Source organism: Phoenix dactylifera, unplaced genomic scaffold, assembly GCF_009389715.1.
Source record: "Phoenix dactylifera cultivar Barhee BC4 unplaced genomic scaffold, palm_55x_up_171113_PBpolish2nd_filt_p 000346F, whole genome shotgun sequence".
Classification (NCBI taxonomy): domain Eukaryota; kingdom Viridiplantae; phylum Streptophyta; class Magnoliopsida; order Arecales; family Arecaceae; genus Phoenix; species Phoenix dactylifera.
The window spans coordinates 371,682-515,860 of record NW_024067805.1 but is presented as its reverse complement, the minus strand read 5'-3'; the positions used below and the strand labels follow the sequence as shown (position 1 = coordinate 515,860).

The 144,179-nt window shown below is 40.4% G+C and overlaps 5 protein-coding genes and 1 non-coding gene across 8 annotated transcripts; all 6 read right to left on the bottom strand.

The window, feature by feature from the left end:
- Nucleotides 1-5,456: 5,456 nt before the first annotated feature.
- On the bottom strand, nucleotides 5,457-6,504 carry LOC120105715 (kiwellin-1-like). Its single transcript, XM_039118433.1, has one exon. It carries the CDS (start codon nucleotides 6,225-6,227, stop codon nucleotides 5,658-5,660), a length of 570 nt encoding a protein of 189 aa, XP_038974361.1. The 5' UTR covers nucleotides 6,228-6,504; the 3' UTR covers nucleotides 5,457-5,657.
- Nucleotides 6,505-22,556: 16,052 nt separating this feature from the next.
- On the bottom strand, nucleotides 22,557-22,637 carry TRNAL-AAG. The gene has a single exon. It is a non-coding gene; the product is annotated as a tRNA-Leu (tRNA).
- A 10,830-nt stretch (nucleotides 22,638-33,467) lies between these two features.
- On the bottom strand, nucleotides 33,468-40,663 carry LOC120105712 (beta-glucuronosyltransferase GlcAT14A-like). The gene is made up of 4 exons (XM_039118430.1): nucleotides 40,065-40,663; nucleotides 38,850-38,925; nucleotides 38,625-38,740; nucleotides 33,468-34,165 (listed from the first exon to the last, which is right to left on the bottom strand). Exons 1-4 carry the CDS (start codon nucleotides 40,570-40,572, stop codon nucleotides 33,651-33,653), a joined length of 1,215 nt encoding a protein of 404 aa, XP_038974358.1. The 5' UTR covers nucleotides 40,573-40,663; the 3' UTR covers nucleotides 33,468-33,650.
- A 7,664-nt stretch (nucleotides 40,664-48,327) lies between these two features.
- Nucleotides 48,328-49,610, bottom strand: LOC120105713 (GATA transcription factor 1-like). The gene is made up of 2 exons (XM_039118431.1): nucleotides 49,220-49,610; nucleotides 48,328-49,137 (listed from the first exon to the last, which is right to left on the bottom strand). Exons 1-2 carry the CDS (start codon nucleotides 49,430-49,432, stop codon nucleotides 48,544-48,546), a joined length of 807 nt encoding a protein of 268 aa, XP_038974359.1. The 5' UTR covers nucleotides 49,433-49,610; the 3' UTR covers nucleotides 48,328-48,543.
- An 8,023-nt stretch (nucleotides 49,611-57,633) lies between these two features.
- LOC103723302 (sterol 3-beta-glucosyltransferase UGT80A2-like) lies at nucleotides 57,634-117,776 on the bottom strand. Of its 3 annotated transcripts, none has more exons than XM_039118429.1 (15): nucleotides 98,628-98,973; nucleotides 94,867-95,054; nucleotides 92,081-92,323; nucleotides 90,764-90,875; nucleotides 90,484-90,654; nucleotides 84,006-84,069; nucleotides 83,715-83,772; nucleotides 77,808-77,985; nucleotides 76,903-77,033; nucleotides 74,758-74,860; nucleotides 74,561-74,637; nucleotides 67,144-67,191; nucleotides 66,903-67,052; nucleotides 58,514-58,637; nucleotides 57,634-57,988 (listed from the first exon to the last, which is right to left on the bottom strand). In XM_039118429.1, the coding sequence occupies exons 1-15, from the start codon at nucleotides 98,689-98,691 to the stop codon at nucleotides 57,960-57,962; spliced, it is 1,740 nt and encodes a 579-aa protein (XP_038974357.1). In that variant the 5' UTR covers nucleotides 98,692-98,973; the 3' UTR covers nucleotides 57,634-57,959. The 3 variants fall into 3 exon arrangements, with proteins under 3 accessions (XP_038974357.1, XP_038974356.1, XP_038974355.1); XM_039118428.1 differs by lacking the exons at nucleotides 57,634-57,988; nucleotides 98,628-98,973 and adding exons at nucleotides 58,205-58,440; nucleotides 117,485-117,776; XM_039118427.1 differs by lacking the exon at nucleotides 57,634-57,988 and adding an exon at nucleotides 58,205-58,440.
- A 4,129-nt stretch (nucleotides 117,777-121,905) lies between these two features.
- LOC103723303 (probable pectate lyase 8) lies at nucleotides 121,906-127,625 on the bottom strand. The gene is made up of 7 exons (XM_008814183.4): nucleotides 127,388-127,625; nucleotides 127,064-127,138; nucleotides 126,309-126,374; nucleotides 123,011-123,653; nucleotides 122,809-122,912; nucleotides 122,585-122,723; nucleotides 121,906-122,452 (listed from the first exon to the last, which is right to left on the bottom strand). The coding sequence occupies exons 1-7, from the start codon at nucleotides 127,492-127,494 to the stop codon at nucleotides 122,231-122,233; spliced, it is 1,356 nt and encodes a 451-aa protein (XP_008812405.1). The 5' UTR covers nucleotides 127,495-127,625; the 3' UTR covers nucleotides 121,906-122,230.
- Nucleotides 127,626-144,179: the final 16,554 nt, after the last annotated feature.

The window sequence follows — 144,179 nt, the reverse complement described above, 5'->3', positions numbered from 1 at the left end:
ACTTAACTACCCATTTCCTTATTAAAGCTTAAAATTTTTACTCATGGTTAACCTATTGCTCTGATACCACAAGAATGTCACGCTCCGGACCCGGATCCGTGACACGGCCGTGCTATTGCCGACTACCGCCCACAATAGCACGCAGCCTCATACCTGGGTATCAGGGTAGTCAAACCAACCAAATCTTTTCATATGAAAGCATTCTTAATACAACATGCTGGTCAGTACCCAAATACAGAGCTTCTATGTAGTTTATGTACACAAAAGTATACTTGCTTTACCCCAAAAGAAAGAAGCCCTGATACCAAATTAACGTGTCTCTGGCAGCTATCAGTGATGAGGATCTGAAAGAAAAAGTAAATGAACGGATATGAGTTACACGGCTCAGTAAGTAATCATACATAATCTTACCGGATCGAACATAATGGTAACCATGTTTATGCAGGGTTTGAGAAGCTGACAAGCGTATTATCTCACAATTTATCATGGCAAAATATGTATGCTTGAAAAACAAAGCAGTATTTTCAGTCAAACAGAATTTTCATAAAACATAAGAATTCATGCGATTAGCATCATTTAAAGGAGATAGCGGTTATAGCAAAATACAACATTTCATAAGGATATATTCAAAAACCCGTTGTAAAACAATGTATGCTTTGGCCAGGCACGTTCATAAATGTCATGGCCCGCCTGCGCAGGGCACGTGACTATCGGGCCTACATGAGGGGGAAACACGGGGCTCCCCTGCCAGATGTTGGCCGGTTCCGGGGCTTCACGCAAGCGTCCTTCACCCCTCACCGATTTTGCTTCTCCCCAAAACGCATCTGCAGGATTTGGAAACACCCGCCTCATATACCCCGGCTCTGAAATGAGCCTCATGATCATGCTTCAAATATCATTTTCATAAAGTATGCATATGAAACCGTGCCCCCGGCATATGCCGTGGTCCATTCTCTCGGATGCTACTGCGAAGTCCATTCGGCCACTGGCGGGGCCAGCTAGTCATTCTCGGCCACTAGCAAGGCCAGCGAAGTTATTCTCGGCCACTAGCAAGGCCAGCTCAGTTGCATTCGATCAGTAGCATCTTTGAGCCCATTATAATAGTGCCTCTTGGCTAGATAGTATTTCATTATACCAACTTGCATGCATGATTAAAATATCAGCATAATCATGGTGCATACATGTCCATAGGTAATGAGATCATGCAAGTTACTTATCCATCATAACATATCATGCATGAATAACACTTTAAAAACTTAACAAACATAGTAACATGATCCACAATAAGATTAAAATAGATTACTTACTTTCTTCACAAATCATGTATACAATTCAAATTGTATGAAAAATACTGGTTCATCTTATAAAATGTAATACAAGATCTACGATAAGATTAAGACAGATTACTTACTTCAATTCGCTTTCCAAATTGCTCAAGTCCAGATGACAAATCCTTAATCACCTAAAACAACATAATAGGGATTACATTATTCCCCATTTATTTATTATAAAATTTCTTAGTTCATCATATTATGAACTTACTTGCTTGGATCCCATCCAAGGATTTAGCCCAAGTCCAATTTGAAGCCTTTGGGGTTCGATTTAAAACCAGATTGGGTCTGCTGGAACTAACTCAATTTAATTGGGTTCGGACCCAAATCAATTTGGGCTTAATTCGGTTCGGATTTGACCCAATTTGCAGTTTGGGCTCGTCCAGACTTAGCCCAATTTAATTAGGCTCGGGTTCAAGTTCAATTGGCTAAATCAATTTCTTATTATTGGGCTTAACGGGTTTCGGACCCGAACCCCGATCCGTCCCGTTAGGTCGGATCCGTTAAGGGTCTCTTTTCTTCTCCTTTTTTTTCTCTTCCTTTTCTTTTCCTTTTCTTTTCTTTTCTTCTCTTCTCCTTTTTTTTTTCTTCTCCTTCCCGAAGCTTCCTCTCCTCCCTTCTTCTTTCATCCCGATCTCCCCTTCCTCTTCTCCTCTACTCTCCGGTGAAGAGAGGACGACGGTCTCCTCCTCTCTTCTCCGACGAAGGGAGGACGGCGACTCGGCGAGTGGAAGGGGGGAGCGGCGAGCGGAAGGGGGCCGGGCCACGACCGGCGGTGTCCCCGGCCGAGCCTGCATCGCTCTCGGCCACGCCTGCGGCGACGGTGCTCGCGGCCGAAGCCGGTGGCCGCCGCACACAATGACGAGGATGAGTCCCCTCTTCCTCTCTTCTTTTTCTTCTTCAACCTTTTTTTTTCTTTCCTCCCGTTTTCTTTTCTTCTCTGTCTCCCCTCTCTTCTTTCGTGACCATAGAGGGAGGGCGAGCCCATGCCGGGGCTCGGGGCCGGATTGAGGCCGGCCGGTGGCTCCCGTGGCGCCTGCAGCGGCCGCGGCCCGTGGTCGCCGACCCTCTCTCCTTCCCGTGGAGAAGAGAGACCCGAGGGAGGAACAGCCCGCGGCGGTGACGCAACGGCGCCGACGACGCTCGCGGCCGCACACAGGTGAGTCCCCTCTTCCCTCTCTCCTTTTTCTTCTTTCTTTCTTTTTCTTTTCTTTCCTCCCTTCTTTTCTTCACCGAGACTCCCTATCCCACTGAAGAAGAAGAAGGGAATGGGGCTCCGGCCGACTGCAACCCCCCTCGGCCGAGAGCCGGCAGAAGCTGCAGTCGAGAACCGTGTACGGAGTCCCTCCTCTATTTTATTTTGGAAACAGGAGCTTACCATTTCCGGGGATGACCTGCGGTGCCTCCTCTCCAACACCTCTTTTGCTAGTTACCGTTGGGCAGTTCTTCCCCCTGGTAGTCCCTCCTTCCTCTTGGAGCTTCAGGGCTCCTTCGCCTTCGGCTCCAGGGCTTCGGCTCTCACCCTCGTTCAGTGTTCTTGGGGGTCTGTGACTTGGGGTTGCCGGCAGAGGCTTAATAATTGTTTAGAGGATGAGACCCCCCTCTGAGAGGTCCCATCCGCTCCATTCCTCCCCTCTCCGGGACTGGCCGCCGCCGCCCCCCTGTCTCCGGTGCGCCGGCATCGGCTGCCAGCAGGGGTGAGGGTCACCCTTCCCTGTCGGTCTTATCCCTTCGTTTTTTTTTTCCTGATAATTATTATAATTATACTGGCTACAGTGAAATTTGGGCCCAAACCCTTAACTGGGCCCATTTCTTATTGGGCCTAGTAGGTTGTGGGCCCGGACATTACAGGAACAACTGTTTTCAGCCAAGTTATCCTTAAACAAAGGGAGTTCAACCCTAGATTGATGGTTTGATGAAACTCTTTGTTCCGAATCAATGTACAGATGGATGGATATCGATTCGTTCTTTATAGGATGAAGTAATTGCAAACAAAAAAAAAAATACTCCAAAAGAGCACATTAATCATATGGGGAGCTCCTTGTACAAAAACCTACATAGGCATAGGGGTGCAAATGGGTCGGATCGGATCGGATCCTGGGTGACCCCGATCCGATCCGGTTTTTTGTTCGGATCTTAATTTTGGATCCAGATCCGACCCGGTTGAAGATCGGGTCGGATCGGGTCGGGTCCGAGTCGGGTCCGGGTCGGATCGAGTCGGGTCCGGGTCGGATTTGGGTCTAAATCGGATTCATTTTTTTATGCTTTTGGAAAAGAATTTGGGCAAATCTAATTTGGTCATATCATAATTATGAGGTGCTGGGTGACCCATGACTCGAAAGACTTGCAATTAACATCCAGTCAGAACGGATGACCCTTGACTTACTAACTAAGTCGGTCAACAAGCCAAATTTCATATCACACTATTTTTTGTCCATATGACTCATTGGACGGAACTTGGTGTCTCCCAGCTCCCCTCTCACGAGGACAAAAAAAATCCCAGACCTTCTTCCAAAATCCAATTCCATTGCAGAAAACTGGCACATGACCCATATTCAGTTCAGCGTTCCCTCACTTCCTCCCTGCAAAAGTTAAAAAAAACAGAAACCAAAAAACAGAAAGGAAAAAAAAAAAAAAAAAAGCCAGCTACCGAGACACCAGAGGTATCAACAGTGTAATAGATCGAGAGAGGATCCTGATGGACCAGTAGTGCCATGACCCACACAAAAAAAAGAAAAAAAAAAACTCTCTTATGCTTTTTCCCCCTCTATCTCTCTCTCTTCGGGTCCATTCGGGTCGGGTCGGGTCCGTTCGGTAAAATCCAGACCCGACCCAAAAAATGATTCGGATCCAATTTTAGAATTTGACCCGGACCCGCAGGTCCTAAAATTCGGATCGGGTCGGGTTTATGCGGGTCGGGTCTTGGGTCGATCCGACCCATTTCCAGCCTTACATAGGCAGAATCTCAGTTTGCTGTTATTCATGCATGTTGTTCAACCATCTCGCCTACTAAAATTCCACCTTCGCAGGAAATCCCATGATTTTATAATGCATGCTTACATGAGCAAAGTTGCTAGTTTAATTGGTAAAGGAATCATGTGAAGGCATTCAAGCTAGTTTTGAAGAAAAAATGGCTTAAATGGAATTTGAATTCATGACTAACCACCTTAACATCCAACATCTTGTTAGGCTCCATCCTTCCCTTCTGGTTTTGGAAAAAAAAAGGGAAAAATCCAACAACATCTCTGATGTCCAAACCATTTAAAACTTTATCCTAAAAGATTCCTTGTATCGAAATCTATTGTGCTGATGATATATAGTTATCAAATATTTTAGTCTAGGCGTGAATTCAGCTACATTGATATTTATAGAAAATTTGAAGTTTAATTGCTATCTGATACACTTAAATTTAAGTGCTTTGATTGGATTAAAAGCATCCTCGAACCCACCTAAGGAGACGGAAGAAAAAGCAAAAAATCTCCTCTTGAATAATTTGCACCTAGAACGGACAGGATGATGGAGGAACATCATCTTATCAAGATGGAATTATCCAAATCTCAAGCCGACACAAAGGAAGAAATGCCAATCCTTCACTGAATATCCAAATGCCATGCAAACATGTATAAGAGTCAGTTGATCAACCTACTTATAATTTAATTGGGAAAGTCTCTACAGTAAAAACCTCAGCTGGCAGGCTTTCGCCGACGCTTCTAAAGCGTCGGTAAGACAGGCTTTCGCGGACGCTTTAAAAGCGTCGGTAAGACAGGCTTTCGCCGATGTGTTTTTGCGTCGACAAAACGGACATACGCCGATACTTTGATAAGCGTCGGTAAATGCTTGGTTTTGCCGACGCTTTCTTTTAGCGTCTGCAAAAAGTTTTTCCACTCGCATACCGCCGACGCTTTTGCAACGCTTTCTCTAGCGTCGGCTGGAATTTTACCGACGCTAATAAGCGTCCGTAAAGGCTATAAAAAATGCTAGTAAAAGTTAATATTTCTGTAGTGATGGTCTAGGTGGACTAGAAGATACTGCAACATAAATTTGTAGAGGCTGACCATAGATAGATTGTCTTGCTTGTGATTAGATTTTAAATGAATTTTGGTTCTGGGTTGGTGTCTCCACTGGTTCGAGAAAAAACTAGAAGATAACATTAGTACATAACATGTAAGCAGAGAACTTGGAAGGCAAACTGGACTATAGGCAACTATAGTCCTTCGGTTGCATATTGATATGATTTATTTAACATAGGGCAAACAAAGCCAGATGGTGACTTTGGAATTTATTATAGTTGCATAACATAGGCTTCTAATTCGAGATCATCTCTCATCATGCATCGGACCAAGTAATCTGAGAGTCCCCAATCTTCGAATCAGGGATCCCGAGAGCCTTCCACACTGCCCTTGATGCATCCACTATATTGTTCGGACATGGCGGCTGGAAATCGTGCTGGGCGTCGCAACCTTTTACAGAATCACACTCATCAACAACTTTAGCCAGAACAGAGTTACCATTTGCGTTGATCCTGATGTTTTTGCCGCATCGGCTACCCTGATTGTACCATCCAGTTGAGAGGGCCACAACCCTCTCATTGTCGCTGTGAAAATGACCGTCGCACTCCGAAGGTCCACCACCGTCCCCACCTTTTTTGAAGCTGTTGATGGTCATCCTTGCACTGGTGGCTCCGGTCACCGGCGGCGAGCAAAGGTACTGATCGTACTTCTGTCCAGCCTTACAACACTCGGAGTCGTTCTCGGTGTTGCAGTGGCCAGCCTTGCCTACAAGTTGGCCACTGGGACTGCATGCTTCTGCAAGGGAGGTGAAGGGAAAGCAGCTGCCAAGACCAGAACTTGCTAGCAGCAGTGCTAGAAGAAAAGATGGTATATAGCTCATCACCATCTCTCAACTAAAACGCACAATGGTCTACTATGGTTCTCCCACAATGAGAGAAGTGGATGATGTCCTCAAGGATGTGTGGTGGTTGCTTATATAGATAAAATGCCAGAAGACTAGTGGAACAACTCGAGGCCTAGTAACTTCTCAGTTTGCAGGTACTTACCTGCGTGAAAGAAAGCTATACGAGTAGAAGTCATGACGCGTCCGTGGGGATGGGTTGGAAGATTGCTGTGGTAGGACCTGCGCACGCCAAAAACGACCAAACCCAGGTCACGGTGGCTAAAAGTAGGGCTGTTAACGAGCCGAGCCGAGCCCAAGCCTGGGAGAGCTCGGCTCGGCTTGTTTCACAGAAGCTCGGGCTCGGGCTCGGGCTCGAGCTCGGTAACGAGTTCTATATTGGGCTCGAGTTCGGGCTCGCTTGGCAAAGCAAAGGCTCAGGCTTGAGCTCGTAAAGCTCGTTTCAATTACAAGCTCCAGAACGAGCTCGAGGGCTCGAGCTCGGGCTCGGGCTTGATAACAGGCTATTTTTCTCTATGTGGTCAGATTTTTATGAATTATAGTGCTGAAATAAAATTTTTCAGTGGGAGACTAGAGCTCGTTTGGGCTCGTGAGCTGCTCGGGCTCGGGCTCGGGTGTAAACGAGCCTCATATTGGGCTCGGGCTCGGGCTCGTTTGACTAACGAGCCAAGCCCGAGCCGGGCTTTTACCGAGCCGAGCCCAAGCCGAGCCCGAGCAACTCGGCTCATTAACAGCCCTAGCTAAAAGGCAAGTCATCGCACCATTGACGTTGCCGTACGTTCTAATGCTTCTAGGAGCAAGTCTGAACCAAATTTTCTTCATCGTGATTCTCCTTCTCGCGTTCCCCATCGGTACCTTCATGCGTGATTTCCGCATCCCAGCCTAAACAGACTGGCGCTGACTTCAAAGACTTGCTAGTGGCGAGGGGGACTCGGATATTCACGCCACCAAGCTTGCATGGGCTAGACCTAGATACATACATAAGTGTGACATCAGTGTTGGACTAGTTAAAAAAATGTAAGTCGAAAAAAAAAATTTAAGAATAGTGCAGATTGAGATACCATGATTTTCAAGGACTTTCGCCACCATCATGCTGTTTGAAGGAGATGGAAATGGATAGAGGTGTAGTGTTGGGCTAGAATGGAAAAGTGAGGTATTGGACTACGGTAGATGTATAACATTGGGCTATGGTAAGGATGTAGCGCCAAACTACTATAAATAATCTTAGTTACGTCTATTCCTAGAATAAAAGATTTAAAATAAAGATAAAGATAAAGATAAAAGGTAGTTTGATTGGATTGATTGTCGAAGGATCTTAATACAAAATACTAATATTTATACTAGTATATAGTAACTGCCCTCAAACACAATAGTTCCACTCTGGCGATTGCTTTTTCCACTTCCAATCTCTACTCCTGATGGTTCTAATAACTGCTGTCAATCGACTTGCTACTATGTACATACACTAGCACAATCATTTTACAAATATCGTGATGCAGGTGCATGAACGTCAGACAACTTGCATGCCATTTTCAGAGTATTAAATGGCCGAATTTAGAAAAGTTATTAACATAAAAGTTTCAGATCTCTTTCTCTTCTTTCCAACAAGCCTAAAAAAAATAAAATTCGAGTTATGGTTGGAAAGTAATAGGTATTTCAAGAGGCAGGTGACTTTTGACCTTTTAAATTTTCTAAGAGAATTTAGTTGGCTTTGATGTCTTTTATTGTGTGAGTTACCCATATTAAGGTGACTTTTGACCTTTCATTTTTTTTTGTCTTTTCATGTTACCCATAACTTGCCTATAAATAGTCATGAATTGTAATGAGAAGGCATCCAAATTTTTGAATGAAAGTTATCTTCCTCCTTGCACAAGAAATTGTTCTTGTCTTTTCTCCCACTTCTATTGGATTGCAAATTGATCCAAGCGGTATCAAGTGGTATCAGAGTGAGGTTATCATCTCTTGACGTTTCCAGAGGAATCCTATCGCATTTCTCGTGGTGGTGTTAACGCAAGCTTCAACCAACCATGGCAAGCCGAGGCAACCAAAGTCGTTCTAGCGATGAAGAACCTTGTAGAGAGCGAGATCTTCGCGACATAGAGAATGATGAGTTGCGGCAGCAAGTCCAAAACCTTACCCAAAGGTTGGCTCGTTATGAGCAAAAATCGAGTGCAGAGGAGGGTGGCACCACTGAAGAAGATCGCAACATCTTCCGTGACCAAAGTTCACGTCGTGGTAGGAGGAGCAACTCTTCTTCATCTCACCAACATCGTCATCAATTTTGATTTCCAGACATCAGGGTAGACATTCCTGAGTTTGAAGGAAAAATGCAACCCGACATCTTTCTAGATTGGCTTAACACTGTTGAGCGGATCTTTGACTACAAAGAGGTCCCCGATGAGCTTAAAGTGAAGATTGTAGCCATCAAGCTTCGAAAGCATGCATCAATCTGGTGGGAGCGCCTCAAGTTGCAAAGAGCAAAGGAGGGCAAAACCAAGATTCGTACTTGAGAGAAAATGAAGAAAGAGCTTTGCAAAAAGTACCTTTCCGAAAATTACCTTCAAGATGCATTTCTCACTATGTATCAATTCACTCGAGGGATGCAAACCGTGGAGGAGTACACTGAAGAGTTCGATAATCTTATGGTTCGTTGTGGTGTAGCAGAGGCCGAAGAGCAAACAATAGCTCGTTACCTTAGCAGATTGAGGCGTGACATCCATGATATGGTACACCTCCATTCTTTTATTTCTCTTAATGATGTTATTAAACTTGCTACTAAGGTGAAACTCCAACTTCAACAACGGTGAGAAAAAGGTTTAACAAATGCTCCTGGAGGCCGAAATTTCAAGCATGAAGGCATTCCTAATCGGGGGAGTGCATCGCAATCTCATTCGTCTTCTACATCTAAGACAACCACGATGGTGAAAAAAGATGCTTCATCTTCTTCTCGGCCAACATCATCTCGATCTCAATGTTTCAAGTGATCTGGCTATGGGCATATTGCTTCTGAGTATCTAAATAGAAGAGTGGTTTCTCTTGTCGAAGAAGGTGATGGTGAAGAAAATGAGTCAGATTCTATATATGATGAAATTGAAGGAGACATCACATATAGTGATCATGGTGAAGCTCTTGTGGTCCGTCGAACCCTGAATTCAATACGAAGCGAAGATGATCACATGTGGCTCCAGCACAACATCTTTCATACTCAATGTACGGCTAATGGCAAAATTTGCAATGTTATTATCGATGGAGGAAGTTGCGAGAATTGTGTCACAATGGAGATGGTGGAAAAGTTGAAACTCAAAACAAAACCTCACCACCACCCATATTCTCTTTCTTGGCTCAAGAAAGGAAATGAGGTAAAAATTTTCCAACGTTGCCTTGTTCAATTTTCAATTGAAAAAAATTACCGTGATGAAATATGGTGTGACGTGGTTCCTATGGATGCTTGCCATTTACTTTTGGGGAGGCCATGGTTATTTGATAGAAGGGTTGTTCATGATGGATACAAAAATACTTATGCATTCTTGAAGGATGGTGTCAAAATAACCCTTGGGCCTTCAAAAATGGACAACACACCCAAACCCAGTAAAGGAGAGGAAAGTACCTTTTTGTCCATGGCAGAATTTGAAGTTGAAATTCGAGAAGCCACCCAAGCATATGCTCTTATAGTGGTGGAATCTAACCTGGAGGGCAATTTATTGTCACCCAAGATTACTTCTTTTTTGCAGGAATTCCGAGATGTAACTCTCGATGAAATTCCTTCCGATCTTCCACCAATGAGAGAAATTCAACATTGCATTGATCTTATGCCAGGTGCAACGTTACCAAATAAGGCGGCATATAGAATGAGTCCTAAGGAGCACGAAGAATTGCAAAGACAAGTGAACGAGTTGGTGGCCAAAGGTTTGGTACGTGAAAGCATGAGTCCATGTGCGGTTCCTGCCTTACTTGTCCCCAAAAAGGATGGAACATGGCGCATGTGTATTGATAGCCGAGCTGTTAACAAGATCACCATCAAATACCGTTTTCCTATCCCTCGGTTAGACGACATGTTAGATCAACTTGCCGGCGCTTGCATCTTCTCCAAACTTGATCTTCGAAGTGGCTATCATCAAATTTGCATGAGACCGGGTGACAAATGGAAGACGACATTCAAGACAAGAGATGGACTATATGAATGGCTTGTGATGCCATTCGGGCTCTCTAATGCACCAAGCAAATTCATGCGCCTCATGAATCAAATCTTCAAGCCTTATATAGGTAAATTTGTCGTTGTTTACTTTGACGACATTTTGGTCTATAGCAGGGATCAAGAGCAACACTTGGAGCATCTTAGATAAATTTTTATGATGTTGCGAAAGGAGAAGCTCTATGTCAACCTTTGCAAATGCGACTTCTTGACCGATAGCCTAATATTTTTGGGTTATATGGTCACCGCCAACGGCATCAAAGTTGATCCTAAAAAGATTGAAGCTATCTCTAGTTGGCCGGTACCTCGTACCATTCACGAGATCCGGAGCTTTCATGGGTTGGCCACATTTTATCGAAGATTTATACGACATTTTAGTTCTATTATGGCCCCCATCACAAATTGTTTGAAAGGTGGATCCTATCAATGGACTATGGAGGCTCAAGAAAGTTTTGAGAAGCTTAAGGTATTAATGACAACGGCCCCTATCCTTGCCTTGCCAGATTTTGAAAAAGTTTTCGAGGTGGATTGTGATGCCTCTAATGTGGGCATTGGCGCAGTGCTTAGTCAAGAAGGACGCCCTATTGCCTTCTTTAGTTCCAAACTTGGAGTTAGGCGAAAGAACTATTCAACATATGATAAAGAATTTTATGCTATTGTTGAGGCTCTTCGTCATTGGCGGCACTATCTTGTGACTAAGAAATTTGTTCTCTACTCCGATCATGAAGCCTTGCGATTCCTCAATACTCAACACAAGCTTAGTGCAAGGCATGCCAAGTGGATTGAATTTTTGCAATCTTTTACCTTTACCATCCGTCATAAAGCCGGAAGTCTCAATCAAGTTGCGGATGCTCTTAGTCGAAGACATGCTTTGTTGTCAACCTTGGAGATTAAGGTAATCGGTTTTGATTTCATCAAAGATCTCTATTCTAATTATGATTATTTTGGCGAGATTTGGGCTCGATGCAGTGATGCTCCTCATGAAGATTATTCAATTCAAGAAAGTTACTTATTTAAAGGTAACCAATTATGTATTCCTAATTGCTCTCTTCATCAAGCAATCATCAAAGAAGCCCATAATGAAGGACTTGGAGGTCACTTTGGCCGAGACAAGACTTTAATCCTTGTCGAAGATGAGAAAGGATGTAGAGAGACATGTCAACTTATGTCGAACATGCCATATTGCCAAAAGCCGAGCTCAAAACATCGGCCTTTATACTCCTCTTCCTATACCTCAAGCTCCATGGGAGGATGTAAGTATTGATTTCGTTCTTGGTCTTCCTCGCACTCAACGTGGAAAAGATTCAGTCATGGTGGTTGTTGATCGATTCTCTAAAATGGCACATTTTGTACCTTGCGAGAAGACCTATGATGCATCTAAAATTGCTGATCTTTATTTTCGAGAGATTGTCAAACTTCATGGCATTCCAAAGACTTTCACTTCGGACCGAGATCCAAATTTGTAGGACACTTTTGGCGGACTTTATGGGCGAAATTGGGCACCAAACTTCAGTTCTTCTCATCATCCACAAACCGATGGTCAAACGGAAGTGGTGAATCGAAGCCTTGGCAATCTTATTCGAAGTTATTTGGACAACAACAAGAAGCAATGGGACTTAATTCTTCCTCAAGCGGAGTTTGCATACAACCGCTCAAATAGTTCTACTATCGGTGCTAGTTCTTTTGAGATCGTCTATGGGTGCAATCCTAATGGCCCCCTTGATCTAGCTCCCCTTCCTCATGTTGTTCGATTTGGCGGTGATGCAGAAGCAAGGGCTAATGAAATCAAAAAGATGCATGAGCAAGTTCGATCCAAGATTGAGAAGAGCAATCAAAAGTTTAAGGAGAAAGCTGATAAGTATCGATGCTCGGCATCATTTAAAGAAGACGACCTTTATGGATTCATCTTCGTAAAGAACGATTCCCCCATGGAAGATACAGCAAATTACAAGATCGTGCCGATGGACCATTTCGAGTTCTTAAGCGTATCGGAGAAAATGCCTATCAAATTGAACTTTCTGGTGACTATGGAGTTTCTGTTACCTTCAATATTTCTGCTCTAATTCCATATCATGATAAAGAAGAGAATTTAGTTGGCTTTGATGTCTTTTATTGTGTGAGTTACCCACATTAAGGTGACTTTTGACCTTTCATTTTCTTTTGTCTTTTCATGTTACCCATAACTTGTCTATAAATAGTCATGAATTGTAATGAGAAGGCATCCAAATTTTTGAATGAAAGTTATCTTCCTCCTTGCACAAGAAATTGTTTTTGTCTTTTCTCCCACTTCCATTGGATTGCAAATTGATCAAAGCGGTATCATATCGAGTCGATAATTATGTCTTATCGGCTTTTAACTTATCCATAGGTTGTATTGGCTCTCTCTTCACTCATTCAGCCTCCAATATAATTCTCTATTCTTGGAAATTTAAGACTGGTGTGATTATGTCGGTTTTCTACCGGCCAACGGTAGACTCGATCTTTTGGCCAGCTTATTCACATCATAGCCAAATTCTATCTATTCGGTTTGGATTTGTCCTCAGCATGATTTCACAACAGAATTCTATTCAATCTTAACAAAAGTCATATGATTCTTACCTGCCTGAATTCTATCAAAACATAATCTACATGGTGCTTATTCATGGTCACCAGCTAGATTATTGAGATGAGATGTAAATATCCACCAAATTTGACCAAAGGAATATGGGTAATATAGCTTTAACAGAGGATGCAACACCCAAGAACATTATTTTGCACTGCAGAAAGTAATATATGGCCCTGGATTGTTGCCATGGTATCCGATCACCGAGATGGATGGATATCAAACAGAGTGCAGTATGCAGCACGCAAAATTCGCTGTATGGTACCCAACATTTGGTCTATTTGATAGCCGTCTGTCTCTGTGATTAGATAATATCACAGTTACTATGATCGCACCACTTTTTGTGGTGCAAATCATGCACCGTTGGAGCATCCGAACTCAATGGAGGTGGCCATTTTGGAAGTGGTAACAGTTACCACACAGTGTGATAAAGAGATGGCCGGTCGTCGGACTACTCTCAAGGATGGCAACGACAGTTCACATCCTACTAATATGGACAGGATCAAAAAAATCAGAAAGCAATCACGGCGAGTCCATACCTCTAGGATCGGTGCCGGTGGCATCACGGCAAGTCCATGCCACCGTCCTGGAAAAAGTTTTGTCCCGTTAATGTCAGCGACTTTGACTGGGACTCGCAAGCTCCTCTCCCGACGACGCCATGGTCGCCTTAATTTCCTGCCGTGTGGACGGCGTTGGGATCCCCAAAGTCAAGGATCGGTGACAATTGTAGTAGACTATGTTCTCAAAAATAAGAAAGAAGAAGATATTAGTCCATGTTAATTGGTGCTTAATTTGTGAGGAACACAGAATATGTGTCGAGCCACAAGTAGATTTATCACACCCTTTGGTAATTACCAAGAAGGTAGATCAATTTGTTATGGATGATGAGCATGCATGTGGCTTGATTTATCGTCGCTCTCATCATCATATGATTCTAGTATATATATATATATATTGTTGGAGTTTTAATTTTAAAAAAAATAATTTTTTTCTTATCTTCTAAATTTTAATTGGTTTAAATGCTTTAAAATATCTTCTTCTTTTTTTTTGTTGCATGTCTTTGTCAGAAAGGTTGCGGCTTTTTGGAAGAAAATGTTAGTTTTCGAAAAAATACGATGTTTTCAAAAAATAATGTATCTTCAGAAACTATCGCGTCTCCTTAGTTATCCGAACAGATCTTAGAAATGGGCTTTGAGTTCAGCATCTTGAAAAACTCAATCCACTCTCTACTCTCTTCTCTATTTCCCCTGCTTCCTAAGAGAGATTGAGATGGGGGATCATTCTCTTCTTCTTTTTCATTTTTTTCTTCTATTCTTTTTTTAGCATCTGAAGAAGTCAGTCGAGTCAAGCCTTCCCAGCGATCGTACTCATTAAGGAAAGATCGAGTTACGGCGAGTAATTGTATTTTGGGGACGAGATCACCACAGATTCGCACGTAGGAAAAAATCACGTTCTTCGGGCACAAGTTTTCTACTAATTAATTTTCAAAAATCTTGTAGACATAAAGTGTTATTTATATTTATTATTTTAGATCACAAATAGTAATTTTTAGATGCATTATTACTTTGATTACCAACGTACATGCCTTTGGGAAAGCTAAGATTATATTTTCTAAGAGGCGGGTCGAGAAGGTTGAGCATGACTAAGGCCCTGTTTGGGAGAGCTTTTGGAGGGCCAGAAAGCACTTTCTGACCCTCCAAAAGTACTTTTAGATGAAAAACTGTGTTTGGTAAATTTTTCAAAAAGCTGTTTCAGCTTTTGCGGGAAGCTGAAAACAGCTTTTGGAAGGAAGCTCCAATTTGGAGCTTTTGGGAGGAAGCTCTTTCAGCTTTTTCAGAAAGCTGTATTTTTGACAAGAATGCCCATATTAAAATATAATGATTACATAGCTTGTCCCTTTATAAACCTAAAAATCTGCTTGAGCCAAGAACCCTAGCCGTCAGACTCCCTTCCGTAAGAAAAGGTATTTACATTAATATTTTATACCTTTATTTTTGTATTATACTATAAATATAATATCATATTATATTATATCATAATACATTAATATGTTATGTTAAATAATTTAATATTATGTTATATTATGGAAAATTAATTTATACTAATAATTATAATATTTTATACCTTTATTTTTGTATTATACTATAAATATAATATCATATTATATTATATCATAATACATTAATATGTTATGTTAAATAATTTAATATTATGTTATACTATGAAAAATTAATTTATACTAATAATTATAATATTTTATACCTTTATTATTGTATTATACTATAAATATTATATTATATTACATTACATTATAATACATTAATATGCTATTTTAAATAATTTAATATTATGTTATATTATGGAAAATTAATTAGTCTAACTCTTCTGAGTAGTCAAACCTCCTTTTATACTAATAATTATAATATTTTATACCTTTATTATTGTATTATACTATAAATATTATATTATATTACATTACATTATAATACATTAATATGTTATTTTAAATAATTTAATATTATGTTATATTATGAGAAATTAATTTATACTAATAATTATAATATTTTATACTTTTATTATTGTATTATACTATAAATATAATATATATTATATTATATCATAATGTATTTGATGCAGGACGGAAGTACGGATTGAAATACAGAGAGAAAGAGGAGAGGAAGAGGGGAAGAAGAAGGGAAAGAGGAAAAGAGGAGGAGGAAGAAGAAGACCAATTTTCATTCATTAATTCATTAAAAACCTAAACATGAGGATGGACCCACATATATAGGGTCACAAAATAACAAATAACCCCTACAAATAAAATAATTCCAAAAAGCTCCTAAAATGACAATATGCAAATAAACCCAAATGACAATATGCAAATAAACCCAATCAACATAAAATAAATCAATCTAAAATAAAATCAGGCTGGCTGAATCGGCTGGAACCCGCTGAGCTGGCTGGATCCTGTGGCGACCGGCTGACCTGGCACTGGTGTCCGCACCAACTCTCCTCGAGTGGAAAGAAGTCGACCTCGACGAAAGCGGCTCGGTAAAGCCCCGGTAGTACTCCAACAAGTCCGGGTCAATCGGCGGTATCTCCTCGCGCTGGATCCAAGTGTAGCCGGACCTTGGTCGTCCTCGCCAACGAACCAGGAAATGTTGGATGCCTCCATCACTGGTAAAAACTATTTGCTCGGCTAAAATAGAATCAATATACTCTTTTTGTGCTCGATGGGGGGTAAAAGGAAACGAAGATGGCATGGAATCAATAATAGGATAAACATCAGGCGCAGGAGAGTGTGCAGCAAAAGAGTCATCAGGGATTGCAACCAAATCTTTAATATTAATAGTAAGGCTATGACCGAAATCAAATGGAAAGTCAATGGCATAGGCGTCAGTGCCATCCTTGTGCAACACCCTGAATGGTCCAATACTAAGAGACTGCAATTCCTTAAGATGGATCATTACGTAACCCCAAGTTTGAAATTCTTTAGCACGGAAATCAGCTTGCATCTTATACTGAGCAGTACATGCATGAATGCCCTTATGGATTTCCTGATACAACTTATGAATGTGTTGTGTAAATGCATATGCAGGCTCAGAAATCCTAATATCAATTTCGATGGGTTGTGCGAGGGCATATCCAACTACACTCATGGTAGACTGGTCAGACTCGTTATCTGACTGTGCAAGCGAGCTAGGTGGAGTGTGGGTGCATCCTAGGGTTTCAGGTTTGTCATCACACTCTTCCTCAATGTCCTGAATGTCATCGAGGTTTGGTTCATAGATTTGCTCCTCTAAGTCATCTATGTCACCTCCCTGCTCTTGCTGAGCAATAACGAAAAATTTGTTCGCACATTGGGAGGTAACGTGACCAAAACCTTGGCATTTGTAACACCGAATTTTGGAATGTGGTTTGGGAGGCTCACCAAGCATTCCCTTGCCATTAGTGTCTCGGCCTATGACATGGGCAATAGGAGGGGGCCTATGAGTAGTGGACCCTACAGAAGGTTTGGACCCTAAGGAATTAAGGCCGGTGGGAGCGCTCCGTGTGTCAGGGCGCCTTACAAATGTGGACTTAGTGTTCCATCGGTTTAGGAGATCGTCTTGGTAGTTAAGGGGCAGGTATTTTTCTTTAAGCCTCTCTTTCATCTCTACCCAATCAGTTATTTCATGTTGATGTCTCCTAGCTAATAGTTGTTCAGTGTTTTGCCAAAACAGCTTAGCTCGACCAAGGAGTTTCATTCTAGCGAATCGAACTTTTTTGTTCTCAGACAGATTGTACCACTCAAAGAAGTGGTCCATTTCGTGTAACCAATCGGAGAAGACTTTCGGGTCAAGACGACCGTCAAAAGTGGGGGCTTCCACCCTAATGCCTCTCATTACGTCTTCATCAGGGTCACGAAGAGCTCTGGGTTCTACGTTATGTCGGTAACCTCTATTCATATTAGGAAAGGGACCTGGTCCTCTAGGGCGAGGGTAGGCATAATGGTGACCTGGAACATGCCTATTATCAAAGTTGTTTGCTTGGACTTGGGCATTGGTATTTTGGACTTGAGCATTAGTTTTTTGGACTTGGGCATTAGTGTTTTGGACTTGAGCATTAGTGTCTTGGATAGCTTTTAATAAGGCTTCGATTTTGGAATCCATGCCTAATTGGGACTCAGGATGAGATGCGTCACGACCACTACGTAGATGCATAAAATGAATGTCAAAATGTATGATCCGACCAACTATAAATGTTCCTAAGTAGACCTAATGCATGAAATGAATTCAAAATTGCAAAGTAGATACTCAATATAATCGGAAGCTAACTCAAGCAATTGAAATTGGCTTTGAATTACGTAACAAATTCAGATAAGTAGTTGCAGTCAAATAGTACTAGTTTTCAGTGTGTTGCAGGATTGCACAGAGCCTCAAAGAACTTCCAAAGATTAGGTAGCCCTACAATTAATAACAAAGACAGGCCACTACTAGGGTTTTGGGGTTGTTTGGAGTGGATGTGTTGAATTTTAGGAAGCAATATCAATAGAGCACATAAGAGTTAATTAATTCTAAATTTAGACAAACAAATAAAATTTGCAGTAAGGAAGAAACCTGACCTGGGTTGGGGCGACGATCAGATGCAAATAGCGCAAATCGGGTCTGAGCACAGCAACTCGGTGGGTCTGATCTCTGCAACTTATGGGCCTGATCAATTCTGGTTGGTGGGCTTGCGCAAGAAAGGGCCTGTTGAAATTGGGCCCAAAAGGCCTGCGGGTTAGGGGCCCGCAGCAGAGAAAGCAGGGTGGGCGGGCCGGAGTGAGGGTGGGCTTTGAGAGGGGTGTGCGGGTGGTTTGGGCCCGATGAGGAAGGAGGGTGGTAGGGTGCGCGGAGTCGGCCCGTAAAGGAAGAGGAAGGGGGGGCGAAATGAGCCTGAGGTGGTGTGAAGAGGGTTTCAACATCCCATGATGAAATAAAAGAGGGAGGGAGTGGGGTGAGTGGGGGGAAGGCGGTGGAGTGGTGGTGGAGGCGGTGGTTTTGCGGCGTGCGATCAGAGGGGGGGCAGCGGTGAAGCAAGGAGGGGAAGGAGGCAGCGGTGGTGGCAATCGAGCGGTTGCGGGAGCGGCGGGGACGGCGACGGCAAGGCGGCGCGGCTCGGTGGGGAGGGAGAAGATGGGGCTCAGGCGATGGCGGATCTCGGCGGCGGCAGGAGGCGGCCCGGGCGGAGGCGGGGAAGGCGGAGCGGCACGGGCGGAGGCGGCGAAGGCGGAGCGGCACGGGCGGAGGAGCTCGGGTGGGATGCTCGGTGGCGGTGTTCGTCGGCGGGACGATGGCGGCCACGGATGAAGGTGAAGCGGTGCTGCGGGGAGACGAAGGGGGCACGGTGGAAGCGGCGATGGCGTAGCGACGCTGGAGGCACGGCGGACGCGGCGACGGATGAAGAAGATGACAGGTATTTTCCTTTTTTTTTTTCTCTCTCTTTTTTTTTATTTTTTTTCTTTTTTTTTCTTTTTTTTTTCTCAACAAGAACGTGCAGTCACGTGCGTTTTTTTTTTTTTTTTTTTTTTTAACCCGACCGAATTCGGATTAGCGGGCGCACCCACTTCGGTAACCCGCTAATGGCCCGGCTTCGTTGTGGAAGTTTGGGGCGAAGAGGAAGGGTGCAGGTGGTTACCGGGTTTTGTGGCAATGCGCCGCGTGGGACGCGGAGTCGTCCGGCGAGGTCCTGCGGCTGGCAAGTGGCGATGAGGGCGGACACCAGCGCTCGGCTTCTCTCCTCAGATCCGGACGACGGGGGACGGCAACGGGGCTTTTCCCTTCTTTTCCTCAGAAGGCTTGGGAGTTCGGCTTCGGAAGAAGAAACGGGAACGACAGCAGAGGAGAGGGAACAGGGAATCTTCAGAAAACGCCCAAAACATTTTTTTTTTTTTTTATTTCAATGCTGCTTCCCTGTGATGTCTGTTTCGCTCGGGACAGCCACTGAGGGAAACTTGGCCGCACGGCTTCAGAAGAAGGGAACGGGCTCTTTCTCGGCTGAGGAAGAAGTCTGAGCCCTCGCGTGAAACCAATGCTACAGTAGCCAGAAAATTTTGAAACGTGGCTATGATAAACTGGATCGAGGCCTTGACAGCAGGGGCAAAGCCGGCCTGCTCTGATACCAAAGCTGATGCAGGACGGAAGTACGGATTGAAATACAGAGAGAAAGAGGAGAGGAAGAGGGGAAGAAGAAGGGAAAGAGGAAAAGAGGAGGAGGAAGAAGAAGACCAATTTTCATTCATTAATTCATTAAAAACCTAAACATGAGGATGGACCCATATATATAGGGTCACAAAATAACAAATAACCCCTACAAATAAAATAATTCCAAAAAGCTCCTAAAATGACAATATGCAAATAAACCCAAATGACAATATGCAAATAAACCCAATCAACATAAAATAAATCAATCTAAAATAAAATCAGGCTGGCTGAATCGGCTGGAACCCGCTGAGCTGGCTGGATCCTGTGGCGACCGGCTGACCTGGCACTGGTGTCCGCACCAACTTCCAAAGCTGATGCAGGACGGAAGTACGGATTGAAATACAGAGAGAAAGAGGAGAGGAAGAGGGGAAGAAGAAGGGAAAGAGGAAAAGAGGAGGAGGAAGAAGAAGACCAATTTTCATTCATTAATTCATTAAAAACCTAAACATGAGGATGGACCCATATATATAGGGTCACAAAATAACAAATAACCCCTACAAATAAAATAATTCCAAAAAGCTCCTAAAATGACAATATGCAAATAAACCCAAATGACAATATGCAAATAAACCCAATCAACATAAAATAAATCAATCTAAAATAAAATCAGGCTGGCTGAATCGGCTGGAACCCGCTGAGCTGGCTGGATCCTGTGGCGACCGGCTGACCTGGCACTGGTGTCCGCACCAGTATTAATATGTTATGTTAAATAATTTAATATTATGTTATCTTACCAAATATTATTTTACTCTAATAATTATATTACTATTATGCTATATTAACATAATATTATTTTATATTACAATAATATTATACTATATCGTATATTTATGTATTATTTTATGTTATGTTTTATTATGTTCTGTTATATAATACTATGCAATGTCGTTTATGGTAATTTTGTCATACAAAAGTACTTTCTCAGTTTATTTACCAAACACAAAACAAAGTACCACAGCACTTTACGAATGTAGTTACCAAACAGCAAATAGCTTTTTATAACAGCTCTACTTCAGACAGCTCTACTTCCAACAGCTCTTCTGCCAACAGCTCTACTGCCAACAGCTCCCCCAAATAGGGTCTAAGAATGATGGAGGCACTTAATTCCGGTCAAAGTTGCCTATCCTAAAATAGTTGGTGATAATAATACCATTAAGATTACTTTGGAAAATCAGATTATAATAATATTCCAGAAATAAATAACATAAAATGAAGCTTCTTTTTGGTTGAGAGCGGTTATACCATACTTTATTGTCTGAGTACGAGATGAATTTTTTGTGGAAAAACGCAAATATTTTCATCGAAGTTCCTCCATAATTTTCAAATGAGGGGAGATTTCATTATTTGAATTAAATTGAATAAATAACATATGGATTCTAGGGATATGCAAAAAAAATAGGCCCGACCCAAATTGGTCTCTTCTGTCTGATTTAAATCATTTTTTTAATCTGGTTTGGCGTTAGTTTAAAAAAGGCTTGAGCTGAAAAATTCTATTTGGTTTCGATTTCAATTTTTAAAAAATCGATTCAAACCGTGCTAACCCAACTTGACTCCGTATATATTTTAATTTTTTAATTTTTTTATTTTGCTTACATATAAAATAAAATTTTTATATTTAGTTTTAGCCCAGTCTATTTAGCTCAGTTTATTGAATATTAATCCTATATAAAATTAAATTATTTATGTTTAATCTTAGCCCAACTCATTTAGCCTTAGTCCAGCATCAATACGATAAACCGAACCAAATTGAATTGAATTTCTTCGATTGGTTTCAAACAATTTTTATAGATTGTTGGTTCGACTTCCGTTTTGATTTTAGGAAATCAACTTTAGATGATTTGATTTTAGGTATATTTCCGAACTGACTTGACCCAACTCGTGCAATTCCATGGACACAGGATAGCAGCTGGTGGACAAGATCCTTATGCCAACAAAGATAGTGATAGACTCATAGGAAAATGGATCTTTGGCCTGGATAGAGCTTGTCTAATCCCTTATCCTTGGTTTATTCACAAACCTAATAGCATCAAGGTAAGCAAGAATAGATTTAAATCCAAGTCATGGTTGTCTGGAATTTTTTTTTTTTTTGAAAAAAAAGGGGCCAAATAGAATGGCAATTTGTCTCATGAACAACCGTGACAGATGGGGTTGACAGATGGTTGTCTGGATTCTTTTTTCTTGGTGCTGCATATTTAAGGCTTCTTGAATTATTCGGCCCCAGGATCTAAATACAACATGGATGACATACATAAATTTAAAATATCCAATACGCATTTACTATGCCTCCAATACATAAATTTTAAATAACTAGCATGTATTCATTTAAAATACATCATACTTACATATATAGGGTCGAAGTTGTCGAAGATCCTTAAAATGCCCAACGCTGTACCCAAAAAAAAACATAAATCAACTTTGTCCTACAAAATCAATAATTAGATAATTTTTTCTGCAAAATTCATGAATTTTGCAGCATGATTGATAATAGACTTTGTTTGACTATTGACTAAGTAATTTTTGAGTAATCTGCCACCATCATCCTATGGGATTCAAAGGATTATTTAACATTCTCATAGGGAAATATAATAAAACAATTAAATTTGAGCAACCAATGGTCTAAAGGGGTATTAAACCTCTCCATTAAGGAAAATAATTTAATAATTTTGAGTAATTTATTTTTTCCTGTCCAAGAGAAATAAAATAACTGTTTTTTAGCAACCTTTTCTATTACAAAATTAAACAATTTTGCGTAATTTTTACATAAAATGGATTAAATAAAAAATTATGATATCATTTGTTGAGAGTGGGATTTGAACCCACGCCCTTTCGGACCAGAACCTTAATCTGGCGCCTTAGACCAACTCGGCCATCTCAACATTTATAAATGGGATAGCTTTTGCGCCAATTATGTTATATCTTTAATTAGCTATTCCTTCCCAACTATAAAGTTTCCAGTTACAAGCTCTACCTAGATATGCTATAGGCCATTTATGTTAGGAAAATTATCCCAATCTTTGTTTGATTATATTGTTATTTTTATATATTGATGTGGTACAAGTGATGTAAGCATATAGTTTGGATCAAACTCAACTTGAACCCATCTTGCTCGAACTATTTATTGGGTAGGGTACGGCTGAAGTTTTACAAATTTAGGTTGGGCTTGGATCAAGAAAATTCTAAATCGATCTCAAATAAGGTTGGGCTTGGATCAAGATTGACTTTGAACTCGATCCTAACCCAACCCTTACCTAACTTGATCTAACCCAGTCTGATATATAGATAACTAAATAACTTATATAGATAAAATACTTATCTATCTTTAGTCTTATCACATCGTGTTAGTTTATCATCAAAATTAATACATGGTTGTGGCCTCGATCCACCAAAAATACTCCAAAATGCTCCAAATTTTTCTCTATCCTAAAAAATTTATTCTTTTTCTGAAGGAATCTTAAAAATTTTATTTAATCCAATATATTTTAATTAACATGGTACAACTTAATATGACCAACTCAACTTGACGTAACGTACCTAAGTTGGTACATCATCATCGAACTACAAATATTAATATAATTCGTTGATTCATAAAGATTACTAGATTCAATGTGGAACACTTTAGTTATTAAGGTAGAACTAGATAGATTGGGAGCAAGAACTACCACATCAAAAAGTCAAATCATATGTCAAACTTTTAGAGGCCATAATTTGATTATAGGATTTTCGATTGATATAATCTTTTTTTCAAATTAGATAACTTTTTGAGATCTACAACTTAACACACCATCCTAAAGAAGGCGGCACATCGAGTAATCATGACTAAATTTCATCATTTGGATTCTAAAATAAGATGGTCAAACCAATTTTTTTTCAAAAAAAAATTGATCGAGCATATATTCCGATCCAGAAAGAGTTAGGTGAAGCAATAGAAGACAAAGTTTCTCTAGAATTTTAGCTTTTTGATGTTTATTTTTATTAGTCATATCTATTTTAGAAAAATTAGTCATATTCAAAGTACAAGAGAAATCCAACCTGAATTATGCAAAGCCATGTGTCATTATTATAAATATAGGCTATGCGTCTTAGTTTATTAACCATTAATGAAAGAAAGAGAGATCTAAAATGTACTTTTGTTAATTTTTCTTTTTTTATTTTTTTTGTGATATTTGAGTTGAGCAGGTTGAGAAAATTCTTCCGATCATCTGCACACCTATGCCAACTGAACCCACAAACTTATGGGCCAAATATGGGTCCAACATAAACCTATGCAAGTTTTTGCATCCAAACTTTGGTTTACTAAAAGTTCATTTGACATGAACTCAACCAATTAATTGAGCATATGTCATTTTCGGATATGGATTTAATTTTTATGAACCCAATCCAACCTATTACAAGACCTAATTTGGAACTAATATTTTCACCTCCTATATAATGTTACTTTTATCTTTATATTTGTAATATTATTGTAAAAAAATAGTTATATTTTTAGGGCTATGTAATTAATTAATGGTTATACTAAAGAGATTGGGCTTTCCAAATAACGGTACCTTAATTAAATCTTAGAGTTCGTTATGATCTATCCAAACTATTTGGACCTAGATATTATCCTTACCTAGTCTAACCTAGAGACCACCCTTAGACCCTAACTCGATCCAATTCTTTCATAGGTAGGATTTAAGTTAATTGTATATTTGCACCCAACGATGGATCCAACTCTGGTTGAAATGTACTTGAATTCAAGAATCAATGTAAATCACTCGAAAATGATTTAAGTTTGGATACATTTGCTAAGTTTGGATCCTTTTGCGGTGCATGTTTTGTACCATAGATAATACATCCCTCAGTTGTCATCCCATTGCAGAGATGAATGGCTATCAAATATAGTGTGTCATGCAAAAGATTATAGGGGGCATTTGGTAACCACAACAGGATCACCACAGTGATCTAAGATCCCCGGTGATCCGAATGCTGGGATGATTTGATTTCCAGTGATCTAAGATCAACGTGTTTGGTAGGCCATGGTTCAGTGATTAAAAATCTCCGAATATCCATGAGTAACTTATTTAGTATGGTATGGGGATCCAAGATCACTGACCACATAATACCACAAATACCCTTGATATATCTTAGATGGATTTTTTTATATATTTTTAATTCTTATAAATTAAAAATGTAAGTCAATATACTAATTCCTATAATAACTCCATAATTTTGTCACATATTCTAGTTTTAGTAGCCCTTATCATATATTTATTAATCATATAAAATATATAATAATAAAATATTAATATATTTATCAATATATTAATTATTAATATATTTATCAATATATTAATTATTAATATATTTATCAATATATTAATTATTAATATATTCTATAAAAATATATTTATTACTCCTATAAATTATTAATCTTATAAAAATATGTTATTTTTCATTATAGAATTAATATTTTTATTTATACTTATAAAAGATTTTTTAATACTAATAATTATTTTGATTAGAAAAATCAGGTAAATAGAAGTAATATAGTAATATATTAAATATTTTCATTATATAAATATAAAAAATAATAATATATTTCTACTAGAATTTAAAATTATCCTTCAATAATAATGGGATAATAATATGATTAGTAATATACTATAATATAATATATATCATTAATATAATATATAATATCAAATATATATATATATTGACATAATATATTGATGGTATATTGATATATCAATTTTTCTGCTAACTTAAGGGGTATTTTTGTCTTCAACTTTCAACCAAGGATCACTGCCCTGGGGTGATCTTGGATTTCCGACCTCAAGAACGGGTATCCCATCACCGAGTTGGGGGATGATTTGAGGAGTGGAGGTGATTTAAGATCACCGCCACGTAGGATCACCGTGGTGGAACCAAACGCGATAATTTTATCACCTCCACCCACACATCCTTGATCCTAGGACGATCACCCCGTACCAAACGCCCCCATAGGGTTTTTGACAGACCACAGCCTTCACGATAGAATAATGTGGTGGCAATTAAGAGCTATACGGCCTTTTGTGGTGCAAAATTGCATTGCTAAGGAATCCTAACTTTATCTTTGCTAACTATTCCAGCTTAAAGGGAGATCCTCTATGGTGCATCTTTTTTTATCCACATATTTGGCATCCCGACTTGATGAAGCCAACTTCCAAAATGAGTGTGAGCCTTCTATTTCTAAGATGGATGACATGGCAATCCATGCATGCATAGCTCTCTGCAGTGTAAAAAATATACGGTAGTGGATCCAAACTCATGTTGGCTTTTATCTAGCGAACCGATATATGTTCTGTGAAGGAATTTTCTCTTAGAACCATCATTCTGAGCCGGTTGAATTGGCTCTGTTGCTGGAAATTAGACCCGGGGGCGGCCGCGAGCTGAGAGGGGAGGAGCTCCGCTGCTGGAACGGTGGGCGATGGCGCGTCAGCTGGTGGCATCCTCCTGGAGAGTCCTGCAAGAAGCCGGTGGCCGGAATCTCCCGCGCCGGCCCTCCGATGCTTAAGTCAGAGAGGGCTAGTATATGAGTTGGGTAAAAAAGGAGAATGTTTGTTCTTATATCTGTCCCCTTTCTCCCAGGTTCCCTTTTATAGAAGGATATTATATTACCTGGGAGGTGACAGGAAAAATTGTCTTCTTCGTGATAATTGGGCACGATCATGCTCATTAATGGCGTTGTGGAGAACGAGACCGGATCAGACCGGAGTCAGCGAATTGTCATGGTTGATCGGACCTGTTGGAGTGGTTCAACCGCCGGCCGTGGTGGGCTTGGGGTTCGTAGATAGCAAGTGCATTAATTGCTGAGTGAACCGGTGATCAGGGAGAGCCATACGCTTTGATGGTCCAGTGATCCGGAGATCATCTTGAGTCGTGTTCATTAATGGTTGAGTGTACTGGAGGCCCGCAGGGGTCACATACATTAATGATCGGGTGTGCCGGAGGCCTGCGGAGGTCACGTGCCTTAATGGCTTGACGACGGTAGCAGAATACGGTGGAGTTGGATATCTAGTTGTCAGACTTTCTCTAAGGGATTAGGCTGGGGTCGAATATTTAGACAAGGCATCTTTAGGGCTCGGCACCTGGCCGGGTGCCGAGCCGAGCCAGTTGCTCAGTGGGGTGCCTTTAACTCGAGCATCGCGAGGTCGGCGCGTTCTAGTCGGCGTCTCCTGGTCGGACGCTTTCTGGTCGGGCGCTACTTGGGTTTTCCCGTGTTGCGAGGTTGGGGCCCCCTGATCGGGCGCTTTCCGGGTCGGGCGCCTTTTGGTCGGCGCCCTCTGGTCGGCGCTCCCTAGGCGAGCGCCTCCGGGCTGGTGCGACTTGGGTTTTCCCCCAACAGGCTCAAAATATGATTTCTCTACCTTATGTCCTCTGCCTCTTCTTTGCCATTGTTTTCTTCTGCCCTTTCCTCTTCTTGCATGGAAGCGGAGAGTCATTCCGTTCTTGAATCTAATTGATGTCATACAGTACACTATCATCATGTGTCTCCTCCTCTATGCCCTGGCTCTAAAACTCATCCAAAAGACGACTTTGTTGTCATTGGCCTCAATGTACTTTGTGCGTTAATGGCCATGGTCAAATGGTGTCGTTGCCTCATCGCATACTTGACAATGGTGTTAGATCTGTAGGTCACAATAGATGTCTATCTTCTTGTTAGGGTTGTGTATGGAGAGGGCGAGTTCGAGAATCCTTTGAGAGGAGTGGTAGGGGGATAGAGAGGTTGAAAACAAAGGTGAGGTGGAGGAGATGACAAAGGCATAGGGAGGCCATGGCAGAGGTGATAAGTGTGGCAAAGGTGAGGAGGTGAAGCACCGTCTGATCTAGACTGGTTGGGTAGCAAGACTAGTTGCCAATCCACAGAACAGGGATGGATGGGGGAGAAACAAGCATGGAGAACAAGAGTTGGAGGAGCTGAAACTGTGTTCCGACCTAGTTCAACCATCGAGAGAGAAGAAATCATAGAGGATCAAACTCGAGGCACCCCTGCTATGTATCTTAAAGGGAAGGCAAGGAGAGAAAAGAAAAGCAATTTCTGATTGAAGGTGACGAGTCTATTTGTTTTTTTGCCAGAGTTGCAAACTTGCAAGCTTATTTACCTTCTCTCCCTTCTGAAAAAGAAGCAACATATTTGTTATTGCGTATTGGCTTTTCATTTTCATTCGCTTACAAAAAAATCATCTAGTTTTTTTAGAAAGAATGAAGATATATACTATTCAATCACAAGATTTAGTAAGGCCGAAATAACACAAGATACATGCCGCTCAGTCTCGCTGCTTCAACTGTGAAACAAATAGGATCCAAACTAACAGGGAGATGCAGAGCTGCAAGATTATAGACACGCTGATTATGAAGTTCGAAATTGCTACAATGCTTATTTATAAAATTTTTTATCGAAAATAGAGATTAATCCTGGCCATTGATTGTTAATGGGTATTGAGGGAAGTTTACTTCAATCGGTTTCCAACCGGTTACGATTTTAATCACCACTTCCTACTCCAGCGGCGTATACCCCGTCGTCCCCGCCCTCTGCGTGTCTGCGATGCATCCACCAGACCACCAGCCGTGCCACGCAAAATCTGCGATCCCTGCCCCGAAGTCGGCGTAGTGCAACCCCTTGCTCGATTGGATGTCCCGGTGGATGATCCGCGATTGACACTCCATGTGGAGGAAGGTGAGGCCGATGGCGACCTCGCGGACGATACGGACCCGGATCGGCCATGAGAGCAGGAAGGAGAACGAGTTGGCCAAGTTGGACTTGTAGAGCGAATGGTCGAGGGAGAGTGCTCATGGAACTCATAGATAAGGAGGTGGTCGATGCTGGAGATGTAGTATCCAAGGATGCGGGTGAGGTGGGTGCGGCCGAGGCGGCCGAGGGTCTCCTTCTCGGCAAGGAACATGCGGAAGCCATGGAAGGTCTTGCAGAGAAAAGCTGCCGTCGGGGATGATGCCGTCAGCAGCGAAGCCCTTCGTAGCAGCGGCGAGCTCTTTGAGGGAGATGCGGTCGAGGGAGGACTCGGAGGCATCCCCGTCGGTGATGGTGGTGAGCTCTTTGAGGGAGATGTGGTCGAGGGAGGGGTCGAAGTAGGTGCTCTCGTCGGCAGCGACGGAGGCAGACAGGGGACAGTGAAGGGAGAGGGACGGCGCACATGGAGCCAAGGATCGGAGGCGGGATTTGGGGGTGCAGGGGCAGAGGAGGAGGATGAGGGAGATGACGAAGAAGGCGGTTGATTGAGGGAGGGGTCGAAAGAGGTGCTCTCGTCGGCGGAGATGGAGTCGGACGGGACCTGGCGAGGAGGGAGGGGTGGCACAGGCGGAGCCAAGGATCGGAGGCTGGACTTGGGGGCACAGGGGGCAGAAGAGAAGGATGAAGGCCAAGAGGGAAACTTGGAAGGAGGTGGCCAATAATGACCCCTGAAAGCTACGTAAAGTGTATTTATATTCTATTAAACTATATTATTTATTTATAACTATAATAAATAAATAAAAAATTTATATTATAAAAAAAGAATATATATATATATATATATATATATATATATATATATATATATATATATATATATATATATATATATATATAAAGATATAAGATTATATAAACGAATATAAAATAAAGATATATAAAATATTATAATGTTTATTTATATAACATATATATATATATATATATTATGATATAACTTGTAAGTTATTTTATTATAAATTTATGAAGATATATAAAAAGAACAATATATAATATAAAATATAAAAATATATATAAGCATTTTTTAAAAAATGATCAAAAAATTAATTTAAATAATGATTCGAAATGGATATTCCAATAATAAAATACCCTACTTCTTTTATTTAGTAGGGAAGATTTATTCTCCCAAGCCGGGCCAGGCCGGTATTTATATAGATAAAAATTATCCATGCAATTCTTGGACATTAACTAGTAAATTTTGTCTGGTCTTACCATCTATACTTAGACTCGCAATTTGTTATAGTCGATTATCTTTAAAAAAATAATCAGATCGTTTGTAATCAATCAAATGATAAATAATATTTTTGAAAGTACCTTAGAAAATTTTGAGCAAGCTATCATGATAACTTTGTTCAAGTAAATAATTTTATAAAGTCTCGTGCCAGCTCAAGAATTAATCGGGTCTAAGGTCTAATTCTGATAAAGACTATAAATGAAGAAATTATATCTTACACCACATGTATCATACATCGGTACACCATATCAATCATATATGCTCGTCTATATAGGCTTCATCCATGAAGTATTCATCTTGGTAACTGCTATATAAAAATTAGCATATATGATTGGCATAGTGCACGACCACACAATGTAAATATAATTTTTCAGCAGCAGCCAGCTGAGCTCATTGCCTTCCGCGGTATTTAGTAAAAGCCATGGAGCAAATCATATGTTAGTACTCTGACAAACAGGGGGTTGCCCATTAAAATTAAACAGGAAAAAGAGCCACCTTAAACCTTCTCAACAGTATCAGACTTAGATTATATACCTTCTCTCCTAGTCGTGGGAGTCGACAGCGTAAACCACGGCAGTGGAAGGCCCGGCAGGGGCGACCTGAGAACACACGGGCACCGTCCGATTGCAGCAATCGAGGGACGAGATTGCGATGAAGGACCCGAGCTCATGTGGTCGCAGGTCGCTCCTGTTGGAACTTCCCCCCCATCTCCTTATCCTCCCTTGCCTTTCTTTCATTTCGCTTTGGATGAATTGGTGCATTACTTGCTTCTATTTATACACTCCAATTCCATTGGGTCCTTTGTACTTTCAGGTCTCCACTTGTACTGAAAGAAAACCGCTAAATAAGAGGGAGTACAGCTTATAGTACCGGTCATTGTTAGCCACTGTACTACTTCTACTACCACCTCTTTGCATGTCAAATAAGAAGGCTATTTTTATTTTGCCATTCACCTCCAGATTGAGAATTTGATGGTGCAGATTGGCTGTGAAAGCAATATCTTACTGGTCCAGATCTATCCACAAGATTCTGTGGCTGTGATTAAGATGCTAGGAGAGAACATGTAGTTGTAGGACTCCCGGTTGACTGTGTTTGATGTTCTCAAAATATAAACTAGCCGTAAATGGTACAACCTACTTTTAGGAATTAAAGAAAAAATACTTACTCTACGATTGGATTTCTTGCCAACTATGTTTCCGGAGCCCAATAAAAACAAGAAAAATGTTTCGTACCTTGCCTATTATAACTTATCTGATAAAATAAGAAAGTTTCAATAAATTTCGATGAGCTAAATATGATTAGAAAGAGGAGCAACATTTTGAGAGCCAAATTTTACCTTGGTCTGTTTTATGGTATATTTGATTGTGGAATAATTTTAGAAAGAGATAAATGGAATTTATTTACATATTGTTGAAGAGTTAGTACTTATTCCAGGAGATAGAAGGTTTTATTTGTTTGAGGAATGAGTGCATAGGATACCATTCTAAGGATCGTTTGTTTGGACGTAATCTAGCATGGAAAATGAGTTTTATATCAGATTATTATTTTTAGTATGGAAAAAAATGAAATAAATGATAGGTCTTAACATTTATTTTACTAAGAGAGAGAAAGTAAAATAAATATTATTAAAAAAGCAGTATTTTTTTTCTACGCTAAATTATGGAGTGAAGGTAGTCTGAATTTATTTGTTTGATTGAAATGCCCCCATTTTTTATTGAAACTCACAAATGCCCTTTTTTTTTAATTTAGCCAATCATACTAAGTTCCAACTCAACAAAAAACATAAGCTGAACATTTTAGATAAATCTCTTTTATTAGACAGACCAAGTACTCATATAAATATAGTTCAATATTTGAAATGACCCGACAACCTTCATTTAAGTGGGCCATAAATGCCTAATAAATGGGATGAACAAAAAAAATCATTACTTGAATTATTTATCCAAAAATATTATTGAAAATTATGTAGGATTACTTAGGAATCTTTTTCCGGTACCACTTTTTCAAATATTTTTTTCACCAACTAAATGTGTTTAAATTTTTTTTCTCTGCCATTATTTTTCTAGGTAAATAATTCTCAAGAATTGTCTGCTTATCCTATAATTTGACATACCCCTAGCCCAACCAAGTGAACTCAAATTCTTTATCATAAGGATAAAGCTATTCTTACAGTCCAATATACATTTACAGAAAAGATACGGGCACAAAAAGTAATTAGATATGATAATTTTTTCTTATCATGTGATATGAATATTTTTCGACCAACATAGTAATAAATTTATGACGTAGAATGCCCTCTTATCCCCTTAAAATAAGCCTATTCTTGGCGCCGATTTTTAATGTCTTGAAAGATATTCCTTTTTTTTTTTTTGCTAAAATTGAAAGATATTCCTTCAAGGATTTGTTTGGATATTACTGCAAGAATATGCCATGTTGACCTATCCAATTCCTAATTAAATGTCACCATGGGCTTGTTGGTCTACAAGAAGCAAAAAAATTCCATCTTTTGTTTCTTGCCACAAAATTTGAACTGGGAGCCCAATCCAATTCAATAGAAAATTCAGTCCGATCCCATTGCTCAAAATCCTTATAGAGGGGGACTTGTCCCCAACTCTTCATCATCTTCGAATTGAATAGCTGATAGCCTAACAGCGGCCACCCAATGATGGGCAGATGCTGGCTCAAGTTCTCAGGCACAGAGTTCTCCATGACTTTGTAAACCAACCAAAGGCTACCCACAGTTGTCAACCAAAAAAAAAAAAATGTGGCTTTCTTTTTTTCATTTTTTTGGTCAGGCATATAGGATGATTTCAATGATAGAATTTCCCAAAAAATTGATGAATATATTCAAGTTGACTTATCCATCCTCTTCAAAAACAACAAAATCATCAGATATCACCTATTTCTTTTCTCATGTAAATGATGATAATGCTAATGCAAATCAAATCCATGATCCTTCTAAAATGAGTTTTCATCATGTAGTTTGTGTGAATTCAAAATCAATGGAAGAATAAAGATGAGAGAGATTAAAAAAAGAAAACGGGGTCAAAAACCTGAAAATGTAGCTTTTGATGATCTAGACTTTTTGGGCGGCATTTCGCCTCCCTTACCATCAAAAAAGATGATCTAGAGCTGCCTTAAAGAAACCAAAAGCTATATGCAAAGTAGTTCCTGTAAGTTAGAAGTAGCTCCAAACCCTCCTACATCTAAACCTCAAGGGTCAGCTCCTTGATCTAATTTTCTGAAGCTTATTCCTTCTCAGGCCTCATTGGTTTTAAATAAGACCAATCAATACGAGAATTACTTGATTAAGACATCATAATAAAACTAAAAATGTGTCACCAAATAATATACTAACTGATCCTCTGATATAAACACACTGACCAATTGGAAGTCTAAACAAAAATCATCAATTTCAGTTGCTCATAGTTCATAAAGGAAGGTTACAATGCTGGTCACTCAATGCACCGTGAACAATTGAACATTATGATGTTTAGAAACCTTTGGTACAAGGATTTCCTGTTACCTTGCAAGACCCATTAAGAACTAATAACATCCAACCTCAAACAATTCTACGCTAAAGAATAAACTGATGCAAACATGAAAATTGGCTATGCATAACTCTTGTTCCTAATTTGATCTACTATTGGACTAACAAAATATGCCCACCACAGTCATCTTGGTTTACCGACAGGTTAAGCATGAAACAAAACAGAGGCAGTAGAGGGAAATATATTTGAATGATGGTTAAGAGTACCTAACAAGATACTAACGGAACATCATAAATCAACAGCACTATAAGAGCTAATAACAGTGCAATAAGACCTAAAAACAAGAATTAGTTAATAAAATTTTCTAGAAGCAGGTGTACCTTGAATTACATGGTTAGTCCCATACACATTGACGTGAATGGAAAGTCCCAGTCGAGAGCAGCTGTGTGATGAAGCGTGCAAGCCTCATGGCTCCAGGACCTGGGCTCAAAACATCTGCGCTACCCCAGATCATGCATGGGTCACCATGGCCTTTACCCAGACACCAGCCTCCTGGAACTATCTTGCCGGGATCACGATTCAAGACCTCCTGATCGATGTGGTTAAGAATATGATCATCTTTGGCGAACCTCCTACAAAAGGCTGCACCACTCTGAGTCATATTCTCCAAGTCATTCAGAGTCAGTGCACGGGGTTCCTCTTTTGGGGGCATGTCCCATTTTGCATAGCGTAGATTGTGGTTAACAATAGTCCTATTAAATTCAGGGGAGTTGCAGAGGACAGTCTGGAAGTAGTTTGTGTGCGATGAAGGCGTGTTTGCATAGTACATAAGAAGAGCACGTGGTAAATTCTCAGTACCCAAGATGCAGTACTCCACAAATTTCCGACTTAAGATTACAGAAGCAGAACCTGCACCAACAGTATGCTGCTTAGCATCTTAGCATCTCCGCTCCATCAGTTTGACAACTAATCAGTATATCTCATTCACCAACTTAACACCACCATCCCCCCGCCAACCCACTGGAAAGGAAAAGAATTATACAGTTGACACAAATGAAATGACATAATATTGTATAATACTCCCTTGTAATATAAAACCATAACCATAATCATTTATTCTTATTTTTACTATTTATTTGCCCACCATTGTTCGAAGGGCTAACTCTGGTGCTAGTATAAGTTTCTTTCAGATCATTTTATAACTCCCATCCGTGTTAGATTAGGCATGCGCAAGCCAGACTGTTATGTCCAGCTTCAAGAATTTATGTCAAATATGTTGCATCAGATACTTGACAAATACTTTAATGCTTTACAGATACTTGGTGCAGCTTTTAGGGAATGCTGGAAAGTTGACCTGCCCCATGATAATGACAGTAGAAGTAAATATTTGTCCTCTTTAAGAATCGGTTTATTATCATTTTTCGTGTATCATAATTAAGAAGTTTCATTGAGCAAATACAAATAATACATTCTAATGTTTTATTTCATATAATATGTTAGAAATAAATGTACAGTTAAAACTATTTTTCCCTTTGTGTCAACATACCTCTTTGTCTCATGTTGTCAAGAAAGATGCTTACATACATAGATACGTACATACATATAATTAATATATATATATATATATGTATGTATGTATGTATGTATGTATGCATATGAATATACGCATGTGTGTGTATGTATGTATTTATGTATATAATCTGAGCCTTTGTATCTTGCCAAAAAATTATCACAAATTCAAGCACCCCTTCTAATTAGGATCTTCTTAGATCTTCAACATATATGCCAATATGACCTTAATCAAGGTATAAAAAATCGATGTTTGTTTCAATTTCGGCTGGCTCCATGGCGTTTCAATGTCAGCAGTTTCAGAAGTTTCCCTCAAAGTTTTAGAGTTTTGGCCAAGAAAAGAAAATTCAAAAAATTAAAAGAATTGAAGAAAAATCAAAGAAACTAAGAAAAGTTATACACAATAATCTAGAGTATGTTATATAGATCTTTGTAGTTTTGACACTTTTAGGCTAACATTGATATTGCACATTGGTGAATATAGTCAATGTCAGGCATATCGGTATTTCATACTATGCATATTATATATATTATTTATTTCTTGAATGTTGTTATTTAAAAATTCATTGTATTTAGCAATTATGAAACTTTTTAATGCCCAGTGCATTCAAATATTTTTCCTTCATTTTCTAGTAGAAATCACAAACAAATTTAATTCTGGCATTTTTTTATCATTGTTTAGAACTAATTGGCTATGTAATCAAATACATGTAGTTATAGAATGTTAAATGTAGGTAATTATGTTAAGTTTATTATGTAATACAATTTGTGTATGCATGCCCGATAAAAATAGGGGAACTCTATTCCATTTCATCGTTCAAGAACAATTGAAAAAGAAAGTCAGACGAGTATGGTATCTATTAAAATACTGAATATAGTAATGCCACCGATTGTACCAACTTACATATGTCTCCCCTTATCAATCGGTATTAGTGAAAGAAATTTAAATTCCCGTACTTGTCTGATAATAAATGCGAAACGAAAAACAAAAGAAATAAGGATCCCCGCTGGGGATTAGATCTTGTTACCTGTCCCCCCTTTCACAGAAAGTTTTATATGAAAAAAGATATTATTCCAATAAAATGTCTCATAGTTGTTCAAGTAAGTCCTTATAAAGTGTAAGGCTCATTTTGCAGTTCTTGGCTCATTAAACATCATGTTTATAATCTACTCTTACTTCTACTCAAGAAAAAGAAATCAAATCCATCAAAAATTAATATTATATGCAAACAGATAAAAAAATAGGTCCAATATGATAGAAAATACTAAGAAACATAAAAGAGCATTTATGATTAGTTTCAGTCAGTTTGTCCAAAACCATTGAAACTGGACTAAAATCGAAATTTGCAGAAACCCAAAACTGGGATTCAATTTCGATTTGGTCTTGGCTGAAATCAATTAGTTATGGCTGAAACATATCGGCTTTCGCCGAAACTTAAAACCATGACCTTAACTAGCTCTCTATCGTTGTGTCCTCGACTATTGCAACCCCCACAACTCTTTTCATATATATGAAGACTTCACCTTTAAATCTATTTTCTCTCCAGCAATATGCTTACAAACCTTCTTGAAACCTAGGATATTCGAAGAGTAAACAAATCTTTTTCAAGCATATCTAACTCAAATCCATGATCAGAACCACTAGTTGCAACTCAGATTATCCTATCCAATCACCTTAATTTCCAAACTTCCTGGTTGATCCTAGTGTCAAATTTTTCCTATTTCCAGAAATGAATTATACAAGATTTTGAACTCCAAATACCACCTAACATTAAATGTTCCACTTTAGTAGTCAACATGGATACTGTAGAAATATCCAGGTGCACTGCCCACCTTGCACTCAGCCATTACTAGTGGTATATAACATTAAATGAAGTGTACTGGCACTTTTACTAAAGTGTAAACAACTGTCTTTTCTTTTACTTTGATATCAAGGGAGATGAAATATTTCCTTTCCAATCATAAGCAATGCTAAAGGTCAACTTAATCTAGAGACCAACATCCTAAAATACTAATATTCATTTATATATTTATAATTTTTTGGTGGTATAGGAAAGTCTTTGTTTTAGGTTCTTAAAAATGTCAGACATTTTCATGTATTCAGACAAATGGAACACATTGCCTTAGTCATCAAACAAAAAATTATAAAACCAGTCAGTATAACAAGTAGGATCTACAAGACAGGTCAAGCAGATGAAAATAAATATTAGAAAAGTCAAAGCTAAGCTTAAGAAACCAAAGTGCCTTTGCTGAGAGAATAACGAAAAACTAGTTGCTTTCTTGTTAATTTGGAAGAGAATATATGTTCATGCTAGCCTTTTGCCCCCTAGTTATTAACTATTTCACTCTGATGCTCATCAACCTGCAACTGTCAACCACATTCTTCCACAATAGTTACCTTCTATCAGATTCAACATAAGAGAAAGGAAGAAATATCTACATTCAAGCATATAAACCCTATAAAAAGAAGCTTAATTAGATAGAATAAAAGACCCTACCATACTTAATGGCACTGGCTTCAGATCATACAGGGATCTAACCTATATACAGTTGTTATGATAAGAAAGGAGCTCAGAAATAATGTAACAAAGAATCTATATTGGCATTGAAACTCTTCTGCTTCAGTCAAGGGGTTACTCTTCAAGTTTCTTCTAGACCTTAAATAATTTCTATTATTCGATGGATTCCATCTTCCCTCTTCCTATTACTTTGGTGGTGTTGATTTTTATTATACAATGGAAAACATAAGGTTTATTTGCAAGACTGAGGGTGGATAGAAAAAACTCTTCTACTTCATCAGTATAGCAGCTTTGTCTTCTATGAGGGAAACCTTGTTGAATTGTTGAACTCTATTCTCTTCGACTGGTTTCTTGCCTCTCCATTTCTTCTGTAGGCATGGACTTTCATAAAGGCCAAGGATTACAATAGTTATGGTGTTTCACTTGCATATCATTTCTTTTGTTGCCTTGTATATCATTTCTTTTGTTGCCCCCTCCACATCAATTTAATATGGTCTTTGTTTTCACAACCCTCTTCTGTCTAATTTACTGCTAGCCTTTGCCAATTCAAAGTTAATGGAAATCAATCTATTGGAGAAAACAGCCACAACATTCAAGCAAATACTTTGAAATTGTCATTCTTAACCCATACTACAATGGACAACTATTTTGCTATCAGAAATGCATGATATCATCAGGTAAAACATAATCAGTACAAAGGTTAGAAACATTGCATAATTTTCTTGGCAGAACTCGAATTAAATGTTTGTAACTGTCAGAAGAAAATTCAAGAGTTTTAAATTACATATCTATTTGCACCAATATTTTAATATGAAAACTGAGCACTTTGAAAATTTTTGATCTTATCTAACTTAAAATAAATTGGAAAACCAATTTTTCAAATGGTCTGCCATGGAGGAAAACATAATCATTGCTGACTGTTAGAGTTTTTTTTTAAAAAAAAACTTTGTGAAACTACAACATATTGACTACAGACTGCTAACAAAATACTTTATAGCGGTTAGAATGTATCGAGCTTATTAAATCTCTCTTTTTTCACAAATAATTCATCGCCTTCATATTATTAATATTAAAAAAGCGGTGCATATCTAATATCTTAGTTCTATTTGTGTAAACTGAAATTTATCCACATCACTATGACATGAATTCTGCCAATAAATTTTAAAGTGATAGAGTCACGTGTAATTGCCAAGATTAGGCATCGGATGCTTCCAGATAAAATTGCATGCTTAACAAAAAAAATATAGTTAACATATCAAGTGTAATAAACCAATAACAACCTGTGAATAACCTGTAGGCATTTGGCAAATCACGGTTCTGTGTAGCATAAAACACATCAGTTCTGGCTGAGAGATAAAGACCAGGATCAACAATAATTGGTTTTATTCGTCGCAACCTATTATACGAAGCACTTGTTAAGCTAATGATAACAAATTAAAATCATGCAGAATGCTTGATATTGGAAGAGAGGGGAAAAGGACAAAGTAAGATTCAAATGACCATACTCTTTCCAACCAATATAACTTGAATGCTGAACAAAGCTGAGATCCTTGGGTAAGAAAGAGAAAACATGAAGAAGATCTGCAAAATAATAAACACCGGGTCAAATATTTTTTAAAAAAATCTGGTCAAATAGCCCGACCGCCTGAGTGGCAGATACACGTGTTTAGAGATACTTTAGATATTGCAGGTTATGAACTTAGTAGATCTTCCTTCTAAACAAACAATTCTTTAAAAAAGTTGGCTAACTGACTAATTACAAACCATATGTCACCATATGGCAAGTGCAAGTGACATAGCTGTTTCAACATTAAGGGCCTGTTTGTAATCCTGCAGCAATGGGCCTGTTGGCCCACCCTGCCTAAAATCTTTTAGAGGCCCGTTGAAGTCCCAGCCTGTGGGCTTGTTAGCCTGCAAGAAGAAAAAATAACTCATGGAGGTCCTTTTTACCTTTTCCATGCTCAAATGGGCTTCCCAGTCGGCAAATCCAGCAGGAAATTCAGCCCAAATCCTGTTGGATTATCCAAACAGGTGCTAAGAAGTTTTTCCTGTCTTTGAATGCCCTACTGCCTTTCCACAAGGCAAAGTAGGAGGGATTGGAGAGGCCATTGATCCTGCCATCCCAAAATTTCCAAAATTCAAAAAATACTATCTATAGATTTGTATGTGGCATAAACTTGTGTGGTTCAAATTTCAATTACACAAGCATACAGATAATCCCCCAATGTACCATTGCAAGTGTATTTTCCTCCACATTCACGATATCCATATCAGAGACACCATAGATGGACATCCCTAATGGGTCATTGTATCACCAATCTAAAAGATGAAGAAGATTTAAAAGAAGAAGAGAAATAATCGCAAAATAAAATCAGCATCAACATAACTTCTTGCTCAAAAGAGAAACAATTAACATTGGTGCATAAAGCTTCTTTCAGCGATCCCTTTTTTCCCCTCCTCAAGTCCAACAAAAGGTAGTATTATTCAAAGATAAAGAACCGGAAACTTTAACAGACACAACCATTATCACATTTCCATTTCACCAAAAGAAAATTGTATCTATGGAGTTGTTTCAGTGACCTAGCACTCCACCCAAGAATTGAACTCTCAGTCCACAAACTCCCCATCAAAATATGATCTTGATTTGAAAAATTCGATCGTTTTGCAGCTAAAAAACAACTCCAATTCTATGGAAGGAAGCATAGGTAGACGGATATTACCATCCTGAGTGACGAGAGGGTAATCGGAGGCATCGAGATTGATGAACCAGTCCCAATTAGGTGCGAGGCGGAGCAGAATGGCGGCGCCGTGGAGGATGGCGGCGAGAGCGGAGGAGCCGCGGGTATTGGCGAAGTCGGCCTTGCCGATGACGTGAACGTTGCGGGTGGATCGGAAGGCCGGGGCGGCCCGGACAGCGCGGGCAAGGCGGTCGCGCTGGGCCTGGGGGGCAGCGCCGTCGAGGTGGAGCAGGTAGAGGTTCCTGGGGTGGTAGGCGGCGCGGAGGAGGCGGAGGAGGCGGTCGGAGTCGCCGGCGGTGCCGGAGAGGAGGTAGGCGAGGGAGGGAGGAGGCGAGGAGGAGGATAGGAGCGCGGCGGAGGATCGGAGCTGGGGGGCGGGGGAGGAGGAGGAGTAGGTGAGGACGAGGAGGAGGGCGAGGAGGGCGATGACGAGAACACAAAAGCGGTGACGGGACTCCTTGGGGACCGGCGGAGGAGGAGCCGACTGCATTTTTTTTTCCCTTCCCTCTTTTATCTCCGCTCCTTTCGGCAGGAAGTGTTCAAGTGCACTTACGGTGGCTTCTTTTTCTGTGCGTTCGTCGCTCGTCTAGCAAGTGAAGCTAGCATTCGAAATGGGTAGTAGTCGTGATTGGCAAATTGCAGCCGTCCATCCTTTTAAAATCCAAGTAGTTGGGAGCGGGTCTTATGTGGTGGGTGTAAATGTCGGTGTGTTTTTTTTAAAATATATATATCGGAATTGATAACTTACTCTCTGGTAGATTATTAATCTATCTATTTTTTATTGGACAAAAAATACTCTTACTTTTTATAACTCTTAAAGATATTTTATGTCTTTTTACAACCTCACATTAACTCATCCTCTCAACCCCCCAATTAATGCTTTATCCCTCTTTCTCTCTATCATACACACACATATATATATATATACATGCATATAGATGTACCTATATGTATACACATGCATATAGATGTATATACATATAGATGTATGTATATATAGATAGATATATGTATGTATGTATACGTACGTATATGCATGTATATATATATGTATATGTATACATACATACAGACATACACACACACACACACACACACACACACATATATATATATATATATATATATATATATATATATATATATATATATATATATATATATATATATATATATATATATATATATATATATATATATATATATATATATACCCGATAGAGAAGGAAAGAGAGGGAGAGAGTATTATTTGGGAGGTTAAGAGGATAAGTTAATGTAGGATTATAAAAAGACATAAAATACCCTTAACAATTATAAAAAGTAAGGCCATTTTTTGTCCAATGAAAAATAGGTAGATTGATAACCTTAAGAGAGTAGGTTATCAATCCCCATGGTAGGTTATCAATCTACCCATTTTTCATTGGACAAAAAATGGCTTTATTTTTTATTGACTCTTAAGGATATTTTATGTCTTTTTACAATCCCACATTAACTCACCCTCTCAACCCCCTAATTTACGGTCTCTCTCTCATATACATACATATAGATGTATATGTATGTATATACATACATATTTAGATGTATATGTATATACATATACATATAGATGTATGTATATATATAGATAGGGTATTTTTTGTCTAAGAAAAAATAGATAGATTGATAACCTACCATAACAAAAAGTAGGTTAACAATTCCATATATATATATATATATATATATCACAAAGTATCATAGCAACTACAGAGGTTGTATCTTTTGTGCGTAGAAAGATACCCGGCACACTCTGTTTGATTTTTTTGAGTGTATTCGTATCTGACATATATGATACATCCGCTTCAGTAAAAAAAAATTATCTTACAACGAGTCCGCTGTTGAATTATGCGATCGTCAATTTAAAATATATACAAATAACTGAAAGAATATAAAATGCTTTGAAATCTATGCAAGATATTATTCAATAACGGTAAAACAATCTATCATTCTTTCAAATATAAGATATAACCTGAATCTGCTACCGTCTCTTCATTAAATGGTGTTTTTTTTAAAATATTTCTCACATACATTGTTATAAACATGAGATATTGCATATTTATATCTCAAAAATCACTATACATCTCATCCATTTTTGCGAAGACATCCTTCTTCTTAGATTTTATTAGTCTTGCATCATCATTTCTGAAAATTTATGCAAAATATAACTCTTTATAACTTTAACACAAAAGTTAGTAGAATCATTTTATACGTAAAATGGATACTTTTAAACATCTTCAACCAAAAATCCAATGGAAGAGATAATGTTGCAAAAATAAAATTAGTTAAAGAATATATGTGCAAATAATAATTTCAGAGGAATAAATATGCAAAATCCAAGTTTGTAGGGTTATATATACAGTCTCTCTTTCTTATTCATTCTCTAAGACTATCAAGCTCCCATATATACATGGAAAGTCTTCTTAACCAACGACCATAAGGCACAATTAATTCGCGCAACTCCGAAAATTAGTATTATATATCAAGGATGGCTGAACGTTGGGCTACCATGTTAACTTTAGCCGTCCAAAGAACCTTTCATGTGGATGATACTGATGTTCCAAAGAATTTTATATATTGTTTATTATTTGTGCCACAATCTTTAATAATCTTAAATCTCAAACTTTGATGCCACTTATGTCATAATTTTTAGTGGTCCTTAAGCTCTAATACCATTCTCACCTAAGCATGCTTAACTGCAAAGTTTTGATGAGATCCGGTGCATTAGAGTTTGTTTTAGAAAATATGCGGCCGTGCCATGTAGCCGATCCGAATGTTGGGTTCGAAGCATGACAATTTGAGTGGATTTTTTTTTTGGTTTAGAAAACTTTGCTGGAAATCATACTAATGGAGTTAATTATTGTGATCCTTGGAGGATTGGAACGTTGGTGCCGTGACTCTGATAATCATATTATAATTTAATTTTCTTCAAAAAATTGTTTGAATATCAGCATAGAAGGTTTAATTTACTCCGGAGTATAGTGCCAAGGCCAACATTAACAAAGCTCAACCATGTAATAAGATATGATAGATTATAATAATCGTATAATCCTTTTTATGCTTTGCCGACTAGCCCTAACTCAGCTTGTTGGCATCTCTCCATTTAAAACTTGGAAGAGGTGCAAGATTCAAACTCTGGCATCTTGTTCACCTCAGTAAATGGGCTATGCAAATTTTGAAAGGATTGTTCATGCTCTATCAAAGAACTAACGCTTATAATGATGCCTTTTACCTTAGAACTTATCTCACATAGCTAAAAGTTCCCACTAGCTTTGTCCATCCTATTTAATGATTTGCCTCGAAGGGACTGATCATTTATTTGGTGAATTGTCTTGTACACAGGCCAACGAACACTGCATTCGGCTTCTCGAACACTTGAAGCAGTGTTCGAGTGCTGAATAGGTAGCAATAGAAACAACCAGTTCTTGTGCACTTGTATAGCAAATTGAATGCATTTCTAGGGTTTCACATGTCATGGCCTCGTTGCTTAGTGTTGTTTCACATGATTAATTCCACCAGCCATGGATGCTCCAATGTGGTCCATTACCATCCGCTCTCTTCTTAGGGTTTGTGACTTGTGGGTCATACTCATGGCATCCATGCGATGCCCGATTTTTCTACTAATGTTACGTTTATTACCTCCATCATACGTACTTCATTTAGCACTCATAAATGTATGGTTCGAGTCCTTCTCCTTGATCCATTATCATTGCGATGCATAATCTAGATGATGATTGATTTTTTTAAAAAAATATGGGAGATGAATTTCTCACTTGCAATGGTTGATGGAATTTATGTAAGGGGAACTTAATTTGAATGATGGCTAATACAGATCACAGCAAAATTATCAAACAATCGCTCATGAATAAAAATTCATATAGTATAATTCCTTAACCACTTATTCTCTTCATTTGTCTTGTTAAATGTTGTACTGCATTTTGTCTGTCTATTGTTGTATGGAGCTACAGTGTGTTAGCAGTCTACAAAAACAACTTATTTTTGATTAATTTAGTTGTTATTCTTGAAAGGAAAAAAGAAAGATCATGTGCAAGCATGATGCACCTTGTTAGATATTTGCAAAAAAAGAAAAAAAAAAGAAAAAAGAAAAAAAAATTAATTTTATTTCTCTATTCCCTCACATTCGGTATAACTTAAGAGTTACAAATATTCGTATACAGACTCCATATAATTAAAATAATATAGGCTGATATAAGATCTTGCTATACTTGCCGATACAAGTTATTATGTGATCCCTAAAATTACTCTAACAAGATCAAACTAAAAAAATATGAATTGATACAAGTTATTACATGACCTTTTAAATTATTTTAATATACATATATTGTTGTGATGCACATAGAAATACGCATTAAAGGCCGGTCTTTGTTTCCTATTATTGTTACTCTATTAGCAAAAACTTGATTTTTGTGTCACTTCCAAGTTCCATCATATCTCCATAAAGTTTATAAGCCAAACTTTTGTGAATCCCTCCATTTCATTCACTAATTATCCAAGCATAAAATCTGATGTGATTTGTTAACACAAAGATAGAAGTCTGCCCCAAATAAACAGAGGATTTGATGCCAGCATAATGATCTTTTTCTGTCATAAAATATGTTATCATATACTTCTTTCATTCTTAATGTGGAATACTTAGGCACTAACGTGGTTTTGCAACAGGGATTTGTCATTGCTGTATTCTCCAACATTCTCCACATTTTTCACCTTGCTGTAACATGATAAGTGTTCTGAAATCTTCTCTGGGCTGTTTCAGAGTGCTTTTGACCATCCAGGGTATCAATTATTTGAACATGGCTCAGTTGTCCAACCAAGAGGAGATTCCAAATATGCATGCAGTTACTGAGACAAATGACATATGAAACAGTAAATTCCTTGTATTTTAGCCGTTTCTGAGAAATGTACTGATTTTTCAGCAAAAAAAAAAAAAAGTACCGACCGAAGAATTCAAGATTTCTCTCCATGACGTAGTTTTCAGATTGATTGGGATGGGTGCAATACAATGTCAATACATACAAGCTTCTATGCATAAATAGTCTCTTGTACCCAAAAAACATTAATAGTCCTGTTGGACAGCAAAGAAAAGGGTGATTCCAAAATGTCATTTGTCAGGCTTGCATCAGGGAGTACTTGTTCGGTAGGTTAGCCAACGCAGTCACATAATGGCCTACGTTTGGCCCAAATTTAATTAACAGTAGGTCTTCATGTGGCCAACTTTAGCTTTGAAGCATGAAGGGGATGGAAGCGGGTCGGAGGGTTGGATCAGACCGTACAGCTTGGATGCAACATATATCAAAAATTTATCGGTTCGAACCCAACCTTCTTACCAAATGGATCAAAAATTTAGATTTAAATTTAACCTTTAATTAAAAAATAATCTAAACAGATCTATAATAGATTGGATCCAATTAACGAACTAGTAAAGATTTGACACTACAAAATGCCGTCGTGAGATATAGGAAGGTTAAGGGAGATAGGTCTAGGGCCTGATTTTTTTTGAGCTTCGAGCTGGACTTAAGCTCGAAAATTTTTGGATGATGAAGGTCCGAACCCGAATTATCCGTGTGGGGCCAAAATAGGTCCAGCCCAAATTCGGTTGAAGTTTAATATTTTATAATATTGCTTCACAAGTAAATGAATTAGTTAAAAATTGGACTCTCTTCTGTAACACAAGTAAATGATACATGATACATTATTTTTAACTAAATTCTTTTCAATTTGCCTTTTACTTCCTCATTATTCTCTCTAAATAACGTACAAAAACAAATTGATTTGGGCATGTATTCGGGCTACGTTTTGGACCTTGTTCGGGCTTGGGGTCGAGTCGGGACAATGACATATCCAAGTCTGCCCTGAAAAATAAATGGACTCTATATTTAAGCCCAAACCCGGCATTAACTCTTTCAGGCCTAGCTCGAAGCCTGGCCCGATGGGACTCGGGCCGGCCCGAGCCTATTTCCAACCCTAGATAGATCAAGTATAGACTTAAAATTTTAAATTATATTACATCAAAAATTAAACAAAGAATACTAGAATTGCCATCTCTCTTTTCTTTTCCTTTCTTTTCTTTTCTTTTTTTTTGGGGGGTACAAAAGGGGCGACCGCCCTAGGACAAGCTAGAAAGAAAGAAAGAAGATGAATTGATAATTGTAGACGAAATAACCGGAATCCGGTAATATCAGCCATAACCAGGTTTCTGATATGACCAGGAAGATTCGAAAAGGACTGAAAGACAACATTGGCAGCCATTCTTGCTAAGACATCAGCTGGCTGATTGCATTCCCAATAAGCATAAAAAACGATTAAGAATTCCAGAGATGCAGAGCACTGAACAATATCAGCAAGAATACAATGAAGTCTTTTAAGAACCATGCTGAAAAAACTCTCTTGGCATGACAAATCCAATTGATAATGGTTAAAGAATCACCTTCAAATCACTCCTCAACTCAACGATGGGATGCCTATTTTTAAGGTCAAGTATCCAAAATCACCTCATGGCAATGATCTTTGGTTGAAACTTACATACAAAAATACCTCTTAAACCAACAGAAAAAATCTGTATATCAATGTACCATTAATATATTATATCAATAATATATTATATATTACATTATATTAATATTATATATATTATATTTCTGATATATATTATATTGTAATATATTATTAATCATATTATTGTCATATTGTTATTCAATGATAATTTTAAATTATAGTTGAAATAGATATTTATATAATGAAATCATTTAATATATTACTTCTATTTATCTTATTTTTTAATCAAAATAAATATTAGTATTAAAAATAATATATTTTAAAATAAATAAAAATATTAATTTTATAATAATAATTAATATATCTTTATAGGATTAATAATTTATAAGACTAATAAATATATTTCATAAAATATATCAATATATTAATATTTTATTCTAATGTATGTTATATGATTAATAAAAATAGTTTTATAGAATATATCAGAAATAATTTTGGTATAAAATGCTCAATGATTTTAGATTTCTATGGAATACCAAACATATTACTCGTAGATAGTCGAAAATATTTAATCACCGAAATATAGCACACTAAACATGATGATCTTAAGTCATTGGAATCAAATTACTTCGGGATAAGAATTACCAGTGATCTAAAATCAACTTGGTGATCCCATTTGGATCGCCAAACACCACCTAAGAGTAATACTTGGCAACAAATATGTCCTACCAAGGTGAGCTTAGTTTAAACTACCTTCAAAAAGGAAATACATGCATCACACGCATCTTTATGCGAGCTAACAGCCGATGTTATCTCTTGGAATGTAAAACCTAACATATGCGTTGCATTCAATGCATACCTAATAATACAACCGCCATGCAAGACCGGAAGGTAGCCTAATTAAAATGATGCATGCTCTCCCTCTCTCAAGTAAATGCCATTTCTTTGGTCAACAGAGACCAAGTCCGACTCAAACATAGCCCAAAGCCTATCCAAATTAAGCTTGGTGGACAGAATGGAGCCAATTGGGGGACATTATTCCCTGCACTACATGCACCACGTGGATGCGCGCATCCCCAATCTCAATCACTTGTTTTTATAGACCCTATTCATCAATCACGATGTATTGGTATAGCAACAAGCGGTTGTGATTGACGGTGTGCACGACCATATGGTGCATATAGTGCACGAAATAATTTCTCGCAAATTGGTACGCACGAACATGCCAGAATCCATGCTTATGTCTGCAATTGGATCTGGTCTCCTTACTCAAATCCATACTGCCGTCCACGCGTGCACATTGGTTGATATTTATATCCTCAATCATGCTAGCTTATTATAGAAAACTAAATATAAAATCTCAGAAAATTAAAATAACAATCACTTGGCCCACATAACGAAAACAATCCAAACTAAGACGAAAAAGAAGACAACGGGCATGTTTCAAATATTTGAAAAACTATGAGTAACGTTTCCCTTCCCCATAAGGCACCATCCCATGTATGTATGACCATTCCATTCATCCCTCACCCTAGTCAACAGCGGGACCTTAAAAAAAAGAGTACAATTTCTTTTTTCCACAAAACAAAAGTGACAAGAAGAAGCTGGGTGGTAGGATAACAAGGAAAACCTAACACCAACGGTTCTGATCACCCTATCACCTGAACGCACTCTTTTGACTCCTTCCCTCGTTGCCATCATCCCAACCCCTCTCCAACGGTGCTAATATTCTCTGTTTTTTTTTTAATCGTATAAGAAATAAATGAACAAATAAACACCATTTAAGCTAACCCTTTTATTCTCCCTCAAATTTAGAAAAAAGCCTACTAATAAAGGACAAAAAGAAGCGAGTTTTCGAAAATAAGGAAATATGGATTAAAAAAGAGGCCATTTCCCAAGGGTTTTCCGGGTTGGGTTACAACGCCGGCCGAGAAACGGGAGTTGCCGGACGGGGCCGGCCGCTCCTCCGGCCGCGGGTGAGGTTTTGGCAGCGCATCTCCATGATGCGTCGGTGGGAGTTGGAGTGGATGGCGGCGGAGAAGGTCGGGCTGGCGGCCGGTCGGTACTCTGGTACCAGCCTCCCGGACTTGTACCGCACCCCGCACGCGTTGCACAGCGTTTTCGGTCCCTCCGGCCCCGCCCTCCACTGCGGCGTATCCTCCGCCTCGCAGTGCCGGCACCGCCGCCTGTCCTTCGCCTCCCTCGCCACCGGCGCCGGCGACACCCTGGCCAGGACCCTCCGTCGCCGCCCCTTGCTCCTCGGCCGCCCCGGCACCCTGAACGGCGCCGCCGCGGCCAGGACCGATACTGGGCTCGTTCTCCCCGCAACAGCCCCGGAGGAGGCGCCGCCGCTGCTCCCGGTCCCGCCGCTGCCGCTGCTCCGCAAGTGGGTGGGGATTTCAAAAGACGTCTCCAGCGCCGGAAACGCGTCCTTGTTTAACAGCCACTCCAGCTCCTCCTCCTCTTGACCTCCTCCTCCTCCTCCTCCTCCTCCCTCCGCCGCCAGGCCCTATAGAACCCCCAGAAAAAGAAATAAAAATCAAACCTTTACCGTACAAAGCAGAAAAAAATCGGATTTTGGCATGCTTAACCGGAAGGCCGTCGACGGCGGGGATGTCCGCGGAACCTTCGAGGATATCAAGGAAGGACTGGTCCTGAAGCCCTCCGGCGGTGGACGGGGGCATGGGGCTAGGGTTCCGGCGGTGTGGGGGAGGGTTGAGCTCGATGTCGGAGGGGAAGTCAAGGAGAAGGAGGTCGGCGGCGGCGAGGCCACCCTCCGGCGCCTCTTCGAGGGGATCCACCATCACTATCTCCAAGACAACCCAGTGCTCTCTCTCGTCTCCTACTCCGCTTGCTACTAACCTCACCGTGGGAGAAACGAGAGGATAAAGGTGCAAAGAAGAGTTTTTCTTGTTTTCTTTTTCTATTTTTTAACAAACCTTCTTCCTTTTGTTATTTTTCCCTTTCCTGTTTCCTTCTTTCTCCTCTCTGCTTCTAGTTTTTTAACTCCAAACTTCTAGCGTTCCCCGAAGAAATGGCGTTGGGGTTTTTACCGGGCTGACGAGGGTTCTTAGTTTGTGGGAGGGGACCGAACCCTCTGTTGGTTAAATTACCAAAAAGTCTATATAGTAACATAGAATTGTGTGGATCCCGTGCATTCTGGTGGTTCGGAAAATGCTACATTACTTTGAAGGATTTTTATGTCTTTTCAGATGTGATCGATCTTTAACCATGCCATTCAACTTGGTTGTAGTCATCTGGCCCACCATCTCTGTATCCATCTCTGTATTTCGAAGGATTTTGACTCTGGTTCAATCCACATGAAGAAATATTGATGATAAATATATACGGCTGGAAGAAAGATTTTTTTTTTTTGGGTTAAGAAGCTCACCCATGAAAGTTGTAGGGCGTTCATCTGTTTTTTTTTTTGTTTTGTTTTGTTTCAATTCTGAAAGTTGTAGAACAAACTTTGTTTTTTCTTTTCCCTTTGGTGTAACTCCATCAACCTCTTTGATTAGAGTAGATAAGAAGGAAGCAGCAGACTTATTTTTTGATTTTTTTGGTATATTTGTACCCGACATAGACATTTGCTGAAAGCAGCAGCAGCGGAAAAAAAAAAAATAAAAGAAGAAGGAAGCAACAGATATTAATAGGCTAAGTTCTTCGAGTTCAGTGGAAAAGTGGGGATGGAGGGGGGAGTATTCAACTGAATGGTCAATTTTTACTGTTGCCAGAGGCATGTTTACTTATGTCGCATCCACTGTGATCTAGTGCTAACCGAGGAGGAAAAGAAGAAAACAATTTTCTACCATCCTCATATTTATCAGATGTAAAAATGAAACGCAAAAAATTTCAGTTTATTGGAGCGCAAAGAAGGAAACATTGAAATGCTATCAATGTGGAAGAACAAGGTTTTATCCATTGATGGTAGATTGGTACTTGTCTTGGATTAATTCCAGTTTATTGGATGCCATCGATCCTCATACCAGCTTTAGTCATTAAAAAATCTGAGAGAAAACGTCGAGAATTTTTCTTTTGGAGAGGGAGCAAAACCTGCCAAGGGTGCCACTACCTTGTCAGTTGATCACAAGTCCGCAGACCCAAGCAAGTGGGAGGATTGGGAATTATTAATCTCAAAACATGTAATAAGTGCCTTCTAGTCAAAAGTTGGTAGAGATATGTGAGGATCTGTATGAGCATGTATTTAGTTTCACATCGGTTATTTACTGGGCAGATCATGAATACTTATATAGAATTAAGAAATCTAAATAATATATTCTCATTAGTCTTTTTAGGTAAGGTCCTGGATTGTTACAAATGATATTGGAGCGGATCCAACTCATAGCCTATGTGGGATAGGGGATACTGCAGCACGGATCTATTGGGATTGACCACGAGCTGATTATGGTATTTGTGATTAGATTTAAATGAATTTAAAGAACATGATAAAACGTGGAGAAAGCCGGTAAAGACAGAATACCACACGTAAGAGAATCCCTAATCGGACAACTTCCAAAAGTACAATATTTGCACCAACCACCACTTGGAGGAGTGTGAAGAAGGTTAGAAGGCTTTTCGCCGAATGCTCATGGATCAAAGTTGGAGATGGCAACCAAACTGCCTTCCAGCAGGATGCGTGGGCAGATCAAACACCACTCAAAGATCTATTTCATCACAGTACAGAATGCTGCTTTCGGATTGGCAGATATAGGACAAATCTTCTACATGCCTCTTGACTCAAGAGGTGAAGAATCCCTTCAGAAAATGCTTCATCTAATCAGCACAGCGAGCCTTGCTTCCTCAACGAACATGCCGGTTTGGAGATGGTCAGCAGACCGAAACTTTTTCCGGCCGGCAACTGTTACAGCTTCCTCTGCCATGGGGGCATTGAATCTGCATTCGAAAAGATTAATGGGAAGCTTCAAATGCCTGCTGAACGTGTGAAGCTTTTCAATTGGCTTGTAAACCAAAACAAAATCCTAACTGCAGCCAACCTACGGAAAAGAAACATCCACCATGCATCTCCGAAGAAGAGATACTCTGCAAGTGCTCTTTAAGGCAAAAATATGGCAACGGCTCAGTCAGACGCTCAGTATTCCGCACGTCCCAAACTCCGTGGAGAGCTCGTGGACGGTATGGAGGAAAGATATACCCAAAAAAATCATGAAACCTGCATGGGACTGCATGGCTATGGCACTGTGTTAGAGCCTATGGAAGGAACGAAATGGAGGAAGATTTCGCTTCCAGAGAGTATCGATGCAAAACATCTTCCTGTTGGAATCTTGGTACCACGCCTCGAGCCCAGAGCGCAACAAACGGTGCGTTCCTGCAGGGTGGACTGCGCAAGCATGTAAGACTACATATCAAGTTATAATAATCACAAAGCAATGGTAATAAAAATTCTTCGATTTTCGATAATTGATTTAATCAAGATCTAAACAAAATCATTCTCATAATCAATTATTCGAAAGTAACATAAACCAAAACTAATCAAAATCAAATAAATTGTTTTAACTAAAATAGTCTCAACTAGAAGTCTAATAATTACGAATATCTACAAAAGATCTAGCGCACTGCCTCAAGTCCCAAATAATCATGATTCAGAATTTGAAAAATAGAAAAAAAAAATAATGAGATGCATTAGCTTAGTAAGCAACATAATACCCAAAATTAAGGTCTAAGCATGCTAAATAAATAAATAGCAAATAAATTAATTTTTGAATAATACATATATCTCTTTTGAAATTAACTATTATTTTCATAAACTGATACTAGAAATCCAGCATCAAGCTATCGCCACATAACCCAATAGCATGGATCAGATACAGAATGCACAAAGTGCCAAATATCACTATTCTAATAGCAGTTGGTTCGATGTCCAAATACCGCTACTCTAATCACCGGTGGTTTGGTGTTGAAACTAATTTCTCAGATACAAATCAACAAGGCCAACAAACAATTTCTATTGGCGGGGTTAGATTATAGCCGTGATGAGAATACACACACACACACATATATATATAACAAATTTTATAATTTGTCCACTTATATTTTTCAAATTTTATAGCATAACACATAACATAACATATTTTAAAATAATTATTATTGTAATAATAATATGCCTGACCTATTTAACCAAGTATAAAATAAATATCATAATCAAATTTAATAAGCTAATTATCATTTTACCAAAAATTTGAAAACATACTTTGAAGTATTATGTTACCTCATATCACTTCAAATTCCACTCCAGTTAGACGGGTTAAGTTCACCTGCTTTAATATCATTAAAATATAATCAATTTTTATCAATATCTTAAAAGCCAAGCAAAGTGAAAAACTAAAACATTATTAAAAATACGACCTCATACCCAAATCCGAATGAAAGAAAAGCAAGGTCGATCATGGGATAATACCCGACTACCCAGGTAGGTCTGAGCAAGGTGAACTGGATTGGTTAAGATGAGCTATAATTTAAGTGGCTCAATAAAGGTTAAGGGTAATCAAATTTTAGGGGGTACCTAACAAAGCTGAGGTTATGCTGCTCGGGTACCGGGCCAGTGCAGGGCGTCCACCTCGGGGGTCAACTTGGATATAACCAAAGGGAGTTAAGGCTTTTAAACTTAGATCCCCGGGTCTGCCTAGAGAGAGAAAGAAGGAGAAAAGAGAGAGCGATCTCAGTCCAAGTTTTGGTCTAATCCTGATCACGAGCTCGGTCCAAGTGGTTTGGGTCGACCATTAGGGGAAAGGTCTAAATCTAGTCGAACTATGGGCTTGATCTAGAGAGATAAGATCACATCAGGATATATATACATATATAGATAGAAGAAGAAGACAGGAAGAAAGAGAGGCCGGGGAAGAGAGGCGGTGGTTGATGGCCAGCCGACGACACCATCGGTGGTCAGCGGCAGCTGCGAGGGCCGGCGAAAAGGGAGAAGCCGAGGACGTTTTCGATTGCCCGAAATAGAGGAGATAACTCAAGAAAGAATAGAGGAGGGAGGTGAAACTCACTTGTGTGTGGCGGAGACGGTGGATCTTGGCCAAGGGCAGCTTGATCCGGCTGTCAAGCGGCGGCTTTCGATGGGCAAAGTGGATCTCAGAATAGGAAAAAAATAGAGTAACCAAGACCCAAAGAAAAGGAAGTGAATTCGAAGGTGGCGGAGCTCGATTGTGGTGATACATCGGCCGCTAGAGGGAGGGAAGAAGAAGAGGAAGCTTAATGGAGATCAATCGCGGTGAATGAAGGGAGATATAAAGAAAACTTTGGAAAGGAATAGGCTCATTGCACCCGTCTGTGATTCTGGTGGCGGTTGTGTACGACCAACGGCCGGCGGCCATTCGAACGGCCACGCGGAAAATCCCAGCAACCATGATTATGGTGGCTTAGCAGGTCAACTGATGGGGAGAAGCAGAGAATCACGATCGCGATCCTCTGTTTCGATCGCACTTTGGATCAAAGGCTAAAGTCGGTTGGCCTACCGACTTTAGTCCAAGATAGACTTAATTGGGCCGGGTCTCACACTTGGACTCCTGTCCACTAATGCAACCGATCACAGAGGTCATAGAAAAGATTAGAAGGGCAGTCACAAGTTCGGATGGTGCCCAGAGACGCCGGCAAACTAGGAACGAAGAATAGCTTGCCGAGTGATAGGGTCATGAACCTCTGGACGTAACCTCAAAGGCTCTCCAAATGCACCTGTAACTTTTTGCCTCCCCACGTAGGTTGGTTAAGCGGACGACTGCTTTATCTCAAAGCAAGTAAAATATTATAAAAGGATCGACCATAATTTCTAAATTTCTTCCCGGTTTTCTAAAATGTTGTCCTTCCCTAGATCCTTAGATCAGTTTACTAAAATATTACACATTTTGTCCTCTTATTCGCATTGTTTAAACATGCACCTACTTTTTGCAAGCCCGAAATTCTGTTCTTTTCTAGATTGCATTTCAGTCATCACCATAACAATCCTAGCTTCATACAAGAATTTTTGGGGATAATAAATTGTGATAGAGAACAATGTTTTTCGTTTGGCTTAAGAGAAGTTTATCATATAAAAGATAAGGAAGAAAACATATAACAAAGTATTTTTACATCCTCATGGCCATCCTGTCTATTCGCATCGAATATTTCCAGATGGAAGGAAGCCCAATGGAAAGAAAGTACTACTAAATTTACGGGCTGTTGGCATGCTGCAAGTCGATCGTGTCATAAATCTAGTTACGGGGCAGGCCAACCCTACTATTTGGATAGCTACAATTGGACCTACGGTTGATCCATGGTGCCCCCTCTGCAAGCCAGGCATATTTTGCTGCAGGCTGTTTGAATGAATCTAAAATTCTCAATAATAATAATAATAATAATAAAATTATTAATCTATCAAAAATATTTTAATATGAGTTGAATAATTTTTTGAGGGGATGTGAAGAAAAAATTCTTTATTGTTATATAAAGTTTCGTCTCTTGTAACGGCTATCGGTAAGAGTACCATACTACGTTTCAAGGCATGTATGGCACCGCTCTAACACTCGTAGCAATAGTTTCTTGCCTCAAACATTTGTAAGAACAATTTCGACTTACCTCTATTAAATTATATTATAGAAATATACCTAAACACACAGAAACTGCTTTTTTTCCGAAAATAAATTAGCAATACTAGAAAAACCCTTTTTGAATATATATATATACGAAAAAATACATTCAAATACTAGTAACAAAATTGCCCGAGCTCAAGGACTCGTGCAACTGTGCTAGCATATGTTTAGTTCTACATTTATTATGCATTGAAGAGATATTGGTACTTATACAGAACTAAAAAAACTCAACTAATATACAGCATTTTAGATGAGGTTTGGAGCAAATCTAATTCATATTCTATGGAGACTAGGAGGCATAGACTATGGTACAATCATAGTATTTGTAATTCATTTAGTTGGATTTCATTTTTCAGCCTAGCAAAAATGCCATTCAAGGAGCGTGGAAGGACTCATGTGGGCATATTTAGTCACATAGATTATGGACTATGAATATCATAGATATTTTTACAGAATTAAAGAATCAAAATAATATCTTCCAACTATACTAGCATCATATAAAATGTGACTCAATCCAAACTCTATCGATGATACAAGAAGACTAATAGCAGCAGAAAGTAGAGAAAGTAATGCAGTATACCTTAGAATCTTTTAGATCTTTTGCATATATATATATATATATATATATATATATATATATATATATATATATATATATGTATATACACACACACACACATACATACACATACATACATACATATACATACATACACATACACATCTATATACATATACATATACATACACATACACATCTATATACATATATATATATATATATACTATATATACATATATATATACATATACATATATATATACACATATATATATACATATATATATACACATATATATATACATATATATATACACATATATATATACATATATATATATACACATATATATATACCCACCTCAATATACAAAATTACATGAATTACCTTATAATTTTAGGTGATATACAATTAAGTTATCATATATATATATATATATATATATATATATATATATATATATATATATATATCATATTAAAGTGATGACCCATATCAGACTATCAGTTCAACACCTTTCATCAAAAATCCTAAGGAAAAAGAAAATCCATGAAGATTTTTTTTTTTTCCTTTCTTACCGCAAGCCAGGCTCATAGATGAGATTTAGACTAAAATTAGGACACACCTTTAGAACAATATGGGCTGGACAAACCAATAGAACCAATTTCTACAGAAAATCCAGCTTAATCCTGCCGGATTTCCTAAATAATTTTTTTTTAAAAAACTTCATAAAGCTTGATTTCTAAAATTAACTTGTCAAAGTTAAAATTGTTTTATAAAGTTTGTCATTTAGTTGGGAAAACTTTAGAAATAGTCAAAAAAACAAAAGAACAAGGAACCCAAAAGAAGATTTTCAATGGCCACGATTTTATTGCTCAAAAAATAAAAGAAAAAAGAACCAAACGAAGTGAAGGAAAATGAGAAGGCAGGTGAAGAGCTGGGTTTGGAGGAGGGAGAAGGGTTTGCAGATGAGGAAGAATGAAGCCGATGAAGGAGATGAGACGACGAATTGGAGATGAAATGGCACGGAGAGGAGATAAGGTGAAAGTTGAACCCGAAAGTTAAAGAGGAATGCAGATTTGATTTCTAAAAATATAGTAATTGAGATCATTAGAGAAAAAGAATTAAAAAAAAGAGAAAGGCATGCATGAATGTTCCATAAAACTCAATTTTAGATTTTATTGGATTGTTGTCCCAGTAAAACTCTGTTTGAGTACTTTATTTCACACATAAATCAATAAAGACTGACAAAATCAGATTTATAAAGTCCTTTCTCTTCCCCTAAAATCCAGCAAACAACATAATTCCCTAGTTACAAAGACAAAAGTACCTGATATGATTTGGCGTACATAGCATTACACAAAATAATATCTAAATAGCAAACCTACCTTAAATTCAATGTGCAAAATCATGGGAAAAGATTTCATCGACTCCTATGAAAAATAATCAGAGCATATAACCAATAATAACGTAATCTTCAAACCGTGGCCTGGGTATAAGCTCCACTTGAAATTTAGTTAGTCAATCTGTTGCTGAAATTTAGCAACTGAAATACGTACAGAATTGTCAAACATTTCTATCTTTACTCATTAAAGATATTACTGGAAAAATAAGTCTTGTACAACAGTTCTGTTTATTTCCACAACAACTAATTTTAATATGTTAAGCATGTTGGCTCTATCCTTGAACTTTTGATTTTCAAAATAGATTCTGAAGTAAATCTAAACTTTGCGGTTAAAAAAATAAATAAAGATTCTCTGCTTAGAAGAGAGAATTGCAGAGGTAAAATCAAAGTTAATCAAGATAAAGAGTGGGAAGCATTTCTTAACTAGTTAATGTAATGAGTTCCATACGTCAAACAAACCCACTTGCACAAATTACATTCTGATATTCTTAATGTCAGAACACACCACTTTCACGGAAACAACTCATCATGCGCTCTCTCCTGAAAACCAACCTCCTACAGCCCATCAGTTAATCCTCGCAGAATCCACCAGATTCACAACTTGATTATTTATTTGTTCTAATGAAGGTCTATTTTTCAAAATTAGTTTGTGGGCTCGGTTCAGCTGATTTACTAGCTGCTCACCTCACAAACTACTTACCTAGAGCTCAACAGTGTGAGATAAGTTCTGGGAAGATGTATAATCTGCTACCATGAGGTGATGAGGGGCAACACCTTAATTTTCTGCTCCCCTTTCCCATAGAGCTGAATTGCAATACCAATATTAGAATTATATAATCCAGAAACAAAAACTAGTAGATGATACATAATTTCATGTACGAGTGCATAAAGATCCAGAATCAAATTGCCAAGGCCAATTACTAGGTATATGCATATAGTAAGAATCATTTGAACAGAAGAAACCATAACTTTTGAAATTATAAAGAATTCAAATGCAGGAAAGACAAGGGGCACTCCAACTTCCGAAAAATCCGTTGAATTTTTCCATTCGTATTTTAATTTAAACAAATCCAGCTATTACAAGAACAAGAAAGTGCATAAAATGAAGAAACCAATAATCTGACTCTAATTTCTCTTTTGCAGTGGAATGACATGGCCCACGATATAATATGACAACAAGATGACACAGAATGATACAAGAGGCACTGATGTTAGAATTTGTTTTGCAAAGGCATAAAATGACAGTTTATGGGTGCCTACAGGAAAAGAAAGAGAATCAGGTACAGCCAAAACATCTCCTTACAGGGCCAAGAATGGGATCGATGAAACCTGATGTTGGTGGAGTTTGAGGCGGCAATTCTTGAGGAAGATGTTTAAAAAATGCTCTCACTGCTCCAGTCACGCCATCCTCTGATTCCATGGCCTTCGCCAGTTCAACAGCCCGTTCCTTCACCTGAAAATTTATAAAAAGAAAAATACATTCACTCAGTCTGTTTACTTCTTTCTGTTAAAGCAATCCCACCTGAAAGTGAAAGATGAAAAAGACAACTCAGGCTTTCGATTCTCACATAACTTGCTTATATGTTTTTTTTTTTTTTTTTTTTTTTTTTTTGGGGGGGGGGGAGGAGGGGGGGGGGGGGGGGGGGGGGGACATTGGAAGAGATAAATGCTATCACAACCACTTTACATCTACTCCCTAAATATATTGCAATTCTATCATTTCCAAAAGCAGTTTCTGCTAACATAACATTAGCCACCCTCCATACAGAATGAAGATCTTGCTATGTTTGTAAAGTGACATCATTATTTGATGTTCCATAAAGACTTCACTGACCTCTTCTATAATATGAATCGACTACCCTATATATCTCTGTCCAGGACATTTATTGTGATAATGGCCTGTATTCCAAGGGAAGTCTTCATATTTATTGTTTTCTTTTCTTTTCAGAGATTTCAGTATCACATCAATATTGCTTCCTTGCATATATGCACCGGTATACGTACACACAAGGTCTGCCGAACCGGTACCAAGTCACGTACCGGTCAACGGTCGATTCAGTACAGTATTGGTTTGGTACCATACCGACACGCGGTACGCAATGGCATGCTAGTTCCGAACCGCCATGCCATTTTTTTTCAATGTTCTTAAGTTTGAATTAATGGTAATCAATTTTTTTTCAATTTTTTCAATGATTTAAGTATAATTTGAAGTTTCTTCCTCCTCGTCATCAATTTCTTTTATTTTTTTAATAATTTGAAGTATAATTTGATGTTTTCTCCTCCTCTTCCTTCGAGCCGAACCGGCCCGAACCGATACACAAATATATAGAGTAGAGCTAACATATACACGTCCACATAATAACCCAAATAAGGTTAGTCAATCCTAATTGGACGATTAGGAGCCCAACACCGAAGATCTGAGTTGTGTGATAAATACTATCTCCAGACTAGTTATTTTCAAAAATCATATAATTTGGAGAACCCTAGCCTATGCATTTTTTGCACATCCGTTGGTAAAAATAGCCAATTTAAATGGCACAACCAATGCAATTTTTTTGACCGGTGGATGTATAAGATTGGGATCTCTAAACCACAATTTTTTAACGATAAAAAGTTAATAGATAACATATTACATCCAATGGCGTGGATCATCGATGTTGGCCCCACAGTTTTCTAGCTAGAACCAACCTTTCTTAGGCTGTTGCATGGGCACCCACATATTAGCACTACTATTCTAACATATATATTCTTGCAATAATAACATCTCACCTTTAGTTCATACTTAACCTGCATTGGGATCTTTTCTCAAAAATATTTGCAAATAGATCAATCTCTCTTCTTTTCACTCTGAAAGATCTGATCAGTTTGAAACCAAACATGAAAACAAAATTTTGATTGATGAAATGTGAACATTCCAGATAAAAAGAAAATCATGTGGACAAATGCACAACAAGCATGCCTAAGCACGAGCACATGCATTTACGCACAGCCACAATGATTGGATTTTGAAGGCTTCATTTTCCTTTTCCTCTCTAAATCATTAATCAACTAGCAACAACATTTCTTCTAATACTTTTCATTGCAAAAATAATATCTCACCATCAATTCATCCTTAACCTTGATCTGAGAACTCTTTCTTCTTCAGTCTTCAGACCTAACCTGTTCTAAAACTAGCTAGGGTTTATCAAGAGTTGTCTTACTCTCACAAGATTGCAATAACATGATGCATGTAGGATGGTCAAACACAGGTGAGAAGTAGGAGAGTATTATAAAAATTTTGTATCAATACTTGAAAGTTGACTCACAAGTCACAACTTTGTAAACATGTTAAGGTGATCCAGTAATCCAGTAGATCATCTCTTCCCACCCACCATGCCTTCTCCTCCTCCTACTGTTAAAAAACATAACTTCTAAACAAAATAAATCCTCTAAGCAAGTGCATTCATTAGTTAATGACATCATTGGCCAAAGAATTTTCAAATTTGTTCACCACTTTTAGCACCAGATTTTCTTGGTCACCAACAAGTTTGGATTATCTCCAGTTCGTGCTTGCACTGGACAGGTACAGCACACTGGACCTGTTCAGTGACTGGAGAAGATCTGAACTCATCACCACTGATAGCCACTCTGGTCTCCTGTAACTTTAAGACCTAGTCGCAGCAACAGAACATTTATTATCGTAAGATTAACCAAAACTCTTCTCCCTATCACATTTCCATATCTTGAACTTGATGCTAATAGCATCATAAGAAATTTAGAATCAATCCTAGAACCTAAGTTTTATGCCAGATACTAAACTGACAAAATACTCTTAAATCAAAGATCTAAGAATTGAAAAACTTATATCAAAAAGGTAATAACATGCAGGATGACAACCAGCCTTTATCTCAGCTGGTTGGCATTCCTCTCCCCACAGGATGGTCCACGGTTCAAACAATGATGGTGGCAACTCCACCACATTTCTAAAAAAAAGGAAAAAGCGGGACCTATAGGGTTTGGCAACATTATTTAACCTTCGTAAGGGAGAATTAGAGAGTTTTCCACATATTTGGGAAAAAATAGAAGTTTGAAGATTAAGGGCTTTCCTTATGGTCTCAGCTCACTCCATTTCAAACCAACCCCCAACCACCACTACCAACCCACATGCCAAACAACACGATGCAATAGCATAACAGTATCTCTTATTGTGCACCAAGGGAGAATGTAATAGCTCAAAATCAGCTTACGAGGTGTTCGGATCAAGTTTTTACATGATGGGGGGCTCCGAGTGATTAATCGAGAGAAAGAGTTTCAGGCATGGTATGCCATACCGGCCTGAACCGAACAGTACGGTAGAGCGCACTGTACCGTACCGGTGGCGTACCGATTCTCGGTATACCAAAAAATTCCGTACCATACCGCACCGTACTAACACTGTGCTACTGTGGCACTGGTACGGGATCCGGTACCGAGACGATGGACTTTGGTTTCAGACTTTTAGAACTATATCATTCATGGTCGGCGAAACCGTCCCGAACCGCCCAGTTCGGAGCGTCTCGAGCCAGCGGCTTACCGAGACGGTTCCGGCAACCAAACCAAGACGCCGTCATCAGGCGAAGGCTAGGGAGAGCGGAAGCGGGGCTCCACCTCTGGTCTCTTATTTCACTCGAAACAAGGGCCCAAAAGGAGCCCTTTTTATTTTTTGCAGATTTTAAGTTGAAGTCGGCAAACTCATTGCCAACTTCACTTAATTGTTTTTAATTTTTTTTTAATTTCGTGATATTTAAGTAAAGTCGGCAAACGATTTGCCAACTTCACTTAAAAATCGCAAAATTTTTTAGCGGTCCGACCCCTGTTTCGAACGAAACAGGGACCGACCGAGGCCGCCGCCTCCTGCCCGCGTACTAGCCTCCGCCGGCCTCCTCTCTTTTTCTCTCTTCCGATCGCTCTCCCCTGCCTCCTCTACTGTGTCGGTACAGGCCTGGCACAACGCGGGCCCGTACCGACTCGTGCCGCCAAGCAACCGTTACGGTGCCAGGTACCGGCACAGCAGACCGTGATATCATTCGTTCCAGCGAATCAAGAAGAACTGCAACCAATAGTGCATTTCATTGTCATTTGTTGATGTTGGGTCCTAGTATGTCTCGAGGTAGATTAGCAGTCAATAAAAGATTTTTTTTTACTTTGCTTTATGCAGCCCTTTCCTCTATTTTTAGATTACTTGTTACTTGATGGCATAGAGAACTAAAACAGTAAAAGGGCTGTTATTGCTCACACATTGCTGTACCATGAACACTAATGCCACAATGATGGGCTTAGCTACGAGTCCTATAATTATTTAATTAATTGGCCAGCTGGCTACGTATGACATGATACATATTTCTTCTCTTTTACTGCACTTATCACAACTTCTTTTTTATAAGTATCCATATTGGACCAATCGATAAGTTTCAGCCAGACAGCATTGGCCTATCATAAAGGCTTGTGCAGTCCTGCATTTGGTCCTGGATGTTTAAGCCTTATTTGCCTTTGCATGTCACATGCAAAACCATCTCTCTATCAGGCTTACATGATACAGAAAATGGTATGCCCCAACCTTCTTGAAATATAAGGTCATATAGAAAAAGGTCAAGGCAACTTAAACAAGCTTTTCTTCCCCTCTTCATCATCCTCCCCAATTGTGTGGTTGCATAGCAACAAGCAAAACAGCTGCTGCTTGCTGCCCCGCCCTCCAACCACCACATAACATGTCTTCTCGGCTTCCAACTGATGCATCTGCGGAGCCCTTGCCAGAAACATTGGCTACCAAGTTCATGCCAGATTTTGATGAAGCCTAGATCAAAAAAATGATTTGCGTAAGAAAGAAAGGAATCATGGATAATTGTTGCTTCACAAGATTCCATGGCAGGCCTGGCACCAGCAGGTCCAATGATCTAATACTGAGCCATTAGATCGATAAGAATCAAGACCAAGCAATCATCCCAACACTTCCTATATCATTTTGTTTCATTTTAATTTCCAGATCTGAGAGAGGGGATTTGATGGTCACAAGGATCGAATCAAGTTGTTTTTGGCTTTGATGCCAATGACAGCAAATGTCAGCGATCAGGAACTCCAAAAACACAAACCACATAGGCAGCAGAGGATCCACGTGGAGCACTAGAATGATCCCAGGCAACAACAAGACAAAGCCAAGGGTACTTCGTCTGTGGTTGGCACCTTTTTACATGAGAAGCAAGGTATACAAATTTACCGCTAAGACCCCTTTGTACGACAATGGCACTAGCAGGGAGTAGCAATAGAGAATGTGAGCTATATACCTGCCTCCATCCATCTGGCCCATACATACAGATACATTTATGTTCAACAAGAGTCATATCACAATAGGGGTTCCAATCCAAGTCAAGAAAGATACCTGTTAAGATCTAGATCCTGATCTCCTAATAGATGATCAAAGTAACTCACCTATTATGGGCATATGCAGCCTATTTGAGCAAAGGCTTTCATATCGGCCGAGATACTGGTCTGTACCAATATTGGGCATCCACTGATTTGTTATATTAAAAAGTGTCAACACATATATACTGAGTTATATCTTGATATAACGGCCAATATAAAATATTGGCCAACATATCTTAATCATATTAAATTGTATTAAGAATTATCTTTTAGGCTTCAGTTCTCCATCAGACATGCACAGATTGGTGGGGGCTGGAGAGACGATATGAGGTGCTCACTACGACTCATTATAGATATCATGGACAAGTTGGATCTCATTGGGCTAGATAGAGATGTCTATGGCTTGCAAAAGTTCAGTGGTTGACGTAATTGAAGAGATCACAGGGTACGCATTCACTCATCCTTGGAGGGTGGCAACGACAAAGTTGTAGAAGCCAAGGTCATTTTTTTTAAGTCCGGGCATCTTTCAAATTAAACGCTAAAAGAAAAGCTTCAAATAGAAAAGTAATTTTGCTCAACAAAACTGATTTTCACAGAATAGCTACTGTACCACTGACACCATCTGCTCCCAGAGACCTAGTCTCCCATCAATGTTCCAGGACATAGAATATAAGTTTGTTAGGGAGATGGGTAGAAATAGAAAGATGGTGAGGAAAGGGAAGTGGATTGTTAATCACAATTTTCTACATATAGGTTGATTCTTAATCATGTTTTGCTAAATCAGCTGATATTCGGAAATCTTGTTGCCCTGGATAAATTGATATCACCTTTCAATATTGGCCACTCACAATCATCGAGATAACTGTGATATCGAACATTAAAAAGCTAGCTCAAACAATTAATCCTTGAGTCATTCATAAATTCATAACAACTTTCTTGCTGTCCTGTTCTGAGATTTAGGCAGCAATCGACCAATTTCATTGGAACCCTAATCTAGTCTATCCAAAGGGCTCTCGTGCATTTCAGGCCATCACTAAATAGTCCTTATTAACGCGCATGTATGTGATTCTGTTTTGAATATATTAATGCATAAATAGATACATATAGACATATCTAGGTATATATGTTACACTAGATAGGTAACTTTGTCCGCCTAAATGACTTCATAGACTCCTAAGATTTTAACTTTCAAGATGTTGTGGTCCCTTTTTTAGCATTTCATGTTGAGTGGAAAGAACTAGAGTACTAGATTTTATGATCTACAACTTCAAGAGGAATGATTTGCAAAAGAGGAGGGCAAAAAGGTTTTTTTTTACTATTGTTTTTTCCTTGAAGTTTTTGTGTTTCTTTCTCATTTTTGGATGCTAAGGGTGGGGGGATAAAATCAGCCTAGAGATTGCCACAAAAGATCTAAGAACTGAGAAGGCTTAGATAGAGGTCCAGGCAAGATCCGCCGAACCAGTACCGAGATCCGTACTAGCCGGTGCCCAGTACAGTTCAATACCATACTGAACTGGTATAGATAAGGCATGCCGGTTCACAAACCAACATGCCCAATTTTTTTTTAGAGTTTTCAAAAAAATTTATCTGGTAATCACTCTTTTTGAACTTTTTCAATGAGTTTAAGTCTCATTTGATATTTTTTTGATTTTTTTTTGATAATTTTTGATGTTTCGATGATCCCGATGTAACTTAAACGATGCATCTTATTGTTTTAAAATGATACAAACCATAAAATGAACAGAAAATATCTCCAAATCAAGTAGTAACATGAAAATTAAAAAATAATACAATCAATTACATACATTTAAAGTCCAACATACATACTGATATCCAAAATCAGGTCGAGTGACGATACCTCTCGTAGATATCCGGATCATCAGCGTAGTCAGAAGGCACATCAACCCACCCCCTTAACCAAGCGGTTTTTATACGTTCATCCCATTAGGAACGCGCACCAGGTTATAAGTAATCTCAGATCTCTCACTGAAGCTCTGGCACTGAGATGTCCTCTGGCTGATAATGCGGCTGTGGAGAGGTTTATCTAAATATGTCAGCAGCAAAATCCAATTCGTAAGATGCTCCGGACTGCGTAGAGTAGTAGCCACCGGAAGATGCCTCAGGCGCACCATATCCATATTGGTATCCATATGGGTCATAGGTTGCCTATGGCTGCGGATAATAGATCCAGTATACGACTCAGAATCTGATACATCTATGGATCCTACTCCACGTGCGAAGTCATCTGCAGCTGCATCGTATCCTCCTAAATGGCCTTGAGGAGCTCGTTTTCTATATGCAATCGTATCCTTGCAGACTGTAGCAGATTGTGCACTGTGGTCCCTATCTTGTGCAGTATGCGTAAACTAAGATTCACCAGTAAATCGAAGACCACCCTGCGACTGTCTCATAAACAATGGTCTTATGTACTCCACTCCCTCCTGGTCGGCAGATTCATGACCATCAGAACGGTCATTGCTGCTGCTTCGGCCTTTCCAACAGGTGACATGATGCTTTTAAAAAGCATCAAGTGAAGTGCTACAATGCTACATGCCAGAATGTTTGAAACCGGATTGACTCGATGCGAATTGGCCGGTTCGCACCGAGTCTGCACCGAACCGACTAGTTCGAGCACTTGCTAGCCGGTTCCAATCGGTTCTATATGGGTTTCAGCCAATTCTATATGGGTTTTGGTCGGTACGGAGCCAGAACCAAATGTAACAGGCGAACCGACCTGGTGTCGCACCAGGTAGGTTCAACACGCCCGAACCCGGCAGTTCAGGCTAGTTCGACATTCCTTGGGTTCGGATATATGGCCCTATACGAGATTCGCATAAATTGCCGATATACTAGAATATTCTAATGGTTACTACTTTAATCGACTAACAAGAATATCAATCAGTATTGGAAATGAAGGATGACCAAAGATCTAATTATATTTAAGGCAAAATATCTGCACCAACAGTATAATGGTATCTCACAAAATCTTTTTACATAACTAAAAATGATGAAGAACAGAACTAAATATCTGAGTTGGTCAACAGCCTAGGGAAAAATTACCAGGTGAAATGGATATACGATATGAGTTAGCACCCTAGGTTATTTCTACTGCTTGTGCATGTGCTTTCACCATTCTACCACAATATCTCAAATGAATATAAGCCATATATGCTGCACCCCCAACAACACCGGTGCGCGCCCGCGGACCCCCTCCCCTCCCCCACCCACCCCACCCGTGCGGCGCCTTCCAAAGAAAAAAAATCTTAAGAGAAGGCAAAAAACACTATAAGATCCAGAATGAACTAAAATAAAAGAGCAATAAGATAGCAGCAATATTTACCTCTTGATCCAACATGAATTTTATTGCGTCAACCAACTTTGGCAGTGTGAATTGATCCACAGGAATAGGTGGGGGGCCTAACCCTCTAGCATGTACCCGCTCACCCCAGAAAGGCTGATCACCAAAGAAAGGTACAATAGCAGTTGGACACTGCACATCATAGAACATCAGTGTTTGAGGAGTAATTATGTTTCAATATTGTTAGTAAAGGGGACCCAGAAAAAAAAGAGAAGGCAGATACCGCAGCCTTTAGGCCAGCAGCTGTCGTTCCAGCACCTCCATGATGCACCTGAGTTGAAAAAAAATAGCTAAATTATGATCTGTGGTTTAGAATAAGAGATCTCCGACTTTAAACCAACCATTAGTTATAATAATAAGAATGCTTAGTTTAGGAAATAAACGAAATAGTTGCAGATATTGATGATTTAGATACAAATATGTCAAGAAAAATTTACACAGCAAGTTTCCAAAGCAAAAGATGTGTTACTATTGAACATGATCCATACTTCAGACATACGTGGAGCTCGCTAGATTTCAAAATCTATAGTCAAATGCATCGGAGTCCATAATCTTGCATGAACCAGTGACCAAGGAAATGCTTAGAACAAGATATAATAGTTCTGAGCTAAGTTTATTGCACAAAGATTGTTGAAGAATGTCAATATTAATGATGTCTGGTTCCCATATCTTGAATTCATGCTGACATATCACTACTAGACAATTTATTAAGTCATTTTAAGTAACTGAAAAATTCAGATTCTCTCAACCAGCTGCCGAAGTAGCTTACTCAGGACATCTGTCAATAAAATATCTGCCATGCAAATTTAGAGGATTTATTATGTAAAGTTCCCCTTCCCTCAATACAGAGGCACCGGTCCAAGCCCGCTCATATTTTGTTCAGCCAATTTCGTGAAATCTTCCAGCCTGTTTATCATGAGCCACAATGCTCATAAATATGTCAGACCATGGAATGCCGTACCGGCCGGTACGGGCCGGTACGTACCGGTCCGGCCGTGGACCGGTACCGGAACGGATAAAAAACCGGTATTTTCCGGTTTTTTATCCGAACCGGCCGGTACGGGCTCCGAACCGGCCGGTACGGGCCCGAACCGGCCGGTACGGAGCCCGTACCGGAACCGGCACAAATTTTTTTTTTTTTAGAACCACAGCGCCGCGCGCTGTGGTTTTTGAAACCACTGCGTACCGGCCGGTACGGGACCGGTATCAGCCGGTACGTACCGGACCGGACCGGTACCGTACCGGTCCGGCCGGCCACCGGTACGCCGACCGGTACCGGTACGGCGGACCTTGTGTCAGACTCAATAGCTGGTTTAACCCAAAGCAATAATAAGGGCCTATCTGTTTGGTTGTATCTCAATTCATCTGCAAATCCAGATGCAAGCAGTAGGGAACCAAGCATGTCTGGTTGGCTGCAGGTCAGTGAGCCACGGCAACTCAAGTTACAAATCAGGCTCAAATGCAGCATTTCAACCTGCAGTCTAAATGACAGCAAGACAAGAGCAGCACCTCATGAAATGGGTCAGACCTCTTCTGACCTCATTCAAGCATCTCACTCCTCTCCCTTCCCACTCCTGAAGGACCTGATCTGAGCTATCTTCCCATGCTCTCCAATGCTCTCATTGGTCGTCGACCACTTCAGCAACACTCCAACTCTCAGAATGATTGCCTCAGCAATTCAATTTGCCACTTCGGCGCTCCAATCGGCCATCCCAGTGCCCTAATTGACCAATTCAGTGCTCCATTCCTCCACCCCAATAATCCAATAAGCCATTCCAGCAACTATGATCAACTACTCTGGCACTTCTTTCCTTTGCCCAGAACTCTGATTGGCCACTAATGAAGAAGAGGAGAAGTAGTCTTCAATTTTCTTGAATGTTGTTGATCCCCTACAATAATGTAGTTCAAGGATGGAGGCTTGCCGACCAATTGAGAAAGCCTAGAAAATGTTCTACAATATGGTAAACAAGGACCTCTTGATAGATCTTCAATCCATTTGATTTAGGTCATCTATAAGATGGGTTGGACTGATGCCTTCTAGGTGTCTGATAAAATGGTAAGGAAAGGATAGTACCTCTTAGTTGCCGTCTTCCAAACAACAAACAATAGTTACAACCAAGGTTCACCGGACCGACCGTACCGACCGCACCGACGTACCGATGGGCACCAGTACTAGTACGGTACCCATTCAGTACCGGTTTCACCGGTACCTAACCGGAGGCGCACGGGGACGCGATGTGCGAACGCGGAAAAAAAAACTGCGTGCGTCGCGTCCACGAGGAAAAAAAATCTATACGTCCGCACGCGGATGCGAAAAAAAACTACGCATCCGCATGCGGATGCGTTGTGCAATTACATGGCCCATGCGGGCTGGCGCGGGCTGCCAGCCTACGTGGGCGCACTACCCTGCGCAGGGAACCGCGCACGGGCGCGATTCCCTGTTGGGGAACTGGCCGCGGGCGCGGTTCCCAATGCGGAGAATCGCATGCGGGTGCGTGATTCCCCGTTCGCGTGTCCGCACGCAGACGAGGAAAAAAAAACTACACGTTCGCGCATGTCAACGTGCAGACGCGTTAAATGCCACAAAGTTGCATTAAATGCCACTCTATGGTATTAATGGCCCACGAGGGCTGCTAGCCCGCATGGGTGCGCTGCCCTGCACAGGAAACCGCACGCGGGTGAGTTTCCAGCACGGGGAATCATGCGCAGATGCATTTCCAACACGGGGAATCCCGCACGGGCGCAGTTTCCAGCGCAGGAAACCGCTCCCGGTTCCCAGCTCGCGCACGCACGAGCGCTCTTCCCCAAACACGGTTCAAGTACGGAACCAATCGGTTCAAGTACAGAACCGAATTTATATGTTGTACCGTATCGGTGCCTGTCGGCACCGGTTTGGTACGAGTTGAACCGAGCGGTTCCGGTCAATTGAGCATACCTTGGTTACAACATCTATTACTGATCCAACCAAACAGAAATATTTCAATCACAGACATGTCTACCTGCTGCAAAGTCAGCTGCTGCAACCTCATTTACAATGCACCTTCACTCACAACAAACCAAATAGTGTATCATGCCGTGTAACATAATAGTGCTGAAGATTTCTTAAGCATTAAAAAGTACATTGAAATCATTAAATTTTGATCCAACAACAATGTTTTAGTCAGTTGATAGAAATTTTCAGCAAAGTCAAGTTCCACAAGTGTCCGTGTTCAAAAACTCTGAAGGTACCATAAAAATCCACCCGTTACCTACATCCTTCGATTTAGCCTGAAGTACCTGAACCTGCACTTAAATATGGATATTAGTATACAGTTGGTCATGACTCGGCATAAAGAAACTTCTAAGGGGCTGTATTGTTCCTTGTGAGTGAACGTGGGTGCTGCAAATGAAGCTGCATAGAACTCTTCGGATGGATGTATTAACTGCTGCTGTAGCAATTGTTATGTTGTTTGGAAGCCAACAGCTCAAAACTACTAACCTTTAACCATCTCCAAACATATATGATTTTCTTGTAAATGCATGCATGCATATACGCACACATTATATATATACATATGTACAGATACGTACATGCGTACATTATATACCTATGTACATCCTTACGTATGGACGTACATACATTATATATATACCTACATACATAATATACAAACATACATACATTACATATAGACGCGTGCGCGCACACACACACATATGTATATATATGTATGTATGTATGTATGTATGTATATATATGTGTGTGTGTGTGTGTGTGTGCGCGTGTGTGTGTAATGTGTACATATATATGTGTGTAATGTGTACATATATATGTGTGTATGTATATATATATATGTGTGTAATGTGTACATATATATGTATATATATATATATATATATATGCATATATATATTATGTACATAAATATATATATATGCATATATATATTATGTACATAAATATATATGTAATGTGTACATATATATGTGTGTAATGTGTACATATATATGTGTGTATGTATATATATATATATATATATGCATATATATATTATGTACATAAATATATATGTAATGTGTACATATATATGTGTGTAATGTGTACATATATATGTGTGTATGTATATATATATATATATATATATATATATATATATATATATGCATATATATATTATGTACATAAATATATATATATATATATATATATATATATATATGCATATATATATTATGTACATAAATATATATATATATATATATACATATCATAAATACGTACACACATTCATATTGTATATATATGTACATGTACAGCAGGAATGGAGCCAGGATTCAACTCTTGAGGAGCCAAATTACTCTAAAAATATTAAAGTTTTATTTGATAATAATATTAATTGTTTGATCTCACAATACATCACAACATGTTCAATAAAATAATATATTTGTTGAACCTATGTCCAACATTCTTTCATGCAGTCTAATTCATCTCATATTTAAATTAAAAATAAAGTATTAGAATTTTGCATGCACAAGAAAAATTAGGGAATAGCAAGAGACATGTTTACTAATAAAAAACTAGGATTTTAGTATTATCTTTTTCATATTCATGTGAAACTAAAATAGTTCAAAAAATAATTAAAATGTATACGATGTAATAGTAGAGCTACACAAACACATACTTTTCCTCAAGTCAAGAAATCAACAAATCTGTAAATAATGAACCATAATCATCCTCTAACACCATAAGGATTGAGACTTGCACCGTTGAGATTCACAGTCTGACAAAGAGATCCTTAGGAAGAAAATTCATCCAAAATAGAAAACTTAGGTAGAAGAGAGAGGGCTCAGACGGTTAAAGAAAGAGGTAGCTAAGTGGAAAGCTTTGTTGTACCGATCAATACCATATCATACCAAGCATATTGTACTAAACTGATATACAGTCTCATATCATACCGACACTCCGTACGCCTCGCCATCTCGTATTATACAGTATACTGATACTGTAATAGAATGGTACAAGACGGTCCGGAGTCCAGTACCAAGACGGCGAACCTTGAGTTGGATAGTAGTAGTTGTGATTTTCTAAAATTGTCAACTGATTATGATATTTCGGGTATGGTTGGCGGAACTGTCCAGAACCGGGCAGTTTCGATCGTACCGAGCCGTCCCGATGGCAGACTGGGACGATTCTGGCAACAAAAACGAAATCTGTTGCCAGAGGAGGAGAAGAAGGAAAGAGGAAAAGAGAGCGAGCAGGGGAGGGAGGGAGAGAAGGGTGGCGGAGGCCGGCGCCTGGGTAGGAGGCAAAGGTCGCGTCTGAATCCCTTGTTTCGTTCAAAACAGGGGTCCGACCGCTTTTTAATTTCGTGATTTTTAAGTGAAGTTGGCAAGTCGACCGCTTTTAAATTTCGTGATTTTTAAGCATGGAATGCGGAACCGTCCGGAAAGCATGGAATGCGGAACCGTCTGGGAAGCATGGAATGTGGAACCGTCTTGAACCGGACGGTTCCGCCCGTTCCGAGCCGTATTGGTGGCTCACCGATACAATTCCGGCTTTAAAACAAGCTCGCTGCCCAAGCCAGAGAAGAAGAGAAAGAGAGCAAGCAAAGAGGGAGGGAGGAGCAGCGGCGGACGCCAGCTGAGGCCGACACGGCTGCAGCTAAAAAATTTGAAAATTTTCAAGTGAAGTCGGCAAATCGCTTGCCAAGTTCACTTGAAAATTCTCAAATTTTTTAGCCACGGCCACATCCCCTGTTTCTCCCCGCAGCCTCCGCCGCCGCTCCTCCCTCCCCTGCTCGCTCTCTTTCTCTTCTCCGAAGATATCCTCTATTGGTACAGAGCCGACACGGTCCGTACCGACTTGTTTAGTCGAAAAACCGGTACGATGCCTGATACTGGTTTCTCCGACCTTAATTTTGAGTGAAGTCAGCAAGTAGGTTGCTTTTTAATTTTGCGATTTTTAATCGGCAAGTGATTTGCCGAGTTCACTTAAAAATTGCAAAATTAAAAAGCGGCCAGACCCCTGTTTTGTTACCGAGTTCACTTAAAAATCGCAAAATTAAAAAGCAGCCGGACCCCTGTTTCGAACGAAATAGGAGACGGCGGCGGCCTCGGCCTCCTGCCCAGGGCGGCAGCCGTCCGCCTCCTGCCCAGGGCGTCGGCCCTCCGCCAGCCTCCTCTCTCCTTCCCTCTTCTCTCTTTTCCTCTCTCCCATTCGCCCTCTCCCCCGCCTCCTCTACTATGTTGATACAGGCACGGCACGACGCAAGTCCGTACCAACCGATGCCGCCAAACAACCAATCTGATGCCCGATACCAGGATAGCAGACCATGATTTCGAGCTTTTATGAAACATGAATTAAGGGGCATGATGATATTCTACCAAGACTGGGCACTATGATGTGCCATAATCTACATGGTATCCTGATAGTTTATGGAAACCAAAAGACCCATCTAAAACTATGGGGGTGACGTAAGTTAAGATGCAATCCAACTTGAAAGAGTCCATCCATACGGGACTAATAAATTTTGTAGCAAAGACCTCGGAGCAGTAATGCTTGCTTCCCAACCATCACGCCAAAAGAGCACGAGAATGCTAGGTTGGGATCTACATGCATATCTATATGCATGTTAAACCACGAAATCAAAGTTAACGCTAAGAAACCTTTTTCATCAGGCGATTATGAGGAGAGGATGCCATTTTGAAAAATTATAAGGTATTCAGTATATGCTATAGTCATTTGTGCCTTCACAAAAAAAGAGGAAAATCCAAGGAGAACTGTAAATTGGGCCATAAATGTTGACAGCATATAAATGTCGGAGATAAAGATCACAAGACTCAATACAAAGACGAAAACACTGATGTCGAAGGGTGGTATAACCAGAAGAGGAAAGGCTAAAAGATCTGTTCATCACGAAGAGGTAGTCCATATTAAGATGAAATATTTAAATAACAATATGAAACCATGGAAACAAAAAAGTTATCTTGAAACAACTGAAAGACAAATAGGAGATAGACAAAATTAAAAAAGAGGAGTTAAGACTTGATGAATCCCGGATTATACAAAGGTTGTAATCTTATAAGTTGAAACAGCAAAGCTGGGTAAAGGAGAAAGGAAATCATGGTGCATGGCTTGATATTTGTGGTTAAGATCCTAGTTTAGCTGGGCTCTCTCGTTCTTCCAGTTTCCTTCGATTCTATAAATGAGTCATCTGGGGGTAATATAAAATACTGAATTTTGCATTATAAAATAACTGCAACACAGCTTTTATTGTCTTCTTCCCTAACTTGTCAAAATTGAAATATTCACAATGATTTTTGAAAGCCAAATATTTTTTTCCCTATTATTCAGGGATGCGTGTCTAATAAGCAGACAAACAACCTAAAGGATGTAAATAACCTAGTGAGATATTTCCATTTATAAATCATACAAAACATTCATAACCGTAAAAAGCAGCATATCTTAAACTACCAAAACAAAGAGCAACTTATTATTCTGAAAAGCAATAGCAGGTTTTATTCTCTACTGAAATATTCTAAGTTTCTACTTCACAGAACAGGCTTCTTAGTAAAACGAGAGGAAGGGTGCTGACTATAGATGGATTGCCACTTATCGAAATTTTTTTAGCATATCAAAAGAAGGTATTTGAAAAACTTACCACTGCCTTACACTGCAAGAAAAGCCAATCATGGGGAACATTATCCAGTAGATAAACAAATTCCTTAGGCTCTGGCACTGGAAAATATAATGTTACTTGTCACAAAGATTTGGCAAGAGGTTAAGCATTTTATAAGATACAAAATATGCATAAAATGCTACAAATAATTTGGTCAGGAAACAGGACAAGAAACTTACAGTTCCCAAGGCCACCCCAACCCTTGTTAATGATACCTCTCTGGCCAGTTATTTCCAGTGCCTCCACAATAATACTAGTCATTTTTTCTGGTTCTTGGACAGGCTATGATATCACCAAAAGAGTTAAAAGCAAGAAAGTCAACAATTGTGAAGTGCAAAGGGAAGTATAATAGAAGCGATGAGTATATTAAACAATTAAAAAAGTTGAACAAAACACATTTACCTACACGGTAATTTAGTAAGCAAACTGCAAAAGCAATAGCAGACATCTACATCTATCAGAACCTTTTATTCCCATTACATCATGTAGCATAACTGATTCCATGACAGATCTATAGATTACGGGTTCTGAACCTAAGGTTACAACAAAAAGTACTTATTTTATTAATTTTCTTAATTCCTTTCTCAAACAAATATATGTGTGTATATGTAATTCATCCAAGAATAAAATATTCAAATTCATAATTTCTGAAGACTTATGCCGGTCAAGTAGCTAAAAAGAAAAATTTCTGAGGGCTGAAATGCAGCATCATTGCCAAGATTATCATGCTTAAATACGCTTGCATTGGAAGAGTTTGGGATATTATTTGACATCCTGAAAAAACTGCACACCGGCTCTGAGTCATTCCAATACTAGTGATAGTAAAAAAGTATCCAGGTTAATACTTTTTCGTACATAATTTAAACAGAGAACATGATCACCACCAGGCTGAGGAAAATAGCCCTGATGGCTCCTACAAGTGCCCCATTGTTGATACAAAGCCTTCAATAGTTCAATGATTTAACTTTACCCTTCTTTCCCTCAGTTCTATTCTCAATTTTGTCATCAATAAACCAAAGGTAACTTATGTAGGTTGTTAGTGCACTACAGCAAAGGTGAATTGGCAATGTGCCACTTGAATACCAACTTTAGCGATTAACACTTGCCTAGACTGATGGTTAGCTCTCATCAGCACATTTTATATCTTCTACTAACTGGAAGAATGAGAGCTCATCATAGATCCATCTGGTTTATGAGAACATAGGTCAAAATGAGCTATTTTGGCGTACACATTTCAAGTTCTAGCTTCAGAGCTTCACAAATCAGAACCCACGGAGTTCCTAGTCAATCTCGGATAGTGGATAACTTATGTTGGCAATCTACTCTACAACAAATCTGTATAATAATAACTACTGTGCGAACAAAGAATTGTTCTGAAGTCTAAATGAATGGGCCAGCGAAAAGGCAAAGAAACCAATGCAGGATGACAAGAGACAGACACCCAATTAATAATAAACCAAATACAGCAACCAACAGTTCGAACTTTTCAAGAAAGAGCTCATAGATAAGTGTTGGACTGAAGATTGCATTCAGTACAGGTGTTCAAGACTGTAAAATTAGTCAGTAGATCTAAGAAATAAATTTACAATAGTGGAAGCATACTCAAAAATCTGCTCTTAGTGGTCAACCAGATTAGTTAATCACAATGGGCTTATTAATAAACAATTACCTTCACTTCCTCCAAAAAGAGCATTTTTAGAAGGAGGTCATGAGTAGAAGACCTTATTAACTATAATTTTTCATAGTAGTATAGCCTGGAAACATGCCAATAGCCCCCAGATTGCGAAGATTGTCAAACATTATACACCAACAAAACATTACTCCTAAATTTCTTGAGCAAGATGGTAAGATGGCATTGGACTGATGATGTCAACATTGTCAAGCACTAAACAGATCTGGATATCCCAATGGATACAGCTAATCTTTTGTAGTTCTGTAAATGGCAGCATGGTTTGCGTTGGCTAACAGGAAGCCTCAGAAAAGTGAAAAATAACTAGTGTTATATTAGTATAGAGTAAACAGTCTAGTATGACAGAAAAAATAGTGCATGAATTAGGCAGTGAAGGAATAAAAAGAAGTTGCATTTATCTCTTGAATATTTAAAGTTAACCATTATTTATACAAAATGAAGATAAATAGCCACTTTGGGCAGTGACAGGCTTCAGAAGAAAATCAGCAACAAATTCCATACCGATAATACTAGACAAACATGTGATTGCTTTGAAGGAAAGAACAAAACATAAAATTTCATTGAAGTTGCACCTTTTAGACAGATATTTTCCATAAAACACATAAAACATGTGATAGCAGAAAATTGAACTCACAAGGCTGCCAAATCCAATATAAATAGGCTTTTCACCACTTTCAAGCCATTTCACAAGTGATTCTGGAGGTTCATAGTTTGATGCAAGGTCAAGAAAGCAAAATCCAACTACATCAATCTTAGGTCCCCAGTCTGCAAATCAAAAATTAAGATAGGATTTGTCAGAACATCATAAAAAAAGCAATAATCCACCAATGCAGAAAATGCATGCTTTCCATCCTAAAAGGCTTAAGTCGCATAAGAAACAACTATACGATAGGTCATGGTATGTTGTACCGGCCCGAACAGGGTGGTACAAGGCTTACCGTACTGTACCGGTTCGGTACCGGTATCCGGTACGGATGGCATACTGCTCGTACCGTACCATACCGACACTATGCTAACGTAGCACCAATACGGGGTCCGGTATCGAGACGGCGAATCTTGCAATAAGTACATGATAAAACAAGTTCGAAGGCTCAATACCAGGTCCTGGTACCATATTGGTCAGTGTTGGTACGTCCTATATAGGATCGGTTTGGCGTATCGATACTCGGTACCCACCCCCCCCCCCCAACGTACCTGGTATCGATTCAGTACTGCTATGGTTCAGTATGCTCGGTATGAAACGGTGACATAAAATTTTAGCATTTATGATTTATTAAAACTAGAAAGCATGAATAGAAGAGTTGATTAACTTATTTTTTGAGTCGCGTCAATTCAAATAAAGGAGAGATCAGTGAGAACAAAAAAGGTTTCTCTTCTATCATAAAGACCTAAGTTGAATATTAGTCCAATTGTAATTCCATGCTGAACCATGCACTGCCTGTGTTGGTTTATCCTCTCCTGGTGTATCAATTTAGCTATTTATATTATCTAGTGAATTTCAACCTCTAATTATAGTCTCTGAGTCAATATGTACTTGACCTTTTGGTTTGGGGACAAGATGAGGACTCCATATATAACCATGAGGAATGTCGGAAGCAGAACCCTGGGCTCCACTAAGATATGTTACAGGTCGCAGCTTCAACTTTCTTTTCCTAAAATCATTTATCATGTCTCGTATTCCAAGCCAGATCATAGAATCAACAATTTGGTATGAAAGCTGCAAAAGGAATACAAAATAATAACCAAGTAATTATCAAAACCACATAGAAGAATGAATTGACATAAATATAGCAAAGGAGGAATTCTTATTGAAATACAAAATCAGATGAAAGGACTCAAGAATTCTAATATTACATAAATCTTAGGTCCTAAAATCTATGTCCTTACACAGTATAAAATGAAAAAAAGGAAAAGAAAACTGAAACATTGCCGAAAAAGAAAGAATAAGAGAACAATCAAAGGGCACCATAGTAATAGAGCTATACATGACTAATAATGCTTAGCAGTACTTTATTAAACCACTCCTACAATGTGAGTTTATACACCAATTTTCATCAGTATGGCCCTTCCCCAATAAAAAGGGCACAAGTTCCTCGGTATGTGTTATAAAGAACATGAAACTTCTTATCCAAGATTATGTAACACCAGGATATTATATTGGCTTATGCAAGTAAGGAATGCGGAACCGAGCTGAACTGGCCAGTTCCGAGCTGTACCAGTAGCTCACCGATACAGTTCAGCCATTGAAAATGGCTCGCTGCCAGAGCCGGAGAAGAAGAAGAGAAAGAAAGAGAGAGCGGGGGAGGAAGGGTGAACGAGCAGCGGCAGACGACAGTGGAGGGTTGCAGGGGGCAGCGGAGGCCGAGGCTAGCACCCCGCGGCCCTCCACCGGCATCCGTCGTCGCTCGTTCTCCCTCCCTCCCCCACTCTTTTTCTCTTCTCCTTCTCTGGCTCCGGCATTTTCCTCTATCAGCACGGGCCCGGCATGGCTCGTGCCAACTCGTACCGCCGGAGAATCGGTACGGTACCCAGTACCGGTTCCTCCGACCTTGCATGCAAGTGAAGAGGAAATGGTGTCAGATATGTGCATTCGAGCATAGGAGAGGGCATCCGTATGATAAAGCTACAAAGTGATCAATATCAAGTTACACGCTTACGCTAAGATAGCAATGCAATGGCATAGGACCAGCTAGGCAACATGGGCGAAGGAGCTGGTGAAATGCAACAATGGATACACAAACCTCATGAGAAATTACAGTCAACTACCATAGGTGACCACTCAAAAAAGTATGAAAATGCCCATCTTTGTGATAGTAAACACAAATACACTGAGCAGAAGGATCATGACAAAAACAAATGAAAGACCAGAGTCTCACACAAGATGACCAGGCATATTAGCCCAAGGATTCAGCTAGGTTGAGCTTCGTGCATTCACTAAGTAGAAATCTAGAAACAATTTCAATGAGAGATGCAAAAAAGACCAACTAGTAGATGTTATGGGTGTGGAACTAATAAAAAGTAAATAAGATGAGTGGTAATACAGTAGACAAGAACTTTGACCAAGAACCCACACACGATTGAGCAAAGAACAAGTAGTTTCAAGAAGAAAAGCAAGTACTCTTTATAGTACGCACTATAATCAGATGTATAAGGACATCGCAGATAAGGAATGAATGATAGACATAAAAGACATCACAAATATCAACGTGAGTCTGGTCTATAAACCATGATAAAGAAAATAACGCTTTAATGAGTTTGACAAGCTTGATGTAAGCATCAAAACAAAAAGGGAATGCAACAAGCACCTAAACAAATACAATTAGGTCGGCATAGTTTACTACTTACAGCAATTCATACAAGATAAAGGGTAAAAACAAATGCACAAAGGGAAAATGCCTTAGAGACTTCGTGCCATTAATAGGAAAAGAGAGTGCCAACTGTCAAGCCAACCTCCAGCCCATAAGAAGACAAATGGTTACGCTACAAACTAACAAAAAAAAGCAGGCCTCAGCAGGCCTCATATTGGGGGACATTTCTCACCCTAAATATAGGGAATCAAAAATTGTAATACATGTGATACAAATTTGTGGGAAAGATGCGAGGAAATGACATGTAAATTTTTGAAATGATCAAATGGGAAACTAAAAAAAAGAATTTTGAACAAAAAAAGAAGAGGACGACATTAACATAGTAAAACCAAAACAAATATGTAAAGAAGAACATTTAGACTATGAATAAGGGTGGCAGATGGCATAGAGTTCAGGCAATATGAAGAAATTGTTCACCTAGAGTTTTGTTTGCATTTTTATTTTCTACAATATTTAAAAATTTAAACCATTCAAAGTTCAAACTAATAAGATGATTTCCATTAACAAAGAAATTGATATCTAAAAGTTCCATTTAACCACATAAAGAAAATAAAGAGTACGATGAAAGCTAGCAACATGCTAGAAATGAGATTGTTCCAATACAGTGATGAGGAAGAACTAAATCCATCAAGCAATTTTTGTTATTTCTGAATCACTAGGCACTTCTTTTTTCCGATTCTGTTGGCTGCACTCACACCCATCGTGTGTGAGGAGCCATTGTACCAAAAAAAAGAAAAAATCACAAGGCATAAGTGCTGTAGAAAAGATGGGCAGAAAATGATAACCACAGAACGGGATTCAGGTGCAGGCACAAGGGAGCGAATCTTTAAAAACACATAAGGAAATGCACAAGGTGGAGTACGAGTTTCCACAGAGATGTCGAAGTGGGTGTAGTACCCTAAGTAGAAGTTTTCTGCCATACGAATAGTCACTATTGTATCCAGTTGCTCACACTAGCATGACAGATACCATGCATATACTGCATGGCTTTCTCATATAATGTTAAGATTAATATTAGTCAGGCATGATGTGGGCGGCAACTGCTTAATAGGAGTCAGTACCAATGACATGGGTCCAAATCTCACCTACACCTGGGTGGGAAATTACAACCTCCCGTTAATAAAAAATATTAGTCTTTAATAGTGTATGCAATATTACCACTATTGACTATGATGACAAATATAATTTTACTTGGCATGCAGCACGGAGGCAAGGAGAATTACCTCATGATATTGCCTCTGTTTTTGTTATTTGTATACATCAATGTATCATGGAAGGATGATTCCCATGTTGATCCATACTAGCATTTTGAAGTTGCAATGTAAGCTTCTTGTTTTTACATTGTAACTTTGACCAAAATGATTTGACCCAATTTGATCTGATTCATCTGAATGTACATGGTTTGGATTTTCAAATACAGTGCAATACAATGGGTTGAGTTATGTTCATCAGCATCAGCAAACTTGTTTAATTTAGGATACAAGAGATATCCTAACATGCAACTTATATTAATTCATAATCCAATACATGATACGGTACCACCATGTGGCACACATACTATGCAATATCTCTACATACATATGGAACTTCCAACCCACACAAACCCAAAAATTACTCCATGTAACTAGAGCCCCATTGAAAACAAAAACTGCAATCTTCACACTTAGAAGCTTACAAACTGAAATGCTTGTCTGCAGGTTATGCAATCAATTTCAAGCCTGATATACATTCTTGACCCTCTTCCTGTCAACTTACATTTTTTAGGTTTAGTTGGTTATTCAACATGGTATTAGAGTTCAGGTTTGTTGGAGGTCTGGAATTTAAATCCCCTCCAAACTAGTCATTTATTTAACTAATCCAGTTATTATCTTGACCCCAAGGTCGGCGGAACCGGTACCGGGCACCGTACCGGTTCCCCGAAGGCACAAGTACAGGCCGTGTCAGGCCTGTACCGACAGAAGAGAGGGCACTGTACCGTGGAAGAGAGAAAAAGAGAAAGAAGGGGGAGGGAGGCCGTGGGAGGCGAGGCCACAACCGGTTCCCCTGTTTCGAACGAAACAGAGGTCCGGTCGCACCTCTCGCGGCCTCCATCGGCGTCCCGCCCTCTCCCTCCGGCTCGCTCTCTCTTTCCTTCTCCTTCTCCAGTTTCGACAATGGGTTTCGTTTTCATTGCCAGAACTGTATTGATGAGCCACCAGTACGGCTCCAAACGGCGAGAACCGCTCGGTTCGGAATGGTTCTGCCGTTCTTGCTTGACCCATTCCAATCATTATGTTTGCTTTACTGATTTTAGTAACTATGATCCCTCTATGCGCAGCGTGGGGGGGAGGGGGGGGGGGGGGTAGTCCCTATCGGCTTAAGTTTTTAGGTCAATTAGCTATTTAACAATAAATGCATTGACCATAAGCTACTCAATGAAGAAAGCCATGTGAGACGCCGTTGCACCAAAAAAAAAAAAAATGAAGAAAGCCACTATAGACCTACAAGAGCCATGGCTACTCGTTATATAGTTCTTGACATATTTGAAGGTAGTAGGGACTAGGGACAAATGCGCAACATTATTTATACTACCAATAAAGAATTGCTCCTACTGAGATTTGTAAGTAAAAAATCTGTACTGTAATATAAAAAAGGAAGTTTTAAATGTTGGAATATTTCCCTAGGATTCAATTTGAAATGCTTGTCTACAGGTTATGCAATAAATTTTAAGCCTGATATGCATTCTTGACCCTCTTCGTATCAGCTTACATTTTTTTTGGTTCAGTTGGTTAGTAACTATGGCTCCTCCACGTGCCGCGCGCGCGTGCAGGCAGGCGGTTGGGCGCAGCACGGAGGGGGGGGGGGGGTCAGTCCCTATCAGTTTAAGTTTTTAGGTCAATTAGCTATTTAACAATAAATGCATTGACTATAAGCTACTCAATGAAGAAAGCCGCTATAGACCTACAAGAACCATGGCTACTCGTTATATAGTTCTTGACATATTTGAAGGTCGTAGGGACTAGAGACAAATGCGCAACATTATTTATACTACCAATAAAGAACTGCTCCTACTGAGATTTGTAAGGAAAAAATCTGTACTGTAATATAAAAAAGGGAGTTTTGAATGTTGGAATATTCCCTTAGGATTCAATTTGTCAATATTCTTATCAAGATGTCCTCCTCTTATTTCTAAAATACCTAGCACTCCCCATCCTGGATAGGAAAGCATCTTTCTATTTTTCTCTTTCCCCTTTTAATTTATCTCTTCCGCTATCCCGCCAAATTTGACCATATTGTGGTCAGATCTCTTCCCCCTCCCTTCTGTCTTCCCAATCCACCCATTCAAGATGATCTGGTATCATCTCAAAATCCTGTCATGTTTGGACGTCCTTGTCCTTTTACTTTAATGCCTCATCAGATTTTGGATAAAAATCAAAGAGACCAATCATAGAAGAATTGAACATGGATAACTGTCATTTTGTTTTATATATTCTGTTCATATTTATTTATTTATTTTCTTTCTACTATAATAAATTATTTATTTTCTTATTTTTATTTCATATGATGATTTTTTTTAATTTGCATTCATATTTTTTACTATTTTTTCTGTAGCACATAATGCAGATGTGCAGTTACCAGTAAAAAGAAAAGCTCAGGTAAAATATGCCTTCGGAATATAGTCCACAAAATAGCTTACCGGTCCTCAGACTATCCCATTATAAATTAAAAGTGTATCTTAGGGATAAAAGCTCATAAAATGATTGAATAATATTACAAGATGAAATACAATGTGTATAATCATGAATAAATCACTTCGCCATGCATTAGGACGTGATGAAAAGATCCGTTGTATAAGATCAAGATTAAACTCAGATGTGAATTAAAATACAAATTTAACATCAGAAGATGAAGTACCAAAGCTCACACAGCTTGGGTCGACCATGTCACAAGATGATTGAAAACTTGTTGAGTGGTTTTCCAAAGTGACCAGATCCATTCAAGCATCCATTTAATCATTTAATCTAACTGAGAAATAGTAAATTAAACAAATTAACTAGCAACTAAAGTGGCTGCTGAGGACAGGCTTGAACTGTCTTACTCTATATCCAGCTGGTTGCTTGACACGAGAAAGAGGATGGGGAAATTCACTAGTTGGCCTGATTAGGGAGAAACAAACATATTAGACTAATTTGGTAGCAGATTATAGATATGCATAGTTTTCCTGAATAAGAAGGGAAAAGAAAGCACATAGTAGACTAATTTAGTAGCAGATTTATGATGGATATGTCTATGTCTATATGACTTTACTTTGAAGGAGATGCCTAGTGTCACCTAAATCTATCCCGCTCTAAAGAAGAATCAATCCATAAAGGACAGGGAAAGAACTCACGTCCATGGCATTGTGAAAAATATGTGAATTGGAACCTTTAACGCCTCTGCCACATGTGTATGCCCTGAACAAGCAGCCGTCCAGGTCAGCAGTCGGATTCAAACTTCCAATTGTGCATAAAACAAAAAAAAAACTATTAATTCCCTGGATCAAAAAAAACAAGAAATATCAAAACCAACACAGGTTCCCCAAATGGATCAAGAACAGAAGGCAATCCAAATCAGGAGTGTTAGAACCAGTTACAAGACTGAAAACTCAATAACTACAGTGCACAAATTAGTGGTCCAGAAAATGATCCCCCATTCATCATATTAACGTTAAGAGTGATAGCCATTTGGTGGAACTGATAGATGAGAAAACTAAGGATTAAAGTGTCAGCAATACCAGTCAGCATGAACCGGCACGTAACACCAGAAAATGCCAACCACTGACAACGCACTAGCATGTAGCATTTAAAAATCTTGGATGAAACAAACTAGGGAAATTCAGATAAAAGAGAGCCATATAAATGCAGCTAATGAATCACAAAAGATTAATTTATATATGAACTTAAATTCTGCCCAAAGATTAATCAGAATATGTTCACATGGAAAAATGACTACCAATGATTCATATTGTAATCTGGACCAAATATAACTGCTCAATCAAAAAGAATAGCTGAAAAAGAAGAAAATCATCGATGCTTTACAATATCTAATAAGACTCACAGTTAGGATCTTCTACCTATAGATTCAACTAAGAAAGCGTTTGCAAAGCATGAATTAAACAAAGTTATACAGACTAACATTAGGAAAAAATTACATTTCTTTTCTTTCTCAGATTAGGAGGGACCCCATCTGGAGAGTACAGCACTACAGCCTGTTTAGTACCTGGGCTGGCCTGAGACTCGAACCCAGGATTTTTCAGCTGATCCCTGGAATTAGTTGGCGTTGAAATCTTGAGGGATAACACCACTCAAGACTCAAACCCCTGTCCCCATGCTTCCAAGCAAGGGCCGTGACCTCTGAGCTACCGCCAAGGTCACAAAAGTTGCATTTCATAATAATTACCAGAACTAGTGATATAATGCAAAGAACTAGTGGTGTCCAACAAAAATGACCAAATTATGTAATCAACAGAATTAGTGATATAATGCAAGCCTTAGATATCAATTAACAAATAAACTGACAGAGTTATTGGTTACTAGACTCACTACCAAAAAGAAACAACTGAAAATAGAAGATCAACCTCTTTTACAAGAATGTAGTTACAAAAAAGAGCTAGAACACATTATTTTCTTTAAATTGAGAAATGTTTAATGATGAATAATTGCATATATCCAACAAAAAATTTCAAATATTGTTATAAATTTGGGTTGGTGATTACTAAAAATCACTCGAATTATATAGAGCAACAACATAGCTGGATACACTGTATGGAACGTTGGATATGCTAACCCCCAAGAAAACAATCATGAGTAAGGTTTGCCATATTGGTCGGTACCATACCATACCGGGCATAATATACTATATCAGTACCAAATTAATACATAGTACCGTACCATACTGACACTCGATATGCTGAACCTTCCATACCACATACCAATAATGTAATAGGATGGTACCAGTACGGGATCCGGTACCGAGATGGTGAACCTTGGTCATAGATTAGCAACGTTGCTTAATATATGTTGTCGGTAGGGGAAAAAGTTAATTACGAGCACTATCAAGCAAGCTTAGGATGTACATTTGAAAGAGAAAAAAGTGCTAAAGAGATGTTTGAATTGCTATAGCCGTGTGCAGCAAAGACTATATGAAGACCTTAGCTAGCATACACAAAAAGTACAAAAGACCAAAGAAAATCTGGTGTAGAAACTCTAAACATGATTTTGTTACTGAATAGCGGCATAAGCGAGCAACATGTAAACAACATTGATTCCTGTATATGCTAACGACAAAAAGTAATTCAAGCTGAAAGCTTTGAAAAGGAAAAATTGCAAGAAAATCTCTAAAGGTTGTCATTTCTCACGAATGGTCTTTTGGGGATGTACCATTCACATTCAGCATCCAATGTCGATTTTTCCCTTTGATCTAAGGCTACAGGTAGGTGGTACAATTTTTATCTGCTTGACCACGTGCAAGGAGATGTCTACACTCAGCAATGTCAGTGATGAGTATCGGCCAAAAGGACCCACATCTCTATGTTGGCAAGAAGGATAATGCCATGTTCACTCAAGAAAAAAAAAATAAAACACCAAGGAGATCAAAGACCACCTTCTCCCACCATTGTCACTACCCTGAGAAGGAGATATCACCAATCAAGGTGTGGCAGACCGTGATGACGACAAATGACCCCACACTCCCCATGTGGATGCTAAGGATGTGGTTCCTAGGGATCGTGTCATGCTCATTGATACCGTTCTTCAATCAATTCTTCACCTATTGGATGGAGTCGCTCATCATCACCCACATCACCATCTAGGTGGCATTGCCACCAGTAGGCCACTTAAGGTGCTGCCAATTGCAAAGTTTTGGCCGCTAGGAGTTGGAGATCAATAGTTCAATGTAAAGCCAACGCTATTCAACATGAAGGAAATGGGCCGAAAAAAGATGCAATCTTCGGAAATGTTGGGTATAGGTTCAAAACAAGTCAACATAAGCTGTGGGGATCATGATCATCATCCAGGCCTTCCACAAGAGGGCCATCTCCTTCATCACTAACCAGATTCTCATCATCACCACTCAAGTTAGTAGTAGGTGCAGTTCATCACCTTGCATTATCATTTTTTCCTTTCATTTAGAGTTGAGTTTAGGATGATGCTAACATGCATCGATAGAGGGGGTTAATGGGATGGTGCTGACAAGAGTGAAGATGGGTGGATGAGTTAATAAAGATGCACATGTGGTAACCAAGCACCCTCGTGCAATAGGCCCAACACCAAGAGAAGAAGGTTGTGGCCAGGCTATTAATGATGGGTGGAGCAAGAGAGTTGAGCAGCACCAAAGCATTCCAAGTGATGGGTCGAGGCTCAGGGATCTCAATGGCAAGTTATCGCACTCTATTGACATCATGGACAGCCAAAGGGATCACATTGGGGCTTCGATCATGTTGCATTTGGGCCCCTTCATTTTTTTATTCTTTTTTTCTTGAGTGAAAAAAATATTACCCTTATCATCATCATCACATTTAGGGGGGCAGTCAGAAGTGGAGCTGGACCAGTCTGGGTCTAGACATGGCAGAAAGGAGCAGAGGCCGAGGATGTGGAGGATAAAGTGAGCAATCTCCTTGAGGATGGAGACAATGAGGGCAGTGTTCAACATAGCTGCAATTAGATTTAATTCCTTGATGTCATCCAAATCTAAGGACCCATTTGGTATTGTTGTAGGTAATATAACTTTTGCCTATAGAGCTTTCAATAATAGAACTTCTTCTAGTAAAGCTTTTAAGTTTTAATAAAATGTTGTCTGCTATTTGATAACTCTATTTCTGAAGCGCTATAAACTTCAAAATCTATTTGGTAACGACACTGAGAAAGTACTTCTAATATCACAAAATGACAATAAAGGACATTGCATAATGCTTTCAATTATCTAACTATTTGTACTATCAAAAAATATTCTATTTATTTTGATATTTTAATCTAAATAATATAGTAAATAATGATATTTTATATTTATTATAAAAATATAGTAATATTTCATAAGGAATACTTAGGAGAGAATCTATACATGCAGATCTAATCTATTTCATAAGGAATACTTAGGAGATCATTGGAGATAAGAAATTTAAAAAATAAGAAGAAAATGAAGGAAAAATATTGGAAGAAATAGAAGAACGAAGATAAAAGAAGACAAGAAATCATGGACAAAGTTAGAAGCAAATTTCCTCTACTCTGATTATCTAAATACTGTCCATCTATGGGTACCTGAATTATCAAAATGAACTAAGGAGGTGGTCATTAATCAATTTATATATACCAGGAGTAGAGTCAATTACAAGAGTCGCATGTAAGCTAAGCTGCCTTATTTATATTACCAAACAATAATTCATAATCTCCGTATAAGATAAAGCATAAATTTCAAAATTTCCAATTATGGCATGGCATTCCAAAGATTGTCATTTTGATGGAGCTTTGGTGCACATAATCCATTTAATTTTGAGATCAAACTTATGATGTTAGTTCCTTTTCTTCCCTCAATTTTCTCAAGGATGACATGGCAGTCTGCTTAGATGTGTTTTGTTTCATGGAAGACAGAATTAGCAACAACATGAACTACCATAAGAATATCAATAAAGCTTTGATACTTCATTGGTTCCATTTGTGGAAACTTCATCTCCAATAAAATACACTTCAGCCAGAGTATATATGAAATAGCTTGATAATACACCTGAATGCTAAAACTTAGCTGCCAGCCTACCACATTTTGAGTTTCTCCTTACATGTAAACTTAGCTACTGCCAGCACTTTAGTCCATCCAATGCACTAGGCCACTACCCATGCCAGCTCATGTTGCTGTGCAATAGCTTGTATTGGTGCGTATGCATATAAAACCATCCCTGACACACAAAGTGGGGTGAGCATCTTGAGATGTGGCAGATTCATACAAGGGTGTTGTTGTTATGTGTATCATTGTTCCTTATTGTAGCATGTGCACATGTTACTTAAGCTTGCCATCAAGTAATATCTTTTTCCTTGGTTATGTCTACCTATGCTGTTTACCATGAATTTTGAGCATTTTGCCATGAATAATAGTCTATGGCTATGGTCGGCGGAACCATCCGGAACTGCCAAGTTCGGGGGATCCCGAGTCGTACCAACAGTGGATCGGGACGGTTCCAACAACGAAACCGAGACCGACGATAGAGGAAGAGAAAAGAAGAAAAAAGAGAGAGAAAGAGGGAGAGGAAGGAAGAGAGAGGCCGGCCGGCGAAGGCCAGGGAGCCGTGGAGGTGGGGCTCCGCCTTCGGTCCCCTGTTTCATTCGAAACAGGCGCCCAGAGGGGGGCCCTTCACTTAATTCTCAAAAACAAAAAGGGCTCCTCTGGGCCCCTATTTCGAACAACATAGGGGACTGGAGGTGGAACCCTGCCTCCGCCTCCTTTGCATGGCGGCTCCCCAACGGCGCTTCGCTGGCTCTCCGCCAGCCTCCCTCGGCGGCCTCCTCCTTTCTCTTTCCTCTCTCCCGTTCTTCATCTCCCTTGCCTCTATTGTGTCGGTACAGGGCCGGCACGGCATAGTGTGGGGCCGCACCGACCTGTGCTGCCGGGCAACCGGTCCAGGGCTTGGTATCGGCATTGCAGACGTTGGTCTATGCATTGTCATATTGATATTTGGTGATATTTGCATGACAAATAACTTGAATTTGTGCAATGAACATGATCCAAGAGGCATCTAACTGTGGATCAATCATGCTACTTCAGATAAGTCTGGACAAGCTTTAAGAGCAAGATTTGCCATATCCAGAACTCAAATAAATCCCATCCTTCTTGGGCAGGACTTCACTAGCATCAAAAAAAGAAAGTTTTTATCCTCTTCTAATTAGAAAAGGAATCCGGCTCAAATAAAGAGAGTTGACCACATAGTAGAGAATTTGCAGCTTCTCTCTTCTTTTTTTTTTTTTTTTTGGCTAGAAGAAGAAATAGAATCAAGTTAGGAGGACCTCACTAATAAAAATAGAGGGCATATGCCATGATTTTGGAGAAGGGAAAAGATGAAGCAAAGAGCATAAACTTTATTTTCACCCATTAGAACCCCAACAAACGGAGTGAACATGAAGAGCATGGACTCTACTTTCTATCTGTAATATATACCAAAATTCACGGATCATGAAAAATTAATGGAAGTAGAAGCCTAGAGTCTCGCTTTCTAAAATTCTCTTGTTAATTATTTTATTCGAGAGATTTGAGTTGACTAGGTCCAAGGAAATCTTTCTTTCTCACCGATCGGATTATAACCAATCATCCATATATAGTCTTTGCCTAATACATTAAAAACCTTTTTGTGATATTCTTCCAGAAGTGTTTCTGATTGTGGAAGACCAGAAGTTATTAGTCCTGTTCGCGCAACTCCAAATGACAAGATATGGTCTAAGCAGACATCATCAGTCACTTGATGGTAGAGTACTCTATTTCTATGGTTTGGGGGAGAAAGGAGGGGGGGTGGGGATGCACTTTTAATTTTGTTTCCAGACCTAATTCTGATAATCTTTTAAAATGAATGGAACAAAGCTTTTTCACAACACCCAGCAAAAACATTTAATTTAGATTAAGATAAACATGTGACAAATCATTATGCATTAAAAAATGTACAATGTAAGTGTTGCAATAATACAATATAAAAAGGGCATCACCTTGATCAGTTATAGGAATTTCATTGGTAGTTAAAAGGTTAATCTTAGAATTAGTATATGTGAGATTTCTAATTTGTCTAAACTATAGAAGTGAGCAAAGAAGAGGTAGATGTTCTATATAAAATTATAAAAAATAACATAAAATCTCACCATATGCTGGTGGATTTGCGATTATTGCATCTGCTTTGAAAGGAATGCCTGTATCAACATCTGGATCCTTGCAGGCTGGAAGCAATGAAACTATAATTTCCTTGATCTGTTTTCGTTGAATAGGTATCTCTGAAGGTGCTGAAGGTAAGAACCCTTTATTCTTGACCATGTCTGTTCAAATTACAAACCGAGTAGGCAAGTACTATCAAGTATCATTCATTTTTTATTTTCCTTACATTCTTAACAAGTAATAAACAACAGATGCATGTAATCTACATACATTCAGCAAGAACTTTTGGATCTCCCCCTAAAGGATAAAACTCCAGTCCAGCAGTCAATACAAACTCCTTGAAGTTCGCATGAGTTGCTAGTCTAACACGATGACCATAGTCCTGCAAGAAGTCATCATCTCAGGTTATCTCATCAATCCTTTCTGTTTAATTAAATAATGTATGAAGAATATAAGAAGATACTAGTACAATAATAGGGGAGGATATTGTAACCACTAATTGCAAACACTTCAATGAAGATCAAATTAACTGTACCTAATATTTTATCACAAGAAGGAATGTTAGAAATGGCATTTACTAGTTGCATCAATAAATTTCAAATTCACAGCCTAATTAATGTACATAAAATAAATTTATAAAAAGTGATGGCAGAACTCCAACAAAAAAAAAAAGAGTGTGAATCAGCCAAACAAATGCAAGAGCATCATTATGAATTAACAAATCAATGGACAAGGAAAAAAATGTATTTGTGGTATCAACACATAGTTGAATGATTAATGCACTCAGAGGTGATGCTTATAAGACAACTACTTATACTACTAATAATAATAATAATTATTAAATCAAGCAACCATGTTTCACCTATCTGTCCAGAGAGCATTCATTTAAAATAGAGCCTATAGTTTAAAAAAGATAATCAACCTCATGTTCCATCTTGCAGGTATGTTTACATATACAGAACAAATAACATTATATTCCAGAGTTGCCATATATGAAAAATCCTAATAGTTTGTTTTTTGATAATTTTCTTTTAATTCATGCAAATTCTTGAGTTGTTTATTCTCCTTAGACAAATTCAAATGAATTGCCAACACTGTGCACTCACATTGTCGGTTAATGAAAATGCAAAGATGGTGCATAATATAGGGAAAAATAAATGGATGATAGATGCTCTTTACATGATCTAATAAGCATCCAACTAAACTCCTCCAGATGTACAAAATTCCAAAGTATATTTTCTTTGTGCTTTTCGTTTCTATCCAAATAAGCTAGATTTTTAAGTACAGATACTATAAATTTGTCAATAATAAAAACGTAGTTACGATTTATTTCAACTCACAACAGTCAAATGCTCCATTTGCATTGATGATGTCAAAAATGAGATAAGCATTCGCTAAAATTTGATAAGCTAAAATGACCGCAACATATTTTGCTGTCAATTACCTAATTATCAGACACTTAGCAAGTGCTTCCATAAGTTAATTTTGGAGGAAAAAAGAGGTTAGATATGATGTAAGCTATGTATAACTTTCAGGATGATGAGAAAACTAACAAACGAGTTATTTACAACCAGAAACAAAGCTAACCTGTAGACGTTTACCAATAGCGACAAATGGCTGCACATCTCCTCGTGTACCAACAATAAGAATGACTATTTGCATAGGTGGTCTATACTGAAAGTCCATTGAGTCTAGTGTTTCTTCATCAACTGGTTCAGCAGCAACATCCTCAGACCCAAGATCAAGTGATGCAGGTTCAAGATTGCTTGGAACGTCAACTACTACAGTTCCATCATCTTTCACTGTAGCTATTCGATTTAACATCTTCAGCTGCAGCATTTACAAAATAAAAAATCAAGAAAAGAACAAAAGAAAGTTTTCAATTTCTCTCATAAATTGCACAGCTGCTAAAAAATTGTGTATACAGCAAGAGATTGATGCAAGACTTTTAACATAATGAATGGGTTTGTGAGGAAGTTTGTGGATGTATACACAATTATATGATATGATAGCCAATAATAAGAGAATCAGATTTATAACATCCACAGAAGACATGTTTGTTAAGGATCAGCACTGGACACAGTGTGAGCTGAAAGTGGTAGAAAACAGCATCAGAAGTGCTAAATTGAAGAAGGCATAGGCATGACTCCAAAATATCCACAAGTAATAACTAGTCTGTGAAGCATCTGGAAAGGTACATGTTTCATGAACATTCAGAACAAAAGAGATTGCTTTAACTATATGAAACTTAGCAACTCAATCTCATCCAAGTGTCTGAAATCTAACTAAGCAAGGAATTCATTAAAATAGAAAAAACAATGACAAACACAAAAATGAGATTAAATTTTAGGCTGGCATGTTAACACTGGACTAGAAAGTTGTTAGGTTAATCAGTTAGCAGATATAGTAGCACAGGATTGTAAAAGATATGTGCTAAAGCATCTTTGCACCATAATCAAGTCAAAAGTACTTCCAAGGACTTGAAGTTGCAAGAGTAGAACAGAAACTGAGATGCTTGGATTCAAATGTTCGAACATCTCCTGGGCCTTCTGAGGAAAGCTTATAACTGATCCAGACAATTTTTCTAATGATCTTAACATAATAAAAAAGACATAAAAGTGCTTACTTCCCAAAAAATTACTATCCACTAACATCTCATCTGTTGTAACTTGTAAGTGATGTTAATTAATTCATGCATTCTCTTGATAACTTAAAAAAAAAGAAAGAATTTTTTGAGACTTAGAAGTTGCATAAAGTCAAGGTATCATTTACAAGCAAATGATCTGTCTCAAAAGATATTGAGTTAATGAATTCAGCCAATATAGTGGCTCAAGCACTATACAAATGTACACATATATAGCGATCATAAAGATTTGGCATTGAAATATTAAAAAATATGTGGTAACTTTGCACGAAAATCAAGTTAATATGACTTCCTAGGACTTGAAGTTGAAAGGTGAGAACAGAAACTGAGATGCATGGATTTGAATGTTGGAACATCGTTTGGGCCTTCTGAACAAAGCTTGTAACTGATCAAACAGAACCTCTTGATAGTCATGACATGATGCAAAAAAGAGAGACAATAAAGCTAATCTCATTTGTTATAACTTACAAGCAATGCTAGCTAATTCAAGCATGTCCTTGACAATATAGAAAAACTATACAGGAATTTTTTGATACTATAGAAGTTGCATCAGGTCAAGGTATCTTCTACATGCAAAATAGCCATCCATGGATGGAAGACTTTTATAATGACAATAAGCAAAGCTTCCCTATAGATTAAAGGGAAAGAAGAGGATATTTTATGCTTGTTTAGTGGAACCATGCGAACAGAAAGAGGACTGATGCATTAGAATCCAGTGCAAAGGCAAACTATAAAACCATGGCAGACATTATGCAAACTCTTATGGTTAAAGTCACTTCTCTCAGAAGTGAAGCTCTTTCTGCAGCATCCAATAAAGGTGTATTGTCACAACCAGGCTGCAAAGCATACAGTTGACAATGCAATGTCCTAAATTGCGAAACCTGGTAAAGGTGAACAGTAATTTCACAAGATTGTTCTATATTTAAAAAGTTCATTTAATTATATATTTTGGTGGATATTTGGTTATATACTAATTGTGGATGTAGGTTTTAACATTTTGGCATAAAATATCAAGATGTAGCAAGAACCGCAGCTGGTCCCCTAAGCAAACAGGTACATTGTGCCCTTTAGTAATAAAGCAAGAGGGGTGCATGGTCTGCATTTTTCTTCTCTTATACTCTCCTCTTTCCTTCTGACCATTATTCTTATCTTTGGGAGCTATAACTTTAACATGTATTCCACAGGACAGCATCCTTATGTTGGACTACCCTGTGATGGGATCACCGGTTTGATTTTTCACCATACTTTGAGAAATTGCAAACTGTTTTGCAAATAAACTATGATTCCCGAGAAGAATAAGGAAAAAACACGTCAAATGTATGTTAAATATACAAAGTTAAAAACTGCTAGGATATATAAGTTTGTTTTAGCAGGTACACCAGCTACTCAGACATTATCCACATGGTTGGTCATTTATCATTCACAAATAAAAGAGAAAAAGAAGCACAATGCGCAGGTTGCTGAGAAGCTGATGCACTGCTTGGTTTATCATCCTAAGTCAAAGAGCAGCTCAGAACCAGCAATGGCACATCATGATATCCGTAAGTTTGCATCAGGTAGATCAGAAATTCAGTTGATACTCCAAGTTATTCAAGATGAGAAATCAGAATGTGCTAACAACCAAGCAATCAAAATGTTTTCGGTACAGAGACAAGATATATCATACAAGATCTTGTCATATACCAAAATATAATCACCAAAAACATAAGGGCATGGAATGGGTCCATACCTTCTTTTTAACAGAAATCTTATCATCAAATAGTTGGGCTGCTGGGTCATCTCGTGGATTACTTTGCCTACGTCTCTCAGTTTGTGACCTTTCCAAATTTGGCTGCCCCGAGGATGTCTCTGATTTTTCAGCATTCTTCGTCCCACCAGGCATGGTATTCGCCCTGGGTAGATTCCTGTCACTGGTCCCTGAATAAAAGAGATTCAGAAGTTGCACCAACAATAATACAATGATAGATACAAAAAATAATAAATAGATAAATCCAACAATAATATAATCAACCCAACACCTCTAAATCTAAATTTTTGCGCTTTTTCAACCTTTAATCTGGTAATCGAGCAACTACAAGTGTCATTCAATAAAAACGAATATAAGGCTGGGCACAGATCTAGAAATTTAACTGGAAGTGGAACAAAAATGAAACAAAATAAAAAAGGATAGCATACTTCAGAGACAATTTAAACTTTAAAGGAACTTCCAACATTAATTCTGAAGTAAAAAATAGGTAATGCACAATTATCAAAGCATGGTATCAAAGTTTGCTGCATAATGGAATCCAGTGAATCACTAGCAATTGTGAGTTTGGCAACTATTGGGGAAAAAGCTGGAACTGAGATGGCTCATACTTGCAATTTAAGATATATGATCAAAGTAAATTAGATTTCAGTAGACTAAAATGTTCTTACCGCAGAAATTTTGGCACACCTCCAAATTGCATACAAAACCTAAAAGCTAAAACCAAAAAATAGAGAAGCAGTTGCATAGCTGCTCACGAGCTTTATGTAAATAAAACTTATTCCTCAATATCATCCAAATGTTCAGAGCAAAGGTATCAACCATTTAAAAATGGAGAAAGGGAGCAACTACACCTAAACTTGTTCCAAGTTCAATTCTAAACATATTTTCTAAACAAATGAAAGTGCTACAGTTGTATTGAGTCCATATCAATATCACTTAATAGACTGATAGCTAACGTCAAGAAAGAAAGAAGAAAAAGTGAAAGTAGATTTTAGGAAGATAACAAAGAAAGGAAGTGCTGATGTGCTCAGCTACACACCCAGGTTGAAATACCTGTATCTTATTTAGTTAGGAAAACAATAATCAAGTGGTCAGAAAACCGAAATAACCTTGCCAATCTGGTCAGTGAATTCTGTTTTATTGGATCTATATTAGTCAGTCCAAAACCAAATGATTGAGGCCAAGTTACCTAAAGCAACTAAGATAGTGACTATTAAACCCCTTAGGAACAGGCATTGTGAAGATTTATTTGTACCTTAAGATGGATGGGCAATGCTTCGTTCTTTGCTAGTTAAATTCCTCTTGGATTTTCCTAGTACCAATTTGGCATGCATGGAACTCTTGTCCCATTCTCATATTGCATGTGCAGTAGAGAAGTTTGAATAAATTCACCATGAATAAAGAGCAAAGCTTATACACTTGCTCGCTTGTGTGTATATTTGACTAGCAAGATGGAATTATTGATAGCAAAACTGGATACATCTTTTCCTACTTACAATCCTGTCAATGTCAAAGGAGAGTAAGATGTACAAAGTTCAACCTCACCTTGAACAGTGCTTGCACACATTAAAACAACAAAGCATGGATGCAATGATGAATACCATCCACTACGAAAGACGAGCATGCCTATGTTGCTTCCACATACAAGCTGGATGCTGGATAGGCATCCTGCCTAGGCTTGGATGGCCGAAATAGGCAGCCCAGCCTCCAGCAAGCACTCACAGAAAATCTAGTGCCTTAGGTATCTTTGGGGCAAGTCTAAATAGGTCAACCAATGCCCTAACCCTCCCGAAGGCAAGAGAGTACAGAGGCACTAAAGGAAGAAACGGCAGTTAGGTGTGGTAGATTTTTTTCCTTTTTTCTCTCTCTTCTTTTCCTCTCCCCCAATCTTTACCATTTTTGTTTCTCGGGTTTGTATCTCTGGTGGTGGTGGGGCTGCTGCGGAAAATGGCAGCAGCTGCTGCTGGGTATGCTGCTGATAACAGGAGCAGCTGCTTCTGAGACTACCATCCGTAGAAACTGCGTTTTACTGGCAATGTTTGACCTGGCATTGGCAGCCTCAGCCACCTAATGCCTGAGTGCTGGGCAACCCCAGGTTGTCCAATTCCCCTTAGTTTTTCAAAAACCATGGTTTTCCCATCACATCTCCGAAAATAATAGGAGAACATGTCTAAGATATCTATAGAACAGCTCCTTATGGCGCTTAGTCAAGGTTTTAACACATTGACAATCTCATATGTGAGAGCAAATAATCTATGCTAATCAAGGATTAAAGTGCTGGCCATACCAATCCATGCCGCTCAAGATGTCCATACCAGTGCTAGATGAAAATGGAACACCCCTGTGTATTGGGGTATGCATCTCAGTGTGTGCCAACCACTGCTCAATATGTCCTGCATTGGACACTGTGCTAGTGATACATTGGCATGGCCCTGGCATGCTGCACCTAAACTTTGACTCCAATATTTTTAGACTAAATTGCAACCTTTGATTATATTTCCACGTGATGCCATCCAAAGATTGAGGTACTGCTGCCAATCACTGGTTGGCACAGGAGTGTCATCTGCATGCAGTGCTTACGCACATGTTGTGGCATGGACATTTTTTGATGGGCATCAGACAAGGTGGACTAGGTTTGGGTTTTTTTTGTGAAAAAATGATGTTTTAAACATGTTTTTAGGTTAGATAGGACAGTTTTGTGTTAAAATTTTATTTTAATCTTGTATGTAGCCCTTAGATAGGACAGTTTTGTTTTAAAAATTTATTTTAATCTTGTACATGGCCCTGATCAATGAAACATGTTAAGGCAAATGTCCTTGTTAGATTCAGATATTAATCGTCCCATTGTAATGTAGTTATTCTTTAGAACTTTTGCAAGTGGCATCAATTGGGTTTGGACAAGTCAGACGAGCTCTATTTTGGGTAAGCGTCATCAAAAGGATCCCCAACAAATTACCAGCTTTCTGTCTCCTGCAATGGATCTCTATTTGTCTTGCACCACCACTAAATATATTTGATCAAGTTCCCTTCAACTACCACTGAGGGATCACTGCCTTCATGGTAAACAATCGACATCAGAAACTCATTCCTTGCTGTAGGTCCCGCTAATGTTCTCCGCAAGCTTTGAGTTATCTCACACTTTTGATGTAATGGAAGTTCTTGAAAGCTTCATGATCAAGTCAGACAATCAAGTTTCTGAGCAACTACGTTGCAATGCAAGACGATTCATCAAAATTCATAACCGGGGAAAAAGGGTTCAATTTGTCTTAATCTAAACTTCAAAGTTCAGTATCAATATAGCTTGGCCATTGAACCCCCTTACGAAAGATCCATGTCCGGGTTCAGATCCCAATTCCCAAACACCAAACTAACGGCAACTTACCAACCCCATATCACCCGAGATTCGATATCCCAATCATTCATATCAATCTCCAAGTAAAACACTTCTCGTTCAAAATTTCCCATCAGTCATCGCAAGAAACCTAAAAAGCCCCCAATCTAACCAATCCATGAAACCAGACGGTCCAGACCAGCAGAAATACTACAAAAACAACCAGAAACCTCGAGATTCCGAGCCCACCAAAACAAAACAAGCGAATAGAAGAAAAGCTCTGGAACCTAGAGATTCCGAGCCTCGCGTTCAAATCCAACCAAAATAGAACCAACCAAGAACGAACAAAGAAGAGAGCAGAGAGAGAAACGAAAAGACTGATCAGGGGGGAGAGAGAGAGAGAGAGACTGACCAGAGGGCGACAAGCTCGACCCATTGCCGTTGCTTGCGTCCATGTCGCCACTGCTCTCGGCCATCTTTTCTTTGCGTACTCCTCTCTTAGAGAGGGAGAGAGAGGGAGAGAGGGGGAGGATGCTGGGAGAAAGAATCCGATCCAGAAGAAGCCCGAAAAGAAGAAGAAAAAGAATGACGCCAGGTCCGACGGTTGTGCGTAAGGTCGGACCCCTCCTGCTTTCGCCGCTGTCCGACCCCAGACACGTGTCGTTCTCTGGAGACGCCACCGCAGCCCACTACACGGCATTATTTAAATCATCGATATTCCTCCCTCCACTCTGTTATAATAGCAGCCGCGTGGCGGGACGACGGCAATGATAATGCGGAAGATTCTTGTGGTCGCAGATAAATATTATGCCTGCATACGAATAGGAGACCCGCTGCTTCGTTGGGGACCCCCTAAACGAACGGACCGGATGGCTTCAGAGGCTTAACGCTGGCGGCAGATGAAGTCCTCGCACAGTGACTTTTTATACGGGTGTCCAAAGGAGAGCATCTTGCCGTCTCCATCAACAAGCGTGTCTCGGAACTTGTTCCGTTCACGATGATGCAATATGGACCGTCCATTTGTTGAGTATCAAGCAGACACCCAACCGCCTCTAGAGGTTGGAACCCCCTGGTCCACCACAAGGTGTGATATGCGTGTCATTTTTTTTAAAAAGCTTTTTTTACATAAATACCTTTCTAAAAATTTAAATTTACGAAAACATTTTTTAAAAACTTATATTTAGTTTTTTATCTTTTTATTTTTGCACAAAAATTCTTCCAGCATCATTGATACAAACCATATTTATTTATATTAAAAATAAAATAAAATTTTAAAATTACTTTTTTTTTTCCAATCATGATCATCTTATAAATATTTTTTTTAATCTATCCATTAAAAATATTATAATCATTTTAATTTAAATTTTTTAATGGCATTAATAGCATAGGTATATATATATATGCAAAAATAAAAAAATAAAAAATATTAGAATGACAAAATAAGTGCTTTATAAGGATATATATAAAAAAATATTTATGTAAAATTTGATATTTATGAGAATACTCATATAAAAAAACTTTTTTTATTTTTTTAATGAATAAAATCTTAGATAAGGTCGGAAGCAATTCATTGGAGATTCGCTGCAAATAGCGATGGACGGTTTTCCTTTATTGGAGGAATAAAATAATTTGAAAGAGGCATGTGACATGTGGTTGCTAAGACTCTTAAAGATCTTGTTCTGTAGCACATCATTAACAATTAACAAGTTGCTGTTCTGCCGTCCTCTCAAGCGGTCCACATCTTTTGTGATAACATGAGTCCAACCTGGCCGCCAATTTTTATATTTTAGCATGTTGAAATTGGTCGTCGTTATAAAATTATTTGCCAGCTCGCATAAGGTCTACTTGCAAGTCAAAATTCCTACAAAGGAGCTGCAGCTAATAATTTTACATCGTTTTGTGGATCTGTCAACCAAATCTATTTGCAGCCACATCTCAATTATGGTCTGATTGGTGTCGCCATGCCCGTTGCTTGAAGACCTTAGTGTCCTCTCTAAAACGTTACATGGTCCCATCATCCCTCAAGCCTCAGCTTGCTTCGGGTTAACAAATGGAAGAATTATAACTTGAAATGTGGCATTTCCATGTGAATTTTAACTTAACCGCTAGCAACTTGAATCATAGCTAAACCAAATGCTCCTTCTGTTCAAGAGAAAGTAGATCTTCTTGTTAAAAATATTCCTGTTAATTGATAGCTTGAGAACAAAGTTTTTTTTCTCTATTTTTCTTTTTGAGATTAAGAGGGACTAATCCCCACCTTCTATCTTATATACCCATCCAACCCCTCGATGATAGCCGGAATCAAACTATCGAGGCAGTAAGGGAGGATATTGCCCAAGCAAGCTCAATGATAGCTTAAAGATATAGTTACCTAGGACTCTATAAACTATATGATACAATTGCCCATGATAATCCTAACCAACCATCACCAGTATTGTAAACTGTAATCTTTTTTTAACCAAGGGTAATTGTACAATACATGCAATCTTGAAAAATAAGAGACATCTCTTTGCACTACTAATTCTACTCAAGGGTACAATATATCTAACTATCAAAATATATATATATATATATATATATATATATATATATATATATATATATATATATATATATATATATATATATATATATATATATATATATATATCAATATATATATATATCTCTTCTTTGGTACAAAAGATAGCGAGTTGGTTGAGTCCAATGTACATTTTCGTGTATTTTCGAACAAGTATACACAAGGGATGCTCAAATATTCTTTTCTGACCGATCCAAGTCTTCAAATGCTATTGTATTTATTTATATATATAACCCCCATGTTAGCTTGGTGTAGGGGGAGTAAGGCTGATCTTCTTGAAAACTTCTGTTTTCGGTTAATTCTAGTGAAAAAACTTGTTAATTCTTGTTCTATAAATAAATGCACCATTCATCTAGCATGCATGTTACTTTTTTCTGGAAGTTCACCAGCTACGGGCTAAGAGACAATAAGGAAGGGAAATTTTTTAGAAAAAAAAAACCTCTAATTGTTTGTTTCCTAGGGTCTGTGAATTCAACTGTATGAAACAAGGGGCCGGTGTTCCTTTTCCTCCTGTTTCTTCCGGAAGTGGACGTACTCCTGGCACGATCCAAACTCCCCATTTACATTTCCAAAAAGAAGAGCAATAAATAGATGGGCCCCAAGGCCCAAGGAGCTCCATACACGGATACTTCCGGACGCGCACATACCAGTAGTGTCGGCCCGTGCGAATGAAGCGTCCAAACAACGGTTACATGGCCCACTCCACAGATGGTTTTATGGACGGGTTCGGCTTGTATGTTTTGTTAGAAAGAAGGGTTCACCTTTCTTCGTGCAATAGCTGCTTTGAGATTTGTGCAGCTGGATGAATGAAGGAGCTTGGAGTATGAAGTGATATCCAATGGTTGACATCATGAAAGATCAATTGATTTTTCTCATAAAAGATACAACCCGAACCGTTTTTGGATGCATGCATTATCTAACAGAAAAAAAGCTCAAAGGCTCGTTGGGTTCGCGAAAAGTATTTTTCCTCCTAGGAACATAATTTCTGAAAAGCAGATTTCTAAAAATAGGATGCCTGAAAAAGTATTTTAGCATGTTTGGTTGACCATGGGAAAATGACAGATTTCCAGAATGCTTATGTTTGGTTGACCATCTACTTTTCTACAAAAGTTATGTATAATTTCTATTATACCCTTAATAAAAATTAGGTATTTAGTATCTTTTTAATGCTGAAGGGTCTTTTTGGAAAAAAAATAAAAATAGAGTGATTTCTAGCTCGTAAAAAAATAACTTTTCCATATTTCTTATGGAAAATATTTTTTATGAAATGTGCGAATTATATTTTCATGAAAATATAACTGTTTCAATTTTTTTTTGAAAACTTCAATCAAATAAGAGACTTTTTTTTTTTTTTTTTTTTCCGTGAATCAAACTGCCCCAAAGTTACCTTGTGTTTCATGGTAAGACGCACTTGAACCTCGTGGGACAGTGAGATGCCATGCAGCCGGATCCTGACAAGTCTAGTCCTACTTAAATTTGCTTGCACGCATGCAGCTCTTAAAGCTCCCAAAGGCAACCGTGTCACGACACACGAGGCCCGCCAGCTAGCCCACATGCTCCACCTTGTGGGAAATGGGCACCGGCACCAATAGTCTATCTATTTTTCCTTGGGGATTTCTCTTGGAAAATGCAAACGATAGGGATGACACGAGATACACGTGAGATCCGGCGGGCAATTTTAGGTTGATGATCCTATGCTTCTTCTTCCCCCTTCAATTGAGTAGATAAGCCGCATTAACAGCGGCTGCAATGATTTCCGTGTCGCCATTCGAATAGCCACCACCCATTGGGTCTCACTCATCCACCACCGAGATTGCAGGCGGGTGCAATGGCCACGAGCCTATTTCCATCCCCAAATCTCTATAAATTTTTCTCATCTTCTTCAATTGATCCACCGACGAACCTCTATTTCTTTGTTCCCCACCTTCGGGGCCATTGTATCGCCGAATTTGAGCTCCGTCATTCCAAGATCCTCTCCATTTCTCTCTAGCTCCCTCATCGACTCTGTTTTTTTTCTCTCTTCCTCTCCCTATTTCGAGCGTCGCCGCCACTTCACCACCGGATCGAGTTGCCCTCGGCCGAAATCCTCCATCTCCGTCGCACATCGGTGAGTTTTCCCCTTTCTTATTTATACTTTCTTGAGTTATCTCCTTTGTTTCAGGCAACCGAGAACATACTCAGCTTCTCCCTTCTCACCGGCCGCTATAGCTATCGTCAGCTAGCCGTCGACTCCCTGCCACCAAAGCCTGGTCGCTACCGGACCTTCTTCCCTCTACCCTTTTCTTCTCTTTCCTCTCCTCTCTTCTCTTCTCTTTCTTTCCCTCTTTTCCTTCAGCTCTCATTTTCTTTCCAGTTTAGTTCATTTATTTATTTATTTATATATATAATCCCCTAATGTGATCTTATCACTTAAGATCATGCCCAATCCAACTATATTTAGACCTTTCCCTTAATGGTTGACCCGGACCACTTAGACCGGACTGGTGATCAAGATTAGTCTAAGACTTAAACTAAGATTCTCTCTTTTCTTTCTCTTTCTCCCTCTAGACAGACTCAGGAATCTTAGTTCAAGCCCTAACTTTCTTTACTCAGATCCAAGTTGAACCCCAAGATGGATGCCCTGCACCGCCTCGATACCTAGGCAGTCAGACACTGCCACTTGACCAATCTAATTTAAGGGCATGAGGCTATATCTCCAATGATATTTTAATTTTTGACTTTGCTTGGTTTCTAAGATGATAATGAAATTAATTATATTTTTAATGATATTTAAACAAGTGAACATGAACCGCCTATCTGAAGTAGGTTTTAAAGCGAGAAGATATAACTAATCTAATGCTTCAATATGTGTTTTCTCAAATTTTGGTAAAATGATAATTAGTTTATTGAATATGATTAATATATCTGTTTTATAGTTTGTCAAACGGGTCGAGCATGTTATTATAGTAAAATTTTTTATTTTAAATATGTTATATGTTATGTAAATTGAAAATATAACTTAGTAAATTATAAAATTTGTTTTATTTGTATATATTCTCAGCACGACTATAATCTAGCCCCGCTAATAGAAATTATTCGCTAGCTCTAAAGATTTATAATCTGAAAAACTAATTTTGACACCGAACCATCGGTGATTAAAAAACCAATATTTAGATACCGAACCACCGATGATTAGAATAGTGATATTTGGACACCGAACCACCGATGATTATAATAGTGGTACTTGGCACTTTAAGCATTCTGACCTATGACATTAGGTTACATGGCCATAGCCTAGTGTTGATTTTCTAGTATCAATTTATAAAAATAATAGCAAACTTCAAAAGAAATACATATATTATTCAAAAATTAATTTATTTCCAATCAATATCTTATTTTTTAACTAATTATTTATTTGTCATACTTAGACCCTACTTTGGGATGTTATGTTGCTTATTGTGCTAATGTAGCTTTTTTTTTCTATTTTTCAGATCCAGATTTATTATTGTTTGGGACTTGGGAGAGCGTGCTAGATCTTCTGAAGATATTCTCAACGATTGGAGTTCTAGTTAGACTATTTAAACTAGTTAGAACATCTTATTTGATTTGAATAACTAGTTAGCATATATTGACTTATGTCACTTTAGAATAATTAATTGTAGAAATTATTCGTATAAGATTTGATTAAATTAATTTTTAAGAATTATTATTACTTTGATATGATCTGTAGCTTTGCATACTTATATGGTCTGCCATGCAGGTATGCGGGATCTGTTACATTTTGCATTCGGGGCGTGACAGTATATGCAAGTATTTGTACCATTCATGACTGCATGTGCCAACTCAATTTAACCATGAGTTGACTCTAAGTCATATGATCCTATTTAACTTGATGTTGATTAGTTTCTATGCATGTAACTTGGTGTCTTGAATCATGCATGTACCTCTATCTACATGTACAATACATGTTGCATTTCAACATGTTGTCACACCCCGATCCGATATTACGAGACAGAATTGCGACAACCACCACATATTTATAAAAAACTTTTTCCGCAAATATGAAAGGCATCGCATCATGATATCATAATATAAGTAGCAGAATTAAATAATCATTTAGATAAATTTAAAATTTAAATAACTAAACTTAAAACTTTAATATCTCGTAAAATCCAACTATATTCAAAATAAGATCAAACTAAAATTAGAACATACATCAAACTTTATTGACATTCTAATCCAAAATAAGAGACCAAAATTCTACTTCTAATCACTCTCGAAACATATCCCCATGCTAGCCCAATTCTTATGATTCTCACAACGAAGTCATTCGGGACCGTATATCTTCTTGCAGTATGACAAACATCTTTTTGCGGCATAAACCCTTCAAGACTAACTAAATATCAACATATAACCCCCACTAGTAGGGTCCTTAACATAATTAGACCAAGAGTCCAAATCCATCTAAAAATTAAAGCTCTTTTTCACCAAACATGTTTTATGCTCCAAATCAACAAAAATACATATAATCATGTGATATTGAAATCAATCAAGCACAGTCCATCAATACTATCAATCGTGCATCATCATAATATTTTAAAATAAGACATATTCAACAATAAAATACTGTCATCAAATTCATGCATCATGAAATAGTACGATTTAGAATTTATTAATATACCAATTGTTATGGGGGAATTGAGCCGCCATGCCCCACGTGATCGGCACGCGTATCCAGGAAAGCTACAGCTGCCCTATGATCCAGCACTCCGACCCCGAGTCGGACCTCCTCGGCTCCGCAGCCCGACCCCGGGTCGGCTGCCCTATGATCCAGCACTCCGACCCCGAGTCGGACCTCCTCGGCTTCGCAGCCCGACCCCGGGTCGGCTGCCCTATGATCCAGCATTCCGACCCCGAGTCGGAGATCTTTTGATAACGACAGGCTATTCTCCAGAGGCACGCCGCGGCCTCCTGCTCCACTACTCCCTGCAACGGCTGTACCCGATGCTGCCCACGATCTCCTGTATCAACCGTACAAAGCGGAGCTCCACTACGCCCTGCCATGACCGTACCCAGCGCTGCTCCACGACGCCCCGTAACGGCCATGTCAGTGGCCATTCTATCGTGCCCCACGACGACAAACCCCCCTGAGAGACCTCCCAGCCAGGTATATATGCGGCTGGGGGGAGAAGGGGGGGTAAGCAATACCTCCCAGAGCACTCTCTCCCACTTGTGATTATCATCTCTCCTCTTCCAATCTCCTCTGACTTGACCGTCGGAGGGCCATCACCACCCTGGTGGTGGTGCAAGGCTTGTTTGCAGGTTCCTTGGCGGAAGGTGGAGCGCAACCAGCACCAACCAAGACAACTCAGGCGGAACCCCGTTCACACCGTCGTGTCAATCGTTCTCGGTTTGGACCACCAGCAACAGTTGGCGCTAGAGGAAGGGCCCGAATCTCAGAACGATCGTAATGGCACGGCGAGGTGGTCGCGGAGCTTCCAATGCTTCCGGTCGCGGAGCCTCTCGCGCCTCTGGCCGGGAGGCTGCTGCGTCCCCAACACACTCTCAGCAGCATTCCACCGCTTCTCCTCCCATTCAGACGGTCGAACCTGCTCAGTTCGACCAGCTAGCCCAGCAGGTTCGCACCCTCGCGGAGGCAGTGCAGAATCTGCAGGGTGTGATCTCTCGGGTGCCGCAGCGGGCTCAGGAGCCGCTGCTCCCCGAGCACTCGCCTCTTCCTCACAACCCGCGCTCCTTCCTCTCCCATGGAGAGGAGCGCCGGCGCGGGGAGGATTCTCGAGTGCGGTCCATTCTGCCAGGACCTTCTCATCGGAGCTGCGCGGGGTACGAGAGGCGGACCCGGGCGCGTTCTCAGACACCCCAGTCCTCGAGGGGCCCGCACTCCAGTCGGTCCCCCTCGCGCCGCTCCTTGTCTCCCACCCACCGGTCGCGCTCCCTGGACCGGCGGGTGGACGATCTCCACAGACAGCTCCAGGTCCTGAAGGGCCACTCCAAAGATCCCTTCGCCGACTTGGAAATCTCCTCCCAGCCGGCGCTTGCCTCAAGGATCCTGCGAACCCTAAACCCGCCGGGGTTCAAAATGCCGGCGATCGAACCCTACGACGGGGCGGCGGACCCACGGGACCACGTGGAGAGTTTCAGGACTCTTATGCTCCTCCATGGAGCATCGGATCCTCTCCTCTGCAAGGCCTTCCCGGCGACCCTCCGCGGCCCGGCAAGGGCGTGGTTCGCCGGCCTGGAGGCTAATTCCATCCAGTCCTTCCACCAGTTCACCCGTCTCTTCATCAGCCATTTCGCCGTCAGTAGCCGGCGAAGACTGGTCTCCGACTCCCTCTTCGATGTCCGGCAGAACGAGGGAGAGAGCCTGCGGGATTATCTCACCCGCTTCAACAAGGCAACACTGGAGGTCCGGAATTTGAGCCAGGAGGTGGCTCTCTCAGCCCTGAAGCGAGGCTTCCGGAAGGGCAGACTCACCTTCTCCCTGGACAAACGCCTGCCGCGGAGCTTCCCGGAGCTGTTGTCTCGGGCAAACCAGTATGCAGACGCCGAGGAGGCAGCCTCCCACCGGAACAAGGAGACCGCCGAGGCCCCTCTAAAGCCCGGGAAGAAAAGGCGAAAAGAGGCACCCCAGAGGAGGAGCCCGACGCCTCAACGCCGGCGCAGAAGCCCGTCACCAGCAAGGAACCACGGCGCCACACGCCCTCGTTCTCCGCACCGACGCTTCAACCGGTACACCCCACTCCTGGCCCCCCGGGCCCAGATCCTCATGGAGGTCAAGGGGCGGGAGGACCTCCCGGTCCCGAGGCAGATGAAGAAGATCCCTGGGAGGAAGCCTTCTCGGGCGTACTGTGAGTACCACCGAGACCACGGCCACGATACCGAAGACTGCTTCCAGCTTCGGGACGAGATCGAGGCTCTCATTCGCCGAGGGCGTCTCGGTCGATATGTAAACGACCGACGTCCCCCCGCAGACCCGCGTCCAGCCGACCCGGCCCCTCAGGAGCCTCGGGAGCAGAATCGACCCGTTGCGGGAGTGATCCACACCATCACTGGGGGCTGCTCTCGGCCCGTGAGGAACGCAGGGGGCTCGGCGGAAGTATCAGGAGTGGCCGTCGCGAAGAGGCAGCGGGTCGGAAATGTAATCACTTTTTGTGATGAAGATGTAAAGGAGGTTCAGACTCCCCACGATGACGCCATGGTGATCTCTCTCACTATGGCGGACTATGATGTAAGGCGTGTTCTTGTGGATAGTGGAAGCTCAGCTGATATTTTGTATTACGAGGCCTTCCAAAAGATGGGCTTTTCCCGACAATTGTTGCACAAAACATCCACCCCCCTCATAGGATTCACTGGAGACGCTATCTCGGCCGAAGGTGTCATCGAGCTGCCTGTGACTGCGGGCATTGCACCCGCAGAAGCCACGGTGCGGCTCGGGTTCTTGGTCGTCCGTGTCCCCTCGGCCTACAACGCTATCCTCGGACGACCCGGACTGAACGCCCTTCGCGCGGTGGTTTCTACCTACCATTTGCTGATGCGGTTCCCCACAGCGGCCGGGATTGGAGAGGTCCGAGGTGACCAGCCGACCGCACGGCAGTGTTTCCTAGCAACTCTCAAAGGGAAGAAGCCCATGGAGGCCCTAAGCGTCGAGTCACTTGACGCCAGAGACGAAGTGGCCTTGCGGCACGGGGAGCCGGCCGAGGGCGTAATCGAAGTTCCCCTCAAAGAAGGCCGCCCGGACCGCACGGTCCGGGTCGGTGCCAACCTCGACTTGGAAGCTCGGCTCCGGTTAGTGGAATTCCTCCGAGCCAATGCAGATGTGTTTGCCTGGTCGGCGGCCGATGTACCTGGGATCGACCCGGAGGTCGTTTCTCACGCCCTCAACGTCGACCCGACCCACCGACCAGTAAAGCAAAAGAAGAGACACTGTGCCCCGGATCGGATCCGGGTGGTCGACCAGGAGGTAGACAAACTCTTGGAGGCAGGTTTCATAAGAGAGGTGAGCTACCCCGAGTGGCTGGCTAACGTCGTACTTGTCCGGAAGGCGAGCGGGAAGTGGAGGATGTGCGTCGACTACACCGACCTGGCTCCTACCAGTTGGAAGCCCTAGATGGCCGAGAAATTCCAAGGGGCTGGAATTCCGCTAACCTGCGGATGTATTACCAGTAGAACAACAAGGCCAGAAAGACAATTTAAAAAGGACGATCCGGGTGACGTATACCCCTAGGTCCACGTGTCTCCGCTCGCGCCCAGGCCGCATCCTCCTCGAAGAACCCGCGTATCGCGGCCGCTCAACTAACACTCCTCACCAGCAGCAACTGGCGATCCGATTTCCCAGGTAACGCATTAATTAGCGTTTAATACCCTTCTCGTGTTCCCCCCAGGCAACGCTTGGAGGAGAGGAGAAACACGGTCGCGGCTGGGCACAGAGAAACCCCGATGGGCGGCGAGCGGCAAGTGGCCGACCAACGAGTGGAATGTCCCGAGGCTCGGCCCTCGGATGCCTGGCTAACCCGATGATCATCCCGGGAGCAGACTAGCCGGAAGCCCCGACCGGTCGCCTCGGCTTGCGCCAGCCTTGGCCGACCAACGAGCGGAATTTTCCTGAGGCTTGACAACCCTCAGATGCCTGGCTAACCCGATGATCATCCCGGGAGCAGACTAGCCGGAAGCCCCGACCGGTCGCCTCGGCTTGCGCCAGCCTTGGCCGACCAACGAGCGGAATTTCCCTGAGGCTTGACAACCCTCAGATGCCTGGCTAACCCGATGATCATCCCGGGAGCAGACTAGCCGGAAGCCCCGACCGGTCGCCTCGGCTTGCGCCAGCCTAGGCCGACCAACGAGTGGAATCTCCCGAGGCTCGGCCCTCGGATGCCTGGCTAACCCGATGATCATCCCGGGAGCAGACTAGCCGGAAGCCCCGACCGGTCGCCTCGGCTTGCGCCAGCCTTGGCCGACCAACGAGCGGAATTTCCCTGAGGCTTGACAACCCTCAGATGCCTGGCTAACCCGATGATCATCCCGGGAGCAGACTAGCCGGAAGCCCCGACCGGTCGCCTCGGCTTGCGCCAGCCTAGGCCGACCAACGAGTGGAATCTCCCGAGGCTCGGCCCTCGGATGCCTGGCTAACCCGATGATCATCCCGGGAGCAGACTAGCCGGAAGCCCCGACCGGTCGCCTCGGCTTGCGCCAGCCTTGGCCGACCAACGAGCGGAATTTCCCTGAGGCTTGACAACCCTCAGATGCCTGGCTAACCCGATGATCATCCCGGGAGCAGACTAGCCGGAAGCCCCGACCGGTCGCCTCGGCTTGCGCCAGCCTAGGCCGACCAACGAGCGGAATTTCCCTGAGGCTTGACAACCCTCAGATGCCTGGCTAACCCGATGATCATCCCGGGAGCAGACTAGCCGGAAGCCCCGACCGGTCGCCTCGGCTTGCGCCAGCCTTGGCCGACCAACGAGCGGAATTTCCCTGAGGCTTGACAACCCTCAGATGCCTGGCTAACCCGATGATCATCCCGGGAGCAGACTAGCCGGAAGCCCCGACCGGTCGCCTCGGCTTGCGCCAGCCTTGGCCGACCAACGAGCGGAATTTCCCTGAGGCTTGACAACCCTCAGATGCCTGGCTAACCCGATGATCATCCCGGGAGCAGACTAGCCGGAAGCCCCGACCGGTCGCCTCGGCTTGCGCCAGCCTTGGCCGACCAACGAGCGGAATTTCCCTGAGGCTTGACAACCCTCAGATGCCTGGCTAACCCGATGATCATCCCGGGAGCAGACTAGCCGGAAGCCCCGACCGGTCGCCTCGGCTTGCGCCAGCCTTGGCCGACCAACGAGCGGAATTTCCCTGAGGCTTGACAACCCTCAGATGCCTGGCTAACCCGATGATCATCCCGGGAGCAGACTAGCCGGAAGCCCCGACCGGTCGCCTCGGCTTGCGCCAGCCTAGGCCGACCAACGAGTGGAATCTCCCGAGGCTCGGCCCTCGGATGCCTGGCTAACCCGATGATCATCCCGAGAGCAGACTAGCCGGAAGCCCCGACCGGTCGCCTCGGCTTGCGCCAGCCTTGGCCGACCAACGAGCGGAATTTCCCTGAGGCTTGACAACCCTCAGATGCCTGGCTAACCCGATGATCATCCCGGGAGCAGACTAGCCGGAAGCCCCGACCGGTCGCCTCGGCTTGCGCCAGCCTTGGCCGACCAACGAGCGGAATTTCCCTGAGGCTTGACAACCCTCAGATGCCTGGCTAACCCGATGATCATCCCGGGAGCAGACTAGCCGGAAGCCCCGACCGGTCGCCTCGGCTTGCGCCAGCCTAGGCCGACCAACGAGTGGAATCTCCCGAGGCTCGGCCCTCGGATGCCTGGCTAACCCGATGATCATCCCGGGAGCAGACTAGCCGGAAGCCCCGACCGGTCGCCTCGGCTTGCGCCAGCCTTGGCCGACCAACGAGCGGAATTTCCCTGAGGCTTGACAACCCTCAGATGCCTGGCTAACCCGATGATCATCCCGGGAGCAGACTAGCCGGAAGCCCCGACCGGTCGCCTCGGCTTGCGCCAGCCTAGGCCGACCAACGAGTGGAATCTCCCGAGGCTCGGCCCTCGGATGCCTGGCTAACCCGATGATCATCCCGGGAGCAGACTAGCCGGAAGCCCCGACCGGTCGCCTCGGCTTGCGCCAGCCTTGGCCGACCAACGAGCGGAATTTCCCTGAGGCTTGACAACCCTCAGATGCCTGGCTAACCCGATGATCATCCCGGGAGCAGACTAGCCGGAAGCCCCGACCGGTCGCCTCGGCTTGCGCCAGCCTTGGCCGACCAACGAGCGGAATTTCCCTGAGGCTTGACAACCCTCAGATGCCTGGCTAACCCGATGATCATCCCGGGAGCAGACTAGCCGGAAGCCCCGACCGGTCGCCTCGGCTTGCGCCAGCCTAGGCCGACCAACGAGTGGAATCTCCCGAGGCTCGGCCCTCGGATGCCTGGCTAACCCGATGATCATCCCGGGAGCGGACTAGCCGGAAGCCCCGACCGGTCGCCTCGGCTTGCGCCAGCCTTGGCCGACCAACGAGCGGAATTTCCCTGAGGCTTGACAACCCTCAGATGCCTGGCTAACCCGATGATCATCCCGGGAGCAGACTAGCCGGAAGCCCCGACCGGTCGCTTCGGCTTGCGCCAGCCTTGGCCGACCAGCGAGCGGAAGAATTTCCTGAGGCCTAACCCTCGGATGCCTGGCTTAGCGCCGGAAGAATTTCCTGAGGCCTAACCCTCGGATGCCTGGCCTAGCGCCGGAAGAATTTCCTGAGGCCTAACCCTCGGATGCCTGGCCTAGCGCCGGAAGAATTTCCTGAGGCCTAACCCTCGGATGCCTGGCCTAGCGCCGGAAGAATTTCCTGAGGCCTAACCCTCGGATGCCTGGCCTAGCGCCGGAAGAATTTCCTGAGGCCTAACCCTCGGATGCCTGGCCTAGCGCCGGAAGAATTTCCTGAGGCCTAACCCTCGGATGCCTGGCCTAGCGCCGGAAGAGTTTCCTGAGGCCTAACCCTCGGATGCCTGGCTCAGCGCCGGAAGAGTTTCCTGAGGCCTAACCCTCGGATGCCTGGCTCAGCGCCGGAAGAATTTCCTGAGGCCTAACCCTCGGATGCCTGGCTTGGCGCCGGAAGAGTTTCCTGAGGCCTAACCCTCGGATGCCTGGCTTGGCGCCGGAAGAGTTTCCTGAGGCCTAACCCTCGGATGCCTGGCTCAGCGCCGGAAGAGTTTCCTGAGCCGGAAGAATTTCCTGAGGCCTAACCCTCGGATGCCTGGCTTAGCGCCGGAAGAATTTCCTGAGGCCTAACCCTCGGATGCCTGGCTTAGCGCCGGAAGAGTTTCCTGAGGTTTAACCCTCGGATGCCTGGCCTAGCGCCGGAAGAACTTCGGGAATCAAAAGTCAGCAAGAAGCAACCAAGAGCTAAAAAAAAAAAAAAAAGAGGACGAGGGCGAGATGAAGAAATATTCAACGTACATTAATTTTCAGGGCCGAGGCCCATACAATTGGGCAAAACGCCGACATACAAAAATAAAAAAGACAATGAAAGGTACAAGAGGTCAGCTTGGAGGAACTCCCGGGTCGGGAACGCCGGGCTCGTCCGCGGGAGGTAGGGAAGCAGCAGGAGAACCAGCAGGCGATGGCGCCGGAGAGGAGTCGAGGAGGGAGATCTCGCTCAGGTCAACTTCGGGATACTTAGCCGACACCCTTGCCAGGCCCTCCTCGAAGCCCAAGGTGAAGGCTTCGGCCCCCGCGTCCGACGCGTCATGGACAAACTCGTCAGACTGGCGATAGGTCCACACTGCCTCCGACATATCATGGGCGAACTCGGCGAACTGGCGATAAGCCTCTACCGCCTGACGCCCGATTTCCGCCCTCTTCTCGGCCAGCTCCGCCTCAGCTCGCTCCATAATCTGAGCCTTGGCCTCCAAGACCTTCGCCACAATCCGGCCTTCGGCCTCAGAGGAGACCCTCAGCAGATCAGCCTGAGCCTCTTTATGCTTCGCCTCGGTAGCAACCCGAGCGGCCTCGGCTTCCTTCAGGCGCGAACGGAGCTCTTGGACGTCCGTGCATGACTTCTCCAGGGCCGACTCCAGTTCGCCTAGTTTGGCTTCAAAAGAGCGGATTCGGTCGCAGGCGTTGTCGGCAGACCGCTGGGCCTTCTCCCACCGCTCTCGATAGTCCGCGATCTTCCGGGACTGCTTTTCAGCCCGTTCCTCCGCCTTCTTGACCCTGCTTTCGAGGCCCGAGGCGGCTTTGAGTTGCTCCCGAGCCTCTGACAGTTGCTCCTCCAGGGCGGCGAAGCCGAGTGCCCGCTCTTCGGCCTCCCGGAGCCTCGCCTCGAGGTCCCCGGTCGTCCTGCCTGCCGCAGCCCGGCCTCCCTCTTCCATTGCTTTCAGCCGGTCCTCGGCCTTCGCCAAAAGCCCCGCCTGTTCCTTGTAGCACTCCTCCAGACGGATCATGTACTGGGCGAGCTAAGAAATAGGAAAAATAAGGGAGTCAGGCGGAGAACAACAGAGCCAATAAATGGTGAAAGACGGCCAGAAGAACACTCACCGACATGAGACAGACGCAGCTGGCGGCCCCAACGTCAGAGACATCCAACTCCCGGACCCGCCGACGGTCCTTCTCCAGCAACACTGTTTCGATGAGATTTCGGGCGCCATCGGTAGTGAAGGCAGACCCCGATTTCTCCCCGGAGCCGGATGGTGGTTCTGCAGCCTTACCCTTATCCATCGCCTGGGGAAGAGTCCGGCTGATCGCGCTCGGGGCGGGGGTCGCCCCAGGAATTGATAGGGTCCCGCTCGGCCGGGGCCTCGGCGCGTCCCTCCTCGAGTCATCAGGAGCCGACCGAGTCGAAGGCCGGGTCGGGGACCGATCACGTCCGACCCGTCCGTCTTGAGCAGGCTCAGGTGGCACCTCCGGAGTAGCGGCAACCTTACCACCGGAGGGCTGATACAGCGTCAGCTGCCGGTCGGTGCCCACGACATCTCCCTGACCGGTGGGCCCGGACTCGTCGGTCGGCATCGGAGGTATCTCCTTACGGGACTTCTTCGCCGGTGGGGCCCCGCTCGGAAGAGCTCGTTTCCTCCTCCGGACTGCTTCCAGCAGGGACGCCCTACCAACAGCCTTCGACTTCACCGACCGCATGACGTCGTCGACCTCTGCAAGAAGGACGGGATGGTCAGGGACTGAGAAACCGAAAGGAAGAAGGAACGAAAGAGAAGAAAAGAGCTAAAGAAACGATGGCGGACTCACGGTCGGTGGGGACCGAGCTCAAACCGACGTTCACCAAGGTATCCTCAGAAATAAGGCGGCCCACCGGGGGAAGCTGGCCCTCGGCGACCAACCCCTTCAAGGCGGCGACGCCCTCGGATTCCTCCCTCGACAACTTCGACAGGCCAATTGGGGACTTCACCGGCGTCCCCCAGATTGCCCTGATTTCCCAGGAGGGGTCTGCATCAACGAAAAAGAAGCGCTCCTTCCAGTGGTGAATGGAGGTAGGACCCTCCTTGACAAGGCCGCACCCTCGCCGCGCTGCGAAGCACCACCACCCTTTGTCCTGGGGGTGGCCGCTCAGGCCGTAGAGCTCCCAGAAAACGTTCAAGGTGGCGGGAATCGCATGCAAGCGACAGAGAACCTGGAAGACCGTCAGAGCACGCCACGAGTTCGGCACCAGTTGCGTCGGTGCCATTCCTAAACCCCGGAGCACCTGTAAGACTAGGTCTGAAGGGGGAAAGCGGAACCCGGCCTGGAGGATGCCCTCATTGATGGCGATCTTCCCTCGAGGAGGATGAGACATCCTCTCCTCAGGCCCTGGGAGCGTGACATTGCAGGCCTCGGGAAGGTGGTACCGAGCCACAAATCCGTCTAAGTCCTCGGCGACCAGTTTTGACTTGATGCTATCTGCTCCCACTTCGCCCATCCCTAATGGCCAATCTACGGTCAGGACGGGGTCAAGAAGGAGGGAAAGGCCGGAACGACTGGGGTGCACTAGTACAAAAAGAAAAAGTATGAAGAGCTCAAAGTAGAAGAGTGGGAAACTCACTTGAAGAGGAGGAAGAACGGCTCCGAGAGCGTCAAAGGAAAAGCAAGCGAACGTTTCGGCGGCAACAATGGTAGCGCAAAGGAGAAACTCGAAAATGTCCGTAAAGAAGAAGACGGACGGGGGAGGGCCCCCGATTAAATAGGCGAAAGGGCAAGTGACACCTCGATGACGCCAGAAGACGCCTGGCCGCCGAAGGGTCGCTCGCACCCCAAAGGCGAATCGACACCATTAAGGAAGGATGTCCGCCGAAATCCTCAGGTTGCCAGGTCAGCAGCAACCGCCATACGCCATAAAGAAGGCGGGAAGCTTGAAGCGCGCGCGCCTCTCCGAAGGATGGCGGCAATCTCGAAACATCACTCCCTTCACCTGTTCCCCTTCTGGTTCCAGGCTCGGAAGTGGGGGGCTACTGTTATGGGGGAATTGAGCCGCCATGCCCCACGTGATCGGCACGCGTATCCAGGAAAGCTACAGCTGCCCTATGATCCAGCACTCCGACCCCGAGTCGGACCTCCTCGGCTCCGCAGCCCGACCCCGGGTCGGCTGCCCTATGATCCAGCACTCCGACCCCGAGTCGGACCTCCTCGGCTTCGCAGCCCGACCCCGGGTCGGCTGCCCTATGATCCAGCATTCCGACCCCGAGTCGGAGATCTTTTGATAACGACAGGCTATTCTCCAGAGGCACGCCGCGGCCTCCTGCTCCACTACTACCTGCAACGGCTGTACCCGATGCTGCCCACGATCTCCTGTATCAACCGTACAAAGCGGAGCTCCACTACGCCCTGCCATGACCGTACCCAGCGCTGCTCCACGACGCCCCGTAACGGCCATGTCAGTGGCCATTCTATCGTGCCCCACGACGACAAACCCCCCTGAGAGACCTCCCAGCCAGGTATATATGCGGCTGGGGGGAGAAGGGGGGGTAAGCAATACCTCCCAGAGCACTCTCTCCCACTTGTGATTATCATCTCTCCTCTTCCAATCTCCTCTGACTTGACCGTCGGAGGGCCATCACCACCCTGGTGGTGGTGCAAGGCTTGTTTGCAGGTTCCTTGGCGGAAGGTGGAGCGCAACCAGCACCAACCAAGACAACTCAGGCGGAACTCCGTTCACACCGTCGTGTCAATCGTTCTCGGTTTGGACCACCAGCAACACCAATCTTATAATTTGCTAATAAATTAAGAAAAGTGAAGCATTTCTTATCTTAAGTATACTGACAAATACAAATAATTTCAAAAAAAAAAATTCACCTCAAAATTCTCAATTATAAATCATCTTCTTATATAGAAAAATGTACCTCTACATGGATTCAACTCCAACAACAAGCAATATTGATGGAAAATCAAGACAATGATGAGAAAGTACGAGAAAAGGCAGAGGAGGGATGGGCTACAGGTCACTCCGATTCAGGCAGTTCAATTGGTCAAATCATAGAATAAGAGTTAGGCTGCGGTAAAGAAAATGCAACATGGATTGATGAAGTGGAGTTCAACAGTATACGACAAGGGATGGGATATGGGCTGATGCACTACATGACAAAGGCTCTTTTACTGAGTTTGCCCACTGAGGTTGCCCAACTTGCAAGGAAGGGACCTTCCCCAAAATTAGTGACACAGAGTGAGAGAAAGAGACAGGAAGAGAGATAATTTGTCTTTCTTTCTTTCCTTTTTTATTATTTTCCTTGCTTTCTTCGGCAAAAACAGGGGAGACCGGGCCCTTCTCTTCTTATCTGAAAGAGTGGAGAAGGAAGCCTGGGTGATGGCAGCCTTCCACGAGGGATATCCGTCGTCTGGCGACGGCGAAAACGGCAACCGGCGGTCGGGTGACACTTGAAAAGGAAGAAAAATAGGGGCCTAAACCGGTGGGAGGCCTAAAAATTCCTTCTAACCGGCGGCAAAGCCCAGGAAAAGGCTTAGTGTGGCTGTGGATCGGTGGCCGGAACCAATCTGAATCACAAATCTCCGACGAACCACTCAAAATAAGGGAGCCCAAAAATCAAAATAGAGCACCATATTGAGATGAAGTCCGGTGAGTAACCAGCCGAAAATCCGAGCAGAGCAGCTCAATAGAGAACGGGAAAGACTAGGGAAGAAAATAGAAGAGATTAGGGGGATCCATACCTCGTCTCCGGTGAGGATTTGCCGTGGCCATAACAACGGTGGTGGCCGGTGGCGGTGGCGAAGCTCGAAGAAAGCGAAAGGAGAGTAAGGAGGATAGTTGTGAGTGCGGCCGCACGAGGGTTAGCGAGGCCCGGATCTAGATGGTGGAGTATTGCCAGATGGTGGCAAGTGAGGGAGAGGGGATGGGAGGATCACGGCGACCAAGGCGGCGGAGGTTGGCTGCGGAGCTTGAGGGCAGGGCGGTGGAAGACCCAAGGAAGATGACGAAGAAGGAAGAGAGGGGCTGGCTTTGGGGCTTCGGCGGGCGTATTATAGCCGGGAAGATCCCGGTTTCCTCTAGAACAGGCCTTTGGACTTCCTTGGCACCAGGCTGGGCCACAAAGGCTGGACCATGCCCCGGTCAAGCGGACCAGGCCCCGCTCATCCTGAGGCCCAATATGGGCTGGGCTTTATGCATGCACTCTATTTTTTTTTAAAAAAATAGATATTTCATATATTACAAATACAGATACATCCAATAAAATCAGAAAACAACAAATCACAGAGTATTACAGGCAACTCCCCATCTTCGATCCATAGAATGTCCTCAGAGTGGCAGGCCATATAAGCAGCCACTCAGTCCGCGACTCCGTTGGCTTTCCTAAATACATACTTGACCTGAAAGATCACTCCGTCTCATACATGCGCTCAATTAAAATAGTCTGAAAATCTTGAAGCGTTGGCCTAAGAATAAAACTTATGACCTTCTTTTTGTTCGTCCAAGTTTCACTGAAATAAATTTGTATAACACTTAGTTGACCCTGTTATACCATCGATCCATGTTGTTTTATGTAAAAAAGAGCAGCTTAATATATTCAATGTGTATCTCGTACCATACTTCCAGGGGATGAAGTAGCAACTCAAACTCTCAAACTAGTTGAATCGTTCCCAATCGTAAACATCAATCAGGTATAAGAATCATATTCAGAAATGGGCAGTGAAATGTGTGTGGATATAGTAAATGAATCATGAAGCCAAGTTGCCATTGACTGCTAAAAATTTGCAGGTCAGAGTTGCTGGTGAAATCAGACAACTAGCCATGCAGTATAAAAAGACTGAAGAATATTGAAAGGGAGGCCCACCTACCGAGTGACTGAAGAGGGGGATAACTTGACAGGTGTTGCAGGGCCTGCACAATTTACAACACAATGGATTTGGGTGGCTGCTGCGTTCGTATGCCTGTCCAGCGATCCAAACCCACAAGATCTGGTACCATACACCAAGGGCTCGTTTGGTTCGCGGAAAAAAAAAGAAAAAGTATGATCAACGGAAAAACAATGAGATGCCTATTGTTTGGTTGGAGTTTTCAAAGGAGAGACGAAAAAATTGTATTCCCATGGAAATATGATTTCCACATTTCATGAAAAAGTCTTTCCCACGATAAACATGGCAAAGTTACTTTCTTATGAGGCGGAAATCATTCTATTTTTATTTTTTTCCAAAACAGCTCTTCAGCATTAAATAAGCATTAAAGAGGTATTAAAGACCTAATTTTTATTAAGGATATAATATAAATTATACATAATTTTTCTAAAAAAGTGAATGGTCAACCAAACATAAATACTTTGAAAATTTGTCATTTTTCAATTGTCAACCAAACATGTCAAAAGTACTTTCTTATGCATCATCTTCCAAGAAATCTGCTTTTCAGAAATTATATTATAAGAAGAAAAAATACTTTCCGCGAAACAAACTAGCCTCGAGAGGCACAGAGCTTTACATGCACAGTTTCCCGCAATGCTAAAGCCCATAAATAGTTTCACCTTCGTCCAACCAGTACAAGTTCTTACATTTCTGGGCGTACCGGGAGACATTACTAATTGGTGATGTGAATCGAGTCTCCCATCAGAGAGAAGGAAATAAGAAGAGTTATATAAACAAATACGTGACTTCATAGAGCATCTGATTTACCGACGTGGAACACTGACTCACCGAGTAACGTTAAGTTTCTGGCTAATAAACAAGTGGTGCAGAAATTTAAGGAAGTGAAGGGTGGATGCAAGGAAAGAAAGGTGATCATGTATACTTTGTATTCGCAAGTTCTGGGTGGAATATTGCTTGTGAGAAAATGAATTTGAACAATCACCCAAATGATTAATCCCTTAAAACCCGAACCGTTCATATCATGAGTAGACTTGTTTAGCCACCAGAACCAAGAATATGATATTGTGCCAGAAATATGTTTTAATCTCGGAACCAAAAGCACAATTTTGAGTTATAGACTCTAAATTCTTTAATGCTTACTTACAACTTAAGTGCGCATCGTTATTTTAAGACAGAAGCGGCCCAATGCATTTGGAGACCTAAGACAAACTCACTCAGAAGGTTTTTTTTTTAATAATAAAATTTTTTTAATAAGTGCGATATACTTTATAGCCACAATCTGTCCAAGACAATAATATTAATCCATGAGAAGTACAAATTTGAAATTTTATAATTATTTTATAAGTTTTAAATCACCTTGTAATTCAAGACTAGGCTGAAAGTTTACTTTATTATAGTCCAAGGATGATATAATAAATAAAGCAAATATAGCACAAAACTGACATGATTTACACTCTCCAACCTTCCTTTATAAACTCGGCCAAACCCTCTCTCCCCCAAAAGGCAAGCTGCACTGAAATTTCTAGTTGCAGTAGCTAATTCACGAAATGAGAAGGTCTGGGTGGCAATGTGTCAGAACCATTGTCCGAAGCTTTCTTCTTTCCATCTAATGAGCTCTTTTTCTTCACATTGGATGCAGAATTTGGCTTTGACTTCTTTGTTAACTGGCAATCAAAACTATCTCCACAACAAGCATGTAATAGAAAAAGAAAAAAAAACACAGAGCGATAGATGCCAGAGAAGCATACAATGCTCTCCACACTCTTTATGATAAAAAAGAACATCATTGTTTCACAAGTTCTAAAAGCAGAAGGCCCCAAAGAAGGATTGGAGCACCAGCATCAAATAAAAAGCCCAAGAACTACTCTCTATAAATAGAAATAATATAAGCTTCCACCGTCAAACTGTCAATGCATTCACTTAACAACACATTATGTACTCTCTCAAAATAAACACATAACCGACAATGTAGACAGTAACAGATCAATAGGTTCAACAAAAATAGTCCAAACCTTTCTTTAGAACAAAACAGCAAACATGTGCATAGCATCAAAGAGAGGCGAAGCCTCGGTAGGAAGTTAACATCTAGTAGATTAGGTTGTACATGTACCTCAAGAAAAACACTACTGAGTTGGTGTTCTTCCAACAGACGTGATGTAGTTGAGGCGGAGAAGGTAGTGTCAGAGGCGGAGCATCGCCGGAGTTGGAGCGCCGCTAGTGAAGGAGGTCGGCGCAAGGAAAAAGAGAGGAGAGAGGTCGACCGGAAGGTGGGCTAGGTGGCCGCCCGCCACCGTCAAGGTATAAAACGGCAGTCGGCAGACCCAGAAGGACGGTGGTGGTCGGCAGGTCGCCACTCACCGCGTTCTTGCCTTCTTGGAGCCGAAGCACGGTGGACTTTAGAGCGGAGCCGAGGAGGCTGAAGCCCGGAGGTCAGAGGAGCCGAGGACAACGAGGAGAGCTGGAGAGGAGATCTGGACTGCGGAGCAGGGGCAGCCCAAGAGCAGGAGAAAAGATCTGGCCGGTGGGTCGCCACTCGCCAGATTCTTGCCTTCTTAGAGCTGGAGGACGGTGGACTTTAGAGCAAAGCCGAGGAGGCTGAAGCTCGGAGGTTGGAAGAGCCGAGGACGACGAGGAGAGCTGGAGAGGAGATCCGAACTACGGAGCAGGGGCGGCCCAAGAACTAAAGATTTGAGAAGTCTCAAGCTGTCGATGATCGAGCCGAGAAAGGAACTAGGAAAGGGCCGAAGAACTGAAGAAGCACTGGGAGGAGAGGAGAACTGAAGAAGCCGAGTCTGCCGAGAAGGTTCAGCCAAAAAAAAAAAGCACCGGTAGAGAAGGGCAGAGGAAATGTCCGTTGTTTGTCAATTGTCGTAGCCGTCTTCGGTCCCCTGCCTGTAACCCTGCTACCTCACCTCAGTCACCTATAGCCCGTAGTCTGTCTGTCGTCACGGACACACTGTAGTAGCATAGCCAGGCGGTAGCTCACTATACTGCTAGCTTTCGGATATGAAAATCGTGCAGCATTAAGCAAAAAAAAAAATACCGTGCAGCGGCGGCATAGCGGAGCCTTCCTTAGGCCGGGGGCCTTAGGTGACCGCCTCAGGCTCGAGCCGGCCCTATTTTAAGAGAGGGACGGTAGCTAATTTGCGCTCATTCACTGCTTGCTGAGTTAGGAGTATGAACTCACAATATTGTAACTATAAATATTTATGCCGGCTTTAACCCATCAACAATTATCTCCTGGAAACAAATGGGAGAATGAAGACAGTGATAGGGAATTTAAGCTTCCAAATATTACAAATACTGTTTCTTTTACTAGACATAACTATGCATCTACTACAACATCAACCAATCCGCATCCGTGCTATGCAAGTATTGGAAATCAAAGAGGGAAAAAAAAAACAAATGGATAGAACGAACGCCGGTAAGGCATCAGAAAAAAGACCTCAAAATAGAAGAAAAGTAAAAAGAAAAAAAAAGAGAAAGAAATCAGCACCGCTTCACGCCTGCTCCGGAGACATCATTAGGGTGGAAGCAGGGGAAGTTGCGAACGGCAAATAGAGACTGGTGTAATTCACCGCGTAAGCATAAAAAAAGTGTGAACTAGCACCGGGCCTTCCTGCGGCACCGAAGGGCCCCAGCGCCGGAAGTCATGGTGGCAACCATGGAAGAGGACTTGGCGCCAAGGCTGGAGGCCCTTGAATAGCTTGCGGAGGCCCCAGCTCCAGACGGGGTGAAATAGGCACCATTCAAAAGGAGGTCCCCCTCTGACCTCCAGTTCCATCTCTTCCACACGCTCCCATCCGTTTCAACCCTCTTTGTCACCTAGTTCCAAAATTCGAAACACGCACACACAGAGAGCAGAGATGTATGAATGATACTGACGAAAAGAATTCATTCATCAAAGATAATTGATCGACTACGAGAGAAGAACTGGTTGTTGTTGAGTTTATTCACCTCCTTGGCGAAGGGATTAGCAGGGGCAAGGTATCTGTTCCCCTGGCTGTTAATGGTCGGGCCCGCGCTGCCGCCGATGGCGTACATCTCCCAGTGGGTGTAGTCGTTGTTCACCACATGGAAGTAACCGTGCCGACACCTGCATTTCGTCGGACAAAAAACAGAGCATAACAAGCACGCTACCGTCGTTGTCTCCGCTTCAGCTGGAATTTTAAGGAAATTACCTCGGCATTCTCTGGATGAGACCTTCACCGAAATGGTTGAAGGCGATAGTCACCTGCATCGCCTTGTCTCTCTCGTAGGAATCGCTGTGACCCAATAGCATCACCTGCACCAACCGAGCCAAGGTAGGCTCTGTTACCAATTGGACATGTATGGAATTCAGAGAGATCCACGGATGCAGCCGGCTTCTTAAGTGAGGTGTACCTCATTGTGGTGGGTAAAGTAGTTGTTGGAGATGGTGATGGCGGTGGATCCCATGACGGCGTCGACAAGGCCGTCGGCGCATTTCGAGAGGGAGCAGTGGTCGACCCAGATGTGGCTAGAGCCGAAGATGGAGACGGCGTCGCCGTCGGCCATGGTGCGCCAGCCGTAATGGGAGGGGGAGCTGCGGACCATGGCGTTTCCGGTGGGCTTGCAGTCGTGGATGTGGAGTCCGTGGATGATGATGTTGGTGACGAACTGGATGGTGATGCAGGCGCCATTAGCGATGTGGACGTTGGCGCCGCGGCCGTCGATGGTCTTGAAGCTGTTCATGATGAGCTCCTGCTTGAGGGTGATGACCATGTCGCGCTTGAACACGATCCAGAGGGGCTCCTCCTGGATGACGGCGTGGCGGAGCGTCCCGGGGCGGGGGTTGACGGGGTCGTCATCCCTGGGGTCGGTGACCGCGTAGTAGCGCCCGTCCCGGCCCCCGATGGCGCTGCGCCCGAACCCGATGCCGCAGCCGGCCAGCCGCTTGCGGTTGCGGTGCCACTTCGGGTCGCACCGCCAGCAGTCGTCGATGGGGTTACCCGTACCGCAGGACAGGAACCCCAGCGACCGCCGCATCGTGTGGTTGTTTATGCTCCTGATTGGTTCACCAACATCCTCATCACTTATTCAAATTAATTTGTGCACAACATGATTAATTGCCCCTTGCATTGCATTTCTAACAAATCAATTCCAACTTTCACGCATATAATTCAAAGCATAATACACGCATCATTGCCAACTAAAATTTCTGATCAGAACGAATATTTTAAGCCTTCTGACTTTGAATGCTTAAACTTAGCAAATCTTGTAGTATTAATTAGCATTGGGCAAAGAAAACAAACATAGTCACTTCATCTGTGAGCGCACACAGACAAACCAGGAGGTATGGATTCTATGTGACGTAAAAGTTTACGATTTGGTGCATTGGAATTCTTTCATCAAATACATGATCTATCACAAAAAGAAGGCCAACAAAGACAGCGACGAGAATCTCCAGCATGAGATTCTTGTTTAATTGCTAGATTCACCCGTAAATATTCCGATTTTAATTATATGTGAAATCTGTTTATGAAGCAGGTTTGCATCTCATATTACGGACCAAGACTCCCCTCTTGCAGGCCAATCGAATGGTGTTAGGCCTGAATCTCAGTAAGGCCCGTCTAGCAGCATTAACGGACCAAATGGGTTAGCTGGCTTCAATTGATTCGACCCTGCGCTCAAGCTAATTCGCTCAAGAGAACAGCATCGAACCAATTTAGCTGGTTTCACCCAACCAGTTTCACTAAGTCCCTCACTCCGGCAAAATCGACTGGGTCAGAGGTGGTTCATCCATGTTGGCCCATGAGTTAGATACAGTAGCTAACTTGGTTATCTTCTTCTCTGTTTCCATCTGAAACTTAGGGTTAGGTCTTTTGTTCTTATTCGCCGCCAACCATGGACCAAGCTTCGGTGGAGGAGATTGGTGATCACCACTAGGGTTAATAATCTCCCATAATCCATATCCATCAAGATCTCTTCACCTTCTTCCACAACTACAAAATTAGGACATATTAGGAAGAGAACCCATCACTTTAAAATTGTTAGCAACTAGATTCATCGGAACCCTACGCCCTGAGACTTTTAGCCACCACTGACTCTTTTTCCACTTTTCTCGAGCTACTGCAATCTCCTCATCGAGCAAAAGTAAAACATTACAGAAATAATCTTGGAGAGCAGATATTCTTCCTCAGTAATTTTACATGTTTGCCAATGACTGCTACTGCCACCCTTGGACAACTCCTTTCCATGATCGGAAAAACTAGAGCCATCGGCTGAAGATGCAGCACTAGGATTATTCAGAGTCATCGCCATGGTTTGAAATTGATTATAGAATAACTTTGGCGGCCGTCATGCGACACCAAAATGATGGCACCAAAACCCTAAATGTATTCGACAGAAAGCAGACGAAAAATAGCACGACATCAAAGCAAACCTAGCACTACTTTATTATTCCATTGCTTTCTATAGATGAATTCATCGAGAAAGTGAAAGAGAATATTTGAGAAGTAACCAAAGGTATGAGGCTACTTTGATGTCTTATATTACTCATCACATTTGGTTAAAGAGAACAAAGGTCTAAATCTGAACCAAACCTATTTAATAAACAATCGAGACCTATTAATGATCCAAATCTGTTTATATTAAATCCAAACCTACTTAAAACGGATTGTTCGCAAGTCAGATTGATGAGTTGGATCATAAATTGCCACCTTTAGAATCCAAAACCTCAACCAGACTGCTATTCTAAATTCATAAAAGCCCAACCTTCACTCTTGATGAATGGCTAACAATCACTTGAGGTTATAAAGAAGCCACATCAATGATCTTTCTTAACCACGTCTTAAAGGCCCATTTGGTTGGGGTATGTGAGATAATTGGGTGATTTAACCTGAAAATCATTTATCTAAAAAATAATTATGAAAAAAAATAAATTTTACCATATTTAATTGGTACAAAAATTACTCTAAAAAATAGCATAAAAAAGATTACTATATTTGATGGGAGATAATCTTAAATAAAAATATTCTCACATTTTCAACAATGCTTTTGAATAAATACTTTAAGTAATAATATTTTTTTAGTCCATTTGTTAGACATTTATGGCCCAGTTACATAAATACTGTTAATATTAGCTATTTCGAATATTGAAATATATTTGCATGAGTTAATAAATATTTTTAAATTAATTATATGTTTATTAGAAAATATGTTTCTTATTATAAATAAATTTTAATACATTTTGATATATAAATAAATAAATAAATTATTAATAAATTCTATGTCAGATTTAATTGATAATTAATAAATATTTATTAATTATTTTTAATAATTAATATATATTAACAAATATATAAATATATTAAATAAAAATTAAATATTGATATAACAAAAATGAGGGTATTTTTCTAAGAAATAATACTTTTAAATTATCTGCATTCGGTGATCTGGCGTAGAAAAACAAATACCATCTTTCTAGTGAAACTTATTTTACTTTCTTTGTTAGGATAATATTTATGGAGTCCATCATTTATTTTACCATCTTTTTTATTTATTTTTCGTACTAATATGTAACATAGCAACTAGCCCCTATAGATAGATAGAGAGAGAGAGAGAGAGAGAGAGAGAGAGAGAGAGGAAAATTTTGCTTCGGCAAGCTATTATTCAACTCCATGAGTAAATTTTGACATAATATTTTTAAAAAGAAACTTACATCTGGACTTCGGATGCGACCAATTCCGGATTGTCGGCTGCGCCCAACACCACGTCCCGCCCAGCCCTGGTATAGAAGGAAGCGCACCATTATTAGCACGAAATGACCAAAATGCCACTACCATTATCTAAACCTCGCCATAATCCATGCACGAGAAATTAAATCAAACAAGATTTTGTTCTTTTCTTTTAAGGGGCTGGGCGATTGGGCGCTGCACGTCTCGGCACTACTCATCTTCTCTCTGCTCCCCAGGAGAAAGGGCGCCGCTCGGGGCGGTCGTTTGCCCCCATTGCTCCTCTCAAAATAAAGTTCAAAAGAAAAAAGAGAATAAGACGCGAGAAAGCTATAGAGACAGATAGAAAGAATTTTGACCGAGGTCGGTGCGAAGTGAAGTTGACTGAAATGCCCTCCAACGGTGACGGTAGTGGTGGGAGGTGATTCGATTCGATTCGATTTGATATGATTTTACCTTTTAGAATTTCCTTTTCGAATTTTTTGCCCTCGGCAGCGAAAGGAGTGGGTGAGGAACTAACGAAACGAACGTAACGGATTAAACGGTGGGATCCGAGGAAGCATACCGGACGGTCGGGATTGCGTTTATGGTTCGCGAAGCCGTCGAATCCGGCGCCGTCCAGTGACGGAATTGGACATCCCAGATCCCAGCAAAGATATCACCAATGGCCCAGATCTACCCCAGATAAAAGAGCAAAAGAAAGAAGGAAACAGTATCAGAGACAAAGTTCTTCTTTACGGACCTCTCGGTAGTGGAGGAAGTTTCTTTGGTCGGCGCAGCTCTCAGACTCCTCCTCGTCCTCGCCTCCTCTCCGCCCCTGAAAGAAACGAAACCAATCTAACAGCTCGTTCCTTTAGCTTAAATTCCATCCCTGGGGTTTGGCCTCACAGAGGAATTCCTCCGTTCCAACTGCGTTGCCTTGACGCCACCCCAGAAACCGAGAAACCCCAAAAGACCCCAAATCTCGGGGGAACCCATATATCCTTCAAGAGATCCCTCTAGGGAACATAAAGAAGCCTCACTAACCCACATTGATGAACTAAAGAAGAGGAGGAGCAGAATGTACCTCGAGACCGAGGCTTTCTCGCCGTTGATATACTCGAGGCCGCCGGCAGGGAGCACCAGGAGCCCGAGAGCCAGCAATGGAAGCCACCTCAGAGACACCACCGCCATTGCCGCCTCGCCTGTCTCTCTCTCTCTCTCGCACTCGCTTCGCTCTCAGATCTCTCTGTTTGTCCCCTCTATTCCATGAGAGGATAAAAAAGAAACGAATGGGAGGAGAGCGGAGTAAAGCGCGGGTGTGATGCGAGGGAGTCCCCAAAAGCTGCAAGCGAAGCGCCATTTTATAGAAAGTTCGACCGCCCGGTCCGCCCCCTCCCTCTCGGCCCCACCCCTTAATTTAACCCCGGTTAATATTTTAGTCCCCTCTGTTTACCGGACCAATACTCACCCTCTCCCTAACCCTAACTGCCACTAACGGATTCGGTACCGGCAATCGGCACGTGCCAGCGGTGTCGGTTACTCACGTGCGACCGTGCGCGGGACACTTATCGCCGTTCCGTACTCTCATCAATTAACCTCGACGCTTTGGGTGCAATGATGGGGCGTGGGGCCCGGGGAGCCACGTAGGATGGTGACCGAGTGGGGCCCGGTATTGGGGGGATGGGTGGTGTTTTGGGGGAAATGTTGCGTTTTTTTTTTTTTTTGTGGTCATTGGGGATATGGGCTTTTGGCGGGCAGGATCATGGACCCCTGCAACGCCTAACGGCCTTCCATCAATTTACGTGTCGTGTAGGCCAATGCATGGATTAATTACGGCCTTGCCATTCGATGATGAGTCTCCCGGTTTAACTTTTTAGATTTGATAAGGTGGACCGGCGGATCACAACCTTCGCTTGGTGTTCGCTGATCAAGCCAGGGAATGCCAGGATGACTAGGTCATGAATAAAAATTTACTGAGTTACTGATACTTGGAGTGCTCAATTAGTCACTAAGCATATTCTGAATTCATAATTAGTCCTCTTCAATTACAGTTCTTTGGTCGTTTTAGCATTTGTCTGGAGGTACACAAATAATTGTAATTGAAAAGTAGAGTGAGAGTTCTCTCTACGGAAAGCACCTTATATAATTCCATTCTTATGATTTGATATTGAGTAATGTTGGGCTGTTGGCATGCAATCGAACATTAGCTCTCTTCAAGTAAAGCTGCACTAATAAGATTCCCTAATGGAACACCCTAGACACCGCTTTACAAACCAAATCCAACAAGCCAGTGGAATTGGAATTATTGTAATTGAATCGAGGATGCTCCTAATGGAATTTGCTTTAAGTCTCGGATTAGATTCAAAATTCACATAATGCTCGACTTCTTGAGTTGTTATAGTGCATCTACTGAAAGTTTGATTGAGTTGTTCCTAGTTTAACCAGCTCAGCAATATTTTGCTCAAACCCGGCCAAGATGATTCATTTTTCGCAATAGATCTCTATTGTAAATGAAGAAATTAATTTTGTGTTTAACACTAATAACGGTCTAAGAAATCTATTTGGTCTAGAGGTTGAGCTAACTCAGATAGCCCAGGGTCAACAATGAGAAGAACCAACCTACCAACACCACTAAGGCAAACAAAAGAAATTAATAAGACACGCTTTGCAGAGCTAGCTCTAGCTGCTCGTTGAGATCTTCGTTCTTCTGCCAATAAAGATGCGACAAGGAAAACAGTTGATTCTTTTGAAAGCCAAACAACCCCATATCTCATGCACAAGTTTTGCATTGCTCCACATAGTTCCATATAAACATTGATTAGCATTTTCTTTAATAGCTTTGCGCAAGCATCCATGAGTGCATCATAAGCCTGTAAGTTATTGGTCGCATGTGCACGTAACAACCCCTTATCGAGGAAAATATATCAAACAAACAGTATTATTCCGTGTACTAGACACCTACTCTATTTTAATCCACATATTACTATTATTTATAGCTAGGAAGAACTAACGACCACCTTTTACTGATCCGATCCTATTATGATCTACCACTGGATTTGTTGCCTTGTTCCCTTCTTATCCGATTAGCTTTTCTAATAAGACAGCATAATCCTATTCAGCTACAGACATGGGGAATGCCAAAGTGCAATCCAACGTACTGATAATTTCAATTACTATTCTTTGTATAATTGCTTAATTAGAATTATTAGACCATTATGGTTGATGCAAATCGTAAACCGTTAGATTTTTCAAAAAGTGTCACCTGAAACACTGATGTGGCTCCTAACCGGGGTCAATATGGCACTATGACTCCTGTCTTTTAGCCATTTGTTCTAAGTTGAGAGTACAATTCTCTGCCTTCTATTTTTCCTGTGGCTCCGAAACAGCAGTCTGAAGTCCAGAGCGAAATTTTAGTTAGCTCCGACCAGCTCTCGCATAAATGGCGGGACCACCGCCGGAAAAAGCTGGAGGCCGAAGATTGGAGGAGACACCGGGAATTAAAGAAGGCCGAACTTTTTGATCGGTTCAGTTGGGTGGAGCCCGCTGAAGTTATAGGCCACCGACGAGGAAGGGTGGGCCGGACGGCCCTCACATGGATCGCAGCGCCCATTAAGGCCGGATTGACGGCCCTTTTTTTTATTTTATTATTATTATTTTTCTTATCCCTCCCCCATTCGACGCACCCCGTGGTACGACTCCTTTTTGTGCGACCTCTCTGTGTTAGTTTGGTGAGGAAAAGGGTGGTACCTTAGCAGGAAAAAAAAAAGGAAAAAAACAGAGGGTGGTACTGCTGGTGTGACATGAAAATTTCACATCACGTGGTTGGACATCTGTTGTATTACTCTAGGCACCATATGAAGTATAACCATGGGGAATGAAGATGGAGAAAAGGTTATTAAAGCACATATAAGTCGTTGAGGTCTTTTGATGGTTAAGATTTAAGCCAAGAATAGGCCTTGATCAAAAAGATTGCCTCCAGATTCAGATTTAAATCTCGCAAAATTGGATGATAACTTGGAGTCTCAAATGGATTTGAATCAACTGAATAAAAATAAGTTTTGAATTACTTTGGATGACTCACTTATAACCCTAAAAAACAGAGGATGCATCTCATTCGATATTGATACTATAAATACAACTTTCTCTATAGGAGATGTGAGTGCCTACAACGTAGAATAGGGTTTGCTCAGAATATGGTCAGATTATCATCAGATTGGTAGAATTTAACTAGTTTCCGATTTACCATTTTGGGCTCATGCCTTGGATGCATATATCGTGATACATATGGGATGTGAAGTGAGAAACATCATATTCATTTTCTTTACTTCTTTGGATTCTCATATGTTGCCCAAGGTGACAATCCAAGAGGGGGGGTGAATTGGTTTCTTCTAAATTTTGGTGTTTTAAAAGTTTTCTTAATTAAGTGTGGTGGATGCTTTCTTAAATTATTTGAATGAGTTAAACTAGAACAAAGATGGAAGATATTGCAAGAATAAACGTAAGCACATGCACAACACAAACACAACAATATATAGTGGTTCGGTGCTCTCCTTAGCACCTACGTCCACTCCCCAAGCGACCCCTTGGGAATTCACTATAATCCCGCGGATTACAGTTGGATTGTTTTTCGGGCTCACAATCCAAAAACCTTTGTTGGTTTTACGGGCTCACCAACGAACCTATACACTTTGGTTTTCCGGGTTCACCAAAAACCTTTGTTGGTTTTACGGGCTCACCAACGAACCTATGTTGGTTTTACGGGCTCACCAACGAACCTTTACACTTTGGTTTTCCGGATTCACCAAAAATCTTTGTTGGTTTTGCGGGCTAACCAACGAACCTTTACAAAGTGTTTGACAAACAAAAAGAAAAGATTCAAACTCCTAAATGAGCATATGAAACAATATAAACTACAAAGAAGAGTTAGAAAGTATTTATCGCTTTGAAGTGGCTTTGCTCTTCTTTGTCAAGGATGCTTCACTCTTCAAGGGAGGATGGAGCTCTTGATGCCTCTTTGAAACTGCTCAATCCCTTTATTTGATTGTTGAATGAAGCTCTTGATGAAGGAGATTAGGGCACTTTTGTTTTCTTGTGTATTCCTTGATATTTCTCTCCAAAAGATATTTTCTCTGATGAATAGTGCCCCTTTAAATAGTTTCCAACCTTCTTTGGACAAGCCCCAATGGTCAGATTTGAAAAACTAGCCGTTACTCACCTTGGGAAGAACAAAAAGTACATCTGCAGAACTAGCCGTTACTGTTCAGCCCGTGTTTGGGTCGGCTCAACCTGTCCTTGGGTCGACCCAACTTTTACTTGGGTCGACTCAAACATTCCTTGGGTCGACCCTCTCAGAAACCACAGAAACCTGAATTTCAGCCTTCCTTCTCATGGGTCGACCCAACCAATTTTTGGGTCGACTCAAAGTTCACTTGGGTCGACTCAACTTCTTCTTGGGTCTACCCTCTCAGTAATTACAGAGAACCATTTTCTGTCTTGCCTTTGGGTCGACCCTCTCAGGGTTTGGGTCGACTCAAGCTTGGGTCGACTCAACCACTGTTTGGGTCGACCCTCTCAGTAAATCCAGAGAGCTTATTTCCTTCCTGTTTTGAGGTTCTTCAAGGTTGGGTCGACTCATGCTTACCTTGGGTCGACCCAACTCACTGTTCATCTGTGCCATTTTTGCAGGAGTGTGCCAAATGATTTCTTGATGTGCCGGGGTCGACCCAATCAACCTTTGGGTCGACTCAATCCACACTTTGCTGCATTCTCAAGGTTAGATTCATTCAAATGAATAAGAACATGTCTCTATATCAATTCATACAAATATACTGAGAGTAATGAACTTATAAATGAAGTATCAATTTAACTTTTAATATACTCTAGATAATTGCTTGTTAATCATCAAAATAACACTATCATCCTCAATCTCCCCCTTTTTGATGATTACAAAATAAAGAGTATAAGCCTATTGATACTTGTCTTTAAAATCAGTTTATAAGAGGGTTTTAAATTGCTGAATTTCAGCTTTTCATATATAAGAGTGAAATCTCCCCCTATATCATTCAAATGTTGCCAATTTGACTCTTTGAATTGCTCCCCTTTCATTTATGATTCATTAGCTATGAAACTTCAAAAATTTGAGATAAAACATGAGTTTCAGATTATGTATCGAGGTGTGAAAGGTGCGTGCCAAATTCTGAAATTATGTGTGCCAAATTCTGAAATTTGATATAAATTTTTGAGTTGATCATTTTCATTGTTGCAAATTGCTCCCCCTTGGATGTATATGCTTTCCTATATGATTTTCTATTTGTTTTACAAATTATTTCTCTTTCTTTCTTTACTTCTCCTCTTATTACTCTTTCTTTACTTCTCCCCCTTTTTGTTACTCTATTTACTCTAAAGATATCTTTACTTCTCCCCTATTACTCTTTCTTTACTTCTCCCCCTTTTTGTTATCATCAAATAGGTACATGGGAAAAGATGCAATAAATACCAAACTTCAAACTTCATTGATCAAAATAGGAACATTTTAGTATATCAAAAGCAAAAGCAAATACAATATTCCTCAATCAAAGTTTAAAGATGCATGATAACCACCAAATACATATGAGAACTAGATACATATCCTAGTCTCTAAACAAGATCGTGAGACTCTCCCGGATCGCTTGGCTACGGCTCTCTCGGGTCCCATTTCTCCAAGATCTTGAAGTAATCTACTGTTTGGAGATGATTGGAGAAGATTTGAGAGTGGAAAATAAGGTTTTCGAAAGAGGACAAAGGGTAAACAGTGCCCTAGATAGCTCACGGGTCCCCCTTTTAACAGTGGGATCCCGACGTTGGGTCGACTCAAGAAACTTCTTGGGTTGACTCAACGTTGGGTCGACCCTATTCTGGGTTGGGTTGACCCAAGTGCAGAATTTTTTTTTTCTCTTCCTTTTTGCTTCTAAAAATTTTCCTTGCTTCCAATCCTTATAAATTCTTTCTGGGACAATGATACATGAGTAAGGAATCTATAGATAACAAGTTTGACTCATGTTTCATGGATTTTTAGAAATTGGAGGAATGTATCATGAGACTACTTGCTCCCTTTTATATTTCTTCAATAAAAAGGATCACATATACCTAATTCTCTCCTTAGCATGCAGAATCTATCTTCACTCAAGGATTTTGTGAATATGTCGGCTAATTGTTTTTCAGTGCATATATGCTCAATACATATGTTTCCATTTTGCACATGATCTCTAATAAAATCATATCTTATTTCTATGTGTTTGGCTTTAGGAATGAGATATTTAGGATATAAGCCAGAAGTGATCTCTAAATGTAGATTCCAAAGATAGTTTTGAAATCAAGTGTAGATGGAATCTTTTTCAAGTTATTTCAAGAAGTATCAAGAATAATATTTAAAGAAAGCACGAATGAAACTTCAATACTTTTTTTTTTTAATATATTAAGTATATAGCAACATGAGAGCAATCTAATTAATTTTTAGAGTATAGTATAAGAGCAGATAAAGATCAAAACTTATATACTCAAAAAACATAAGATTATGTTGAATCCTTAATTCTTAATGACTTCAAAGTTCTTTCATGATATAAAAGTATTGGAGCATAGATACCAAAATATGAATTTATGCAATGTAGGATATATAAAATTTAGGGCTTTGAAAGTTCTTTGAAAGCTCTCTCAAAGACTTTCTTTTACTCCTTTAAAGATCATATCATCAAAATCAATTAAAATGAATTGGCTCATGATTGAAACACTAAAGTGCAAGCCAATAAGAGCTCATTAGTAGATTCCAAAGTAAATTTCTAATACTAAGACAATTGGAATCCTTTTCACTTAGTTTTCAAAACAAGTGATTTACCAATTAAGTACAGATGAAAATCCAACTTTCAAAAGATATTCAATGAGGCACAAAGTTTAATACCACTTTACATTTAGTATTCTTTCTCTCATCTTTAGTTGTGAATTTACATAATTAAGTTCTATATGATCTCTCCCTCTGAAATTTTCTTTCTCTCCCTTAATTAATCATTCCATTTGAGAGTTTAGAATTTGTTCAATAAAATTGTCAATCTCAAAAATATATTTTATTTTCATAAGACTCAAGGTTTGAGATAAGACAACCTTTATAGAACTCATCTCAAGGTATAAACTTATTATATAATTAAAGCAAGTCTTGCAGTATAAGGAGGTTCATCAAAATCAATCCATAAAATTCAAGGTATGCATCAAATTAAAGTAACTTTAGGATAAGATACTGAATATCTAAAGCTCCCGCTTAAAAGATGCATTCTTCTTTAATTATTCTTATCTTTTGTTGAATTTCAGATTTTAATGATAAACGTGAATAAAACTGAAACTTTATGATATCAAGAATGTAGAGTGATCTAGAATTATTCGAAATTTATAGCAATCACTCTTTTTAATCTTTTAAGAACAAGTTATGCTTCCTCTTAATCTTTGAGAAAATGTACTGAAATATTAATCAGAAAATAATTCATTTGAAGCTCAAATTCTTTCAAAAGCATTTACATTTTCTTTCTTTTAAGAATCATTTGAGTGAGCTGAAATATTTCTAAACTTAAGATCATTCACTCTTTTAATAATATATATATACATATATATTTTGATAGAAGTCTTTAATAATGTAGGAGAGGAAAAAAAAATATATAGATGATCATTGAAGTATATATATTTATAGAACTCAATTTCTTAATCAAAGTTTTTCAGCAATGTATATATGAAGCACAATAAATCTTTTCAATATCAAAATAAAATCACATATTTAAAAATATTTGTTTGCAATCAAGATCATCGAAAGACACATCATTCAGACCAATATTAGTACACTTTGAAGATAAGAAATGATATATTTCAGATGCGTATCGGGGCAAGCAATCAAGGCATCAGAATTATTCTATTTTTCTTAAGCTGTAGTTTTATCTAGAAATTCATATTGAGTTTAAGCTTTTATACAAAATCAGATTCTGAATTTCATAAAGATTCTCAAGGAGGCTTTCAAAGTTGTAATTTGAGATATGTATCTTCACATTGTAGCTCATCTTAAATCATTACGATTGAAAACACATATTTCAAACATATAAGAGCATATTCAGAATATTTGTATTTATGTTGAGTTTTGGTATGAATTTGATCATTATATACCAAAGTTAAGCAAGTTGAAGGATAAAACAAAATCAATTCATTTTGCCTAAATAGAGATATCCTTCTCTTCTCCTTTTTACAAATTTATTCAACTTTCAGATTTTAAAGATGATTGTGAACGACAATTCTGAAATTTCTTTTCAATAATACCAAATAAAAATTTTATGTAGTATTTCAAACATTCAATCAAATTGTCCAAGCATGGAGCATTACAAAATATTGAGAACCCATAATTCAAGACATCATGCCATATGCAAAATATATTATGTGTTAAGTCATGCATTAAAATATTAAGAGCAAGCATGTCAATGATCAAAATCAATTCTTTTCAAATAAACTCCTCCTATTTAAATATAATCTTGTACTGATTTCATCCTTAAAGTGTGTTTTCAAGTGATTAAAAATTTGACTTGATTCTTCTTATATACTTTCATTTTTACCTTCTTATGCTCTATACTCTATTTGCTCCCTATCCGGTGGAGTTGGAAGGGGCACGAGGTACTACCACTAGCCTCCCTCTTGTGCCGTCCCTAATATACCCTACACCGAATAGTTGGGTCAAATAGTGCCGGGTACTACCACTAGCCTCCCCATTGGCACCATCCCTATAATGAGCAATGTAGAAATGTTAAACTGTTCTCTTTAGCAACAAGATATTCACTCCAAACTCTTCCTATTTAAATATAATTAATTACGAATTTTATCCCTTCCAAAAGAATGTTCACACAAGTCTCACAAATATGCTGAATATATTATGCTTGCGCTGCTTTTACTTAAGATTGGAGTATTTACTTAGCTTTTACTTCTTCTGAGCAATGTTCATTTTCTTTTTCTTTATCTCTCTCTCTTTTTGTCATTTTCAAGTAGTTACATGAAAGAGCAGAATAAAGAATTAATCTAATATGCTGCATATAAATATATATCATGCAAATAGCATTTTCATTATGCCCAATGATTCATAGCTTATCACAAGTTATTTTGAATTAGAAACTTGAGGCATAAACTTGTGTATTTCATGGTTATGCATTATACAGGCAAAAGTGAACTTCAATTTAATCATACCATGAAACAGTTATTATTAGCATGAGAATGAAGCATGATATCAAGAAGATTAGCAATTAAATGTTTAATCATGCTACCATATAATTTCAGACTATTAATTTTGCTCAACTAACTCACAAGAGAAGGGTTTAGATTACCAATGCATTTAGCATTCTTCAAGCCAAATATCTTTTAAATTCTTTACATCCTTGGCTGAAGAAAATCTCTCTTTTTTTTGTTTGCAAGGGGATGTTTATTGTATCTTTCATCGAGGTGTCCTTCAAGTTGAAATTTCTTGCTCATAAGTCCTGTATCATTAGCTAAATCTTTTTCTTTTTTTGAAGGCAATTCATTAGGTTCTCTAGGATACAAAAACATTCATACAACATATTTCTTAACTAGATGACTCAATATGAGACATAATAATAATTGAATTTGAGTCACTTTACTCAAGAGATTGCCTAAATATAAGCAAGCACAAGTCACTTGAACTAAAGAGATAACTTCATCAAGTAAAATGGTTTAAGGACAAGCATGTGAGGCAATAGAAGGATTCATCAAGGTCAAATCAAATTTTTTTTATTTTCAGAATTAATTTAGCTTAGATTCTATTTGCTTAAGATAATTATCAATAAGATATACAAGTTAAGTTTTAATCAAATTATCTTAAACAGTTGTTTCTATCAAAAATTTTGATTATGATTTAGTTTTCAACACTAATAATCATGTTTCAGGGAGTTGAGCAATCTTCTTTTAGAGCAATTAGGATTTTATTTTGACTTATGAGTGATAGTTTAAAAGAATTAATATTCATGCTTTAAAAGATTTTTATGATCAAATTAAGCATGACATGTTACAATTAATCAGTAGAATTTGAGATAATTTTAGAGAAAGATATTAATCATGGATACAATGATTATGCTCAATGAAGTTTTAACATGAAGGCATGAAATCAGCATCAATCATTTATACTAGAGAGAAAATTTAGATTTTGAAAACTTGAAGGAGAAAGTTATACATATTCATTCATTGTTTTCTTATCATCATGCAAGCACTAGAAAATTTAATGCTAGGATCGTGTAGATAAGATTTGTCATACATACAAGGCATTTAATAAATATTCAATAGCCTAACTGAATTTATAAAGTTAAGCATATCAAGACATAAAATGACAATTTAAATTACATTCACAAATGATGAAATAAAATTTATTTATAAGTCACGTGCCATGGCACCCAATTAAGAGTTTCACATGAGCTTCAAGGGCTGCTTTGACACATTTGTAAGATAATCTCAGTTTTTCATTTTAGGTACCCAAGCTTGCTTGGGTCTTTGGGAGTTAGTGCATATGGTTCCTTTTGGAATCCAAATCTGTTTAATTGTAATAATTTTATCATTTGATTTGCTTGTATTGAAACAATAGGTAAAGTTTTTATGCCTATTCTTTTCATATTTGAAACAAGTTATCTTATTTGATGGTTTGCTTGGTGAATTAATTACCTTTTTATTTAGGGGTTTATTGTTAAGTAAGGAAGTCCAGTCAAGTTTTGATTTATCAAAATCAGCATGTTGGCTTTCAAACATTGTTTTTAATCTTTCTGAACTTACAGTGAATTTGTTAATAAAAGATTTCAGTTGGTTAACCTTTTTACTTAAGTTTTGATTTTCTTTAATTAAATTCTGATTTTTCTGAATTAATTCTTCTGAATTTAACCTTAAATGTTCATTCTCAAAATTTAATTTGTCTTTCATTTCAACGGTAGAATTTCTTTCTTCTGACATTTTCAGATTTAGCTTTTTATTCTTTAAACTAAGCTTCTTATTTTTTAAATTAAGCTTCTTGTATTCTAAGTATAAATCAGAAAAAGCATCATGAAGTTCATCAAATGTAAAATCAGATTGAGCTTCAGTATGTACTTGATTTTTGAATGAGAAATCACTTTGTGTTCGAGTACATACCTCATCTTCATGTGCTACAAAGCATAGATTTTCAGTTTCAGTTTGATACTCTTCTTCTTCGGAACTAGTTTCAAATTCACTAGAAACGTTAGTGCATTCATATTTAACTTCAAGCATATTCCATATTTCCTTAGCAGTTATGCAAAAAGATATGCTATTAAGTTCACTATCATCCAATGCACAATATAGAATATTCATGGCTTTTGCATTTTGCTGAGCCCTTTCTTTATCATGATTAGTGTTTGTGTGTAGCCCATTGACTATGATACTCCATAAATCGTAGTCATGTGCTTGAATGAAAATGCGCATGCGTGCTTTCCAATATGTGTAGTTTATACCATCAAATAGTGGAGGTCTATCAATTAATTGTCCCTCACTCATAGAACATCCCACTTGGGTTGTCATGATCTTTAACTCTTGATTGTGAGATCAATGAGTATTATTAGAGCACCTTGCTCTGATACCACTTGTTGCCCAAGGTGACAATCCAAGAGGGGGGGGTGAATTGGTTTCTTCTAAATTTTGGTGTTTTAAAAGTTTTCTTAATTAAGTGTGGTGGATGCTTTCTTAAATTATTTGAATGAGTTAAACTAGAACAAAGATGGAAGATATTGCAAGAATAAACGTAAGCACATGCACAACACAAACACAACAATATATAGTGGTTCGGTGCTCTCCTTAGCACCTACGTCCACTCCCCAAGCGACCCCTTGGGAATTCACTATAATCCCGCGGATTACAGTTGGATTGTTTTCCGGACTCACAATCCAAAAACCTTTGTTGGTTTTACGGGCTCACCAACGAACCTATACACTTTGGTTTTTCGGGTTCACCAAAAACCTTTGTTGGTTTTACGGGCTCACCAACGAACCTATGTTGGTTTTACGGGCTCACCAACGAACCTTTACACTTTGGTTTTTCGGGTTCACCAAAAACCTTTGTTGGTTTTGCGGGCTAACCAACGAACCTTTACAAAGTGTTTGACAAACAAAAAGAAAAGATTCAAACTCCTAAATGAGCATATGAAACAATATAAACTACAAAGAAGAGTTAGAAAGTATTTATCGCTTTGAAGTGGCTTTGCTCTTCTTTGTCAAGGATGCTTCACTCTTCAAGGGAGGATGGAGCTCTTGATGCCTCTTTGAAACTACTCAATCCCTTTCTTTGATTGTTGAATGAAGCTCTTGATGAAGGAGATTAGGGCACTTTTGTTTTCTTGTGTATTCCTTGATATTTCTCTCCAAAAGATATTTTCTCTGATGAATAGTGCCCCTTTAAATAGTTTCCAACCTTCTTTGGACAAGCCCCAATGGTCAGATTTGAAAAACTAGCCGTTACTCACCTTGGGAAGAACAAAAAGTACATCTGCAGAACTAGCCGTTACTGTTCAGCCCGTGTTTGGGTCGGCTCAACCTGTCCTTGGGTCGACCCAACTTTTACTTGGGTCGACTCAAACATTTCTTGGGTCGACCCTCTCAGAAACCACAGAAACCTGAATTTCAGCCTTCCTTCTCATGGGTCGACCCAACCAATTTTTGGGTCGACTCAAAGTTCACTTGGGTCGACTCAACTTCTTCTTGGGTCGACCCTCTCAGTAATTCCAGAGAACCATTTTCTGTCTGTCTTTCTGTCTTGCCTTTGGGTCGACCCTCTCAGAGTTTGGGTCGACTCAAGCTTGGGTCGACTCAACCACTGTTTGGGTCGACCCTCTCAGTAAATCCAGAGAGCTTATTTCCTTCCTGTTTTGAGGTTCTTCAAGGTTGGGTCGACTCATGCTTACCTTGGGTCGACCCAACTCACTGTTCATCTGTGCTATTTTTGCAGGAGTGTGCCAAATGATTTCTTGATGTGCCGAGGTCGACCCAATCAACCTTTGGGTCGACTCAATCCACACTTTGCTGCATTCTCAAGGTTAGATTCATTCAAATGAACAAGAACATGTCTCTATATCAATTCATACAAATATACTGAGAGTAATGAACTTATAAATGAAGTATCAATTTAACTTTTAATATACTCTAGATAATTGCTTGTTAATCATCAAAATAACACTATCATCCTCATCATATCAAAAGTACTTTCTCAATTTGTTTACTAAACATATATTAAAATTTCATAACATGTTAGAAATATAATTATCAAACAACAAATAGCATTTTAAGCTCTACTTCTGAAAGTTTTACTGTCAACAGCTCTACCAAACGAGGCCTCAGTCATCCCATCTCCATGTATACTATATTCTCCATAATATATTATATGGTATAGTTTCTATATAAATTACTTAGGTTTTATATATTTTTTAAATTTTATTTTCTATGTAGGTTTCGACAGAAAATATCACATGCAACTCTCCAACTAAGTACACTATTGACATTATCAGTTGTATAGGCAGGCTGGTTAGAGTATTGGTTTACACCAATTGTGCGGAGCTCACTTGCTAGTGTCCCAAAGCATTTTGATATTGGTTTAAGATCGACCTTGCTTGAAACCAATCCATCAACTCCAAGTTTTTGAAATGGTACCTAATATGTGCGGCACGAAAACTTGTCATGGTTTTGGAAATTGACTTAACCTATTCTTTTTTTTTTTTTCTTTTTGGCTCACATCCGGGGAAGTCCGAGCTGCATTTTGCCGAGTTGATATATTAAGCTCCAAATTGGAGCTTCCCCCAAAAAACTGTTTTCAGTTTTCCACAAAAGCTGAAACGGTTTTTCGGAAAATTTACCAAAACACCATTTTTTTAACTAAAAGTACTTTTGGAGGGCCAGAAAGTGCTTTTTGGCCCTCCAAAAGCTTCTTCAAACAGGGCCTAAGCTACGTGTCAAAGTTAATATGCTCTCTATTTGGGAAGTTGATAGATGAGAGAGCATCATTCAGATCCTTTTCTGTTCGATTCGGGGTTAAAGAGGAGACAGCTAGTCCAATAATCACGGCCATCCTTATCGTGTGATGGTTACACTGGATAGCACATAATATTGGGTCCACAAAATCATTGCCATTGCACTGTACATATAGCCCATTATTGTTGAAGTGGCTTCTCCAACTCCACCTTTAGCTTGAGAGGATCCCATTTAGAGATGCATATAGGGGTGCTCTGACTAGCTTAAAAATTATTTTTTTTTCTGCTTTTTTTTTTTGTGGTTAAAGCTGACGTTCGTACCATTTAAATACGGATACACCCAATAGACTTTCTAAATACATGCTTAACCTGAAAGGCTATAACGTCAATCTTCTAGTGTTGCCTCTTGTGTCAAATTAACTATAGTTAATTACTAGTGGAAGTAACTAACTATAGTTAATTACTTTCAGTGTTGCTTGATTGCTGTCAATTTATTGTTAACTAAAGAAACTTAACATACGGTCCTTTGTTTAATCAAACTTTAATACGTGGTTTCTTCACCATTATCATTTACAGGATTTATATATATATTTACATTTATATTGTACAAACTTAAACCATTTTTGGCACACAGCTATAATTTTTTCTGCACATAATTATACCATCGCTGAGTACACTTATATCAGTATGCACGTGGTTATTTATAACTGTGCATCTATTAGAGAATAAATAGGTGCTGCTGCTAGGGTCGAGAATTAAAGTATGCACATAGTTTTTTTTTTTTTTTTATTTTTAAACAACATTGGCTCACACATAATGAGTGTGAGCATGGCCAATAAAATCAAAAAAAAAAAAATCACGTAGTGGCTCTGGCACGAACTCGTAGTTGATCTAAACAAAATCACCAGTGATGAGCCTCAAAAGTGGTAGCCCAGTCCGCAGCGCCATTGGTCGCTCTATAGACATGCATGGTCTGATAAGTGCCACATTCTTTCAATAACCTGCGGATTTCACGGAGCAGGGGTCATTCACCATTAGCGCCACTCTAGCCCCGGATCTAGTTGATCACCGTAGCTGAATTCCTCTCGAGGAGAATGTGATCAACACTCAGGACAAGCTTCGCATAGGTGATGCCCTCCCATGCGGCTCTGAGCTCGGTACTGATGATGGAAGTATCAAAGATCCTTCGACCTCCCGTCGTCACTAGTTTGGTCTCATGGTCTCTAATGATAAATCCTACACCGCCACAGCTGCTTTCCTCGCCAACATTACCGCCAAAATTTACTTGAAAAAAAATAAGAGGTGGAGGCTCCCCTTAATTTGGCCGAGCTCGGCAAGTATGGCATGATCCAGCTTCTGAGCCGTACCAGTTCCAAATTTAGGACCCGAGCCCACACATTTTGGTGGGACCGATCCTTAACGTTGTCGCTTGATGGAGAAGTGGTGCACAGGCCATGCATGAGTGGTTCTAGATGTATGACAAAAGCACTTGTGATTATCTTCATTTGAAATTCCTATAAAGGGTAGGGGTTAAAAAGGGGTTTTTAACTCAAGCCTTACTTGGCTTTTTTATGATTGGCCATTTGTCACGTCCCAGATTCGAAGCATAACATAGTTATGCTACCGAAAGATACAACCTACAATAACACAATGCCAAATATCTTATTTAACTTCCAAATTAATCTCAAACAAAATATAATACATAAAAATCTAATTTTATTATTTATTAAATACAACCAATACTGATTCAGAACATTTAAATCCAAATATAAATATCAAACCTATAATCCTCAACATTCAAAAAATTATTAACTATGAATTTATAGTCAATTTAAAATACTAAATTTATTTACAAAATCGTCAAACTTGGTAGCGCGAACTACAAGCCTAGACCTTTCTTCATTCCTATCGATCCTATTCACCTGGAGAGAGAAAAATAAAAATAGAGATATATTAGCGATATAACTCAGTAAGTAAATCTTATTCTATCTTATCGGATCAAGCATAAGTTTTTTTATGTCATTGCATCATTTAATAAAAAATAATAGATACTATAAAATAAAATACTTTATAGTACGGTATATTAAAACAAGTCATAAAGCCAATCATGCATGCATAAAGTATCCATGTTTCATAAATATAGTTCCAAGTTTATATTGTAAATAAATTTGGAAATCATTCTTCATGTCATTTAGCCCTGTCATGGATCAAAATACTGTCATAAATATTTGTGCTATGGTCACTATAATCCGTGATAGGGCCATTTTTGTAATTGATAAGATATTATAGTTCGTATTTGTTACCAACTTTAACCCGTTGGCAGAGGACCGTTTTCGTTGGATGCTAGCTGCAAGGTGTCACTAATTCTAGAGATCATCTATAACTATGTTAGAGTTTTTAGAAAACTTATATTTTTTCTTAAAACATACTCATAAATAGATAAAAAGTACTAAATGACATGATCGGATTCATATTTCATAATAAAGCTATTTTCATTAAAACATTCATGAAACTATTTTTTATAATAAAATATATTTTTCATAACACGTGCCGTTCCATAATTTTTAGAAAATATGACATTTTTATAAGAAAACTTATATAGAAAAAATATGATAATTTGAAAGATAATAAGGAGTGTAAGATCTACTTTCTTCTTTTATTTTAGTCTTCCAAACTTCAGTTAACCTTATTTAAAAATATTAAAAATAAAATTAATTTTCGTTCGATGATGTTAATATAATTAAAATAATAAGAAAAAGAGACAGTTGATCGGGTGACAGTGTTCAGCGGCTCCGGCAATGTCAGATCTAAGCAACTCGATCAATGAATCATGGGGTATGGACTCGATCAGGGATAAGATCGT

Excerpts from the sequence above, each read along its gene's own strand:
- LOC120105715 (XM_039118433.1), bottom strand. The coding sequence starts at position 6,227 with ATGGTGATGAGCTATATACCATCTTTTCTTCTAGCACTGCTGCTAGCA.
- LOC120105712 (XM_039118430.1), bottom strand. The coding sequence starts at position 40,572 with ATGCAGTCGGCTCCTCCTCCGCCGGTCCCCAAGGAGTCCCGTCACCGC. Across the intron at positions 38,741-38,849 it reads AGTTATATTGGTTGGAAAGA|GTTGCGACGAATAAAACCAA; the intron begins GTATGGTCATTT and ends TTCGTATAATAG. Across the intron at positions 34,166-38,624 it reads TGCCTACAGGTTATTCACAG|GTTCTGCTTCTGTAATCTTA; the intron begins GTTGTTATTGGT and ends CTGTTGGTGCAG.
- LOC120105713 (XM_039118431.1), bottom strand. The coding sequence starts at position 49,432 with ATGGTGGATCCCCTCGAAGAGGCGCCGGAGGGTGGCCTCGCCGCCGCC. Across the intron at positions 49,138-49,219 it reads CCGCCGTCGACGGCCTTCCG|GGCCTGGCGGCGGAGGGAGG; the intron begins GTTAAGCATGCC and ends GGGGTTCTATAG.
- LOC103723302 (XM_039118427.1), bottom strand. The coding sequence starts at position 98,691 with ATGGCCGAGAGCAGTGGCGACATGGACGCAAGCAACGGCAATGGGTCG. Across the intron at positions 84,070-90,483 it reads CGCAAATCCACCAGCATATG|GGCATACACATGTGGCAGAG; the intron begins GTGAGATTTTAT and ends CTGCTTGTTCAG. Across the intron at positions 77,986-83,714 it reads AGCAACCAGCTGGATATAGA|CTTTCATACCAAATTGTTGA; the intron begins GTAAGACAGTTC and ends TTCCTTTTGCAG.
- LOC103723303 (XM_008814183.4), bottom strand. The coding sequence starts at position 127,494 with ATGGCGGTGGTGTCTCTGAGGTGGCTTCCATTGCTGGCTCTCGGGCTC. Across the intron at positions 122,724-122,808 it reads CTCATCCAGAGAATGCCGAG|GTGTCGGCACGGTTACTTCC; the intron begins GTAATTTCCTTA and ends GACGAAATGCAG. Across the intron at positions 122,453-122,584 it reads CTAATCCCTTCGCCAAGGAG|GTGACAAAGAGGGTTGAAAC; the intron begins GTGAATAAACTC and ends TTTTGGAACTAG.